The sequence below is a fragment of the Acartia tonsa genome, chromosome 10 (genome assembly GCF_053477335.1).
Source record: "Acartia tonsa isolate MP-2025a chromosome 10, ASM5347733v1, whole genome shotgun sequence".
Lineage (NCBI taxonomy): Eukaryota > Metazoa > Arthropoda > Copepoda > Calanoida > Acartiidae > Acartia > Acartia tonsa.
Genome location: NC_137269.1, coordinates 22,303,645 through 22,442,167, shown reverse-complemented (window position 1 = coordinate 22,442,167; position 138,523 = coordinate 22,303,645). Strand labels below are relative to the sequence as shown.

Genomic DNA, 138,523 nt, shown 5'->3' with positions numbered 1-138,523 from the left:
GGGGTAATTGCCCCATTACCCCCCCCCCTTGGACGTCTATGCAGACAACCCTAATAATTATAGGGAAGCTATGCTATTAAACATTAAGTTTACCTGTAAATACACACTAGATAAGGCTGCAAGGTAGCCAGGATCGAGTAGAATAGAACCTAAAAGAAAAAAATTACTTTTCATTAGATTTAAATGTATCAAAATATAAGTAGGGGGAGAGGAGATATGCAACCACAGCTAACTTCATCTAATAAATTTGAAGCTTCAATAACTTTTAAAATGTAAATCTAGCTAGTTTATAATTCTTATTTGAGTTTAAAAAAAGAATATCTAACTTTCAAAATACAAGTGTTCATTATTGCAAGTGTTATTAGTAGGTACAAACTTCAAATTTGAAGAATTAAAGTCGGACCTGATAGTTGTTTGTATTATACATCTATACTTATATTTTTTATGGTTAAGGGTTGAAATATTTAGTCTTACCTTATTCTGTTCTGTAGAGTTACTAAGGAAGAATCTTGAAAGCAGGATAGAACTGAAATAAATAAAATATAAGGATGATAAGGAAGGACAAACGAAAATTAACATTTGTAGAGTGTCATAACTGAATATACTTAATATTAAGTCTATACAAAAATGTAAGTGATTTGTTGCAAATACGGAACACTGTTTAAGGACATACTGACATTTTTAGGACTTGATTATGTAGATGATTCGCTTATAAATGTATTGTACAGACTTTCTGGTAACAACAATTATAGAGTTGCTACATTTTCTAAGTCGTACCTAACTGTTATAGGATTCAGAATGCAAAGTTTGAAATAAAAAAATATTTCAAACGGCTGTAACTTTCTTATTTTTGAAGCTAGAAGAAATTTTTTTGCAATTTTATATTTATATATCACAATATAAATTTCAGCCGTCAGGTTTGCTGGCATCCTGTGCCCGCCAGGATGGAGATATTCAAAAAATTCTAACTCTCAGTTATGTGTCATACCCACACTTAAAAAGTCATGTAGTTTAGGATCTTTATCTGTATCACACACAGAAAATGAGATAGGAAAAACCCGAAGGGTTAAAGTAGGAAATTCATTATCAAACAGGAAATGCACAAAAATTTCCTCCCCGACCGATTAAGGTTAAATTAAGGGTTAAATAGCGAACGATATTAATTCACACCTATATATTACCCCTAAGATCTTAATAAATAGCAAGATCTTAGGGGTAAGATATAAATCTGTTGAGTAATTATTGAAAAAATCTGTTTTGGTAAACCCCGTTGAATCAAAACTTAGAACTTTGAGTGCTCGTCACGAATGGGTCAAATTAGATTTAAGCAAGTAAAAAAAATATTTCACCTTATTGGCCTTACAATTTTCATTTAAGTCAATAGTCTAGGAAAGCCTAAATAAAATAAAATTGTAGGGTATTTTATAGTATGAAGGGATAAAAAAAACACATAGATAATCATAAAAGAGTATAGAATAAAATCCGATCAAATTACCAATTTTTTTAAAATTTGAACAGAATATAAAATTTTATCATTAATTATTTCTGCATAAAAACTAGTCTGCTAAATAAGAATTGGCATTTTAGGAAATAATTCAGAGTTAAAAATGAGTTTAAACAATAAAAAACGTGAAAACACTGACGCACCTGTAAAAAAATCCCATGCAGATTGACAATATAGAGATAGGCCAAAGAAAACCTGCAAAAAATATTTTTTTTTTTAATTTTTAGGGCTAGTTCTCAATTTAGAGGACATACACAAAAGCGAAGTACTGAAACGGCAGGACATTAACACTTTCATATATAAATGTATATGAGTCGAAACAAAATTGTAAGTACATTTGTTGAAAAACTGCTTGATATAAACGTATATTTTAAATCATTTAAATAAAAAACAAGGATGACAACATCCATAAAAGCGTAGGAAATTTCTTGTATAGTGTCAGAAATGAATAATCAAAATATAAATGTATAAGAGTCGAAGCAAAATTGCAAGTAAATTTGTTGAAAAACTGCTTAATACAAGATAATGTTTATGGACTTTTTAAGACTTCGCTTATAATATTGTACATTGTTGTCCCAGGAATCAATATAAAAAATCAGATCAATCGGATAATTAGATCACATAAAAAGCTATCCATTTCGGACGGACGGATGGACCAACCCTAAAATCTTCACTTTAAAAAAGATGCTAGGATATAAGAAATTATTGCAATACAGACTTGATCGAAATTTAAATAAATAATTCACATCAATTAAAAAAAATCAATTAATAAAGAAAGATGCTAAAAGTATATAAATATGAAACAACATCATAGCAATTTGACAGATTGAATAATATTTTCTATAATAACTGACAGACTGGTTGTGAAAGTAAGCTTATATCACAAAACCTATGCATGTTTATCAGGTGTCATTGGGGGGCAACACATCATAAAATTAATTTGCCCCCCAAATATTATACCTTATTTCTGGACTTATTGACAAGAAGTTACAGCCTTCAATTAAAAATAGCAGATGAAAAATTAACTTTTCCCCATATCGTTACAGACTGACTGACAGAAGAAACAGACAGAGGAACAGACATAGTGAATAGAGTAGCATAAGAATAGCCAGAACATATGCAAATATGTTGTAAATATGAAGCAATCTTACCCAACTGATGAGGATATCAACATAAAGCCATTATTAATCTGCAAACAGAAGAAAAAGAACACAAGCAAATAATATATCAAAGCTGTGAAAAAATGGAATACCACGCAGGATATCAACAACCTAAAATTACTTATAATGTAATTATAAGAAAAACATGTAATAAAGGGGAATATGGAATAATGAAGGCAAAAATACTAATAAATAATAAGAGCAAAAATTCTAAATATAATCAATTAATAATAATTCAAAGGGTATGAAGATAATTTATAACCATGAAATAATGAAAACATAAATTAAATCAACAAAAACGACAAATAAAGTTTAGGAAATAAAAATAAGATTAAGAAGGCTATATAGTTAAAAATCAAGTCTAGAATGCTAAAACCATGCTAAATTAAAAAATGATATATGTCATGCAAAGTAAAGCACAAAATATTAATCATAATGTAAAAAAATTAGAAGGCAAAATTTAAAAAACATAGAAAGTAAAGTACAAATTTTAACCATAATGAAAAAAAATTTGAAGTCAAATTTTTTAAAATATACAAGTAAAGCACAAAATATTAAACATAATGAAAAACAAATTAGAAGGCAAATTTAAACACGTAAACAGAATGACCAAATAATACACAGATATTCATGAACATCAAAAAAAATATAAAGTTTAATTTAAATGATAATATAATACTAACATAAAAACTAAAGTTAAAATTGTTTAATAATGAAAAATTAACTGTTTGTGCACTACTGAATTATAAAATCAAAAACCTACCTATTTATAAGAAAAATTGGAAACGAGGGAATGGTTGTGAGTTTGAATACTTCAGAAATAATCAGGCGGTCATTTTAATTAGGAAAAAATAGGTTTATCAATGTAGATGCTCAATTGGACACAATAATTCGACCAACTCAGAAAGTAATTTCCAGTGTGGCTTCAAACCGATTAATATCTGCTGGATTATATCCCGGTTATAAGCCATATTGAAAAATTTTGTATTGTATCGTATTATATACAGTTTTCTACGAATATAAAAATGTACAGTCATGATATAAAAAGCTGTTTTTAATCTTATAATTGTACATTTGTATATCCGCCGAAAGCTGTTTATAATACAATACAATAAATGACTCTTCTAACAGACGAAGATTTTATTTTTATTTTATCTAAAATACAAGCAACAGAATTTTGTAGGTTAAAATTTCTCAAAGCAAAGGTTTATTTTAGAAACTATTTGTAGACTTATTTTTTCAATGAAACTAAAAAGAAACTGTCATTTTGTACAAATTTATGTATATTGTAAAACAATAATGTGGTTAAATTGTTCCTTCGCTGTGTTCCTATTAGCCCAATAATGATTGAGGATCAAAACTTGCATTATTTATTGCAGGACACAACGTCCATTAAAACCCGCAAAAGTGTCGCATTAGTTAATAGTAAAAGTTACCAATCCTAATATATCGAATATGAAGGCTCTTTTGTCTGAATCTTAAGCTCTCAATAAACAATTAACTGATTAAGTTTTTCCTATTTTGGAGAAGATTCACATAGATCCCAGGAAGGTTTTCGGCTATTTCATTTTTAGATTCAAGCCTTGTTACGGTTTTAGCCTAGTTTTATACACCTTTGCCACTTCAGTGGTAGGGGCCCCTCCCAGGGAGTAAGGGAGAGGACAATGGGCAATTAATTCAATTTAAGAGTTTTTGAAGAAAGGCCATGAAAACCAGAATAATCCAGAAAATATGGTGGAAATTGTAAAGTGATTGTTGATTAAATCTAAACTAAAAAAAAAGGTCTAAGAAAAAAAGCAATCATTTGAAAATAAGATTACCAGTATTACAGACTGACATAACCATTCTGTAATTAATTACTAGAAATATCTCCCTGGATCTCTTCAGATGACAGGGAAAGAGAAAAGAGATTTGGGGGCAAGTGATGTGAACACGGAAAAAAGGGGCAGGCAGGCGTGTAGCTGGATGGGCAAGTATATGACCCGCACGCCTTCCTGCCCCTTTTTATCCTGTTTATTTCTCCCACCTCCCTTCTCCATTTCCCTTTCTCGTCTACTTTTAAAAAGGAGGTGGGGATGAATTGAGTGAAATATAGTATGGGAGGGGGGCCGTGTATTTATATTTGAACTACTCTCTGTCTGCAAAACTATATACATATATTCAAAACTAACATAGCGAGTAACGGCATTTCTCGCGCAAGTCCCCAAACTCAGTCAGAAACTGCTAAATTCTTGCACATTCCCTTTAAGCCAGTCCCCAAAGTCTGAGACTCCTAAAGATTGAATATTCGATCCATTGTCCCCTCCCTTACTCCCTGGGCCCCTCCACTAGTACACAGAAAAGAATTAGCAAAAATGTTTGCTCATATTATAGAACACCCAACTTGGCGTGCAGGTAGCAATAATGTTAGCAGCTACTCTATAAGTGTGCGTGTCTATCTTACATTTTGTTCTTCGGTAATGTGAGAATAACATTTTTAGGGACACAACTGAATTTTATTTTTTTTTTTGTCATGAATATGTAAAGACTCTAGGGGGCTAGGTGTCGCTTCGGGTACTAGACCTTTCTCCACGCACCTTGGAACATACCTACAATACTTATCATGAATATGTAACATAAAACCATTATTACAACAATTTTTTAAAGCGAAGCTTTTCTATAATTAGGGTCGGTCGATCGGTCCGTCCGTCCGTACGTCCGTAACGGATAGCTTTTTTCATTAATTTAGGCATTTAGAATTTTCCTATTCATTTCAAACTTTGCATGGTGATTCCTGTAGTAGTTAGGTAAGATTTAGAAAGCGTAGCAACTCTATAATCATTACCAGAATGTCCGTACGTCAATTTTAAACATGTTGATTTTTTTACTTTTTTAACAACAAATTTTTATGTGATCTAATAATCCGATTGATCTGATTTTTGGTGTACTGATTCCTGGGACAACAAAGTACAATAATAATAAGCGAAGAAACTAGGGTTGGGCCGGATATCCGGTGAGGCCGGATATCCGGCCGGATATCCGGCCATTTTCAATATCCGGTCGGATACCGGATATTGATACTATCCGGCCGGATATCCGGCAATATAATATTTTATATTTTACAACAAATATTTCTGCTTTTTTTCTTATAAATGGCTGTAATTTTCTTATTATTGAAGCTATAAGAACAATTTTTTTGAATATGTTTATCTTTATGTAAATTTTATATTAGAAATCATAAAACATAAATTTTGGCGGGGGCAGCAGTTCTTGGCAGCTGCCAGCCTCAAACAGGCGGTTGGCAGGTAAACAGCAACGGATTTTATGAAATTGTAATATTTCATGAAGACATATAAAAAGCCTAAATTTAAAATTTGAAGTGTCTAAGTCAAAAATTGCTGTCACAGGAACCGTTTAAAGATTTCTGGAGACCTGTAGGTTCAAGACTTGCAGGACTATACCTGGAACCTGAAATCGACTTAAACACCTATATTTCTTATGAGGATGTACGAATTAGAATATTTAAGTATTTGATAACATAAAATGCTTTTTTAAGTAAAAAAAATGTATTTACTTTTTACCTGAATGATCTTGCCAGGTTTGCTGGCATCCAGTGCCCGCCAGGAAGGAGGTATTCAAAAAATTCCAACTCTCAGTTATGTGTCATACCCATATTTCGAAAGTCATTTAGTTATAGCCCTCTACCTTTTATACAGAGAAAATGCACAGGGGGGGGGGGGCATGCGTTCAATGACACCTCCCCGCCCAACCTCCAACAGGGGTTAATATTACAGATTGAGGGTAGTAATAGTTTATTAGATTAATTGCTTAGAAGAAAGATCATTTAATAGTTACATAAATTTGAAGTTTTAACCTGAATCCTTATAATAAAGTAACAGGATGTCTATAAGTTTGTCTGTCTGTCTGTACTGAAGGATCTCGCTAACCGCTGAACCGATCGGGTTCTCCTTTACAGGGTAACTTCTCATAGGCCCTGAGAAGGTTTATAACTATTTTGGGTGAGGGTACCACCACTCTCCCAAGATAAATTGCCCCTAGAAAAAAAATACCCCCCCCCAAAAAAAAATATTTTTATTTAATTTTTCAACTAAATATAAAATAAGTCAGCCCCCCCAAAATTCAACTCCCCTCCGCCCTCAAGGGCCCCTAGAGGCCTCTAAGGGCGTAGCCGCCAGTTTTATATAATAAGACGCCAGTAATTTGGCCGGTTATCCGGCCGGATATCCGGCAATTTGGCCGGATATCCGGTAGTTTGTCGGATATCCGGCGTTGGCCGGATATCCGGCCGGATACCGGATATCCGGCATTTAAAATCGGCCGGATATCCGGTATCCGGTATCCGGCCAAAAAACTATCCGGCCCAACCCTAGAAGAAACCCTATTATTTTAAAAATGTAAGTATGTCCATAAACATTATTCTGTATCAATCAGATTTTCAACAATTTTACTTACAATTTTGCTTCGACTCTTATACATTTATATTCTGATTATTCTGACACTATACAAGTTATAATGTTCGTTTGTCCTACCGTTTCAGTGCTTCGCTTTTATGGATGCTGTCATCCTTGTTTTATAACCGTTTCAAGAATCCTAGAATTAAACCAATTTTTGTTAATATTTCATTAAATCATTTTACTTCCTTTGTATGTTGCCCGTTTTATGTTTATTTGAGGATTTTGAACCAAGAAGTCAGTTTTGTACTATTGAAACAGATTTTTTATTGCAAAGTAATTCTTATATTTTCTGTTTTTGAAACCTTGACAAATTAAGACGACTTTTTAGGAAAACTATTCTAAACAACAATTGGTAGAATAAATTAAAAACTAAAAAAATATACAACACTTTCTCCATTAATTATAAAAAACAAAGATTTTCTACATGAAGGGTCGGTCCGTCCGTCTTTTTGCACGAACGGCCGTAATTGATAGCACATAATTGTCCTTGTTAACAGCGAAACTTTTATATAATTAGGGCCTGTACGTCTTTCCGTACGTAATGCTTGCTTTTATCGTTAATTTAGGCATGTTAAAACTGTCCCACCAATTTAAACTTTGTATTGTGATTGAATACAGTTGGGTACAATTTAAAAGAACGTAGCAACTGTATGATCATCGTTATCCGAAATTCCGCCTGTCCATTTACTACAAGCTTATTTTTAATTTTTTTGGTAATTTTTTTTATATGATATAATTATCATATACTTCTGATTTTTTGACAATATTATGATTTAATCAAGTCCTAAAACATTGTCCTTAAACAGTATCCTGTGTATACGCGATTTTTCAACAAATTTATATTTTGTTTAGACTTATAAATTATAATTCTGCTTATTGCTTAGATTCTGACAGTCTATAAGTGTTAATGTGTGTTTGACCTACCGTCTGATATGAGACCTTCGCTTTTATGGATGTTGTCATCCTTGTTTTTTAACAAGTTTTATAGTTATTTTATACACATAATTTATATAATATGCAAATTTTGTTTCTTTATTTCTATGTGTGAAAATGAAAATAATGGATTTATAAAATACGTGGAATATTTGCCCCCCAAATATTTTTTTAGATTTATTTTGCTTGTTGGTTATACCTTATTCCTGATTACATACCCTCACCTGGCCACGGAGGAATGTATTTACCAATATCTATGGACTATATTAGCAACCTAAATTGACGAAAAAACAATCCCCTCTCATAATATCCACCTATTCCATATCCGTTGTGAAACCATTATGACTTGGAATCCAACAAAACAAGAATAACTAGGATTGTAATATTAAATTATGGAACATCTTTCCAACTGAATCCGTATAAAAAAGTAACAGGATCTGTGTCTGTCTGTCTGTGTTGTCATATGTCCTATACCTTCATACTCTTAAGCGAAATCACTCCTAGAAAAATTACCCCCTAAAATTTATTTTAGATTTTTCGTTTTAAAACTTAAGTATGGCTATTTCAACAAAAGTTACCAAAGATTTTGTGCTAACGTATAACATAACAGATTTTTAAAACTTTGGGGACTAGTGTTTTTAATACAATGGGTGGCGGTTAATAGGATGTGATATAGGGGCATAAAAACCTTATCAATTTTCTTTCTAGGTAAAGTGTACAAAACAATTTTTTAACTCAATTAACACGCCCTAACCTACCCTAAAATAGGGATGTAAGTAGTTTATTACAATGAAAATGTGATACTTATTGATAGTTATAAAGTAGCTACGCTCAAAAGAATTATCAGGCCTTGAAGAGAAAAATTCTGGCGTTACCAAGGCATTATTTTTACGTACTCGAATTTATCATTGGAGTGTAGACAAACAGACAGGCGTACAATAAGAAAAGGAAGGACACCTCCCCCCCCCCCTACACACACATTTGTATGCTCCTCTCCGACGATTTCCTACGGAAGAATATACCCCCCCCCCCCAAAAAAAATATCCTCTCTTTTTAATCCTCCCATTTTGTAAAGCCTCGGACGATTTCTCGCGGAAACCTTTGGGTTCTTTCTAATGTTCGAGCATTAAAGTTGTAAAAAGAAATATTATTAATCTAGTATGTTATAGACGTTTGGGAGTGCAGTACTATGTAAAAAGTATTTTTTTGTGATTTTTATACTTTCAATAGTGGTGAAAAGCAGGCTACATTTTGTCGAAATGCAATTTAAATGATTTATGTCGAATCTTTGGCTTTATTTGTAAATGATCATGACTGATAAAATATCGAACTGCAAATTTCTAAAAGTGGCCTTAGCTGACATATTATAAACGCTATTTTACTGTCATTATGACTAATTACTTATATTAATGATAAATGAATGTGTGTCCATTTAGATCTCAAGAAGTGCTGTAATAATGATACCTTATAATTTTATTTGTTTTTAGTTTAACATAAAATGCATACGTTTGCAGTATCTTTGACTTAAATTTCACGGCATTTTCTAGAAAATTAAATAATATTTCTAAACGCTTCTCTATTAAATTTAATGGATGCCTGTACGTCAGATAGGGGAAAATAGGTATTTTTACATTGCTTGATCTCTATGAAACTTTGTATACTACTATGTTTGGTAATTTCCGATAGCTTGTGAAACAAATATTAAATGTTATGAGTATAGTTATAGTTTGCATCTGCAAAATTGATCTTAAAATACAAAAAAAACAATACATGTTGTTTTAACAATGATAATTATTTGCTGAATTAGGTTAGGTTAGGTTATATTGGGTGCTAGGTAGCCCCCTCAGGGCTCCCTTAGGTGTTATAATTTAAAAGAGAATTCTCTTCATTTTCTTTTTATTTTTACAAATGGAAGGGGTTTCAGTGCTCGATAGGTACCCTGAGTTAAAGCACAAAAGCTTTTTCTAAAAATTTATATACTACATGACAACGTTGTTTCCTTTAAAAATCTCCCCCCCCCCCTTCTTATTAAATGACATTAAAATTTAATTCCGGTTGCAAATTTCAAAATATCATTAGCATTTTTATGGTGATTTTAGATTCACCCCTTAGATGTATAAAATTGACAACCTAATATACTTTTTGTTTTGTTTGCTGAGTGCATTTACAAAAACTACCACAAATATTAAACAAGTATAAATCAGGAATCTTAAGGGATAAGACAATTAAGGATAAATGTATATTCTATAAAGTTTCAGGTAATTTTCAGTTTAATGTCTTCTCCCTCCCAGAGAACAAATACGTTTAATATTGACTTATAAGTAGGGTTGGGCCGGATACCGGATATCCGGCTGATTTATAATTCCGGATATCAAGTTCCGGCCGAATATCTGGCAAACGTTCGATATTCGGCAAATTACCGGATATCCGGTCGAATAACCGGATTTTCGGCATTAAAAATCAGCTGGATATCCGGTATACGGATAGTTTCAATATCCGGTATCCGGCCGGATATCTGGCCCAACCCTACTTAAAAGTTATAGACAATATCTAATATAACATAAATCTAAAATTCAAATTTTTTGTCTGTCCGTTTATCCTTCTCGCTTTAAGGGAAGATTTGAGTTACTCAGCTGTCATTTGAGATAGATAATCGTTCATTCCTGTGACCTATAATCATCTTTACAAACTACATTTGTCATTCTTTTGTACCTTTCGTTGTGTTGTTTATATGAGAAATATATATAAGGACAGCATCCATAAAAGCGAAGCTATAAAATCAGAATAAAGGACAAACAACAATAGCTTTTGTAGATTGTCAGAACTAAATAAACAGAACATTATTGTATCGTACAGAAATTTGTTGAAAAAAAAGGTAAAATCAGCATGTTTTAAAAGGACGTATGGACTTTTCTGGTAACGATTATAGATTTGCTACGCTTCCTAAATCTTACCTAACTGTTATATTAATCATGCAAAATTTTAAATCGATGTGACAATTCTAACGTGTCTAGATTAACGTAAAGAGCTAAAACTTTGATAAATATGATAACGCTTTTACATGTCAATGTTCGATTGTCCGTCCGATTTGTTAACCTTCGCTTTAATAGAAGTTGTTCCTCTTTTATAATTTACATACCTTTTATACAAAAAGAAACAAAGAAAGTAATTTTTTTTTTGGTTTAGACTTTTACAAAGCAAATTTATTTACCAAAGAACATTACTAATTACATTAATTTTTAATTATGGTCATTTTCCTTTCCATGGACGTCCAAGCTTTTAATTTTGAGGGGGGTAAAATGAGGGGTTTCAAAGGATTGATGGGGGTAATCTAATGTAAATGTATTTAAAAATTTTGATGTAGGTAAACTGAGAGTTTTTAAAGTTTTAAGTGGACGGGTTCAACACCCCTTTATCCCCCACCTAAGACGTTGCTTCCTCTACAATACCCCTCATTAACTGCATCTAAAACTCTAAATTTTGCGGGGAGCCTACTCTATGTTGTAGCATATTTAGAGTTTACTTAAACTTGTTATAAAATACCTTAATAACCGCAACTGGATGAGTATAGTTAGAGGTCAAAAATTATTAGCTGTGTATCTTACAAAGCAGCCGAGAAAATTAAATTTCTCCCCACAGCGTTACGAAAGGATTGACGAAGGGATATACAGACAAAGTAAACTATACAGTAGCTTTGCTACTAAAAAGGATACAGCCGATTTTTCTTCCAATCATTGATTGTGGATGGACGGATAGTTGAAAGATCGGACATACGTCTAAAACAATTTAATTATAGAGTAGATGGGCTAACAAAACCTGAAAATAACTTGTAGAACATGGCAGACAAATATTAGACAAACTTTAACAGATTAACATTGGCCACAAGCGGCTGCGTGGTTTTTATACTTGAAAACTTTTCTAACAGAACTTTTCTCCCATGGATGTAGAAATGTTAAAATTTGCCAAAAACAACCCATGTTATTGGTTTACTTTTGTGTCTTTTTAAAAGAATATAAGGGTTGGTCCGTACGTCCGATCGTAACAGATAGTTAATTTAATTTAGACATGATAGAATTGGCCAATCATTATCAAATTTATATAATGATTTCTGTAACAATTCCTATAACGATTTAGAAAGTGGTGCAATTCCATGATCGTAACCAGAATATTTGGAGGTCGATTTAAGAAATTCATATTTTTAAACTTTTTTGATAAACAAATTTTTATCTTATCTTATTAGCCTATTTTCAAAATTTTTGGAATAATGATTGCCAGGAAATAAGGAATAATGTTATAGGCGAAGCATCTCTGTAGTGAACTTATGAAAATGTTATTTTTTTTACCTATCCTCAAATCCCTGAAATTTATTACTTGATGTAATGGATTTATTATTATTTGGATTTTACACCAGATTACCATGTACTCTAATAAAGTAAGATAAGATTTACCCCATTACCTTCCTCTCCTCCTACTGGATAAGCAAACTGACCAAAAACTACTGTAAGTAGCAACCTAAATTGACGACAATTTTCCTGTGTCATAATATCCACGTATATTCTACATCCATTGTAGTTGTTATGAAGAAAGAAAGGGTATTATCATTATATTATTATGGATTACTTTTAAAGTTAAAATATATACAAATTTAGGTTGCTATTTCCCCTGTCATTCATTGGTCAGTTTATCCATCCACTAGGAGAGGAGGGGATGGGGCAGAGGTGGTGGAAGGGAGAATCCTTATTTTAGCTCGCATTATACTTTATCATACATTAGTAGAACATGAAAATCTGGTTTAATATCCAAGTAATAATATATTTATTTTGTATGGGTTAGGTATGCTTAAAACTTAGTTAGGTTAACCCATGATGTGTTAGATTGGTATTATGTAAAAAAAAAATAATGTTATATGGTGCGCATCTAAAAATATACAAGTTCATAATATGCCATAGACATAAAAGAACAATTAGTAGAATTACTTAATTTTCTAGAAATTAATAGGTATATAATACGTGGATATTGAGAAAGATTATCGTATACCCTGATAAAATATTTCTCCCAGATAGCTAATATAACGATCCCCCCAATATGACTTTACACTATTCCCTTCTATGATCATGGAAAGTTGTATTGACCACTATCTGAAGACTATATTAGCAACCTAAATCAACGAAAAAATTCCCCTCGGGGCTGAAAAAAAACTGGTTTAATTCTTTTAATTTTTCAATTTAATATACGTGGAAAGCTGTCTATAATACGATGATATGAATAACTATTCAATTACCTTTCCCCGTTTTCCTGAAGATTAAAGTAAAGCAAAGTATCAAATATTTTAAAAATTTTAAATTTTGCTTTTATAGGCAAAGTATATAAAAGAAAGTTGATTGAGGTTTATTAAAAGTCAGGCTCTCTCTTTTAATATTTTTTACTAGCGATGCTACTCAATAATTCACATTATCTGTCCATCCTTCGGTCAGTCAGTTCGAACGTTGTAGGGGATATGTGATTTTCTCAGCTACTATTTAAGATAGACGGCTGAGTTTTTTTGTCAAGATTCCCTATACCAAAGAGCAATTTGTATGTAATTAACTTTGTCCGTCGGTCTGTCAGAAAATATGTAGTGGGACAAAGTAACTAAAAATCAGCCATGTGACGTCATAAAAAATGAGGGATTATCCATCTCTTTTTTTAGGGTTTTTCTTTCCCTCTTATCTTCTCATCTTCCTCATTTTTTGACGTCACATAGCTGATTTTTTAGTCACTTTTTCTACTACAAAAATATATAAGAACGTGATTTTGTATTTTAACAAATGCTGTTTAAATCTCCATGCCCGTATTCTGATAAATCTTTTTGCGCTTTGCTACTTATGGATGCTATCAGCCTTCTTTCTAATCATTTGCTATATTATAAAAAAAATATAAAGGCTGATTTATTTTTTATATAATTATATTCTGCAATGGATTTCTGTCGAATATCACATGATGCTGATTGGATATACATAAAGAATGCAAATATTTTTTTTTATGACATAATGAAAGGACGGACATACTCTTTCTATAGGATAGCTGCACTGCTGCAGTAACTTATCTAAATTGCTAAAATAGATATCATCATATCCTCTATCAAAGAGTGACAACATAGTTGTCTGTCGGTATATCTTATATGATCTCGTAAACAGTTGTATCGAACGTTCCCTAATTTTTCGAAGGGTTTATTACTGGTCTAAAAAAATTTAAAGTGGTCATAAAATTTTGAGCACCAGTATAATTAACAGTCCAATATCCACAACTTCACTGACTAAACAAATAATGTATAAGGTATTTCCGACGCTATTAGCTGATTTCAAAGACCAAATAAAAAATCGGGACAAGGTCCCCACCATGTGGACAGAGTTAGATATACCTCATGCCCGCTCTATTCTTTTACTTTAATGCAAAAATAGATTAATTGGTTAATTGCAAAACAGATACTTTGTTTGATAAACTTTGATTTTAATGGGTGCGCAGAAAACTGCACTACCAGCAATTATTAAAACTTTGGGCCCTGGACAATTTGGGAAAGTCGGCACTTAAATATGTTTAAGTGTTTTCATGCATATTTTCTTAAAAATAGCAATTAACAAGCAAAATGCTTTAGCTATCTATAAAACAATAACTATACATTATACAACTATATAAGTATAAAACTATAAATTAATCTCTCATCCTTAGTGCATATAGCTACTGTTTTAAGCTATTTTCTTGCTGGTTGGGACATCCCCCCCCCCACCGAAGAAAAGGAATAAATTCTTACTTTTAAAAAAACAAAAACAAGGGGACCAAATCCTAACCTAATCGTTATTGTCCTCACTCTCCCTGATTTATTTAGTTTTGTTTCCCTCACTCTGTATCAAATTTCAAATTATTGATTAGCGCTTTGCAAAGTTGAAACTTTTGGGCATTTTTTGGCAAGTTTCTAAGCCAACGAATAAGAAACTAAGGATAAATACCTTGTTTCCATTGGATGATATTTTATCATTTTATAATGTTGATTTTTTTGTATTTGAAAATTTAAAATTTTGTGACAAAACCCAATGCACATTGTTCCAAGACTGCATAAAAGCCAATAAAATTCATTTAAAATTTTGCAAATGAAACAAGGATAACAACATCCATAAAAAGGAAACTCAGCAAATAAGACCAATATTTACAATCTTAAAGTATTTTTTTTTGACAAAACTAATTGAAAAAAAGCTAGATTATAACTGTAGTAAAAATGCTTAAAATTTATCATCATCTAAGTTATATGGACATTTATAATTGTTTCAAAAGTGTTATGATATGATTATAAATTTACATGTATTATATTTCAACTTTTTAAATAAAAAAAATGGTGAAAAAGATAACTCGAAATCAACAAGTTTACAATCTACATACTAAATCTACAAATCTATAATTTTATAGAAGTTGTGCTCCTTAAGATATTAAAACTAGTTTGCAGTTTGACCAATAAATAATTCTTTGCTTTATGTAAAGAGGTGAAAAGTAGCGGGACAAAGTGTCTAAAAAATCAGCTATATGACGTCATAAAAATGAAGGAGATTAGAAGAGAAGTGGAAAAGAGAAAACCCCTAAAAAAGAGATAAATTATTCCTTTATTTTTATGACGTCACATGGCTGATTTCTGGACACTTTGTCCCGCTCAGTGAAAGGTTATATATTTATAATTGTATAGTTTTGAAACCTGGCAATGATATTAAAGTCAATAGGTAATTAGGCTGTTTATTACTTGATCCTCAAAGTTTTATATTCACGTTATATTATTCGATGGCCCTAAAAAAATTAAATGGTTGGTCAGAAACATTAGTGTCTAAACGTTTAAACCACTAATTGGGATCTACAGAATGGGTAATTTTGTATACCATCATTGGGGATTAATCAGGGACAAGGGAAGGCTATTCTGGCAAACAATGCTTTAGAGCTGATTTCACAGATTTCTAGTTTAAACTTGATGATGAGATTATGCAACTTTTGGCAGAATTTGATAAGAAACTCAAGCATTATTTTATCAGTTTTTGCTTACTTTACTAAAAGCCATGCAAAAATGATAGTCAGAGATTAGTTCCATGTTCAGTTTTGAGATGGACGAGCAGAATTAAACCTTTTTTCCTCATTTAGATATTTTCTCTAAATCATAGACTACTCGTAAATTATATGTTAAATAGTGAATAAAATTTATTGAAAATCCCAAATAGTGGATAGCTGTAATATTTTGAAAAATATTTAAGATTGTTTTTATTTGGTTACTTTTATTGAATTTTGAATGGATAGTTAGAAACTAAAAATGTCCAAACTTTTTAGTCAAAAAATTTTATCTATAGAATGTGTAATTTTGTGTATCATCATTGGGGAGTAATATAAATTTAACGTTCATTGTCTGATCTCTTAAAATCCCTGCAGTTAAAAATTTTACAGTTGATATACCGAACTTCAACTAAAAAGCGCAAATAATAAAAATCTTAATATCTAAATAATTTTTATGATAAATAATATTAAGTACTAGATATTGTTGTTAATAAATAATAATGAAGAAAGTAAACAATTAATTTCTAATCAATTTGTCTGGCATTAAATATTGACAAGCTAATCAGCCAAAACTATCAAGGAAGGGATGACATTTGGCTGTTTTTTACACTAGTCCCGAAAGTTATATTGCTTTTACTTATTCGTATCTTAACAACTTTAGGGACTTTAATTGAATAACAATTGATCGGTTCATCATAAAATGTTTTAACCGCTAATTGTAATCTACAAAAGAGGTAACTTTAAGTATCATCATTGGGGATTTACATCAAATAATCGGCCATTGTCTTATCCCTTTAGATCCCTGAAAAACTATGCTTTACAATTGTTATGATTAGGAGGATTAATTAGAACAAAAAGTTTACTTTTTAAGAATATAAAGAGATAAGTCAATGGCCAATAAATTGGTGTACATCCCCTATGTTGATACACAAAATTACCCCTTCTTTAGATTACAATTAGTTTTTTAAACGTTTGGACATTCAACTTAATGATCCAACTAATCAAAATTAAATAAAAAGTCCCCAAAGTTGTTAGGCCAACGGTTAAGAAAACGTAATTACAAAACTTTGGGGACAAGTGTTATAAACAGCCTAATATCCCCTCCCTTCCTGCATAGGTCATAATTTTTATAATTAGAAGGATTAATAAATAGACAACAAGAAGTCTCTATTCAAATTTTAATTTATATATTTTTTTTTTATTTCTTTCATAAAGTTTTATAAACTTTAATAAATTGAATTAGTTAGATTAATACTATGAGTTTAAAACTTCAAATAAAGTTTAAATAAATTATAAACAATTTATTTTTAAAGTTTTATGATGAAAGGTCCGGTTTACTCTTCAATATCATAAGATCTTATCATGGAAAAATGATATGGCCGTTTGTTTATCAGAAAATTTGTTACCATCCCTTGGACTAAGAATAAAGATTTATCTCAAAGACAATTTGAGAAGACTAATAGTTTCAAGGATTGAGGGGACATTGGGCTCTTTATTACACTTGTCCCCAAAGTTTAAAAAAAAAACTTTTTCTTATTCATTAGCTTAACAACACTGGGAATTTTGATTGGTTGTTTCATTAAGTTGAGTGTTTAAACTTTTCAACTACTAATTGTGATCTACAGGAGGGATAATTTTGTGTATCAACATTGGCGATGTACACCAATTTATCTGCTATTGTCTTATCCCTTAGATCCCTGAATAGTTTGCAAATTGTTGTCTTTATGGTTTTCTTGGCAATGTAAGGACTATCAAGATCCATTTATTGTTTCCTTCACAATTTCAAGAAGTACTTAAAAACAATTCTCTTTAGTTTTATAATAACACCTCATTGTTTATTGCCAGAAATTACCAAAATTTCTTTGTTTCTGCCTAGAATCTATTAGAGGGGTAAATTTTCCTTTTTGTAAAATGCTTTCATTCGTATTTGCTTGTAAGGTTTTCTTTTTTTTCATAAATGAAAAAGACATTTAAGGAATAAAAGAACATTTCCCTATCTTATTGGGTGCTTTCACTCAGCCGTCGCAATATTACTGAAGAAATATAATCTACTTGTTCAATTGCATATTCAAGGACGTCCAAGCTTTTTTTTTGAAGAGGGCAATATGGGGGTTTTCAAATGTTTGAGGTATTACTTTAAAGTTATTTCAAAGAATTGAGAGGGGTAAGACGAGGGGTTACCAAGTTTGTATGGATAAACATACCTCCTTAATAACAAATTGTCCCGAAAAAAATGATTTTTGTCTGCAGATAATTTTTATAACGGCAGATATTAAAGAAAATGATTGCGGCTGTTAATTGTTCATTAAAGAAAACAGTTACGGCTGCCGGGCCCTGTGTCATATTATTAGTCAAAGTTTGCAGAAATAATTGATATAAAGCTTTGCAGTTGTAATAAAAACTAAATTGATGACATGATAAATTTCTAAGCACTTCAAGTAAGCATTTCAATCTACGTTTATCTCGGTCTTTGAAAAAATGATACAGCTTTTTTGAAATACTAATCATCAATTCATAATTTTAAGGTTTTAGTTAAAAGTATAATGAAATTTAAAGTATTTAGGCCACTTTTACCTGTAATTCTGTGCAGTAATTAGATTCTAGCTCCTAAAGTATTTGGAAATATGTGTCTGTTTATTTAAATTTTAGCATAAATAGCTTTTATTAGATTTTATTTTTTTGTAGAAAAATACATTCGTAATGTGATGTCTACCATAGTAGTATGTATGTCTATTTTCTATGTGAGATGTTATGATTCTTGTAAATTTTAGCTATTTTTGCAACATTACCAGTAGTTCTGAACAGTAATTTAATATTTACGTAGTAGGATGTAAATTTTGCAGATCTTGACCATTTTTCATCAGATTTTTAATTTTGTTTTGCTGAAAGTACCAGAATCGTTGTTTATCGCATCGTATTTTGTTAGACAGCTTTAGCAAATATTATTATGAAAAATTATAAGATAAACACCAGTCATCAAAAGGTATTAAAACCATTTTTATTTTATTATTCGTGAAAAATTGTCTGTTATACGGACCTATATATGATTTTTCAGTATGGCTGAGAACTAGTTCTAATCTAAAATGATTTCTAGTCGTACTATGGGGGTTTATATGACTGTCGACGAAATGACAGCAATCTTCTTATTCAAAAAGGCACAAGTTATCATGATTTTTAATCTTCTTTTACATGAGGTTTTTACTGAACTCTGACTGTATGATGTTGTATATTGAAAAGAATGATTAAGTTTGTAAATTGTAGCCAAAGATTAATGGACCAACATGACAACGGAAATTATTGGATAACCTATGGCTAACAGGGATACAGGGATGGATAACAGGGATGCAGGGATGGATAACAGGGATGAAGGGATGGATAACAGGGATGCAGGGATGGATAACAGGGATGCAGGGATGGATAACAGGGATGCAGGGATGGATAACAGGGATGCAGGGATGGATAACAGGGATGCAGGGATGGATAACAGGGATGCAGGGATGGATAACAGGGACGCAGGGATGGATAACAGGGATGCAGGGATGGATAACAGGGATGCAGGGATGGATAACAGGGATGCAGGGATGGATAACAGGGATGCAGGGATGGATAACAGGGATGCAGGGATGGATAACTGGGATGCAGGGATGGATAACAAGGATGCAGGGATGGATAACAGGGATGCAGGGATGGATAACAGGGATGCAGGGATGGATAACAGGGATGCAGGGTGGATAACAAGGATGCAAGGATGGATAACAGGGATGCAGGGATGGATAACAAGGATGCAGGGATGGATAACAGGGATGCAGGGATGGATAACAGGGATACAGGGATAGATAACAGGGATGCAGGGATTGATAACAAGGATGCAGGGATGGATAACAGGGATGCAGGGATGGATAACAGGGACGCAGGGATGGATAACAGGGATGCAGGGATGGATAACAGGGATGCAGGGATGGATAACAGGGATGCAAGGATGGATAACAGGGATGCAGGGATGGATAACAGGGATGGACAATGAGTGATAATTTACAAATTATATCACCAGAGGTCTTAAAGATATCCTGATATATAAAATGAATGTAAAATATACGTGGATATGATGACTGGTAAAAAATTTGCGTCAATTTAGCTTGCTAACATGGAATTCGCTTATTGGTCAGATCGTTCATCCATTAGGAGGGGATGGGGTAGAGGGGATAAACGTTATTTTAACATGCTGCGTGTTTAACTTTATTAGGTTAAATAAAAATCTGGTGTAAGATCTAAGTAATTATATATCTATTTATATACAGTAGTAAAGTTTGTTTGTTTGTCCTTCAAGTTCGGATTGAGATCTCAATTTTATGGAAGCTTCACATAGGTTCTAAAATAATTTTTGGCTATTTACTGCTTCTCCCCTCCCATCGCATATAGAGAATTAAAATGCTAGTGGTAAAGAAACTAATCCTATTGTATAAATTATTTTTTTTTCAGTCTGAAGCTTATCATATCAATATCTACTGAACTGATTGAGTCCTACTTTTTTATATCCTTATTCCCTTGTGGTTCATTTAAGAGCATAGTTATTTATCGCATCGTATTATAGACTGTTTTCCGCGGATAGTAAATTGAAAAATCACCAGATTAAAACCATTTTTGTTAACACCAAGGGCCCGGGCCAAAACAACTGGCATTAAGTTTATTATCTATATTATATTATTCGTGGAAAATTGTCTGTAATACGATGCTATACATGATTTTTCAGTATATTTCAGTAGCAGATATTAATCGGTACCAAAGCCATACTGGATAAGATATTAACAACTGATTGCGGTTAATGATTTTTAATAGCAGAGCTTTTTTCTATAGTCCTTTAATTTGATTGACAGATTAAGATATTAACTCTAACTAATCTCTAATTTATAATAAAACGTTTTTAGATGCAAATTTAAAATCATTATAGTTGCATTTGCATATTAAATATAAAGAATATACATTATGTATTTCTAAATTTTAAGAGAAGCATATAAGCCAATAGAAATAGAAATATCTTTTTGTGAAACTTCTTACAAAGAAAACTGGGATAAAGAAGGTTAAAAGTTAATCATCTTTTTAGGAGAAAAGATACTTTGTAACGCATGTATACCGCCCGCATGTCAAAGAAATCAGGGAAATCACTCTTTTGTTATTCAAAAAATCAGCTAGAATATTCCTGAGCTGGAAGTCTAAACCTGACCCAAGTATGGAATTAATCTTTTTAAAAAATTTCAAAGAATCAAAACTGGTTTAAATTTGAGGCTTTGTCGCGGCTGACGCGCGGCTGTCAAGCCCTGTCTTGGGTTCAAAAACGTTTGTCATAATTACTTTTGCAGATCTTTTATATGTAGATTTTGAGAAAAAAGTATTTATTGATATATAATGCCTATATATAAATCATAAAAATATTTGAATTTTAGTTTTGAATAACTGATAATTTAAAGTTTTACAATTTTATAAGAATGACCAATTTACAACGTTTGCTAGTAATACTTTTTCTATTTAATTAATACTAGCGGCTCCGCCGTTAGAGGCTTCATCCCAGATTTTATTAATAAAAGAAAAAAGTAGAGGCTTTTTTACTTGGAAGGGTATTGATAATCCTCCCAAAAATAGTTGTAAACCTTCCCCGGAACTTTGAATAGAAACACTATAAAGGAGACACATATTGGTTCAGCTGTTACAGAGATCCTTCGGTACAGACACACTTAATTTGTATTAAGCGTTCATTATCATAAATGTATTAATGGTTTGTTGCATCCTTGTTTTTAAATCCATAGATACCCAGAGAATGAAAGCTATTTTCAAAGGATGAAAGAATTTCTTAAGCCGTTTTGTCTTTTGTCTATGGAGCGAAGTTACTCATTAATTCAATTTATGTGTACTGGTTTCGGCCTGTCTGTCATTATCACTGTCTTTCTAGGTGTCCCTAGATCAGTCTATCAGTCTGTCAAAAAAATTCTTACATATTAAAAATTAATAGTTATTTCTCGCATCGTATTATAAACGGCTTTCCGCGGATATAGAATTACAATTATAAGATTAAAACCAGTTTTTTAGGCACGGGCTAAAAAAACTGGTTTTAATCTTATGATTGTACATTTTTATATTCGTAGAAAGCTGGATATAATACGATGCTAGACATAGTTTTTTCGTATGGATGAGAACCGGTTCCTATCCACCGGATTCGAATGAATACGAGAAAATTTATTCTAATTAATTTGAAACATACATTTGAAAAATATATTACGTACTTTTTCTCAATACAGTTATCGCATCATATTATAGACAGCTTTCCGCGGATATTAAGATGAAACATAACCAGTATGATTTTTCAGTATGACTGAGAACCGGTTCTAACTCAGCTGACATTCGGTTTCATAGCCATACTGGAATAGTTATTTCTCGCATCGTATTATAAACGGCTTTCCGCGGATATAGAACTGAACTGAACTAAAAAAACTGGTTTTAATCTTATGATTGTACATTTCTATATTCGTAGAAATCTGGATATAATACGATGCTAGACATAGTTTTTTCGTATGGATGAGAACCGGTTCCTATCCACCGGATTCGAATGAATAAAAGAAATGAGTTTCTATATTATCGATATTTCAAATTCCTTTCAAAAATATTATTGTAAATCTTTTAATTTATTTCCAAGCTAAATTTTGTAATTAAATGTTGGTTTGGGCTGAAATTTGACGATTTATAATTTCACTCTGGAGACGTTTTCAATTTATTTCTTTTGACAATTCAAACATTTCACATTTTATCAGATTTTTCATTTCTTTATGAATAAAAGATATATAAAACTAGATGATAACTGCCACATTGGACTGCCCATTACAACAGTTCCCTAAGTTCTATAATAACGTTATCTTATTCGTTGGTTCAACAACTATGGGGGCTATTATTGAATTTTGATTGATTGGTTCATTAAGTTGAGTGTCCAAACGTTTTTACCACTAATCGTAACCAGCATAAGGGATGATTTCGTGTATAATTATTGGGGAATTACAATAACTAAATACGCAGCATATCGATTTGTAAGGCATATTTTTAGGATTTGATTATAGAGATGCCTCGCTTATAATATGTATCATATATATTTAAATGGACGTACGGTCTTTTTGTGACGATTATAGAGCTGCTACGCTTCTTAATTGTAACCTAATTGTAATAGGAATAACAATGCAAAGTTTGAAAATTCTAAAATGTCTAAATTAACGAAAGGGATCAGACCAATGGACGTAAATTGATGTACATCCCCGATGATGATACACAAAATTCTTCTTCTGTAGATTACAATTAGTGATTGAAACTTTATTAATCAACTTATATCAAATATCAATAAAAGTCTCCAAAGTTGTTAAGCCAACGATTAAGAAAATGTTATTATAAAAATTTGGGGACTAGTATAATAAACATCCCAATGTCCCCTCCTTCTCTTTGCTCCAACCAACATCTTTGTTCCTTTATCTTTATTTTTTTCTATGAATTTCAGAAAAATGATAGAAACAGAGAACAGAGAGTGATTTCTTTCCAAGAATTGTTCATTTCAATAAAATCAAATAAAGCTATGTCAAATGCTTTTCTTATATCAAAAAACATATAAGATTATATAATGAAATATGCTTCATAATAATAATAAAAACGTGAAAATCCCATAGACATTTTAGTGAAATTAGTTTCATTTATATAATTTTATTAGGAATCAAATATGATTCTAAGATAGTTGAATACCAGGAATTCTTATGCAGTCAAGAAACACTTGAAAGAGCCTTCAATGTGAAATAATGATTAAAGTTACTTGAGAGAATGACAAGTGAACTATTGAAGACAAGCACAGGAGGGGGAGGGGGAGTGGTCCCCTCATCTCAACAAAACTCAGGAAAAGGATTATATTTTGGGATGATTAAGATAATTATTGTTGATTGTTACCATAAAGACTTTTTGTGTAGATTCCCTTTATCAATAAACGTCCAAGCTTTTTTTGAGGGAGGTAAAAATGGGTATTAAGGAGGGAGGCACCTCTTTATCCAAATCCCCCTTGGACCTTTATGTCCAGAATATAATTTGTTTGTTCCGTCTGTCTGTCATTTATAACACAAAACTTTTTACATTATATCTTTTTACTCTTTAACTGATTGCACTGTTTTTTTCTATTTTTACGACTTCAGTGGGGAAAATAGTGGTGTAGATTTATTGTTCAATCTTATCCTTATTCAGAGATAATGGATGGGAAACTTAGCAAATTATTATTTCAGACCCAAAAAAATACTAGACCCAAAAAAAACAGTTATAGGAAGGTGCATGCAGTCGTTAGTTTTGAACTATGATAATATAGCTGATTAAGTGCAAAGAAAAAATACAGTATAGAATAGAATTAAGGCAGAAGATTCTTCATAGCTAGCCTAAAATAAAATTAGAACTTTTAATAGACCCAATATGTCAATGGCTTTTATTTCAAAATACATTATTATCTCCTCAAATTTTCTTTATGAGTAAAATTGAATTTAAAGATATTTTGTTTTCATTGCTTACTAAAGTTCAAAGTCGAAAATAAATAAATCATATATAAGTAAATAAGTGCTTCTTTAACATTCTATCAACTAACTGTTCCATAGCAAGATTAGACATAATTATATTATTTCTTCAAAAACTTAATTTTACGTTTAAAATAAACAGAAATTCAAATAAATGTTGAATAAATTATAGCAAAATTAATAAAAATAATTTTAAAAAATAATAAGTACATTTTTATTTACATCTAGAACTAGTTTTGGTTTCGTATTCATTTAAGGGGGGTTATCATTTCCGCATAAAATTTTTAAAATCTGAATGGACCAAATACAACAGTTTCTTTATAAACTACCAAATTAAAGTTCTTAGCTACTTACATTCCAAAAAAATAATTCCTCAATTTTTTTTTCTCTATAGGTTCCTTTTCGGATTGTGTATCTCTAAGCAGATTTACAAATAAGCTGATGTGATCAAACATCACTTGTTTATGTTTTAGTTATTATTATTTAGAAGCAGAGATGGGTTTTTAAAAGATGAATGCCGCGTTTTTTCGGCGTTTTTTAGACATTGATTGATTGAACGAAGACGATAGAATTTCAACAGAGTATATAACTTAAGAATACTGAATTTTAGATTATTTTTTTAGCAATTTTTATAATGTCTAACACAGCTCTAAAAAGATGCATTAATTAATATGCAGCAAAAATGGATTGAAGATAATTTGTGTTTCTTCTATGAAGGCCGTACCAACAAAAGCGAAATAATTAAATAAATCGTTGTATACTCTTTTAGATTTCGCGAATGCCGCGCTTGTTATTCATAGCGTAAAAAATGTCGAAAAAACGCGGCATTATCTTTTAAGAACCCATCTCAGAAATTTGTTTGTATTTGAATTTTTTTAAGATGCGCACATTGCCCGTTTTTTATATTGCCATCCGCCAATTGCCTATTGGTTGGTACAAAACAAGCCCAAATTACCGAACAATATTGGTTTAGAGTAGTAGCCAATAGGAGCCATCCGCCAATGGCTTAATTTAATTAAGAAATGATAAATGTTGCATTATCCCTTTCGAAGCCAGACCGGGACCTAATTTATGGCCAGGTTTCCTATCCCTTATCCCTGTCCTTATTATAGTATCAAAATTTGTTAATGTACCTCTTTTCTTAAGAAGCTCCTTTCTTTAGTTTTTACATAAAGGGAGAGGTCATTTTCTAGTAAATCCCGTAAAGGTGTGTGTTATAAGGCCTAAAAATAGTAGTAGAACGATAAGGTGCTCTAGATATATGTATTCCCTATTGAATAGAACAATAGGGAAATTTTTTTTTTTTTTTTGATAACCGTACCTGGATTATCTAAAAAGAATACGAAATTTCTATCAAACGCTTTGTTTGGCTCAAACTGACAAAAATTTAAAAAAAAATATAATTATAATAATAATGTTTTCTATAGGTACAAGGTAAAGGTTAAGAACAATCTATACCATTAAACAAAGGAAGAAGTCATTCTTTACAGGTTGATTTATTATAATTATATTTTTTTTTATTTGTGTCAGTTTGAGCCAAACAAAGCGTTTGATAGAAATTTCAGATATTCCAGGTACGGTTATCAAAAAAAAAAAAAAAAATTTCTTCCCTATTGTTCTATTCAATAGGAAATACAAATATATAGAGCACCTTATCGTTCTACTACTATTTTTAGGCCTTATAACACACACCTTTACGGGATTTACTAGAAAATGACCTCTCCCTTTATCATTAGTAAAGATAATCAAATGTTAGGTATATGGCATCTATGTAAATATTTTTTTGATTTAATACTTTTTCAAAATCTTCTAAACTATTTTTATGTGAGTTGTATTAGATTTCTAATATTATTAATGTTTCATCTGAAGAAAAACTTCATCGCCATTTTCTGTTTGCTACTGTAAAATATAAGTATAGTATTGTATTAACTTAAAAACAAAATTGTGTTTAAAAACGATTCGTTTAAAAAATTCACTCCTTTTATTAAATATAATATCAAGATAAAATATCTCTAAATTCCTGACTTCTTTTACTTTTTTCCTTGGCGCATCCATCCTGTACTAATCCTGATTTTGGCACTTGTGTGTATGTGTTTGTGCTGTGCTATAGATATATTATTTCTTGGATGTTGCACCAGATTTTCATGTACTCTGATGCTGGCAGCTGGCTAAAAAAACGACACCCCTAATCCCTACCCTTTACCCCATCCCCTCCCCTTCTACTGAACGAACAAACTGACTAATAAATGAGGTTTATAAAACAAGCTAAATTAACAACAAATTCCCCATGTTATAATATCCACGTATATCCTATATCCATTGCATGTGTACAGGTTTCCATCTGTGGAACTCGGACAAGAAAATTCATAAATCATTCGACGCCTCAGCATTCACAGAGTGGCAAAAACAAGAAATAATCCTACAAACTAGCCATAATAATCTCCATAGAAAGGTGGGTGTATTTATTTTTGGTAGCGCAGCTACTCTATCACAATGGAATGTCCGTCCGTCTGTTTCAAAGTGATAGAAACAAGAATTAATCCTACAGACTAGCCATAATAATATTCATAGAAAGGTGGGTTTATTTTGTTTTAGTAGCGGTGCTACTCTAAAACTAAGTACGTCCGTTTGTCTGTCTTTATGTGAACAAGCACTAAATAATCCTCTGAACTAGTTAAAAAATCGTCAATGTCATAGGAAGGTGGGTTTATTTTGTTTTGTTAGCGCAGCAATTCTATAAAGTTATAGATATGTGATATGTCCATCATCAGTCCGTCTCCAATAGCACAGCTGTTAGAAATTGTTATTTACCTGTTTATTCTCATTTAAGGCTATCCAGTTAATTGGTCAGTCAATAATGATTAATCAGTAAGTTTAATGTATAAATTTGTCATCATATTAAATTATTTTTGTAATTTATTTGTTTTAAGACTACAGATGGATTATTTGTTGAGAGTACTGACTGCAACCATACATCCACAAATTCACAGGAATGGATTATTTTATTTCCCGAGTGGCCGAAGGCCTGGTATAACAAAGCTAGTATTAATTTTATGAGTTTTATTTTTATATTCATCTAATATTGTCTTCATGATTTTTCAGTATGGCTGAGAATCGGTTCTAATGCAGCAGATTAGAAGCCACACTCGAAATAACATTACATATGGAATAAACAATGCAATACAGAACACAAATAAAAGGCCGAATACTCATACACCATCAAATATAACAGAGTAGCTTCGCTTCTTTAAAAAACGAACTAATACACATAAAAGAATCATATAGCAATTTGCAATTAATAATTTTTTTAATGTTTACAAATCAACGTATAAAGTTTGCTATACCTTTTAAATATACCTTGTTGTAGCAGGACTCTTTACATGAGATTTACAATCAAAAGGATCATTTTAACAAACATTATATATGCGTGTCATATAGAAGTTTAGACGTACGCACATATTCACAATGTTGAGAATCTAGAATCCTCACTTTTCCTAAATAAATATTCCTGGATGGTTCAGGTTACCTCTGGAAGTATACCTGGCCTTCTGCACCCTAAAATCCCCTCCGGGAGGACAAGAAGTCTGGGCAATAATATTCTGGAAAATCATAGGTAATATTAATGGATATTTTATTACTTGGATGTTGCAACACATTTTTATGTTCTCTAAAAAGAAAAACTCGCATCGAGATAAAATAACAATCCCCCCCCCCTCCCTCATCCACCCTCTTTACCCCATCCCTTTCCCATCCCTACAAAACACTTCAATAATTCAAGTGGCTACGACCCTAGAGGACTCTAGTGGACCTTGAGAAAAGAGGAGGGGCGACCATCATCTTTACATTTTCGTTTTTAAAAACATATGGTTTTTTTAGGGAGTCTATTTTTTTTCTTTGGGGAAGGTGAGATACCCTTTCCCAAAATAGTTATTGACCTTTCCTGGAGCTACATATCAGCCCAGTAGTTCTCCAGTACAAACATATAGTCAGACATCCTGTTGATTTTATATAAGGAAATTATTATTAAAATAGTGAAACACAATAAAAAAAGATTTATAAGAAATAGTTAACATTTAACGTAATGTAGAAATAAAAAAAATAGTATTTCAGATATAAAAAATCTTTCTTCGTATTGTCGACATAAGTCTTTGAAATTGTATGTCAAAATAATTCCAGGTCCAGCAAGGGAACTCATATCTAGCTGATAAGAAAGGATGAATTTGAATTTCTTACAATTCTGAAGCAAAGACTTTGTTTCAAGTTTACTATCTCATTCTAATGGATTCATTATTACATGGATCTTGCACCAGATTATCATTTACTCCAATAAAGTGAAACTTGTAAAACTGGCTAAAATAACGTCCACCCCATTTACATCATCCCATCCATCCTACTGGATGAACAAACTGACCAATAAGCGATGTCCATGTTATGAACATAAATTAATGACATTTTTCCCCGGTCATAATATCCACGTATATTATACACCCATTCTCATTCTACAACTCGGTTTCATATTAGACCTTTTCAGTTTTCCAAAAAGTGAGACTTTTATACAATTGGGAAAGTTAGAATATTTAATCGATGGCAGGGGGGGGGGGGGGTTGTTATTTTGACAAAGGGGGTCATTTTCACTTCCTAACTTGTATGTTGCCCAAATAATTGATGTAGGATATATTATACGTGGATATATTAATAGATAGGGGAAAACTTGTCGTTAAATATAGTAAATGAAAATCTGGTGCAACATCTAAGTAACTATCGATTCATACTTTTATAGAAAAACAAAAGATCCTCTAAATATTTTTAGACCTCTAGTAAAAAAGTTAAAAAAGGAACATGTCTACTTACATTTAATATGTAAAATTTAGTTTTATGTATGGATGAAGAAGCTAATTTTCCTACATGTCTGTCCAATTCATTTACAAACTTAGAAACTAAAATAGTTTCAGATTTAATTAATTTTAGTATTTTAAATAAAATGGATGAAATTTTCCAAGCATTTTGTATTTTTCCTTTACATTTTTGGTTAGTCAATCCGTCCGTCTGTTCATAACGTATAATTCTTATTGTATTTGGACATTATAGAATTGACTTAACGATTTCAGTAACAGTTAGGTAAAATTTTAAAAGCATAGCAACTCTATGATCATTACCAGAATGTCATTATTTCCATATTAACGATATATTTTTTAAAACAATATCTAAAATGATATAGTTATCATATTTACTTGATTTTAGAATATTAACTCTGATGTTGTAAGCAAAGCATCTCTGTAATCAAGTTTTAAACATTAGTATGTCCATTTTTTTCAGACTTTAAAATAATACCAACAGATCTATAGTATAGATGTATATGCAGACAACTACCTCTCCTTCTTTTTCAAAGACCTCTTTCGTCTGCTTCTAAATTATTTTCTGCTACTTGGCTGTGTTAATACAAGCGACACTATTGGTGGATTTTCAATGACCCAATAGAAAGGTTGCACAAGGTGGTAACGTTGGGGAGATACAATTCAATATTTAATGTGAATTCTGATTGTGTTTTATTGTTAACGTTCGTTTGTCTGACCTGATTGATTAAGCTTTGCTTTTAAGAATGTTGTGATCTTTGTTTTTATTGTATAATATCCATAAATAGTTGCATGTTGGCTTTGTAATATCCAAACTGGTGATACCAAAACTTTTCCAAGTATGTAACTTTTCAACAGAGATTTTATATTGGAGTACTATTGGTCTTGGGGCCGGTCTTTCTTTTAATGTTCCATAGTAATAATAATTTCAGTATGGCTTTGAAACTAATTAATATCCATTAGATTAAACCCGGTTCTATGCCTTACTGAAAAATCATGCATCGTATTGTATTTTTGGATAAATTTTTTCCATAAATAATTAGGGATGTTGTAAACATTTAAAAGTATTATTTCTCAATTTTAATTTAAAATCATGTAGGTATATAAAGTAGACAATAGTTTTCACTAGGTATATAGCACAATAAAATTCTGGTAATATCCTCTTAGAGAAATTTTTTCAATTTTGAGTACAACCCCCCCCCCCCCCCCCCCCCCCCCGACAACGAACATCTCTGGCCGCAGCGCTCGGCTCCCTAGCATGCCTAGTTGCAGCGATCGGCTCCCTAGCCTATAACCTAACGTAACCTAAAATAGTTGATCGTTGTAAGAGGAGAACGCCAAAATTCTTACAAAACTTTATTCAGCCAAGACTTTACGTACAATACATCTATTATCTAATGTGTATCTAAAATTGGCTTTTCTAAAGAGGACACTAAAGAAATTCCCAAAAGTTTCTATGATAAATGGTCTATTGCATTTACTCAATTGTAAAAGTACCCAGTATAGTATGTATCTAAAGTTGACAATAGCTGCGGAATAATCAGGGAGGGAGGGGACATTACACTGGAAATTACACTGGTACCCAAACATTTAAAATCACGCTTTCTTTTGTTGGCTCAATAACTTTGGATACTCGTATTTATTTTGTATAGTTGTTTATAAACTTTTTAACCAATAATTTCAACCTTAAAAACGGATAATTGTGTTTATCATGACTGGAGGTTTTTATCAATTTATCATTCATTGTCTTATCCCCTAGGATCTCTGGGAATAATGCCTGCAACATCGACAATGATAGGGACACACATTTTTGATGGAAAACGACAATTTTAAGATTTTGTCGCAGCTAGTACTTTATAACTATACTAGCGGCTTCGCCCCTAGCCTCTAGGGGTTTTGTCCCATGAGGTAATTTTAAAAAAAAAAATTTAAAAATTCCTGGTGCTGCACCCATGATTTATGTGAAGTAGTTTTTCCAAAATTAAAAAAAAAAAATTGTGGGGGGGATGGAATTTTCATTTTTTTGGGAGGTTGGGGGTGTCCCACCGCCCAAGAAAATAGCTTAAAACCACCACAGGAACAATAGGTATATACCCTGAGGAGTAAAATTCAATCGGTTGAGTGGTTACCGAGATCTCAAGGGACAGACGGACAGACAGACATCAAGCTACTTTGTATTATAGATAGTGTTTGTTTATACAATGCCCACTGGACCCATAGATCCACAATTTTTAAGGAAAGTTTAATTGATGGGCAGGTTTTAGTCTATCTGGTTGGGAGGGAGATCCGTTTCCTCCATATCAAAGAGATATGACCAATCAAGAACCCCCCCCCCCCCACACTTTCCTTAAAACATAATATCAATTTGGAAAGGGGTTCTGCCCCTCCAGAGCTGAAGACACTAAATGATAATTCCAGCAAAATTTTTACATACATATTTCATATCTTTTTAACATTAATATTGACAATCTAAACTAAACATGACTTTCATTTCTTAGACTTTAATTCTATCACATTATAAACTTTAATTCATTTTTTGACAAAATCTTCTAAAAAAGATATTTTTTATTTGATCCAAAAAATGTGATCTTAAAATACAAAGAAAATTAAAACGACGTCTTTGACTATTAACAGTAAAAAGTTATCAAATTTTTCAGCTATTTAATAATGGAACATACATATTTTTGCAAAATAAAAAATTTCAATATCTCAATCTCTAATCCCAGAAAAATATGCTGCATTAAAAAAATCACTGAAATTTCTTTACATTTTACCTTATGGTGACATGACGTAAAACGCAGCAAAAACAAGCTATCATCATGTGGATGTAAAAGAACAAGGATGACAATATTCATAAAAGCGAAGCTCTGAAACGGTAGGACAAACAGACATTAACACTTGTATAGTGTTAGAACTGAATAATCAGAATATAAATGAGTAAATTTGTTGAACAATTTCTTTATACAGGATAATATTGATGGACATAATTACATTTTTAGGACTTGATTAAAGAGTTGCTTTGCTTATTGTACTTTGTTGTCCCAGGAATCAGTATACCAAAAATCAGAACAATCGGATAATTAGATCAAATAAAAATTTGTTAATAAAAAAGTAAAAAATCAACATGTTTAAAATGGACCTTTGGACATTCTGGTAATGATTATAGAGTGGCTACAATTTCTAAAACGTACCTAATTACAACAGGAATCACCATTCAAAGTTTGAAATCGATAGGACAATTCTAACATTAAATTACAGAAAAAAGCTATCCGTCTCGGACGGACGGACGTACGGAAAGACAGAGGAACGACCCTAATTATTAAAAAGCTTTGCTTTTAAAAATATTATACACTAAGAATAGAGAAAATAATTATACAGTTGTCTATCTTCCAAATAGGAAATCTTATACTACCTGAATATTATTTAGGATTTAAGATCATAGATTTTTTATGTTTAAGATTCAATGTATCGGTGAGCATTTAGTATATTATAATTCACTTGGTCCATCGGTCTTGCGGTCATGCTACAAAAGAAAATGTTTAATTATTTAAATCTTTTACTCTTTCTCCCTCCTAAAGGTAATAAATATTGGTAATATCCTCTTAGATTTTTTTTTCAATTTTGAAAATTTGAGTACAACCAAAAAAATCAGCATTCCTGGTTTTGTAATTAATTTGATACGATTAACGATCAATTGCCAATCGATTAAATATAGCAATAAACATCACTTTCTAGCTTATAAGCAGATTTCAAAAGATAATAAAAATATCTTATTTTTATGATTTGTTGACTATATCTACGAAAATTTTACTTAAATAAAACAAGCTATTTAGCTGGAAGAACATACTGACCACTAAATGAGGTCCATATTTGCAACTTAAATTGACGACAAATTTTCCCCCGTCAATATTTTCACGTATTCTATATCATTGTCCATAAAAGTTTATTTTAACAGATTTATCTATTCTGCCATTTTTTATCACTCTCTTATTTTGCCCTAGCTGATGTTAACTTGTAACTGCTGCGCTAATAATGTACATATCTGTCCTCGTAAAAGAACTGTTTCTATTTGATTATTTATATATAAACAAGGACGACACCATACATAAGTAGTTAAGCATCAAATGATTGGATGGACAAAAGGTGATTTGCAGAGCATTAATTGTCACAAAAAAAAGAGAAATGGTATATAATCATTAGACAATATATATATCTTTTTAAAAATCATTAGTTTATCTTGATAGCAGCCGTGAAAATCGGCGTTACGGACTAACAGATAGACTGACAGGCGAACAGACAAATTGAATTACAGATAAGTTTTGCTACTAAAAATGTAATAATTTGCTGTAATATAAACAATTCTGTATGTTACACATCATTTCAGCTTTTTATTGAATTAATGAATATCAATCAATGTATGCATGTATTTGCATATTACTGTTATGAAAAAAAAAACAATTGTTTAAAATGAATAAGACGATTATAACGTAGATAAAATTAAAATTAAAGCCATCGGAAGAAGCTATTAAAGCAGAAAAGCTCAAATAATGAAAAGTTTTTCTTTTATTTAAATACCCGCGACCGTAGCTCAACACGTAGACGCTAAAAAAGGTTCCTACGGCTGCATGTCAGGTGCGCGACAGAAATAGTTAGAGTAGGGGGAATATCTTGGCCCAAAACAGGGTCAACTCACCACCATGCACAGTTAGGACTTCTCAGACAAAGTTCGTGCAATCAAAGGGTTGGTTGTCTGATGGGCAAATGGACGCGTTACACCGGTTAGGGCTGACAAGCCTATCCCACATCCATAAAAAAGCCACATTGTTACAGAAACACTGACAAATTGTCAGCGGCCTATGCTCCCCCTGTGGAGTGAAAAGGGTTGATACTGTTTTTTTTTATCTTTTATTTAAAATGGGCAGGAGGGGTGCGAAAAACATTATGAATTCATTTTTACATGCTCAAAAATAGTGGTTATTTTTAACTGTTTCGGTTATAACTGATTTATTTAGTCGGAGGGTCTAGACTATACCATTTCTGTTCAGGAGTATCCACCAACTCCCCCCCCCCCCCTCATCTCGCACGCCTCTGCACTCACCAAGAATATAATGCTCAAATAAACAGACAGACATAAATATAGAATTGAGATTAAATTGAATTAAAGGATAAATTGAAGTTTGAGAAAATGAATTAGAATTGATCTTCAATACATTACTTTTACATTGGTCATTTTCCATGAAAATGACTCATTAATTCCTGCACAAAAAATAAAATATTAGTTAGGTGGGTAGTTATAGTTATGGTAATTTTTTAAGAGTTATGCTTTGTTTAGGTACAGGCTAAGTTAATTAAGGTTTTTCCCTAATTTAAATCCACCCCATATTTATCTTCGAACAAGGATGACAACATCCATAAAAACGAAGCTCTGAAATAGAAGGTCAAAATAACATTAACATTTGTAGAGTGTCACAAATAATTAACTTAATATTAATGCAAAAGTGATTATAGAGTTGCTACGTTTTTTTAAGTCGTACCTAACGAATATAGGAATCAGCATGCAAAGTTTGAAATAAATAGGACAATTTTAACCTGTTTCAATGAACGAAAAGAGCTAACCGTTACGAATGTACGGACGGACCGGCTCTAACTAAGATGCCCTAACGATTAGATGGGTTGTACAATTATATTGCTTAATTATATTTAGAAAGCGTAGCAACTCTACAATCATTACCAGAATGTCCGTACGTTCATTTTAAACATGTTTATTTGTCTACTTTTTTAAAAACAAATTTTTATGTGATCTAATTATCCGTTTGATCTGAATTTTGGTATATTGATTCCTGGGACAACAAAGAACAATATTTAAGCGAAGCAACTCTACAATCAAGTCCTAAAAATGTAAGTACTTCCATAAACATTATCCTGTATCAAGCAGTTTTTCAAATTTACTTACAATTTTGCTTCGACTCTTATACTTTTATATTCTGATTATTTAGTTCAGTGTCCGTTTGTCCTACCGATTCAGTGCTTCGCTTTTATGGATGTTGTCATCCTTGTTAAAAAACAAGTTGAATTATCCAACTTTCCTCACAATTTTCAACGTAGTTAATAAAGTACAGACAGCATAAAGATAACATAACATAACATAACATTTATTTAACTTTAGCATGGTTAAATACATATTCTAACAAGGATGACAACATCCATAAAAGCGAAGCACTGAAATGGTAGGACAAACGGATATTAACACTTGTATAGTGTCAGAACTGAATAATCAGATTATGAATGTATGTATAAGAGTCGAAGCAAAATTGTAAGTAAATTTAATGAAAAATTACTTGATACAGAATAATGTTTATGGACATTCTTACATTTTTTGGACTTGATTATAGAGTTGCTTCGCTTATAATATTGTACTTTGTTGTCCCAGGAATCAGTATACCAAAAATCAGATCAATCGGATTATTAGATCACATAATTGTTTTTTGTTAAAAAAGTAAAAAAAAATCAACATGTTTCAAATGGACGTACGGACATTTTGGTAATGATTATAGAGTTTCTAGAGTACCTATCTATTACAGGAATCACCATGCAAAGTTTGAAATCAATAGGACAATTCTAATATGCCTAAATTAACGTACGGACGGACCGACCCTAATTATAGAAAAGCCTCGCCTTTAAAAATAGTAATTATCAATTGTAACACAAAAGTAAGGAATCCCAAAGTCAACTAGGTCCATACAAATGCGTAATTCCTAATTTGTTTTTAAGGTAATATTTATATTTTTAAAACTGAGAGCTGTTATTTTTCTATCATTGACACAAGCTGCGCAATTCGTGTTTTTAAAAAGTGGGCCATTTTTACACACCCATTAGTAACACTAAATGAATATTAAATTATTGTTTTAAAAGTTTAAATCGTAAACTGATTTTTAATACATCTAACAAAAAGTGTTTAATATTCTATCTATATTTAATCTTAAAGATGAAAGCTTCAAACAGTAAAAAGTGTTGTAAGTTCAAATAAGTGAAATACATTCAATTTCACATTTGAAAACTTATTAAAAGGGGTGGTTCTATGTCGGATATTTAAATTGTTCAGTTACTTAGAGTAGTAAATTTTCAGTTTTTAGTCTAAGTTCAAATAGGTTTCTAGTCAGGGGTTTAATAACAGTGGTTCGCGGGTTTAGGACCCTGTGCCGACTTTTAATTAGGTCCTTGAATATCAGCCAATTGCGAAGGAAATATTAACACAGCCAAGTCGCTACAAAAGAGCAGAAAGCTATTTGCTAGCATACGTAAAAGTAACTGGAATCAGTTAGTTGTCAGGGTTATATATCTATACTTTTACATTTATTATTAGGTGCTTACTTTTATGAGGGCTGACTTACACCCTCCAAAAGCTTGCAAATATATCCTACTTTATACAAATTGGAACCATATATTTATGATCATTAATACACATTATGGAATCAACCATTTATTGAAACTTAAGAAAGGTTTTTTATCGCATTGAATTTCAGATGACTTTCCTTAAATAGTAAAAAGAAAAAAGATAAATTTCATTTTGTTAGCCTTTTGGGGACATAAGCCATGTAAAACGAAACAGATAACTTTTGTGATTTATATTTTTATTATTCGTTGATAATTCTCTTTAATACGATATGATTTTTATACATTTTATTTTAGTTTACCCAAAACTGGTTCTTATCCATCGGAAATTAATCGGATTTAAAGCCAGTTTGGACATGATATGGTAGATATATATGTAATGGGAGGGAGAAAGGTTATGCAAAAAAAAACTTTGTATATGATGATCATATGAGAATTTCTATTTTTCCTTGTGCATTTTATCAAGTGTTGGTAACCAAGGCGCATATTCTTTTCAGTTTTTAACTTGGTAAAATAATACCTTGTGTATCATAACCCCCCCCCCCCAAAAAAAAAAAAAACTTTTAATCCACTCATTTTACCCTCCAAATGCATTAAATTGCCTTCTTCAAACTATTGAAGCCTCTTACATTATTATGACAGGATAAATAACACAAAGCAAAATGGAATTAAATTTCCTAAGCTAGCCTGATAATCAAGGACGCCCAAACTTTTTTGAATTTTATAGAATTTAGCCAATTAACACGACTAAATTATGGATTAAAAAGTTTGTTCAAATTTTTTAGAAACTTTTAAAACTAAATGTTAGTTAAACTTTAAAAGACAGTATTTTATTAGATTTTTGTTATTATAAACTCTTTTACATTTTTGATCTTATAAAGGGGGTCTGTTTATAATTCCCCTTTTTTTCAAAGATATACAATGTATATTTGTATGTTGGGAGAAAGAAGTGCGGTGTTGGCATGCTTCATGATGCCAGAAGAGAAAGGGAGAAGGGCCAGGGATGAGGGGTAAGTTATGCTGGTACCCAAAGTTTTATGAATAATTTTTATCATGTGACGACTTAAACTAGCAGTGTCCAATTGTTTCAAATAGATTTGTAGTAATTTTTCCTATCATCATTGGGGACTTACTTCAATTTATCGTCCATTGTCTTATCCCATCCCTGGTTGCAGGTATGCACATACTTACTCAAATTTAGACCTATGTACTGCTTGGCAAAGATATCATTTCTATAACAAGGATAATTTCATTTATGATCATACTTTTATATAAGGAACAGGATATATGTATATTTTTGTCTGTTTGTAATAAAGGATCTCGTTAACCGCTGAACCTATATCGTTCTCCTTACAATGTAGCTTCTCGTAAATCAAGTAATAAGTAATTTGGGGAAGGGTACCACCACCATCCTCCCAAGAGAAATCACCAATTAAAAAATCCCCCCCAAAAATGTTTACTATAGGTCTCTAGGGGCCTAGCCGCTAGTCGGGGTGCCTACGGTAAAACTTTATTATGAAAAATAAACACAAATGTTCTAAAGTAATAATAAAGAAAATTTTAGCAATCAAGAACGAAAAAAATTGTTGTTTGGTTAGAAATAATCTTTATCTTTCTCAATTGCTGAATGATTAAGTTGTATAAAAATTGTCTATGTTTCTCTGTAGATTAAATGTACATATTTGCTTGTGTCATGTACATGTTTTATTTGCTTTCTTACAGTTCAATTAAAATGAACACAAAAACGATTTCACTTTTAAGCCACTTTGGTAATTTTAGTCCGTTTAATCCTGTCAGTTCGTCTGAACATTATGGGGGCAAATGGTATTTACTGGGCTTCTACTTAAGATAGACGGTTTTAAAAGATACCTTTGATCATTTGGTTTATTAGTCTGTCTTTCATAGTCAGGAATATTTTGGGCCAACGAGCAATTATCATTTTATTTATACTACAGCTTACTTAGTTGGTCTGTCTATCGGTGATTATCTATTTACGTGGGTTTATTCATCTTCTATTGCAAGCGAATGGAAGATTCTGCTTTAAAATTTTAGCTTCCAGGGGCTCCTTATTCAAAACGGCAGAAAAATAGACTAAAACCATCCATAGAATTAAATAAAATAAAATTGCTTTAAACCACCCAGGGACCTCTTTGAAGCTTCAAAAGGAAAACTCAATCGTGTCAGTATTTTTTTGAAAACTGAAGTTTTATACAAAAACTTTACTACTTTATATAATAGGATAATCTTCGCCACCAATGAATATACTACGATATTAGTCGAAGCTAATAACATAACTTTAATCTCCTAAAGGTTTTCTAATTAATCTTTAATTAAACAAGGAAAACAATATCATAAAAGTAAAACTCTGACATTTGGACCAAAGATTAATATTTATGGAAAAAACATTGATTTAAATAGAAAACTAAACAAAAATTATTCTGTGTAAAATTATTTTTTTAACCTCTAAAAGGTGGGTGGTAAAGGGGTGTTATACCCTCCTCAAACTTTGAAACCCCTCAATTCAAAAATACATCCTCAAATCATTAAAATCCCTTTTTTTATCCCCCTCAAAATACAAAATAAAAAGCTTGAACGTTCCTGCTTACCATATTCTTTAGTCTGTTTATCTGTTTTTAAACATTAGTATTTATTCTCTGTTCATGCTACTTATTTAAGTTGTTATCCTTGTTGAAGTTAATAATACACCAATGCATTAATTTTGCCTGAGAAAATTTAATACTTTTGCATAATTCAATAGAAATTATAATATACATTAGGTATATGCATTGCACGAAATTAAAGCCAAATGCCCTTTAGAGCACAGCTACTCTACAACTAAACCTAAAAAGGATTTTTTTTAAAAACAAGTTACGCCTGTTTACTGGCTACTGCATTCTTGTTATTATAGTCATGTACTTGACAAAGCAGCATTATAAACAATAGTTTAAAGTCTTAAGTTAAGAAGCAATTTTCACCGGGACTTCACTATGACCTTGACTTCTATTTTGTCTAAATTGTTTGTAAAATCATACTTATATGTATACTTGTATTTTCTTCCTTGTTTGAACCTTCTTGAACATGAATATTAACAATTTAAAGTTACAGGGTTTTAGATAATCTAAAATCATAATTAAATTTGCATAAATATGTTTTAAAGGCTTTTTTAAACTAATTTTAATCTTTGAATTATATAAGAATGTATTATGGTTTATTTTATCTTAGGATTCAAGTACCAGTATCAAGTATTGGTAAACCAGATTGCCAGCAGTTAAACCACACAAGAACGCCACTCAGTGATGGAAACATGAACAAATGGTCGCACAGTGCCACGCTAGATATTGCGTCTGAAAAACATTTATTAAATAAAACTTCTAGGTATGATATAAAATAGTGAGGTTTCTTGTTTGAAGCTAATACTTCGGGAATCGATATGCATCGGTAATAATCTTCAGGTAAGCTTTAAAAATGTCTTCGGGTGAGTTTAGGCTTTTTTCCTGACCTCCCCCTAGGGCTAGGGGTGATCGAAGTGGTCACTTATACAAAGGTGACTCGTCTCAGTCAAGCAACCAACCCTTTATCTCTTACCGTTGACTAGTTGTAAGAGTTTGGTACCCTCCTAACCTCCACCGCCCTCCCCTAAGGCAAAGGGAAAATTAGTAAGGTTTTTTTTTAAGCATAAGATATTGCAAATCTCTGATCCGAATGGGTTGTACAATTTAGTGAAGCATTATAAGTGTCTTTAGGTTGTTTTTAGACTATTTTCTGACTTCCCAAATTTCCCTAGAGGCTAGGGATATTCTAAACTGTAACATTAAATATTATTTGATCTAACAGAAGATTTTTAGTTAAAAAAACAACTCTTTAATTCTAAATATTTATCTGTATGCCTGCATGTAATATTTTGGGGGAATCGTGATTTTATTAGCGACTATTCAAGATTTACGGCTAGAAATTTTTGTGGAGATTTCTATACCAATAAGCAATATTTATATAATTTACTTAATTCGTTGGTATGTCACGTTTCTCACGTTGCTACATAAGAAAAATATGTATATTTATAAGATGGTTTCGTGATACTTTATTTATTCCATCTTCTTTTATTCTTTTTTCTCCTTGTTTTCCATTGAACCTTTATCAAAAATCTGTTTTGCAGGCGCTCTATAGATGGTTGTACCAACTCAATGCTGGGCATTTCAAAGTCAAATTGTTTGGCAGAAAATAATAGGCTAAGCTTTGATCTAACGTTAAGGTAATTTACTATTAGTAGTAGCAGTGCAGCTGCTTCATAATTACAGTAAGTTCGTTTAAAGTCTGTAAGTACGACGCTATCTTCAAGATCACAGAACACAAAAAGATACATTTCATTTGTTTGTTGGGAAGAGGGTAGGATAAAAAATATCAATAAGATCTTTCAAAACTTTTTATTAAAAGGAACTAAAAACAGTTCTGTAGTCTTACGGTTTAAGAAAATTGGGATAAAATTTTAAGTGTCACATTAAATGCTTTGTTAAATTCAAACTGTATAATAATTAGAATTTTTTGTCAATGGAGCTAATTTTCCTTTATTTAATTGTATGATTTTATTATTTTATTGGTCATTCCTTTGTGTACATTAAATTATGATATATAAGCACATTTTATCCAATTTCAGTGAAAATTCTGCCCATGAAAAACCATTAGATGCTGAACATAAATTTCTACAAAATAAGGTAAAGTTTTAGTATCTTAAGAACTTTAAAATAAAGGTATAAGTAATGAAAATCACTTATCTTTTGAGTAAGAGCATATTTACGCTTGAGTTAGCCATCACATTTTTTTGGCATTTTCTTTTTACCTACTAAAACTTTAAAAATATACTTATTTGAACAAGGACGTCCAAAGATGGGACTGTTTACACCTCCCCTCCTCCCCAAATAAAGAAAGGTTGAACGTCCTTGCCTCTATGATATAAAGATTTCCCCCCAAAAAAATTCAACTTTCAAAATACCCCCGCCCCAAATAAAAAAGCTTTCACGTCCTTGTATTTGAATAAACATCATGTAACAAAATCTGTTCTGTATGTTATTGAAAAACAGACATGTTTAACTTGTAAAGCATCTTTGCTACTAGGTTCTTTCTCACATGTGTAGTTCATAACATTTTTAAAATTTAGTTTCCTGAATCAGATTTTTTTGACCAATATCACATATAATCAGTTTTTTCTCTCAGTTGCTGACTTTTTGTTTTTTGTCTTATTATATTATGAAATAAAGGAAAGGGATTGGGTTTTATTTTGTTTTAAAGTTCAGAAAGTTCTTAATTTTAAGAAACTTAACTATGACAAAAAGTACAAGAATTAAAAACAATGTTGGTCCTCTTGGTTTTTATGTCTTTTATTGTAGGATACCATTTTATGCAAGCAAGAATCATTAAGAAGAAATTCAAATTTTCTTCTTAATATTGTTTGTACTGACAGCCCCCAGTGTACTTATAGTCCAGGTAAAGTACAACAGACAAGTACACAAGAGTTCCAAGGAATGGTGTTGGATGGGAAGAAGGGAAGCAGCAGCAGTACATCGCTCACCTCATGTCATATTAAGGAAATCTTTGCTTACTTGTAAATTAACCAGTTTTAGAGTAGCTGCGATACTAGTAAGTAAAATGTTTAAAAATAATTATTGAGATTTAAATTTTTTCGATTACAATATAAAGCTTTAGTAGTTATCAAAAGGTAAATTAAAATGATTACGTTAAATTCTTTGTTAAGGTCCAAATATATTGTTATATATTTTTAGTTTGTCCCTTAATATATCACTGTTACCACTGAACCGATAGGCTATTACATTTTCAAATACTTTTATATGCTTCTTATTCTTATTTTAGTATTAATAAGGATGACAACATCCATAAAAGCAAAGCTCTGAAATGGTAGGACAAACGAACATTAACACTTGTAGAGTGTCACACCTGAATAATTAGAATATAAATGTATAGAGTCGTAACTAAATTTAAGTAAATTTGTTGAAAAACTGCTTAAAGACAGGATAATGTTTAAGGACATACTTAAATTTTTAGTAATTGATTATAGAGATGCTCCGCTTATAACGTTGTACTTTGTTGTCCAAGTAATCAGTATGCCAAAAATCAGATCAATCGAAAAAATTTGATGTTAAAAAAAGTTACAAATCAACATGTTTAAAATAGACGTACAGACATTCTGGTAACGATTAAACATCCTAACTAACTAATACAGGAATCACCCTGGAAAGTTTGATATCGATAGGACAATTCTAACATGCATGGTTTAACGAAAAGAGATAACCACTACGGACTGACGGACGGACCGACCCTAATTATAGAAAAGTTAGCAAAAAATACATTTAATTAAAAGATTGATATAAAATCCTGGTTGAAAAGAAAATATACGTATTTATGGTGATTACTAACAATTTTGAAAGTCCAATTTATAAAAACCAACAAGGATGTCAATATCCATAAAAGAGAAGCTCTGAATCGAACATTAACACTTGTAGAGTGTTAGAACTGAATAAACATGATACTGTTTAAGGACATACGTACATTTTTAGGACTTAATTATAGAGGTGCTTCGCCCAAAACATTGTACCATGTTGTAGCAAGAATCAATATTCTAAAAATCATAAGAATTGGATGATTATACGAAAAAATGTTGTCAAGAAAGTTAAAGATACAGGAATGTTTTAAATGGATATAAGGGGAATGAGTTGCTACGTTTCCTAAATTGTAACTTACTGATACAGGAATCACCAGGCAAAGTTTCAAAACGATAGGACAATTCCAACATGTCTAAAAAATGTAAAGCGCTAACCGTTATGGACGGACGGATGGAACAACCCTAATTATAGAAAAGCATCTTTTTTTAAAAGTTGAATAGAAGCTAATTTGCCGAGGGACAAGATATGTTGCCAAAATTTTGTCTTTGTGTTCAATGCGAAAATCCTTTGCACGTCTTCTATAGTGAGCCAATATGGGTTCAGGCCTTAAAAGAATCTGGACCTATAGAAATAAAACCCTTAACTTAATCTTTAAATGCATATGTTTTTAGAACCTTTTAAAAATAGAAAAACTTTTATGCGTCCTCTTTAGAGACAAACCTTAACCGGGTTCATTCATTTGAAATTTTGTTAACAAACCCTGCCAAGAAGTTTATCCACCGTCGTAGGAAGTCTAAAAAGGTTCTTTGTTAAAAGCGAAATAAATAAATATCCTCTTTTATAAAATATTAGATTTTTCACAAGTTTGTTAGGTTCCTTTTAACCACTGAACCCGTAGATATCTCTAGTTCAGTTCCCAGATTGGTTTATACTATTTTAATTACCTCTCCCCTTTTGAGGCTACATAGCATGAGAGGAATGAAAAAAATTAATGACAAGTCTTTGAAGAGACCAACCACATTTTACTCTATTGAAAAGAAAAATGTAAAAAGGAAATTTTTATTGGTATAATTTAGACTTCCGATATATATGGCGGTGGTGGGATATTAGGATAAATTATTCTAGACGAAAGGTCAGGTAGATTTTTATTCTGTTTTTTTTTCATTTGTAATTCATGTCAAACACTGTTTTTTTATGCAAAATAATTTTTTTTAGAACGACGAAAATATTTAATAGAAATGATCAGAATTAAATTGTTAAAAATAAAAGAAATATACACAAGGTTATAAAGAAAGAAAGGTCAGACAAACAGAAAGACACTCATAGAGTAACCAAAAGAAACCATATAGCAATATATATTTGAATATACTTAAGTGAAAGAGAAGCTTTACTTTGAAATAGAACATGGTTTTTTTTATTCTATTGGACAATATTCAGCTGAGCTGGATCTTTAAATCATTTTAGTGGTAAGCCAGATCGGGGTGAGCCGAATTTCAGCCAATCACAGCGCGGCAATTCATAAAATGCTGTGCTCTTATTGGTTGAAAGTTGGCTCACCCCGATCTGGCTCACCACTAAAATGATTTAAAGCTCCAGCTCTGATGTTAATGTTCTATAGTAATTTTCTAAGAATATCAGAAAATAAAATTCATTTAGTTTCTTTTTATATTTAAATTCTGAAATTTGGCTTTTATCCTTCTAGACTGAAAATTGGAAGACTTTTTAGGAGCAAAGCTATTTTCTAATTATAAATATCCGTTCGTAAGAACTGAAGATTTTCTCGGCTGGTATTGTACAAAATAAGAAAATTGTTCATAAAGCATCAAGTTTTTTTACACAGTAGTAGAATTAGAAATACTATGTTATTTTGTCAGCTGCTATTAAAGATAGTTGACTGACTTATTTCTTTTATTTAGCTATTCTTTATATTCTTAGCTTCTCTCATTATTATTGAGATTGAAATTTTTCTTGTCAAATACCCAATAAATTTTTAGTCCTTACAGTAGATTGAAGTAGACTAATTTACCAATGGCAGGCTAGTATACATTTTAATTGCACAATGGTAGGCTAGAATGACGTAATTTGGTATGGGCACTATAAAAAGCTTAGAGTAGATTTTAAAGAGGTAAATGTGGTTAATGATGTAATAAACATACATACCTATTTGTAATTAATGGTGCTATAAACAATAGGTTACATCAAAATAAAATAAAAACATCTTAACAATAATTTATTAAATGAAATGAAGGATAAATGAACTTGAACAGAAGTTGGTTTCTATGTTTGGGATAGATTATTGCTTTCCCCCCCCCCCCCCTATCTATAGATAATTGTAAATGTTATAGCTTTGAGCCTAGTTTATGGTGCTTGGGGAGATAGAGAACAATGCACTCACACAAGGGCGTAGTTAGGGTTTTTATAGAGGTGTGAATTGTCTTTTTGATAAGATTTAAAATACTAGTACATTTGCGAATGTAAGTGATTTATTTATTTCATTGGAAATAACATTACAGGGTGGATCGCTATTTTTCCCTCTTAGACAATTTTACAAGGACACAGAGAATTGTAGAGTAGCTTCACGAGGGAAAAAATCCAATCCTACTTTAAATTCTATTTTATTATACAAAACTCTTAAAGAAACATCTAGAAATAAATAATCAAGAAAAATCCTGCTAAAGTCAATGAACTATAGTTTATTGACATGTATCTTTTCCACAGCTCAACACATATGCCTAAATTTTTCCCTTCCCTTATATCTTGAAACAGTATCTGATCAAAATGTTACCCCTTTTATAAGCAAATATCTATAAACATCTGGTTAAGTTTGAATTCAATAGGCTGAAGGCCCCAATAAAAGTTTTCCACGAGTTAACACATGAAAAAATATGCCCTTCCCCATGTCATGAGGAGGTGGTTAACAATAATTTATCCACTTATATGTGCAAATCAACATAATATCCTTCCCCTCTTTTGTCTTTATGCATTTAGTCTTTGAATCAAAACTTAACTCTTTTTATAGTAATTCCTACAAAACAACAAAAAATAGTCAAAATAATAGTCAAATATTTTTCTAGTTTAAACAATAACATTATTATGGGATTCCTGGTTTCAAAAAACCTCTGTTTAGGATCTCATACAAGTTTAATAGTTCTTAAAAAACATAAGAACAAGATATTGGCTAAAATTTCCTAAACATAGGAATCGTTGAAATCACTAATTCCATATCTTCATTTTTAATATGCAGAAATTATATGTGATCACTTTATAATCTTTAATTTGCTAATTAGTCACATTGTAACAACACTCGATGATTTTTCAAATGTCTCAAAGAAAAGGGGAAGGGAGAACTTTTGGTGATATTTTGCCTAGATAGTAGGATCTGCCTGGCTAGCAGGCTCCGCCTGGATAGCAGGCTCTGCCTGAGTAGTAGGATCTGCCTAGTTAGCTGGAAGTCAGGCCTATAAAAAGCAGCCCACTCGGGCTCAAAGTCAGTTGTGATAACACACTCTATATCACCAGTCGAAAGTCTTAAGGGTTAAGTCGGGTTATAATCTTTGACAAGAATTTAGCTTGAGTAAACTTTTCTTTGAGATTTTTGGCCAAAACATACCTAAAATAAAATAGATTTTGTTAATTAAAATTATTCCGTTTCCTTAAAAATAAAAATCTGAGATATTAAAAAACTTTGTTTATATATTAGGTATAGGGGGGAAGTAATAGGGTTTAAGCCCCTATGGGCAAGTATTGATAAATAGTCATTGAAATTAGTTTACAAGGAATAAAATCTGTTTAGACCTTAAGATATTACAGTAGAACCCATGATACGGGATCGCATGATGGATCTGAGGTTCTGACAATTTTATTTCTCTAATAGTATAATTCCAGAACCAGAAGATAACACAGTAGACTGACCACCTAAAGGCGTCGCATGTTGGTTAGCAGGCCCCCATTTTAGTGGATGTCTTCTCGGAGATAAAGAGGCTAGCTTACTCTGAGGTTGAAAGGAATTTATTTCTTTATTATTTTGTGCTAGATTTTGAGATAACAGCAGACTGACCACCTAAAGGCGTCGAATGATGGTCAGCAGGTCCCCATTTTAGTGGATGCCTCCTCGGAGGTAAAGCGACTAGCTTATTCGATAAATCTCAGCATAAAATATTAGGGATTCTTATTTATTTTACGCCAAGACTTTAAGATAACACAGTAGACTGACCACCTAAAGGCGTCGCATGTTGGATAGCAGGTCCCCATTTTAGTGGATGCCTCTTCGGAGGTAAAGAGACTAGCGCAATCTATAGATCTTGGCCTAAAATAATTACTTGAGTTTTATAGGTTACCAATAACTTAATAGTTTGATTTCCAATAAACGTATGATCGTTGATATACATTCCTGAAACCACCGATAGCACATTATTTTCGGAATAGGGTTTTTAGGTCAATTATATATCTACTGTTTAGTAATCTATTATCTAGTGATTTGGGTTGAATATAATTAGTCATTTCATTGGATAGTATTTCTAATCAGACAGGTATTAGTGTTTCACTGAAGCAGGCTTGGACTGCAACAGGAGGTGAGAGCGCTGCGTCTTAATCATAGTAGTGTGATTAAAGGGCGCGACTGTTTCGAGGACCAGGTTGTGAAGCAAGGGTCAGGGCATTATCTGATTCTTGGTATTTGGAAAAAATTAAAATTTCACAAAAAGTACCTACCTATAATTTCGAAAATTTTCGGCTTTTTGAAAATTTTAAAATTTCGTCCTCGAAGCCGATTTATTTCTACTAAATCATTATTCACTATTAAGAATCGACACCAAACCATGATGAAAAAACATGCTTTGACAACTGTCTGACTTTAAAACAATACAAAAACAACAAACATTTAAATTTTTATTTTTTTTATTAATTTACTTTAAGTAAGGTTAGGTTATATTATGTTGAGTACTTGGTAGTCCAGCAGGGTTAAGGCACAGCAGGAATAGGCACTGCATAAATAGGCCCTGTGCAGTTAAGTCATCGCTGATAAATGCCCCGCAGGGTTAGGGCCCAACGTAGGGGTTAGATATAGGAAAAAAACTCACAACCTCCTTATTTTCAAATATTTTTTAAAGAATAAGAGGAGTGTATCAGTGCATAACAGGCACTTTGTGTGAAAGCACCGAATTTGTTTAAAGTTCGTATCCACACATCTTGATAACGCTCCTGCACGCCAAAATATATTTCCTTTTTATGTTTCGTAGCACAGTGCATTCTGCATTTTATATGTGATTGATGCTATAAAATTTCAAAATTTGTACTTTTTGTACTCACAATAAAAAAATTATACCTTCTTCATTGACTGATTTTGAAAGACCAAGAATAGCATTTTAAAGTTATAAACCACACTTATATTTAAGTATTATTATAACTGTAGTCAAGAATCTAAAGGGATAAGACAATGGCAGTGAACTTAATGTATATCCACAATGATTATACTCAGAATTACCCCTTCTGAAGATTACAATTAGTGTTTTAAACATTTGGACACTCAACTTATGAACCAACCAATCAAAATTCAATAAAAGTCCCCAAAGTTGTTATGCCAACGATTAAGAAAACGTTATTATAATACTTTGGGGACTTGTGTAAAAAACAGCCCTATGTCCCCTTCCTCTCTAAACTGTAGTACAAAAATAACTAATTTGTAACATTTTGCACTGACAATCTTATATGTTACCATTCAAACCTTAGAAATGAAAGGAAAAATGTTGGAATGTAACTTATAGGAACTTGAATAAAATTGACCTTTTTTGCAAATACATTTATGTTACTTTTTTTTCTTAATAAGAAGAACAATAATAACAAGTCAATTTAAGTTGAGATAAAAGATACAATACCAAAATAATGGAATAATAATAACAGTGCGCATCTTCTATATAAATCAATCATCCGATGCTCTAGAATAAAAAATGATTAGTGAATAAGGATTTCTTTGCTGTTATTAATAATATTTTGGAACACAGTAAAAGTGTCTGACTGATTATGACGTAACAAAAAAATTAGCCAATGAGAGGCCATTATTAACCAATGGTAAAATTTATACTGGCCTCTCATTGGCTAATTTTTTTTGTTACGCCATAATCAGTCAGACACTTTTACTGTGTTCATATTTTGAGTGAAAATCTATATGACAACTCGGCATCTATCATACAACTCACTGTGTCCGTAATTCTGTCTATCATGCTTTGTTGGTAATGGATATTTTTGGCTTAAAATGTTTTTGTAAGGTTTTTTTGTAAAATCACCTTTTCTTCCATCTATTTGGCTATACTACTTGCATTTATAGTTAAAAGCTTTGTTACTGATGGATGAAGTCATCCTTGTTCTTTGTAATAAACCTATTGGTACATGTATTGTACAAATGTATTATGTATTGCTCACACTTTTTGCATCTTCCACAAACAAATTAATTAGCAGTACAGCAAACATTAATCTGTGTAGGTGCCAAATGAGTTAATTAAAACAAAGCGGGGAAGCCTGATACCCCCCTCCAGAAGTTTGTCTTGCAGCCCCACTCAGGAACAGTTAGATACATGAACAGATCTTTTAGTTTTAGTAAGGCAATGTAATAGCATTCTTTTATGGTATATTTTTTTTAAATGCTATTTGATATTACACTTTGTTGAATCATAGTATATAGTATATAGAATAAAGTCTGTTATTACAATTTACTCTACCCAAATACAAACCATCTTTACCAAGGCGTACAATATTTTTTACCTTTTAATAACACAAATTATATTTTAACATATAACATATGCCCAGTTAACTCGATTGGCGGAGTGTCCAAAGATCGGGAGTAGTTGTATGATCTTATGGTAAATAAAAATGATTTGATTTGAACATATCCCAGGCTATTCAACATGAATCGTAGTAAAGTCTGTAGATGCTAGTGGCGCAGCACTTATACTTTCATAAATTCATTCATGTATCAATATGACAGGAACTGAAAAAAGTTGTCGGAACAAGCAAGCCCAGTTTGTTTACAAGAAATATTATTTCTCCAACTCTATGTAGATCTCAAGAATCTATTTCCAATAATTGGCAGGTTGCAAACAAAGAGAAAAACAAAGATATATCCATAAAGAATAATACAACAGAACACATTAACCACGACAGGTTGCAACAACTAACCTTATGTTGTGGTGAATGTGCGCAGAATGATCAAAAATGCTGCGTAGCACAACAAGTACCTAATAACGGGCAAACGAGCAAAGACGACATTAGCAAGAACTCACAGAGGCACTCTATGCACGAAAATGTGATGTCATGCATAAATGGCGGGAAATCAGCTGATGGTGAGACAATGGATATTGGTTTGTTGAGAACTCCGTCCAGACAAGTTGGAGCACCAGGTTGTGATAAACAGTCTTGTGCAAATACCCACCAAGTTCAATACTTAGGAAATTTACAATAATCAAGTCAACAGTTAGTTTTTAAAAAAGATTTATGTTATATTAAGTTTGGTTGGATTTTGATATTAGTTTGCATTGAACCAAACAATTTAATGGTTTGTTACTTTTTAATATCTAAAAAGACTGCTTAATTTTTTTTGTTACAAAAATTAGTTGAAAAGTTTAGATAACGCTTTTTTGTACCAACTAATCAAGCTTTATTAAAAGTACCCAAAGTTTTAAGCTAGTAAATGGGAGTGATTATTGAACTTTAGGTACCATATAATAATCTACAATCTAATGTCCCAACACTTCCCAATGAAATTGTGTTTTTAAAATAAGTGAAAAACTCAATTGGACCAAAAAAATTGAATTTGACGCTCCAAAAGTGTTATAAAGTAGAAGAAAGTAAATTTAACCTATTTGGACAGAAAATAAAGTTTATATTGCCTCATTCATTTTTTGTCAAGATAACTCAAATCTTTATGATTTATTCTTCTTCACGTAAGGTCTGTTTTAAAATTGTCAAAGGGGACATCAAGTTAATCCTTAAATTGTAAGGTATAAGGTAGGGAGGTAGGGGACACATTGGGCTGTTTATTACACTAGTCCCGAAAATTTATTATTTTATTAAATTTTGATTGGTTGAAAGTCTAAACGTTTCAACCACTAATTGTAATCTACAGAAAGAATAAATTTGTGTATTTTCATTGGGGATGTACAATGCACATCAATTTATCGGCCATTGTCTTATCCCTTTAGATCCCTGGGTATCAGATACTATCAGAGACTGTTGATTGCTCAATTTTAACCAAAGAAAAATACACTGGGACTTTAGTAGCTCAGCATTAGAGTAAAACACTAGATGGAGATAGGGTTAACTAACTGTATCTCCCCATCGCTACTACCTTGTGCAGTGCAACCCTTCTATTGGGTCATTGAAAATCCACCAATGGTGTCGCTTATATTAACACAGCCAAGTAGCAGAAAATAATTTAGAATCAGACGAAAGAGGTCTTTGAAAAAGAAGGAGAGGTAGTTGTCTGTATATACATCTATACTATAGATCTGTTAGCTCAGCAATGGCATTTAATCAATTTTCTATCTCTACATACTAGATAACATGACCGTCAGACTTAAGTTCAGGCGATATTGTTGTAATTGCTTCGCTAAAATCCTGTACAATTTGCAGGGATCTTAAGGGATAAGAGATAGATAATAAATTAAAGTACACCCCCATTTACAATCAATATAATAATGTACATTACAATTATTGTTTGGGACTTTTACTTTTGGGACTAGTAAAATTTACATGTTCCTTCATTCCTTGAACATTGGTAAGAAAATAAAGAAAAAAATAATAAGAATTTGTCTCGCATTCATTCGGAACCGGTGGATCAGAACCGGTTCAGCATCGTATTATATCATTGTCCAGTTTTCTACGAATATAAAAATGTACAATCATAAGATTATTGATTAATATTACATTTTATATCCTCGGAAAGCTGTTTATAATACGATGCGAGAAAAAACTATTAAATTTAATTAAGATTAAAGTTCAGAAAACCTACTTAAAGTAGCTCCGCTAGGCTAAAACAACACTTTTTGACTTCAATATATATGGAAAACCCTTTGATCCAATCTAAAGGGATCTAAAGGGATAAGATAATGGACGATATCTATATACATCCCAAATAATGATTCACAAAATTACCCCTTCTGTAGATTACAATTAGCGGATGAAACGTTTGGACACTGAACTTTATAAGCCAACCAATCACAATTCAATAAGGTCCCCAAAGTTATTGCGAAAACGTTATGTTTGGGAACTAGTGTAATAAACAGCCCAATGTCTCCTCCCTCCCTGGTTTTCTGTCTGCTCAAGCTTTGCGAAAACAATTTCTTTTTGTATGATGAAGAATAATAGAATAATTTTGTATTTATCTTCTTTACAATAGTTTTATCTCACCCTTTCTTTTATAAACCTGGCTTTCTTAAGGATTATCATTTAAATACTTTGTAAAGAATAAATCTGTTTTTTTTATTATTGTATCAAAATTTAAATCAGGGATCTGAAGGGATAAGACAACTGACGATAAATTTATAAACATACCCATAGATGATTTCAATTATTACTTAGTTTTAAAGACCCAATGTTAATAGTTCCTCTCGCTTCTCCCCACCCCCCCCCCCCCCCTCCCTCCCTCACGGGTCGAAGCCTCTAGAGGCTAAACCACTAGTATTTTAGAAAGTAACTAAGTTTTATTTCCGTAATTTAGAATTCAGACATTTGAATAAAACTGAACCCTTTCAAATGAATCTATTCAAACATTTCTTAGTAAGTTATATTTTTACTCTATAATTCCGAATGTCCGTCCGTCCGTCTGTCCGTAATTAATGAATTGGGGGAAGCATGATTTTCTCGGCTCATATTCAAGATATAGACAGCTGTAATTTTTAGGGAAGATTCCTATGACATATGCCCATCTAATCTATACATTGTTTTGTCCATCTGTCTGTTATTTGGGGTGCTAGATCGATTCCTAAATTTTGAATTTTTCGTGATTTTCTCAATTCCTTTTCAAGATAGAAGGCTGAAATTTTCAGGGATTAATAAATTTTACATTCTACATATCTTCACTAAATTTTATTAAGATTTGTCCATTAATTGCGGTGCTAGATCGATTCATAGATTTTTTATTTTTCGTGATTTTTAAGGTTGCGTGATTTTAGAGTTTTTGTTATTTCCCTATTTTATCAAGGTTAATGTTTATTGTATGACACTGCTCTATAGTCAATTATTTCCCGATATCCATTCATAATTTTTGAGCTTCCCTATTTATAGGTGTTGTCATCCTTGTTTTCCTTATAATGGAGATACACAGTATAGACGCTATGGTGGAAGAAAATTTGTGTTTTACTAAAAGGGGCTGAAAGCCACACTGTATGAGAGCTGCCGCGTCTTTCTTTAAGGTGTCACTGGCATAATACTAAATCCGCACGTCTAAGAGCACAGCTTCTTGAAAGTTATTCACCTGTGTGTGCGGCTTCCATGATTTTCTAATTGTCATAAAAAATATTGATATTTAAGAATAAAAGTATTTTTTTTGACTAGCAGAAAAATTTTAACCACATTTAAAAATGTAAAATATTTGGGGTTACCCCACCTTTTTATTCAAAGTCCCCTGAGACAATGGACGAAGCCTCTAGAATAATTATATTTTGCTTTTAAGTTACCCTTCTAGCATTTATACTTCTCTTGTGTTTTTACTCGTTTAGAATATAAATTATCTCTTTTAGGAAAAAGATTTACATGACTATTTATATATGGAAAATTATGTTGTATATGTATGAAAAATATATAAAATTATAAGACAGAAAAAACTAAGGCATAAATCAAAAAAATATGAAGAAATCAAATATTTATGTTTTTACCGAAAGCTTTAGAATAAAAAAAACCTTACAGCTTTCTATAATAGGATGAAACATAAGGTATTAGTAAAATGATTGCTTTTCTCCATTTAGGATTGATCATTTTAGCTTCTTAAATAATAAATAAATGATATAATTGCTTTATTAATTAGAATTTTTAATAATGCTCAATAACAAGATTTGACAAAGTAAAATAACTTAAGCAAATCATCTTTATATACAAGGCTTTAAAGTCATTATCCCTCTTTGTTTTTTTCACTTATCCCTAAAGTTTTATAATAACGTTTTCTTATTAGTAAGCCTGTACAACTTTGGGGACTTTTATTCATCATTGGGGATGTACATATATTTATCGGCCATTGTCTAGTCAATTTAGATCTCTGGTATAACCAGAAACTTTTTTTTGGGGGGGGGGGGGGGGGAAACATCCGTCCCTACGTTTTTTTTCTTTTTTTGTGTGATTATTAAACAAACTGGGAATTGGAATTTTTGGCTGGTAAAAACATGGCAAGATAAAGGGAGGATTTTTGGTGGGAAAGGGGCGAAGATTAGAATAGTTATTTATCATATTTTCGTAATATTGTGAATGCTAGAAAGGATATTAAAATTATTTCAACAATTTTGGTCATGTGATCAAAATTTGAATTTTCCTTCTACTATTGCCCCCTCTGGGGGCGAAGTAGGTGGAAATTTAAATTTTTGTCACTTGACCTTAATATTGGTGAAATAATTTTGAATGACCTTTCTTGTTTAAGCAATATTAATAAAATATGATACTTGGTTTTGTCTCATTCTCTATCTTTTTCTTAAATTCAAAAAAGTCTATCAAAAAATTTACATCATCTAAGGGTGAACAATAAATATCTCTGTCTATTTTTCTCTATATTTCTTCCCCCTCCCCCCTCCCTCACTTTTCTGTCTATTTCCTTCTCTCTCTCCTCCTCTTTTGTACGTTCATTTATACAATAGAGATAACCTAGAGACAGCACAAGGGAATTTTGTTTACATTATGTATCAGCTATAAATTGTTGAATATCTTAGGTTAAAGCTTTCCTTGGGTGAAATATTTGAAGAAAATATTTCTTCCCATCATATAATGTGAAGTGTATGACACAACATATAATAAGTTAGTTATAAATAATTTAATTTCTTATAATAAAGTTATCTTCAGGCATATGCTGGGTAGAAATTTAATAAAAAATAATATGAAGGTGTTAATTACCATTAAAATATTGATATTTAGGGACGTGTGAAATTGACTGGAAATTTTAATATTTTGGCCGAATAAAAATATTAAAAAATCAGGTCAGGATTTTATTGCCCTAGACATCCCCTTTTTTAAATTTCTAACCCTTTATTACTAATCTCCAAACTTCTCATGAACTTTATGATTTTACAAGTTTATTAAAAATAATTAAATGCTAATCAGAGCAATAAAAATCCGAGTATCTATTTACCATTTAAAAACACCAAATCTCTCCAAGATATATATTATTCAAGTTTTATACAAGTTTTGGTATCATTATAATTATTTAAATTTGGGTACTTTATTTCTTAATATCTGCGGAAAACTGTCTCTAATAAAATGCAATAGATATGAAAATCATATCATCGCGATTGGGTACCACTATAATTATGTAAGATGGGTACCATTATGATAATTTAAATTTGAATACTATATTTCTTATATCCGCGGAAAACTGTCTGTAATAAAATGCAATATTCTCTACATATATTCACAACCAGGGATCTCAAGAGATAAGACAATGGATGATAAATTGATGTTTGTACCCAATGATGATATTTAAATTATTACTTAGTTGAAAAGTTAAGACACTGCTAATTAAAAAAGCCGTCTGTAATACAATGCGATATATATGAAAATCATATCGGTTAGCATATTTACCATTATAATTATTTAAAGTTACTTTTACTAAGTTTTGAAACATTTACATAGAATACATTTTACATTAAATTGATTATTCTTATCTAAATTTGGGTACTTTATATCTTAATATCCGCGGAAAATTGTCTATCATACAATGCAATAGATATGAAAATCATGTTGGTTAGCATATTTACATTAAAATGATTATTTTATTTTAAAATCCGTAGTAAACTTATCATCGCAATTTATCATTATAATTATTTAAATTACTATCTATCTAAATATCCGCGGAAAACTGTCTGTAATACAATAGGGAGGGAGGAGAAATTGAGCTGTTAATTACATTAGTATCCAAAGTTACTTTTACTAAATTTTGAAACATTTGGCCACTGAAATCCGCTTTATTAACACCACCCTCCATCCCCCATCCCCTTCCATAATATGAAAGGGGGGGGGGTACTATGGGTACTATATTTCTTAATATCTGCGGAAAACTGTCTGTAATAAAATGCAATAGATATGAAAATCATATTGGTTACCATATTTACATTAAAATGATTATTTTATTTTAAAATCCGTAGAAATCTTATCATCGCGATTGGGTACCACTATACTTATATAAGTTTGGGTACCATTATAACAATTTAGATTTGAATACTTTATTTCTTAATGTCCACGGAAAACTGTCTTTAATAAAATGCAATATTAGCATATTACATAAAAGCGAAACTCCCTATCTAAATATCTAAACATACAATACATCATACAACATTATAATGGTTATTTTATTTTAAAATCCGCGGAAAACTAACAAAAAATATGTATATCATGAATGAAAGTAAAAGTCGACCTTCATGGCTAGTAGGAGGAGTAAAAATGATATATACAAAGAAGTTTAAATTTCATTGGGAGGGGTGCAGGCGTCGATTATAGGGATTAAAATATTATGAAAAATAATCCGAAACCTTCCCCCCCCTCCCCGGTAAGCCTATTAAGCCTTTAGATAGTTTTAGGCTACCCACCACTGCATATAGGGGCGCAGCAGCTAATGATATTACAATCACAAGCAAAAATATATCAGGAAATTAAATGGTCTATGTTCAATTGTATTAAGCTATACGTTCTATAAGGATGACAACATTCATAAAAGTGAAGCCCTAAAACTAGAAAAAAAATAGATGAGGAGAGAGGTTGTTAGTGTTCAAAAGAGTATTTTGTTTGACAATCCTATCCTTTAAATAAAGTAACAGGAAGTTTTTCTGTTTGTCTGTCTATTTGTCTATTTTAGAGTATAATACAGAGCAGCAGTGGAATTAACCCAATCCGCCCCCCCCCCCTCACTAATTATCATGTTTGATTATAACAACAACAACTAATATATATCTAATTATGTGAATGGGGGGGGGGGGGGGTAATAGGGGTTAAATTATTTGTGTGTCTGTCTATTTTAAATATATCAATTTTCAGTTCTAAGTAGAAAGACAAATACAATGATTTGATGAACAAACAAGGATGACAACATCCATAAAGCTCTGAAATGGAAGGACAAACAAACATTAACACTAGTAGAGTGTCAGATCTGTATAAAATGAATAGTAATGAATAAGCTTATATGTACAAAATTGTAAGTAAATTTGTTGCAAAACTGATTAAATACATTATACTGTTTAAGGATATAATGACATTTTTAGGACTTGATTATAGAGATGCTTCGCTTATCACATTGTTGAAATAGAAATCAGTATTCAAAGAATCAGATGAATAGGATAATTTTAACATTCAAAAATTTGTTGTCAAAAAGTAAAAAATCTGCTTATTTTAAATGGACGTACGGACTTTCTGGTAGCAATTATAGAGTTGCTACGATTTCTAAGTCGTACCTAACTGTTATATGAATCAGCATACAAAGTTTGAAATCGATAGGAAAATTCTAACCTGTTTAAATTAACGAAAAAAGCTAACTATAACGGACTGACCTATCCTAATTATAGAAAAGCTTCGCTTAAAAAAAATAAATTAACCCCATTTGACCAACCCTACCCCCATCACCCCTAACACATGTATTTTGTAGTTTTACAATAGATAATTGAAAATGTTACCCCCCCCCCCTCCCTGCTTTTGAGAAAATTACAAGGATGACAACATCCATAAAAGCGAAGCTCTAGAATGGTAGGACGAATATTAACATTTGTAGAGTGCCAGAACAAATTAAGCATAATATAAATGTATTATTTTTACAAAATTATATGTATTTTTTTCTTAAATACAGAATACTGTTTAAACGAAGGACATACTGACCATAACCACAGAAAAGCTCTGCTTTATAAAAAGTAAGGTTTGACCCCTTGCTCAGATCAAAACCTCAACTTCCTGTTTTATTAGTAAAGATATATGGGAGGGATATTAATTATATCTATTGGAAATAGCAAAATTTATCTAAAGAATTTATAGGTTTAAATATTTTCTATATATTAGGTTTGTCTGCCATAGTGCCTATAACAAATTAATTTTTAGGGTGATAGACAAGTCCTATTTGTTTCAAACCTTTTTTAATGACTCTTATAACATTTCAGCTTTTTAATTTGAATTTAATTTGCAATTTCCATTACTTCTTATGCTTATTTAATGGATGTACTATAACTTTGATCTTACACCAGATTTTTATGAACTCTAGTAAAATGAATTATGCAGCTGTCTAAAATAACAATTTCTCCTTTCCACTTCTCTTGCCCCATCCCCTCCCCTATTGGAGGATAAAAATCCAGAATCTAAAGGGATAAGACAATGGCCGATAAATTGATTTACATCCCCAATCATGATACACAAAATTACCCCTTCTGTAGATTACAATTGGTGGTTAAAATGTTTGGACACTCAATTAAATGAATCAACTAATCAAAATGAAATAAAAGTCCCTAAGGTTGTTAAGCAAACCAATAGGAAAACATTATTTTAAGACTTTGGGAACTAGTTTAATAATAAATAGATAAAACTATTGGTAAAATAGTGACTAGGGGCGAGTTAACTAATACTCTTGCTAATTCGTATGTGTAGCACAGGAAAGGGAGTGGTTAGATTCATAGATAGAGGGTACAATGAGCTGTTTATTACTCTAGCCCCTAAAGTTTTATAATAACGTTTTCTTAATCATTGGCCTTAGAACCTTGGGGACATTAGTGAATTTTGAATGGTTGGTTTATTAAGTTGTGTGTCCAAACGTTTCAAGCACTAATTGTGTTCTACAGAAGGGGTAATTTTGTGTGTCATCATTGAGGGTGTACATAAATGTATCGCCCATTGTCTTATCCCTTTAGATACCTGAATTAGATTTCAGTTAAAGTAAAGGAAATAATTAAATCAAAGGGGTCAGTAAATCGGGGAGGGGGGGTGGAGTTGTATAAAGTGGGCGGAGAACGGCTGTAGCAATTTTTTTCTTTTTTTTGTATCCTAACCATGGGTCCTAAAGGATCAGACAATGGCTAAAAAAATGATAAACAATCTCCAATCAAGATAAACAAAATTACCCTTCATCAATTAAAAAAAAATAAAAGAACGTGATTTAAAGCACTGGGTACTGTTATAATTTACAGTCCAATGTCCCCTTCCTCCCTGATTTCTCTCTATCCTACAAGGTAAATACATGGTCCGATATGGATAAACTTTAACTACTATCATGTACTTGGTGACCATTCCTTTCCACATTTCATTTACATTTTTACGTGCATATTATGACAGGAGGAAAATAGTCGTTAATTTAGGTTGCTTTAATGCACATCATTGACATCGTTTACCTAGTAGAAGGGGATTGGACTGGTTAAAGGGGCTAGATAGGGGCATCGTTATATTAGCCAGCTACAAGTTTCACTTCATTAGAGTACAGGATAATCTTTCATAAGATCTAAGTAATAATAAATCCAACTACTTCTTACAAATTTCTCATAATTGAAAAAACAACATGTCTTGAATCAATTTGCTATTGTGTCTTTTTGCGAATATAAAACAGTAAGTGAACGTGATTATATACAGAAGTGAATGCACACTCATCTATAATATAACATTTCAAATCAAGTCTAAAATTAAAGAACCCCAACACTAAGAAAATAGGCGAAAACCAGTGTTATTATTTTATAAAGGCAGAACTCAATCAGTCTAATGGATACTCAGAGATTTAGCTTTATAAAGACCCTAAAAATGACTAAAATAAAATTCAGTAAATATTTTAACATGTATGGATGTTGTCATTCTTGTCAGTAATATGTTAGTATGTATGGACTCAATTGTATATAAACTTCGCTTCGCTTTTATGGATGTTGTAATTCTTGTTTTAAAACTTTTATTCAAGAGATAAGACAATGCACGATAAATTGATGTATATACCCAATGATCTATTATTACATACATCTAACAGTGAGAGTTTTAGATTAAAAAAGGTAAAAATGATAAAAGTAATTCAACTATGTATTGGCATATTGATGTTCAGATTTCGTGATTATTATTCAAAATATTTATTAATTTGGTGTTTTACCTAGAAGTCATAAAAAATCTGTGAGGTTGTAAAATTTCCCCTTTCCCCCCACGTAACGAAAAATGGACAACTCAAGAAATTCATAAATTTGTTTATTATTTTATTACTTTTCATGACCAAAAAAATTAATATTTTTATTCCAAAATTAATATTGAAAATATAAACCCTTCCTTTCTGAACAAAATTATAAATTTAGGTGTTAATTAATACTTCCTTTGTGAACGAAAAATTTAATATTTAAACCCATTAAATATATTGATATTTGAGTCCAAATAAGGACTGACCACTAAATTTTTCAATTTTATTAAAAATATTGCTACCTAGCCTATGCCTGGTTATCTTTATCTGTATTTCATATACAACAAAAAGTGAACAAAGGTTTCTTTTTAAGAAAAAAATGGGGTCAGATTGACCATCTATGTCTAATGTTTATACCCACATCAAATATTAAATTATAACAATGTACAGTAGAGTGGATCAATTTTGGACATTGAATTTGTAATCAACATCTACAGTTTAAACGTCATATAAGAAACCTAAATATAAAAAATTGATTTTGTCCTTGAGGGGAAATGGGGGGAAGGTGTTTCCATGCATTAAAAATTTTAGAAGTTTATTCTGGAGGTGCAACTTTTTTTCTTTCAAAGTATTGCTTTATGCATCTTTTTGAGTTTGTCTTGTTGATTAATATAAGAATATCAAATTGGTTTTAAAAAATATTCATCCAAGCATGAAAAATCTTAAATTAAATGTAAAATCTCTTGGTTTTTAAATTTATTTATGGATTTGTCTTGCTAGGATCAATAGTTTTAAAAACAGATTTTTTATTCTTATTCTACTCTTCAAGACAAAATTGGGAAGGTTCATAAAGCTATACTTTGAAAGAAAAATAATTGCCCCCCCCTCAAAAAAAAAAAAAAAAAATTCTCCCCACAAGTGTCTTTCTAAAAGTTTACATGCATCAGCGAGCCTCCCCATTATTCAAAATATTTTCTTTTCATTTTTTGGTCTCTTATATGATGTTCAGACAGAAAGTGTATGTAGCACATTTAAAATTAGAAAATCATTGAAAATCAAGCCACTCTAATGTACAGCATTTATTTCTTCAATTCCACAGTACAAAATTATTCCTGTATTTAAATTTAACAGATCATATAGGAAAAAATATTCTTGTATCTAAAAATAAAAATCATGTTGGAATTTTTTTTACAATTTTTAAATTTTTTAATAATGTACAGCAAATTATTTCCTTTTTATCTCATGTTTTGAAATTTATAAGATAGTTAGAATAAATTACAGAAATAATGAAAGATTTAAAGAAGAGAGCGTCAGAGGGGCGGGTCGAGGGGGGTTTCCCCCCTCAGGAGATGGGGGGTTGAGGGGGGTCTCCCCCCTCAGAAAAAGCTTGGGCTTAAATCTTCAACAAATAAAGAAAACAAAATTATTTTAAAAATTTCTTTTTTATGTTAAATATTATTATTTTTGTGACACTTGATTTTGAATGACAAAAAATGTTGAAATAAATATTACCCACTGTATGAAATGTTAAATTAGAAATCAATAATGATGTTGGAAAATTTATTCTCATTTTATACTCTGAAAAAAGGAATTGACAAAAAATAATAATTTTTATTCCAAACTTTTAAAACAACATGCCTATTTCTTATTGGTTGACACTCGAATTAAAATAAAATAATGAATATTATTTCAAGACCAGAAATAAATTTGAAATAAATAATTTTCTTTCCCTATATTTTTTATTCCAAAATGCCAAGAATTAATTTTGAAATAAAATAATTTTCTTTCCAATATTTTTATTCCTTTTCTTATTGGACGTCATTTTGTGTCCAATAAGAGACTAGTGTTTAAATATTTTAAAGCTTATTACAGCATTTATTTTGAATATGATAATAGCAACATTCTCACATTAAATGTGATAAATGTATTTACAATATTTTAGAATATTTTCCCATAATTCACCCCCCCCGCCTCCAAGCACTCTTAGTACAATACTGAACATTAAGCTTAATTGTTTTTATTTATGCTTACATTGCATATTCTTTTATTAGAATATTAATCTCATAAATATTGTTATACAACCACCAATATAAAAAGTTTGGGATAATTATTCTTTATTCTATGCAAAAAAGATAAAAAAAATGTAAGTTAACATTTGTTTGCTTTACGTTTCTGTGGCCAATTTCCAAACAAATATCTAGAGATATCACAGTTGTTAAGCCAACCAATAAGAATTATTATAAAACTTTGGAGACTAGTGTAATAACCACAAAGCCCCCACTCTCTCTGCATGTAAAGCAATGATAACCAAAATTTAAAAAGTTAAGTTTGGAAAAACTGTCCATACTTTTTAGAGCTATGGCTACAAATGTCAAGAATAAAAACTAAATTTATGTTGCATAGTGCCCCATGTTCAAGAATATATTATTTTTTTGGGGATACAATGAAAGGTCGTTAGAAGATAAAACAGCGGAACAATAGCATACAGTAAACTTTTTGATAAAAGATTTTAATTATTAAAAGAGTAACTTATTATGACATTTTGTTCGATAGTCTATTTAATCCAGTAATCAAATTTTATGAATCAATAAACAATGAAGTTTATCATTATTTCCGAAAAAGATCAGCTTTATTTTTTTATAAATAATATTTTAACTTATTTTATGCCTGTTTCCTAAATATCCTATATATAATGGCCTAGTAAAACAATTTTCCATAAATAATGTACCAAGTACAGCAATGTTCAATAATTAGCACAGCTACCTTAAAAAAAAAAGGATGAAAACATCCCTAAATGCGTAGCTTTGAAACGGTAGGAAAATGAATATTAACACTTGTAAAGTGACAAAACTGAGTAAAAAGAATATAAAATATAAGTGTAAACAATATTGTAAGTAAATTTGTTGCAAAACTGTCTAAATGCAGCATGCATTTACCTACATTTTTAGGACTTGATTATAGAGGTGCTTCGCTTATAGTATTGTACCTTGTTGTAATAGGAATCAGTATTCCAAAAACCAGAAGTATAGGATAATTATATCACATACAAAAATTTTGTCAAAATGGGTAAAAATATGTTTTGAATGGACGTACCGACATTCTGGTTATGATTATAGAGTTGCCACGCATACTTAATCATACATAACAAATGCCAAGTTTGAAATCGATAGAACAATTCGAACTTACTTAATTTAACGATTAGAGCTTATGTTAAAGAAAGATAAGTCGATAAATCTTGGCACTATTTTCTTTACCTGCCAATAAAAACATGAACACTGATAAGTAATATTTACAGAGTAGCATTGCTTTAAAATCTTTCAGATTTGGTGATAAAATGCGTCTATCGTAATTTGTTGAAAATTTAAATGCTATGAAAGTTTATATTTGTATGTTCATGTAAATAGTTTACATGCATGAGGTAATATGATATATACATAAAAGCGAAGCTCTAAAAAGGTAGGACAACACTTCTGGAGTGACAGAACTGAATAAGTCTAAACAAAATTGTATGTTAATTTGTTTCAAAACTCCTTTAAAAAAGGCTACAAGTTAAGAACATTTTTTACATATTTAGTACTTTATTATAGACTAGCGGCTACGCCCCTAGAGGCCTCTAGGGGCACTTGAGGATTGGGGAGTCGAGTTTGATTTCTTATTTTAGATTTTAAAAGAAAATTTTTTAAAAAAATATTTTTGGGGGGTGTAAAATTTTTTTTTTTTCGGGGGGGGGGGTTATTTTTAATTTTTTTGGGGGTTGGGGATGTCCCAACCCCCAAATATAAACCTCTCGGGACCTATGGGAAGCTACCCTGTTAAGGAGAACCCGATCGGTTCAGCGGTTAGCGATATCCTTCGGTACAAACACACAGACACACAGACAAACAAACAGACAAACATCCTGTTACTTTAGTATAAGGATTTGCTTTGCATGTAATATTGTACTTAATTGTAACAGGAATCAGTTTTGCAAAATCAGAAGAATAGGATAATTATAGCACAAAAAACTCAGTGTCAAAAAAATTTTAAATCAACATTTTTTTAATGGACGTATGGACATTTTGGTAATGATTATAGAGTTGTTAAGCTTAATAAATCTTACCTAACTATTACAGACATCACTACCAAGTTTAGAATTGATTGGACAATTCAGAATGCTTAAATTTACGCAAAGAGCTATCCGTTTCGGAAGAATGTACAGAAAGGCCGATTATAGAGAGCCTTCGCTTTTAACAAACAACTATTTTGAATTTTTATATTGTTTATTTTTAAGATTTTGATTAATATTTTACTTTGTATTTAATTAATGACACCTTGACTTTAAAACAGCGTTTAACAACAAAGAGTGAAGTCTAAACTACTACCTCTGTTCGTTTTTAATAGCAATGATAATAAAAAAAAATTATTAACAGGAAAACTACTCTATACAGTAGTTAAAAATATTGTAAAATTCAAATACAATTTTATGTTTTATAGTTAAAAAAAGGACATTTCCCATGTAAAAATTCTTCAGTAAAAAATTCCCTAAATTTTCCCTATTAAAAGTCATTTTTGAACTTATCAACGTTTTTCGCGGACAGCTGTCTATAAATCTAGAATTCCATATTTTAGGTCAAAATATTATAATTCATTTAATCTTTAACTAGAAGATACGTCTTGTGAGGCCTCTGGGAGCAAATGGAAGGGTGGTTGGGTTAAGTCGAATCCGCCCCCTCCCACCAATTTTCAATTCTAGTTTAAAAAAAAAAAAAAATATTTGTGGAGATTTTTTTCTTTTAAGGAGTGGTGGTATCCTCCCCCTAAATCTTCCGAGGACCTATCAATAGCTACATTGTAAGGTAGAACCAGTTTAGCGGTTAGTGAGTTCCTTTGGTACACACAAAGACAGACAGACTGACAGACACATGCCTTATTACTTTTACAGGATGATATTAGTTTGAAGTTTTACTACCAAAATGCGATGAAATATATTTGACTGTCCTAATTTTAATTACTAACTTAGTCACTGCAGACATTTACCGCCTAAATGGTTCTACCTACACTGTGACAAAAATCATGTTCATTTAAAAACCATTATTATATTTTTAACTAGCTGCTAAGCCCCTAGAGTCCTCTAATCTTAATGAATGGGTTAGGAGTAGTTTGACAAACCAAATAAATTTTTTGTTTTATAAATAAAAATATTGATTTTTCTGTGGGTGTGGCATTTTTTGTCAAGACCGATTTTAATCGTTAGGGTGGTTCTACCCACTCTAAAATGATATTAAATAGGGATGACAACATCCATAAAATCGAAGCTCTGAAACATTAGGACAATGAAACATTAACACTTGTAGAGTGTCAGAACTAAAAAGCATAAAATTGAAAATTTGTTACAAAACTGCTAAAATACAGGCTACTGTTTAAGAACATACTTACATTTTTATACTTCTTTTTAACTTTGTACCTTATTGTAATAGGAATCAGTATTACAAACATCATTCGAGTCTGCCCGTGTCACACCGTGTCATAATAAAGACGTTAAAGTTAAAAATTGATCTAGTACCTGACACTAATGGTGAGGGTTGGTGGAATGCCCTGGTCCGTAAACAGTGGCAACTTATTACCATGCACAGTTAGGACTCCCAGACAAATTTCGTGCAATCAAAGGGTCTATTGGATATTACTTAACCTTCGGGTTCTATAGATAATCACTTGAAATCGTGGAAGATTCCCGCTTCAATGAGGTATTAACATTAGAGTAAAACACTAGAGGGAGAAAGGGTTAACTAACTGTATCTCCCCATCGCTACCACCTTGTGCAACCCTTCTATTGGGTCATTGAAAATCCACCAATGATGTCGCTTATATTAACACAGCCAAGTAGCAGAAAATAATTTAGAAACAGACGAAAGGGGTCTTTGAAAAAGAAGGAGAGGTAGTTGTCTATATATATACATCTATACTATAGATCTGTTGTAATAACTACTTATCTTTTTATCCCTGTAAATGACTGCAGTAAATAAACCTCAGTAAAGTTATGTAGTGTTTGGAATATTTTTAATTTATATGCGACATGTTTATTATCTTAATACTTTCAACTTTACAAGATGCTTACTATTTTGAAGAATTTCAAGAATTTCAGTATGACGTTATATAAAAATAAATCCATCTATTTTTTTAGGAGTTTCCATTCCCATTTCTCCTTTCATTTCATCCCTTCTTTTTAGGCGTATTTTTGTGATGTCACACATGACAATTTCCAACGATTTAATTTCAAATAACTTTCTTGTTTAAAAAGACGATTATAAGTAGCAAAGATACTATAAAACAAAAATATTTTGTCTGTTTATCAATACCATTCAAATCAAGTTTAGAGAAATGACAGTAACTTTCTTATTTATTCTTAGATTATAAAACTTATAAAACACGAATTGCTTAAAAAAGATAAGTTATTTAGCACAGATGTAATATAAAGTGGTTTATTAGTAATACCTGTTGAAAAATAATATGTTTAAAATTGATTAAATCAGGTGTTGAGGTAAAAGTGCATTACTATGGTGTGGTAAATAGTGCTTTTTTCTCTGACGTCAAGTATTATATTTTTATACAATAATCTCTATACATATTCATATATATTCAGGGAGGGGAAGGTCACTGTTATTTTTGTCCGTCTGTCTGTCTGTCTGTCAGACCGTTTAAACCTTACGATATCGGTTACTGCACTGTATCAATTGGGCAATCCCTTTTAAGGAAGCTAATCAACATAGAGGCAAGGGGCAAAGTCACTAGTCAGAATAGTGTGACATTATGCATAGTTTTAAATATACTTAGTTGTTAAAAATCACAACTTTTAACTTTTTTTGGGCTAATTGCTTTTTAAATCGTAAGTTTTTAATATCTGCCAGTACCACTTTGATCTTTTACCGTATAATTACAACTACAAAGATCCGATTATTGCATAATTTTGACACCTGAATCCGTGTTTTTATTAACAACAGTAAAACTATAGGAATATAGAATATAGACACTTGACACTCTTGCCACAACTTTATGTGGAATAATATTTTGGGGGAAAGAAATTGAATTTATATTTTTAATATTGCAACTACTCTATAAAGAAGGTCTTAAATTTATATTTATAATGATTTCCCATACATAACAATATTTATTTTTGTTTTTGCTTTACTAATTTTTTTATTTTTCATGTTTTAACAAGGACAACAAAAAGTCTAAAAGAAGCAAATGTAAAAAAGTTTCTTTTAAGTTCTTTCAGTTTCTAGATTATAAAATGCAATTGACTGAAATTCTTCTTAGAATTTGACATCTTTTGGAAAGTTCCTTGAATTGTTTTTCTCGTATTCATTCGAATCCGGTGGATAGGAACCGGTTCTCATCCATACGAAAAAACTATGTCTAGCATCGTATTATATCCAGTTTTCTACGAATATAGAAATGTACAATCATAAGATTAAAACCAGTTTTTTTAGCCGGTGCCTCCGGCACCTCGGGGCTAAAAAAACTAGTTTTAATCTTATAATTATACATTCTATATCCGCGGAAAGCCGTTTATAATACGATACGAGAAATAACTATTAAGGATGTATTAAAATGTCATTAACAGCTCTGTTTAAAAACTATTGAAAAAAAAACTTAGGGAAGGTGGCAAATTCAGCCATTAACCGCCCCCAACTAAAATAAAAAGGTTAATGAAGTAAAATTAAACTAGGGAAAAACTTGTTATTTATCATATATAAAACTTATGTAAATATCCTGTAACTATAAATTCAACTAACATAAAATATATAAAAACACTTACACAATAATTTTTTTTTACAATTGTATAATCTTAACTTGTAAATGTAATATGGGAGAATACAAGTATAAAGTTAGGAAAGTATGACACATTTGTTTCATCCTATTATATAAAGTAGTAAGTTTTTTTTGTCTGAAGCTAAAGATCTCGGAAATTGCCGCACCAAATGGCTTGTAGCTTTCAGAGAAGCTTCATAAATATCTTGGGATGGTTTTAGGCTATTTTCCAAGCCTCTTCCATTATCCCCTAGAGGCTAGGGTCGAAGCAACTAGTAATAATATAAATTAGTAGGGTCTTTTCTCTCTTTAACTTTTTACTACTAAACCGACAGAGTTCTCCATTTTAGTAGCGCTCCAAATAGGTCTTAGGATGGTTTAAGACCGTTGTATGTTTTAGATTGAAGACTTTCGATGGATTTAGTCTATTTTTCTTCCTTGACTACGGCCCTGTTAATTCAAACCTTTAGATTCTAGGGGCGCCACCGCTAGTTTTAAGGAAAATACTATTTTTCAAAAAGATAATGTTTCACATGAGAAATTATCCTTAAGACTTGGAATTATTCTTTTACTAATTTTAATTAAAAGAATATCATTTGATTGTTTTTGCTGCGGCGCTTATAGACATACTTTTCCTTGTTTGTGAATGATTTATAAAATTATAAGTGTAATAGACTTTATAATTTGATTATTGTATATTTTGTGTAGACAGAGACAAGATAACATCAACAATTTCTCATCATTTGCTTCAAGGAATTATGCATTATTTATTCTTTTATATCATAGTTGTTCTATACAACTTAGATTCAAATATTTACTTCAAGGAATTATGCATTATTTATTCTATTATACCATAGTTGTTATATACAACTTAGATTAAAATATTTACTTCAAGGAATTATGCATTATTTATTCTATTATATCATAGTTGTTCTATACAGCTTAGATTCAAATATTTACTTCAAGGAATTATGCATTATTTATTCTATTATATCATAGTTGTTCTATACAGCTTAGATTCAAATATTTACTTCAAGGAATTATGCATTATTTATTCTATTATACCATAGTTGTTCTATACAACTTAGATTCAAATATTTACTTCAAGGAATTATGCATTATTTATTCTATTATACCATAGTTGTTTTATACAGCTTAGATTCAAATATTTACTTCAAGGAATTATGTATTATTTATTCTATTATACCATAGTTGTTCTATACACCTAAGATTCAAATATTTGAAATTTCTTTTATTTTTAATGTCATTTTTTAATAATTTCATTCTTGTTTGACTTTTATATAAGTTTTGATATTTGTACGCATTGGAGTTATATAAAAACAAATCAAATGCAGTATGACAAATTTTAAGTAAAATCCCTTTAATTGATATTGCACCATTAAAAACCCATCCCCAACCCCACTAATACTATGTACTAAAGGTAGATGATTATTATATATAAGATTCTCGGCACATTTTAATATTTGTATTCATTAAGATCTCTGAAACGACTGATCGACAAGTCTGCAATATTATGTGTCTTATATTTATTAAAGGTATAAAATATTATCTAGAATAATTAATTATACACATTTTTGGGGAATAGTCCCTTACGTGGCAACGGCCCTTAAGGGGCGATTCGTCGTATTTTCAAAATGGCCTTTGATAGGTCATTTTAGGTTAGGTTAGGTTATGTTTGGTTAGGTGATTGCCCCACAGGGTTAGGCAATTGGCCCTGCGGGGGCTAGAAATAGGAGAAAGGCTACTGCGAAAAAAAAACAAGAATCGCCCCTTAGGGAGCGTTGCCACGAAAGGGACTATACCCCATTTTTGAAATTGGACATTTCCCTACATAACAAAGTAACAGGATGTCTGTAGCTCTTCTTCAGCTACAATGAAGATTGTTTTGGGTCCAAAAGAGGTTACTGATAAGTAAATCCTAATGTTAAAAAATAACAGAATGTTTGTTTGTCTGTACCAAAGGATCTCTTCAATGAAGCTTCTGTGAAGGTTTTTGACTATTTTTGGGGAGGGTACCATCACCCTCCCTAAAGAAATCGCAACCATTATATAATTGTTTTCTTTTTAAGACTAAGATTGAATGGAGAGTGATCGACTCCCCCTTATCCACTTCAGGTGCCACTAAAAGCCTCTATGGGCATAGCTGCTATTTAAATATCCAGCATTAACGCTACTAAAAAAGTAATGCATCCATCAAGAAATATACTTTTGTTAAAACTTTGCACCAACATTAAATTATTTGTCATCAAATAAAAACTTAATGAAACTGCATTAAATTATAAGATTTGTTTTCATCAAAACTCATAACTTTTGTATTGAAAAAAGCTTGTGAACTATGAAGCTAACTTTAGTAAAGACATAAAAACCCCTTAGAATAACTCAATAAGAAAGTCCAATACTTTGATGAAAAAAAAACCAGCTAATATAAGCCAAATATCAGACGTCACCGAAACTGTCCCAATTTTGTATAACTTTTGCGGAACAAGTTCCAATTACGTCATATTTTTCTTTCCCGAAAAAGGGAGGGGGGGAAGAAAATCTCTTCAAAAGAGATGGGGAAAACCCCCTTTTCTCCCATCTCTTTTTTCTTCCCCCCTTCCCTTTTTTTCTTTCCCCCTTCTCTTTTTCGGGAAAGAAAAATATGACGTAATTGGAACTTGTTCCGCAAAAGTTATACAAAATTGGGACAGTTTCGGTGACGTCCAAATATCATGAAGTGAGATAGATAGGCATTTAAACTTTAGGATAAAAACTTTCTAGAGTTTTTTTCTTTTAGAACCTTAGATATGATTATTATTTTAGATTGCTAGATATGGGACAAATGATAATTTTTTTAAAAGGGCATTTTTAAATCGCCTTTTCAGCATTAGACCACCCTTAACCCCCAACAAATTTGGTGATTGGAAGCATACATGATATTTCTAGCCGATTGAGCACTACAATTATCTTTAAAAGTTAAGGAGTGGTTTGTGGTACACATCGAGTCAGAGGCGAATTATACTATCCACACCTCTCCGCAAGAATCCGCAAAGTGTGGCGATAAAATTAAGGCCTATATTTCATGTTTTCATTTACAGTTAAATCCTTCTTTCCCCTTCTTCAGAGATATTTAAGTTTTTATTTTAAATTAAAAACCTTATCATTAAAATCAGTACGACGACTTTCAATTTTTAGGACTAATATATTGCCTATCAAAAATATATTATATTGAAATACGATTATTGACAATTAATTAAATTATCTTTTAAAATGAAAAAAAATCTAAACTTTTTTTATATCCCTGAAAATTTTACCTTTATAAATTTAAAATAAATAATTGTCTGCTAAAATGTTCACAACATAACATAAATGTTCATATAAATAACTCCCAGTGGTAAAAAAATAATAATATTAATTTGTTGTAATTTATAACAGATTTTTAATGCATTAGCGTTCGTATTTGATTTTATAAGAAATAAAACTATAAAAAACGTGTTATTAGGCAATTAGCATTGGAGTTTTTTATTACAGTCAAAGCAGTGCCGCATTATTTTGCGGTAACCAAGACGAAATTTAAATTATCTCCCGCAAACATGTATTCAATTTGCAAATGAAAAAATAGGGCCCAAATGCGTGCAAAAGTAGAATGTGAGAACTTTATAAGCAGGCAATTAATTTGTAGTTATTAAACAAAATTGTACATAAAGTTGCAAAATTACGTAAATACTGTTGAAGAACATACATTTGAATATAGAGATGCTTTGCTTATAAAATTGTTGTGAGTAATCTAAAAATCAGATGAATATGATAATTATATAAACAAAAGCTGTTAGAAAAGTAAAAATCAGCATTTTGTGGTCAGAAATATATAGCCTTTTTGCTTCCTAAATCGTACCCAACTTTTATTTGAGTTTTGTTCAATAAGGAGGACATCCTACTTCTTATATTTTAGGCTGGAAACTAAAAATTTTAAACTAAAGCTTCATGAAAAAAATTTCATGAAAAAGTTTTCCCGCCAACCCACCATCTGCGGCGGAGCTGCTAAGTACAACTGGTTAAGATGCGGAAAGGGGTCCTACTTTTGAGGGTTAAAGACTGTGAAAGATATATAGTTTTTAATTTAAATTAACAGGGTTCAACAGCCGCGGGTAAGCCTCAGTTAAATCGTCATATTATATCTTTAAAATTAAGCTGAAAATCTAAACTTGTTTCTTAACAGACAATTCTCCTTATTAAAATCTTATTTTGCACACCTGCGGAATTTTAGGCTTGTGCGCGGCTGTCGATCCCTTGAAATTACTATTCGTAGCCCAACATAAGAAAACGATATATTCTTTGATAACAGCTGATTTGATAAACAATATTTCCTTTTAATGAAAAAATATCTATTTTAGCAAAAATCATGTTTTAAAATTTTTTTAAAAGTTATACAGCTTAAGAAATAAATATAAATAATTTTTATTTAACACCTTTTTTTATTTTGCTGCCTTTATAAGGAAATATTTAATATATTTGAATCGGCTTAATGCAATTTTTTTTCTTTTTTTTTATGATTATTCAATACCAGTGGCGTGCGAACCGAAGGGGGCATTTGGGGCAATCGCCCCCCCCTAGCGACCAAAACGCCCCCCCTGCCCCCCCCTAGCAACCGCCCCCCCTGCCCCCCCCTAAATGTTAAAAAATGCCCCATTTTGCCCCCCCCTGGTCAACAAAAATGCCCCTTTTTGCCCCCTACCCTACAAAAAGCAAAACTATCCCAGTTTCCAAAAAAAGATCAAGAAATACTCCAAAAAAAATTTTGGCGCCAAACAGACAGTTACTATTCATTTAACCTTACCAAATTTTTTAATTAGTTTAGAAATTAGGTTATAATCTTTTTTCACTGAACATACACATACACAAAATTACCCCTTATATAGATTACAATTAGTGGATGAAATGTATGGAAACTCGACTTAATTAACCAACCAATCAAAATTCCATTATAGTCCCCAAAGTTGTTGAGCCAACGAATAAGAAAATTTTATATGAAATATTGGGGACTAGTGTAATAAATAGCCCAAAAACCCCTCCCTCCCTGCATATTTGAAGAAAAAAATTTGTGCTTCGCACCCTTCCAAATGGTTTCTGCTATGAAATATTGGGGACTAGTGTAATAAATCCTCCCTCCCTGCATATTTGAAGAAAAAAATTTGCGCTTCGCGCTCTTCCAAATGGTTTCTGCTATGAAATATTTGGGACTAGTTTGATAAATAGCCCAAAAACACCTCCCTCCCTGCATATTTGAATTAAAGAATTTGCGCTTCGCGCCCTTCCAAATGGTTTCTGCTTTTTATCACAATGAAAGTAATTTTTTTTATTTTTTACACAGTTCATTATATCTTTGGTTTTTATGGTACGATAAATTTTTTTTTGTGGATTATAATATTAGAAAAAAAAAATTTCTCGCTGTTTCGAGCATCCAGTATGTAATTTACTTTGACTGTCATCACACAGCCTACAGGAAAAAGGATTGGTGACTTTTTCTATCTAAAATATATATTTATTTCAACAGATGCTCTTTAAATCTACTTGTCTGTACTCTTATTAATGATTTTTTGTGCTTTGCTACTTAAAGATGTTGTCAAACAATAAAGAAATATTTAATATCATTTTTTCATATTAGGTTAATTTTTGGTAAATTATTTCCAAAATGATTGTTTTTATCTACCCCCCCCCCCATTTTTTTTTAATGGGGTTATTCATCCTTCCTGCTGAGATTTTATAACATCCCCTTTCACCCAGGGGGGGGGGGGGGAAAGGTGAATTTATACTATTTATTCTGTACTATTTTTTCGAAGATGCTTTCTAGCTCCCTTCCCTGTCATTGCAGGGTGGGGAGAAGGGATGGGGGAGAAGAGATGGGGGGGGAAGAGGTGGAGGATATAAATGGGAAATAGGGATGGGGAAGAAGGGATAAGGACTAGGATGCCCATAATCAAATAATCCCACCCCTTAAAACGCCCTTATTTAAAATTAGTATATATAATCAAAATGCCCCCCCCTAATTCAAAGTGCCCCCCCGGGGCACTTTGATTTAGGGGGGGGGGCAAAATTTTACAAAATCTTTAAAAGGCCCCCCCCTAGACAAAGTGCTTCGCACGCCACTGTTCAATACATATGAAAAAATAACATTTAAAAATCTCGCCACAAGAAGATTTAACAAACAAAACATTGATTTTAAGTACGATTTGATTTTTAAGTTTTAGAAAAAGTATAGAAATATTCAAAGTTAAGTGTTTGTTCACATTTTGAAAAAATAATTTTGCCCTGTTCTATTTGATTAGAACTTTTCTAACAAACTTTCTTTAATAAAAGATTAATATTTTTTAATGTTTTTTAAAACATATTACTTTAGTTTAATTAAAAGTTTATTTTTCTAGGTGATTTAGGGGTTGCAATTTTTTTGCAAATTACGTTTTTTGGCTTTTCATTGAAATAAGTTGCACAATTCTGGTTTTTACTGTATAAATTTATTAAATAACTTCAGAAAAACATATTATAATACTTACATTTACTTTTTTTTCTAACAATCTGTTTTTAAGGAGACTTTTTATATCGCTGACATAAATGGCATTATTCTGCAAAAAAATATCTTTTTTTGCAAATTTAAAGATATGAAAGTATTTAATAAATGGTTAACTTTAATTTTTATTTTAGCAAAATGGATTATTGTTTCTTATAAGATGAAAATAAGGTATCGCAAATATTTGTTGCAATTTTAATGCGATTTTATTGCAAATAGGAAGACATAGGATTTTAGTTTTAACAGATTATGATTCTGGACCCAAAATTACATAGGACTGAAGTTTTCGTTTGTTGATTGCTGAAAGTTAAAGTTTCTTGCTCTAGAATCGCTATGTGGGTAGGGATGGTCCACTCGCTCTATATATCTATCGCCAAATCAGCTACTTGACCTTTCATATAATGTTTGATATTTTTACACTATGCTTATAAACTTATATATGAATGATATAAAAACATTTGTCATAATTAATAAGAATTATATCATACAACATTGTATCATATAATATTATTATATAACATAAAATCTAGTTTTAACTTTAGGTGGACTAAAAGTCAATTGATTAAAATGTGTTGATTTTTTACTTTTTTAAAGTCATGGAAAAAATCATGTAAGGACAATAAGGCCCTCCTTTTACTAAATGAACGATCTTAACAATAAATGAGGTTTATATTAGCAACCTAAATTGACGACAAATTTTCTCCTGTCAATATATCCTCTTATTATATATCCATTATGTGGTATACCTTCTCATGCACTAATATGATTTCAGTGCATACAAATTATAATTAGTTGAAAATACTTTTGCTTAATTACCAGATTTTTAAAAAGTTTTTCAATATATTTATAATAGCGCCTATGCTCCTTAAGGGCCTCTAAGGGTACTTAAGGAAAGGGGTAAGGGTTAGTAAACCCTTAACTTTTATATTTAGTTTTAGGAAGGAAAAGTTTTTCGATGTTTTTTTTCTTTGGGTAGTCTGGAGGTACTCTCCCTTAAAAAATCGGTCCAGCGGTTACGTAGATCTTAATTTACAGACAGACACAAGACATCCTGTTTTTTTAAAATAAGTACTATATAATTAAGGTCCGTTCTTCCGATGATATTTCCATGTGCCTTAATCAAAAAGTTAATATTATGTTAAATAGCGAAAAAAGCTTACCCTCTGTGACGGACGGACGGACATACGGACCGACCCTAATTATAGAAAAGCTTCGCTTTTAAAAATATAAACTTAAAGTGCTGCTTGAAATTATAAATAGAAATTCTTTAATTTGAAACGCAGCAAAATTTTTAAAATTGCTTGAACGGTAAGAAAATGATTTATATCAAAATTAATTTATTATTAATTACAAATTCTTAAAATAGACCTGAAAATAAATTTTTACCAAACTAGCGGCTGCATCACTAGCATCTTGGAGCTTTACATAAGAAGGGTCTAGAAAATAGACTAAAACCATCCCAAGACATAAATTTAAAAATAGATAGTTCAAAACCATCCTGAGACCAATGAAAAGCTTACATAAAATTGAGAACCCAATCGGTAAAGTAGTTATTAACATCTTAAGATACAGACAAAAAAACTTACTGCTTTACATAACAGGATTAGCAAAAAACTAAAGAAAAGGTTTTCTAGCATGCCTTTGACATCGGTTTATATCCGCTGGATTCTAAGCCATAATGAAAAAATCATGTATAGCATCGTATTTTAGACAATTTACCCCGAATATTAAAATAAAAATCATAAAATTAATACCATTTTTGTAAGCTTGGGTCTTCGGTCTCTCAGGGATAATAAAACTGGTTTTAGACCTTATAAATTCTTATTTCAATATCCGCGGAAAGCTGTCTATGATAACTATATACATATTATCAATTATTGCCTCTAGGTTGGGTGATTGATGATAATATCTAAAATAAAAGTAAAAAGTAAGTTTTATTTCTGCATTTATTTTGTAAAAAAAAAAGTTTTGCAACTTTACTGTTTACATAAATGTTTAGCAAAATGCATTTGAAATTTGAATGGGCAATTCATATTCAAGACAGAGCTATAAATTATCATAATTTACACATGATATAATAATCTTTTCAAGTTCCTTCTTACATGAAATATTAATGTATCTAGATCCTTATCCATTCTGCTATTTATTTTGCAAAGTAGAAAGATGTCTGTCCGTCTCTTTGTATATAGCTTTAAACTGTTGAACTGATTGTGTCCGACTTTTCATATGGTTTTATGCTATTTTATGCATGAGGATGCTGAACATCATATGTTATTCACTAATATATTATCATTTTTAGTAGCGAAGCTACTTAACATTTCAAAATGTTTGCTTGTCCGTGTATCTGCAAGAAACGGTATGGGGGAAACATGATTTTTTCGGCAGTTATTGAAGATAGACAGCTGATTTTTATGTGAAGATTCCCTATACTAATGAGCATCCGGTAAATAATTAACTTAGTCCATAGGTTTATTAATCAAGCTATAAAAAACCAACAAATATTTCATCCATAAATGTTTGTAATATTTTTTACTTTTAAGTTAAACATTTAGTTTTTGACACTAAATAACTCATTTTGTCCTTTAGTCTTGTCAAAATTTTTCTCTGGTTCGCTACTTATAGATGTTTTGATTCTTGTATAATGTATAATTATGTTAGCAGACGAATTCCCCCCTCTGGAGATAACAGATGATACCTCCCCCCTCCTCAGGCATTCAATCACATCTACACAAGTATGATGAGTAAGAAAATGCAATTTATCAAAGTCGTACGCAGTCATATGCAATATTGGAAGGGTGACACAAATTTCAGATCGCAGTCGTCAAATATTTCGTATAGCCGTGTACGACTTTGAGTAACGGTATTTTCTTACCCATCATCCCCCTGAGTCCTACACAAGGGTTTATTTTTTTATGGAAGCAGAGAAAATGGAGGATCTATCGGTCATACACAAAGGGGTGACGCAATTTTTAGATCTCAAATTTTAGCGTTTTATAAGGGGGGCATGGGACTGAATTTTTTGGGGGGGCGTAGGACCCTTCCCTGAATTTATATGGGGATGGATAAATGTCATAAGACGCAAAAATTGAGATCTGAAAATGTTGTCACCTCTCTCAAATTGTGTAGGACCGCGAGATCCTAAAATTTTCTCTGCGTCCATCTTATTTTAAAGCACTAGCAAACTCAATTTTGAAAGGAAACATTCATTTAAATATGGCTACCAGACCCGAAATACTGTTTCTTTAATTTCATATTAAAATATAATAGATCAATATTGTTTCATGTGTATAGTTCTGTTTTTGTAATTGGTAAATATTGGGGGAAAGAAAGAGATGTAGATTAATACATATTCCTGTTTAATGTAAAACTAACTTACTGTAATTTGATGTATTGGCATTTTGTGAATGCGATTGGACATTCCTTGCTTAGCCCTTGTACCTCTGTTGCTACTGGTCATCAGTGGTCACCTAGCGGTCAACTGTGGCGGTCAAACAGCGGTCACAAGTACCAGCCATGCGGTCACGGTCATGGACAGATGAAATATGGTCATATTCACAATAACCTTCTGGAGTTCTTTGGGTCGAAAATTCATAAAAATAAACCGAGGAAAATTCAGTTAAAAAACTTTTTTTAAATAAGTCTTTCTATAATTAGGGTCGGGCCGTCCGAACGTCGGTCCGTCCATTCGTCCATCCGTAATGGTTAGCTACTTTCGATAATATTCATGTTAGAGTTGACCTATCGATTTCAAACTTTGTATGGCGATTCCTTTGACAGTTAGGTACGATTTAGAAAGCGTAGCAACTCTATAATCGTTATCAGAATGCCCGTACGTCCATTTAAAACATGGTGATTTTGAGCTTTTTGACAACTTTTTATATGATATAGTTTCAATAGTTATCATATTCGTCTGATTTTTAGAATTCTGATTTCAAGAACAACATGGTAGATTTTAATTTCAGAAACATTATCCTTTCAAATTTTGAAAGTAATTTTTTTAATCATCTTGGATTTTTTTGTGTCTGCTTTATAAATGTTTCTATCCTTTTAAAGAACTGTCAATGATAAATTAAATCAGAAAATAAAAGGAAAGAAAATAATTGGTGTAGAATATACGTGGATATTATGACAGGGGAAAAATTGTCGTCAACTCAGGTTGCTAATTCCCCACTCAGTTATTGGTTAGTTAGTTCATCCAGAATGGGGGGATCGTTAATTTAGCCCGCTACAAGTTTCACCTTATAAGAGTACATGGTATCTGGTGTGTAATATCCAAGTAATAATAAATCCATTAAGTAATTCGTGACAAGAAACTATTTAAGAAGTATTAGGTTACCCTGTACAAAAGGTTAATCAAAAAAGTGCTAAAAATCACAAAATTAAATTAATGTTTGCTATTTTTTTCATTCATATTTTGTTAGAAGGATAATTGGCCGCGACTAAGACTAAAATTTAAACCCGTTTGGATTCTTTGACAATTTTTTTGGAAAGAGAGATTGCCATATTTCGATCAGGTTTAGACTTCTAGCTAATTTTTCTATTAATTAGATGATTATTTTTATCAATTATTTACGGAAATACAAAAAACGAACAGACCTTTAATTTAGAGTGCTTTGCTTTTAAAAGGACAAAATTACGTTCAATACATTTAATTAAACAATCTTGATAATATAATAATTGCAATGATAATTAAATTTGCATAAGTTAATTAAATGTATTTATATTTTTTTGCAAATATGTTAGACTAAAAATTTCTAGGTCATTGCATTTTATTATACTAAAGGCTCCGCATCTAGCAGTTAGGGCTTTTATACCGTAATCGTGGATCATTACCTAGCGCATCCGCTCGTCGTCGTGGAGGTAAAAGGTCTGATATCAGCTTAACACCACGTCATAATTAAAGACGATAAAAATAGTTCCTACTGCTGATAAGTGGTACACCGACAAACGTCCTAATGCGACAAACATCCTAAACGACAAACCTCCTAAATGACAAACGTTAGAAGGTTTGTCGGTGTACCCTGATAAGTTTGGGTCGCTACAGCTAGAGTAGGGTAAATGCCTTAGCCAAAAACAGGCGCAACTCGTTAACATGCACAGATAGGACAAAGGTCGTGCAAGCTAAGGATTGGTTGTCTATGGGGCGAATTGACGCTTTACACCGCAATTAAGACGCCGAGTGTGTTTCAAGGGGCGCGGAGAAATCTAGAAGACGAAACGAGACCAAGCCCACTAGAGGTCATCTAGCAACTGTTAGGGCTTTTGTAACAAAATGTTTTAAAATTTATCTGAATTTTCTGTGATCTTTAGAATAAATTCCTACAATGGGAGCTTGTGTGAACCTTTTCTCAGGTAAGATTATAGTTATAAATTAGAGTCAGTTTTCTGCGGATAGTAATATTATTTTCTTGTATTATTCATGGAAAATCGTCTAAAATACTATACGATAAATGATCTTTCAGTAGGGCTCACAACCTGTTCTAATCCAGCGGATATTAATCGACTTTGAAGCCATACTGGAAAAATATTAGAATATGTTTCTATTTCAAGTGACACCAAATTAGAATCTTGTACAGTAAGAAGAAAACTTCTTATAAAATATGTATATTAATATGTAAGAAATATTGTGTCCATAGGTAGCACAACAACAACAACGAGGTAAAATAAAACAAAAAATCTTTACGTAAAAATAACAGTAACCTGTACAAATATATAACAAATAACTGGTAAATTAACGTTGGTCAGGACAGTAAGACAATGGACGATAAATTTATGTTTAACGTTAATATACATTTAGGTTTAAATTGTTGGCGGATATTTTTGTACAACTAAATCAAGATTTAACATAAGTCTCTGAAGTTTTTTTTAAACATTATCTCCTTTTCGTTGGTGTTCTAGTATAATTTACAGTCAAATATCCCTATGGGCTTTGCCATGGATGGATGCGTGAAGCACCCCTTGATTTTTTTTCAGGGGGCAACTCCCCCTTTAAATGATTACAATACTTTTAAAAAAATGTTTTAGAGGGTAAACCCTTTTCAAGGGGGGTGTTATGTGGGGCAGGGGGGGGACAAAAAGGGGGCGTAAATACACCCTTCATACACCCCTTCTGCATGCCTCTGGTTACCTGTTATTTATAGAGTAGCAGCAATACTATATAAACATACATACATAATGATATAATTCAAGAAGCCGTATGCACATAACTAATTAACAAAAAAAATACTAATACTATTTATAAATACATTTTATATAAGAAAAAATAAGCATTTTTTTCTGGAATACAAGACTTTTTTTAAAAGTCAAAAATCAATCGTGTTTCAATAAATTTGTTATTTACTGTATATTGGATTTTAAGATTTTAAATTCCAGTCGTTAAACGGTTTTTTAAAAAATGCTTGTTTAAAAATTATGTCAGTTGTATGTATATAGCATGTCACAAAAATAAAGCTTAAAATGCTAAATTTGCAGAAAACCAAAATTGTCAAAATGATCTTCCTTTAATAATTATGATATTATGGCTATACTCAAAAAACGCCCATCTCAGAAAACGCCTATCTCAAAAAACGCCCATCTCAGAAAACGCCTATCTCAAAAAAACGCCTTTTTTATAAAATGCCTACTACATTTTTAAAAATCATCTTGTAGTGAAACATGTCAGTCTAAGGTATTGTGAAAATTGTACAATATGTACATTATAAATCTTCTTATTGAAATATCTATCCATGAAGTATAATGTCACTCTTGTACATTCCTTAGGCACTTTTTATTGACAACATACTAAAGGTTTGCTTTTTGAAAATTGATCACAATTGAATAATAAAAACTTTCACCGAGTTAATTCATGTTTTAAGTTTCTTTACTGTAAACAACCAAGTTTACTTTTCAGTTATTACAATAAGATGAACAACTATTAAAACTATGTCATGGCCCAAGAATACATGCAGCTCGATTCTCTGCATCTGTTAGGACCTACAAAAGGTTGGTTGCGTGCAGGTATAATAAGTGATAAGATATTAGTCGATATAATCATATACATCCCTGTTATGATAAACAATATTATCAATTCTGTATAATAAAACTATTTGTGGAAAAATTTGGATACTTCTGGTTTGTACAACTTAATCAAAATTTTATCATTGTCCCTAAAGTTTGTAAGCTAACGTATTTACAAATCTTTGGGGACCAATCCTATTATATAAAGTAGTAAGCGTTTTTTGTTTGTCCCGAATGATCTCGCTAACCGCTGAACCGATATTGTTCCAGCTTATACCAACAATGAAATTAATTCGGAAAAAAAATCACGAAACCTATACGTGTTTTTCAGCTGTCGTTGGGGGGGGGGCAACATATTGTAAAATTGACGACCTCTCCATTTGCCCCCAAATATTATTTTACATTTATTTCGCTTGTTGGTTATACCTTATTCCTGATATTGTTCTCCTTTACAATGAAGCTTCTTATAGGTCCTGGGAAGGTTTTAAACTATTTTTGGGGAGGGGTATCTTCACCCCCTCCCCCCCCCAAAAAAAAAAAGGGGCGTAGCCGCTAGTATATTAATAAAAAGTAAAACTTTCCCTCGTCCTTTAATTTTATTTTTTTTCAGTATAATCATCCTTTAATGTTTTAATCCTAAAATCTAAAATATATTTCATTTTAACTCACTCACTTAACAGTTGGGAAAATAGAAATACTTCAGTGTACTTCAGCAAATAAATTGCAAGATTTTCAACCGATTTAACCAGCTTTTCTAATTTGATAACAAGGTCAAAAAAAGATTTGTAGTTCTTAGAAACAAATTTCAGTATAAATGGATAAAAGTATACACAAAATGAACACAAAGACAAGATCCATAGTTAACTTACTTTCATTATAAAATAATGTGTTTTATTTTGATCTGTACTTATATTAGTGACTTAGTTGCTGGGTATTTGAGGAGCCGAAAAATACTAAGGCCATCCCAAACTTCATCTCAATATAAAATAGCCTTAAATAAACAAATGATTTGAAAACGGTATGACTCTTCAATGTGGCCGCTAGGATAGTGATATTCTAAAATTCATTGCTTTTGTACAATTATAAGCAATTAAGGGCGTGCAGAAGGCGAATTGTGACCACCTCCTTGGCCAATTTGGGGGGGGGGGGTGTAATAACAGATTTGCACGCTTCGCGCTTCAACTTACCGATTCAGGAACTCTTTATTGAATTTTCAGTTGGTGTATCCACCCCCCTGACCTTAACATCCACTCCTCTTGTTGTCTATAATACAACCCAATAAAGCTCACACCCCTCACAATTTAATATGAAGGGGAGTGTCAACATTTTCGGCTGCGCTTTGAACACCTACACTTTTCTAGTTAAATCAAAGCACGCCACTGCACTGATTCAAAGAGAGAGGAAACAATGGGCAATATAATTCACTAGTCCCCAAAGTATCATAATAATCTTATTCGTTAGCTTAACAACTTTGGGGACTTTTACAGAATAATAATTGGCTGGTTTACTTAAATGAATGTTCAAACATTTCAACCACTAATTTTAATCTACAGAAGGGGTAATTTTGTGTGTCCTCATTAATGTAATGTACATTAATTTATCGGCCATTATCTTATCCCTTTAGATCCCTGCCACTGATTTTAAATTGCAATTACTCTGTGCAACTCATATCCAACACAGCTTAATGTGAACCAATTTAATTTGGTTGGAAAACGTAATTTCAACTTATTTATTCGCTAAAATTCAATTCAAATTTTCTCAAGATTGCAAAATAGAAATGTTTATCAGAACGAAAAGTAACCGACATCTCTTAACATAAATCTTTCTAATAAAAATTAACGATGTGATTTGAAAATTATTATGTCGATAACAGATAAAAATGCTAACTGATCATGGGGTGCTTGAGCACCAAAAACCTTAATTTATTTCCTAGCCCACCGGGACTACTCAATATAACCTAACCTAATCTTAACATGAATAAACATTTAAAGAAAAATATCCCCCCTCCCTGGTTTTAGAATTATATTTAAAAAGGAGGGGAAGGTTATCAGTGTTCAACAGGGTACTTTGTGTCAAGGACGTTCAAGCTATTTATATTTTTAAGGGGGAAATTAAACTTAAAGGGGGGGGGGCTAATTTCGATTTGGGAGGGGTAATCAACTATTTGCCCAACCCTTTTATTTTGGACGTCCCTGCTTTGTGTGAAAGCACAAAAAAAGGCTTTAGTTTGATATTTAAAAAGTCAAAGGTTTTGGTAAAGTCAAGCTGCATAAAATGGGGCTCCTTGAATCCATACTTAACCTAACCTAAAATAAGCTCAAGAAAAACGTAATTAACTTAGCCTTTTAGCCTTTCTGGCTAGATTGAATTTTTAAAAGGCTACGCTACATTTAACCTAATTGTTTTTGTTCATTTTTGCAACTTATTAAAGTTTCCTCGATATATTGATAGGTTAATGCGAATAACTTCGCAATTTCATTTTTGCAACTATGACTCTTAAACTTAATAAAAAGCGCCGCTACCCTATAATTTACTACGTCCTTGTTATTTTACTTTCGCATGTTGGTTTAACACACAATTCGAGGTCCCTAATAGTGTACATCGATTCTAAGATTTACTTAACCTAACCTAAATAAAGCATAAAAAAGTACATTTATTTCATTTGTGGTCCAGATGCAATATGTTGTAATTTTTACTGTAGCTGCTTTACTGTTCTATACTGATTTAATTAAAATTATTTAAACCTGTTATTACTGCGCTACACAAGGACATAATATTCCTTGAAATTATTTATTCGGATCAATATTTAAAAATATAAATCTAACCAATTTTTGTTGCAAATCTATTATATCCCCGTTTTTTTTTCAATAAACTTTCACAATAATCCCTCGGACTTATTTCACCTCTCTCTCTTTCTCTCTTTTTTCTCCTTTTTCTTTTTCTCCCCTTTTTTCTGTTTCCCTATCTGTTTCTAATTTAGTACGCTGTAGGAAAAAGAACATAATAATTTTTTTAAAAATTAATATCTTTTTTTATGTAAATTTAAATCAAGATAGATAATTGGTTAGGTTACCTTACTCGAACGGCCGTACGTTCAGTTTACTACTTTGGTTATTTTTTTCATTTCATTAGTGGCGTGCCCAGCGATTTGAACCATTAGGGGGAGAAAAAGGGGGAAGGCAGGCCTTCCGAATTTTAATCTTAAGGGGGATATTGCAACCCCCCCCCCCACCTACAGCACACCAATGATTTTAAAATTTATATTTAAAACTTATTTTTTAAGATTATACATATTTTAGTCAAATTTGCTTTTATCTTTACCCCTGAGAAAGGGCACAGTAGGAATACAGTCTTTTCCCTTTTGTCAGCGTACCTAGAATTATCACAAATATTCTAATATTTAAACAGAAATTATTTAAAATGAGATATTTTGCTTGAGCCCGGATGCGTGTAGAGGTGTATACAACCCCCTATCAATAAAATATCACCCCTCTTGATGTTTGTATTGCAACACCCTCAATTTTGGTTTAGTTGAGGTAATCTACCACTATATATTTGCCAAAATTAATAAACAAAATTACCCTATCCTTAGATTACAATTATTGATAAAAAAGTTTGATCACTGCTAGTTTGTACTAACCAATCAGAACTAAATTAAAAACTCATATAAAACTTCAAGGGGCAGTTTGGTTTACCACACAATGTCCCCCCACCCCCCCCGCCTCCTTTAGTAAATCTATATCAAGGTATTTGAGTCATTTGACTGACATGGCAGCAGATTTTTTTTTTTAAATTAGAAAACATGTCCATGTCCATGAGAGCGAAGCTAACTATTTTATTTCTGAGAAGAAAAATTGCATTTGTTATTTCAATGAATGTCCACGCAAACCTGGAGGGTTCAAACCTTAAGAAATAATAATAAATTAATGCTTATTGAGGTAAAATACATTATGTTCCTTGTTGTACAATTTATCCAGGCGTGAGTTGTTTCATGCAGTGAGCGGCAAATGTTCATACGGACAGATGTTATTATAGAGCGAACTTTGCTTTTACAATAATAAGTCAGTAACACTAATAAGAATAAATATAAATAGATTTACAACAATAGGCCCTCACCCTAATGTATATGGTGGGTTAAAATAGGCTTTTCCTCCATTCATGTATTTGGGACGTAAAAACTAGGCAACACAATATTATTTAAATTTCACATTATTTACAAGTAAAAGTTTCTTCAAAACTGCATAACTATAAATTAAATCAGGGATCGCGGCTGTTCGTTAATTTGTGCGTCCCGCTAAACTCTTACTGTCTCAATTCTGATACCAAATTGTCAAGAAAAAGGAAAATTTGTCAATATATAGCAAATCATCAGCATTCGGTAAAAATAATGATTTAATAATTCGTGTGACACAGAAGAACCTACAGACAGGCAATCTATAATTTTAAAGTAGCTGCAAAAATTGTTAAAGGAAATGATGGGAAAACAAGTTTTTAACAATACCTTAAAAATAAATTTTATAAATTAAATTATTTAAATATTTCTTTCAAAACAAAATTTAAGGTTCTTACTCGTAAAAGGACTACAGTAGGGAAATGGGCAATAGAAATAGAGAAAAAGTATATTAAGTTGATTGTGGGGTGGGGGGGGGGGGGGGTCAGTCAGTATTGCTATAACCAACAACAAAGCTAGACAGACAAAATAAAATTATTTTCGTGTTTTAAAAGTGCTGTAATAATTTTAAAAGTTAAGTAACAGTATAAACTGTTTTAATATAGAGGTAAATGTATACAGATTTTTTTTACATTTACATTTTTTCCTAATATATACAGTAGTAAGCTTTTTTTGGTCTGTAGCAAAGGATCTCACTAATCGCTGAACCGATTTGATTCTCTTTTACAATGCAGCGTCTTATAGGTTCAGGGAAGGTTAATAACTATTTTTGGGCAGTGTTGAGATAGAGAAGGTGACTTTTATCCCTACCACCTTATGTGCCCGTAGAGGTTAGTAGAATTTAAAGCAGTTATGCGTGTTATATTATTAAACTAAACAAGACAAAAAAATTTAATTTTATTTAATTAGAATGCTTATTTTCAAAAAAAAGATGAATAACAATATATACAAAAAAATTCTTTGTTGGATGTATTTATGGCATAAAAATCGATTTTACTGTCATTTATACAGTAAAAATTAAGTTTGCCATTAATACATCCATTGCACTGGCGAAAACACATCCACTGTAAATTTGCTGGATGTGTAAATTAGGGTTGGGCCGAATATCCGGTGTGGCCGGATATCCGGTCGTTTTCAATATCCGGCCGGATACCGGATATTGAAACTATCGGGCCGGATATCCGGCTCTATAATTTTTTATACTTTACACCAAAAATCTCTGCTTTTTAAAATTTTAAATGGCTATAATTGTCTTATCATTGAAGCTAGAAGAACATTTTTTCTGAACAAGTTTAACTTTATGTAAATTTATATAAGATTTCTGAAAAAAAATTTTTTTGCTACTTTAGAATCTGGTAATTTGGCCGGTTATCCGGTCGGATATCCGGTAATTTGGCCGGATAACCGGATATTTGCCGGATATCCTGCGTTAGCCGGATATCCGGCCGGTTACCGGATATCCGGCGTTTGAAATCAGCCGGATATCCGGTATCCGGTATCCGGCCAAAAAAGTATCCGGCCCAACCCTAGTGTAAATGGCAGTCCCCCAATTCAACTAGTCAAAATTGCCTACAGACGTTGATTTTTATAAAAAGTATCAGCATGCTTACATACGGACTTTCTGTTTAATATCATAAAGTTGCTATGCTTTCACTGTAACAGGAATCATCATACCAAGTTTAAAATCGATATGACAATTCTAACATGCCTAATTTAACAATTAGGGCTATATTTGCGGACGGGTCAACCCTAATTTTAGAAGTCTTTGCTTTGAAATAGTATACACTATTATACACTATTATATATATATTATACAGATTTGATACGAATAAGTTTTTAAAAACATTTATGTAAAAGAGTTTAACCTATTGAGCAAATGAAAGAAAAACATGTCAAAACTTTTATAACAACCAGGAACTAGGGATTTAAAGCTTATATTTTACTAAAGAAATATTTTTATCATTGGGGGGCCATATTTACTCAGGAGATGACGTAACCTGCTGTAAAATAGTCTAAAACCTTCCATGGAACAATATCTTACTAAACAGAGACAAACAAACATCTGAGGTGGATTCTTAAAAAACTTTTTGGCCCATTGCCTCACTAAAATTAGTAAGGCTCGCTAAAAAAATTTGTGAAAAATCCTCCAAAATCGCATGAAAAATCTACACAAATTAAATAAAATAATAAAAGGGTTATTAACATTTTGTTCAATTTTTGTAGATTTTCAATACGATTTTGGACGATTTTTCACAAAATTTTAGTGAGGCAGAGAGCCAAAAAGTTTTTTAAGAATCAACGGCTGTGAAAGGTGTCAAATTTAAAATAAAATTCCTGTTGTTCCTAATAATATTCTCATAAAATTAACAGGATGTCAATCTGTCTTTCTATTTGTAGCGGAGGATTTCACTAACCGGTGAGCTGATATTATCTCCTTTACAATAAAGCTTCATATAGGTCCAGCAAATGTTTATAACAAGTTTTAAATCTCCACCCTACCAAGAGAATACTTCCCCATAACAAAATTACCCCCCCCCCCCCCCCCGCAGAAAAAAGTATCTTATTTTTTTTCAAAATCAAAATTAACAGTGATTCACATTAAAATTTGTTACAAATCTCCCTTCTTACTGATAACAATGCGGTACAAAAAGAAGAACTGGAAAATATTTTCCTAACAAAATTATTACATAGTACTAAACAGGATTAGGGGAGTATAGTTAAATTGAGCTAGAGAAATGATAAATGTTTTTCGTTTCTATTATTACTTCTAACTGCCTTTTATCATCAAGAATGTTCAAGAGAAGTAGCCCTTAAAATACCAACAAATATTTCTTAAGTGCTGAAATTTTTTCTTTTTAAAACTAAAATTGAGAGTTGGGGAGGCGGTCAACTTTAACTTCCCCCCCCCCCCTTCCCCCAGTATCAAGGTCCCCTAGAGGCCTCTAGGGGCGTAGATGCTAGTCCTATCAAATACATTGTACTTTCCCGGCCCTCCCTTCACCTTGAATATACTGACAGACTTGTTATGTTTATAATCTTATTAAATACTTTCTACCTAGTTATTTCACTGTTAGGTACCCATAGACGTCCAAGGGGGGGGGGGATAAAGTGGGGATTAACCCCCCCCCCCCCAAACTGAGGGTAAATTTTGGGGGGGTAAACAAAATTTAGATTTCAGGGAAGGTAATTACCCCCCAAGCAAATTTTACCCCCGGGGTAAAAATTTTGTGGGGGGGGGGGGAATTCGCGACGCTTCCTCCCCTTCCCAAAAAAACTAATTACCACCCCCTTAAAAAAATTTCACCCCCCCCCCCCCAACAAAAAAAAAGCTTGGACGCCCCTGGTACCTCTTATTTTTGTGTCTTTTTGCGTTAAATAAATTAGTTTTTCTAATGATTGGGGTCCATTAGTTTGTTTTTTAAACATCCATATATATCAAGTGAACATCTACAAAATAAATCTGATTTTAAAAATTACAATAACACCTAGTTAATAAACATATGCTAACATCTCAATTGAAATAGTTTGTGCAATGGGGGGGGGGGGTGTTATAACCCCCAACATTTTATAAATTACATAAAAAAACTTTATTTTTACCTCCCCTTTTCATTGAGATTTTTACCCCTCTCCAAAAGTAAAAAGCTTTGACCTCCTTAATAATGGCCTGAAAGAAAAAGTTACACCTTTAACCCAGGCCCTCCCCCTCCCAAAATAGGGGTAGATCTCCAAAAGGATTGGGTTGAAGACAAAGTAATTCTCTTCTATAATGTATTAAGGTTTTCTTTCTGAAGCTTAAGATTTCGATAACTACTGAACCAATTGAGTTCTCCATTTTATGGAAGCTTCACTTAGGTTCCTAGGTGGTTTTAGGCTATTTAATTTCATTATCTTAGGTTGGTTTTAGGCTATCTTCCTACTTTCCTCACTGCTTATAGATATAATAAAACATTAAGGTTAAAAGCATAATGATGTAAGGTTTATAATAAGAAAAGGGTTTTTACATTTATTTGTTACATTCTATAATCTTTAGCATTTAATTCTTTTTCCTTTATTAGTAGCGCAGTTACTTTTTAATTAATTTTGCCAATACGTCAAAATTTTGGGAACTTTAAGCTTTTTGTTACCAAAATTGCCGATAAATTGATGTACATCCCCAATAAAACGTTAAAATAAAACTTTGAGGACTACTGTAACCTCTAATGTCCCCTACATTTCTATCTATTCTGATATTTCTCTTTGAATTCACATTTTTCATTCGTTTACACTTTGGAACCATTGGCCCCCTTCCCCTTGCAACTATGGTTGTCTTCCCTCTTTATATAGAGTAATATTTCTTGTTAAGAAAAGACAATAGGAACAAGTAAATAAGTAAGATACTTAAAGAAGTAAGATCTTGCTATCGAATGAAAAAATAAAGTTCTCTATTGCAGGGAAGCTATATATAGGCCATGGGCTGTTTTAGATTTTTTTAGAAATTATAATGATTCCAATTGAGAGGCCAGTGGCGCAGCCGAATGTTATATTATAAACTGCCTAACACAACAAAATAAATAAATTTTCATTTACTTGATAAGCTATATCCTTTAAAAAATGTGTTGGATTTTATTACTTAAGTTTAACCAATTGAATATTTTTCCCCATCCTTTTATTTCACCAACTAAAGATAGAACTTAGTCGCAAAAATAACATAGGAAAAAGGAATAGTTATTTCTCGCATCGTATTATAAACAGCTTTCCGCGGATATAGAATGTACAATTATAAGATTAAAACCAGTTTTTTTTAGCCCCGAGATGCAGAAGGCACGGGCTAAAAAACTGGTTTTAATCTTATGATTGTATATTTTTATATTCGTAGAAAGCTGGATATAATACGATGCTAGACATAGTTTTTTCGTATGGATGAGAACCGGTTCCTATCCACCGGATTCGAATGAATACGAGAAAAATAGTTTTATTTCATTTGAACAAAGAATACTATAAAAAATGGATATAGAATACGTGAATATTGTGACAGGGGAATATCTGTCTTTAATTTAGGTTGCTAAAAAAGTCCCCATTTATTGGTCAATACGTTCCCCATGATTAGGAAAGGGGTTGGGGTAAAGTCATAAGACCCTTGAGGCCATTGTTAGTTCCATAATATGATATACACCGTTTACAGCTGCCCTAGTCATGAGCATTATTATTCTTGCTGCATTACATTTTTTGTAGTTTGAAATTTTTGTAATTTTGCAGTGCGAAATGAATTTAAATTCAAATAATTTATAATTTAATTCTTCGCATAATCAAATAATTTATAATTTAATTCTTCGCATAATTTAACACAGACAACAACATTTATAGGAGATAATATTAATCATCTAAATCGATGTAACATTCCCAAATGTAGATTCCTTGTGTGCTAGGGGCGCAGTTTTTAATAACAGAATATGGTTTTGATCTTATCTAAAATTTTGAGAAATATAAGATGCTTTATTATATGCTTTTAGTTTCTTGTCATCAAAGGAATCACTATTGAAAAATATCATAGATTTATAGTTTCTTTCTATAGTAAATTTGGTGGGGTCAACATGGAAAATAATGTCCGTAAATATTTTCTCGTATTCATTCGAATCCGGTATATAGGAACCGGTTCTCATCCATACGAAAAAACTATGTCTAGCATCGTATTATATCCAGCTTTCTATGAATATAAAAATGTACAATCATAAGATTAAAACCAGTTTATTTTAGCCCCGAGGTGCCGAAGGCACGAGCTAAAAAAATGGATTTAATCTTATAATTGTACATTCTATATCCGCGGAAAGCCGTTTATAATACGATGAAAGAAATAACTATTCTTTAACTAGGACATTTCTGTAAATAAGAAACGCAGCATACAGAAATACACAATCACATTGGACATTTCAGTTTAATTATACTTTTTGTCAGGGGAATCTACCGTAAAATATTTAGACACCCATCTTACCTGGCTTCTGAAAAATTTTAATTTCAGCTAATTTTATGAAGTCTGATGTCCTAAGAGTGTAATGCCTGTAATTACATATAATGCCCAAGAAAATTTTAGATTCCTATTTAAAAAAAAAAAGTTGAGTAAATCACATTTAAGCTAACAGACTTACCCTAAAGAACGTAATGACCCTAGTTGTAAAGTAGCTACACAACTAGAAAACTTAATGCTAAGGAATTTTTCATTCATGAAAATGAATAATAGGACATCTTTACCTACCATCTATCAGATAACAGAAAAAACAAGGAAGACAACTGTATAAAAAAAACGAACATGAACGCTTTTAAAGTGTCAAAGTTTAATAAGCAGAACATTAATTTAACGATATAAAATAAAATAAAATTGTTTATAAACTTGTTACATATAGAATTCTATTTAGAATTAGAACATACTTATATTTTTTTAACTTGATTATAGAGATTATTAGCTTAAAATATTGTACTTGTTGTCCTAGGAATCATTGTTTCAAAAGTCAGATGAATAGGATAATTATATCATACAAAAGTTGTTGGCAAACAAGTTAAAAGTAAACATATTTTCATTGGACGTATGGACTTTCTGGTAACGATTACAGAGATAATTTCGAATTTGATTTTAAAAGAATCATCTTCCAAAGCTTAACATAACGAGGCAGCCGTGACGTACGAATGGACATAAAGATCCGAATCATAGAAAAGCTTCGCTATCAAAAATAAATGTTTCTCCATATTTGTGACTGTATTGACAGAAAGCCTATACCTTTCAAGCAAACATATGGATAACATTAGTATGATATAAATGGCCAGGGACTAAGACAATAGCAGTAATCTACATACCTTTCACCCCCCGAATAAATATATACAGCCATTGAAACCATATCATATTTTAGTTTTGTTGGAAAAAATATTGGTAATAGTCCCTTTCGTGGCAACGCCCCTTAAGGGACGATTCGTCGTATTTTTAAAATGGCTTTTTATAGGTTATTTTAGGTTAGGTTAGTTTATATTGGGTTAGGTGATTGCCCCACAGGATTAGGCAATTTGCCCCGAAAGGGGTTAGAGCCTCCCGCAGGGGCTAGAAATAGGAGAAAAGCTACTAGGAAAAATACGAAGAATCGCCCCTTAGGGTGCGTGGCCACGAAAGGGACTATACCCAAAATATTTTTTATCAATAGCTGAATTTGTGTAAATCTTAGTTTTTGCAAAGTAAATCCTATAAACGAACGTATTCTACTTGAGAAAGTTAGTGCTTTAAACAACTTATTGTTATTTTAGTAAATTCTAGCTGCTAATCATTTTTTTATTTTAACATATTTTCAATAAATTACAGCATTGTGAAAACAATTAAACAATATACCACACGGCTGCATTTAAATACTAGATTACAGCTGCGGCTAAATATGACTTATGCTAGCAGTGGCTTAGGGTAGCTCATTGAAACTTTGATGGCTTTGGCTGTATGTAGCTCAGATTTCTGCGGCTAAATGAGAGTTAGCTTTCCTCCAAGCAGCCCAGCTTTATCGAATCTGCACAGTTTGTTGCGGCTGCTACTTCAGTTTTGTGTAAGCTCGTAAAATGCGCATTTCAGCGGCTACAGCTGCTAAAAAAGTCCCTAGGTGAAGTGGCAACGGCTGCAACACAGGGTGTCTAAGACTAGTGAGGCTTACGTTGGCAAAGCCTGATGGTGGCTGATTTGAAATTTGATTACCTATCCTAGAATATAAGGTCTTTTACAATCCCAACCGAATATACATATTTGCAAAATGTGTAAAAACTTCTTGAGATTGATCATAAGTCTGAGGTGGATTCTTAAAAAAACTGGGGCAAAATTGTTTTCGTGAAAAATCCACCAAAATCACATTAAAAATGATTTTGTTTAATTTTTGTAGATTTTTAATGTGATTTTGGTGGATTTTTCACGAAAGAAAACAATTTTGCCAAACTAAGCAATTAGTGGGGCAAATTTTTTTTAAGGATCCACCTCTGGTCTTTGCTGAATACAAATATTTTTATTAAATAAAAATAGGTAAAAACTTGACATACTCAGAATGCATTATAAATGATAACTTTTAGAAATGCATTAAATAAAACATTTTAGTTTAAAATCAATGTTAGCATTGAATTCGTTCGTTTTTCTGTTTTACTACTTGTCAAAATTAAATTGGCAGAATATTTATAAAAAAAAATGTTTAACTAGAAGTGAATATTGACAGGGGAAATATTGTCGTCAATTTAGGTTGCTAACATGGAACTCGTTTATTAGTCAGTTTTGTCATCCAGTAGGAAGGAAAAGGGAAATGAAGGGTAATGGCGGTGGATTGGGGGGTGGGGTATCGTTAGTCTAGCCCACTGCAAATTTCACTTTATTAGAGAACAAGAAAATCTAGTGGAACATCAAAGTAATAATATATCCATTTATGTTCCTAAGATGCGCAGCAAAACAAGGATGACAACATCCATAAAAGCGAAGCACTGAAACTGTAGGACAAACGGACATTGACACTTATATAGTGTCAGAACTGATTAATCAGAATATAAATGTACTAGAGTTGGCTCAATATAACTATATCGCCATTGGCTAGTTTTCTATAAGTACATATCTATTTATCTATTTCTCAATAAATGAATTTTCCTCCCCCCCCCCCCCATTACTATCTAAAAGAAAGAAGTAAATATTTATTAATTTATATGATTTTAAAAAGATTTTTTCATTTATATTTTTTTTCACATTACCATCACCAAAGGGTTAATATGATTAAAATTTTTGTTTTAATATTTTAACACAAAGGAAGTGTCGCCACAATCGAATTCTTTAAAAATAGAGTTTTCTTAGATTTACTCTATTATGAACGTATATTTTTTATTTATGAAATAAGGATTAAATACTTCAATGTAATTCAAATATCTACATGAAGTGAAAAACTTAATTCATTCCATAAACAAATAGAATAAAGGTCTTATCGCTTTGGTCAATGAGAGTTTATTATGGATTATTGGAGCACTATGAGTTTTAAACACTTTACCATTGGAAGACTCGAGCTCATTTATAGACGTTTATTTCCTATATAGATCTGTCATGGATCTTGATGCAATAAAGCAGGCCATTTTGTAAATGTCAAAAATTGGAAGATTTCATTAAATAACAGTAATCGCAAATATACTTAGTAAATAAGAGTTGAAGCAAAATTGTAAGTGTAAATTTGTTGAAAAACTGCTTGATACAGGATAATGTTTATGGACATGCTTACATTTTTAGGACTTGATTAAAGAGTTGCTTTGCTTGAAACATTATACTTTATTGTCCCAGGAATAAACATACCAAAAATCAGATCAATCGGATGATTAGATCACAAAAAAATTTGCTTACATTTTTAGGACTTGATATAGAGTTGCTTTGTTTGAAACATTATACTTTATTGTCCCAGGAATAAACATACCAAAAATCAGATCAATCGGATGATTAGATCACAAAAAAATTTGCTTACATTTTTAGGACTTGATTATAGAATTGCTTTGCTTGGAACATTATACTTTATTGTCCCAGGAATAAAAATACCAAAAATCAGATCAATCGGATGATTAGATCACAAAAAAATTTGCTTACATTTTTAGAGTTGCTACGCTTTCTAAGTTGTACCTAACTACTAAAGGAATCACCATGCAAAGTTTGAAATCGATAGGATAATTCTAACATGCCTAAATTAACTAAAAAAGCTATCCGTTTGTGACGAACGTACGGACGGACGGACGGAGTACGTACGGACCGACCCTAATTATAGAAAAGCTTCGCTTTTAAAAAGATTGAAAATAAATAGTAAAAGAGAAAAAGAGACAAGTAATATACGCACATAAGCCGGGCTAATCTACTAAATATGTAGATTAGTCATTTAAAGCATCGTTTTATAGACAGATTTCCGCGGATGTTATATTCCAAAACTGGGGTTAATTTTAATAATAGAAAACTGTTCATACGAAGCTCTACATGATTTATTAGTATGATTGAGAACCGGTCATAATTCAGCAGATATTAATCGGTTTCGAGACCACGATGAAAATATTATTCCATTTAATATTCGACATCAATAGAGTCCTATTTTTCAAAATGTTATAATATCATGATGACAAAAACCCCTATGCAATAAATTCAAATTACTCATACGTTATTAGGCATGGTGGTCGTACAAACATTCCCTAATTACAGAGTAGCTAATAAAAATTTTAATTTATTTTGTTTTTCAGTGATGGAAGAACTGTAACGGAAGAAAACATCATTAGCAAATCTCTTGGTAAGTGAATTATAGAGTAGTTACTCACGATTCAGGATTCGACAGCCGCGCACAAGTTTAAACCCGCTTGTGTGCAAAAATAAATTCCGAAAAGATTAATTTTATGTTTAGGAACTGGTTTATACATCTAGTAGAATTTTAAAGTCATAGAATTATGATTTTACTGAGGCTTACACGCGGCTGACGTGCTTCTGGCGAGCCCTGCTAGTTGCATTATAATTATAATTACAGGCATATTCATATTAATATACTCTGCTCATGTATGATGATACATCAGTTTCTTTATTAGCACTGCAAGCTTATATCAACAGGAGATTTAGTGTTTTCACTCAAAGTGCTTATGGAGCACTGAGGTCTTATTAATCTGGATAAGAATAAAAAATAAGAGGGGAATTTTTTCTCTATGCAAGATAATAGAAAATGGTTTCTGGTCAGGCATAATTGGCAGGTATAGTCCAGAAATCAAGTAACGTTTTATTTCCTATATAGATTTTAATTGTTGCAAAATTAATTTGAATCTAAACAGAAATGACAATCAACAATAAAGTTATAGTCAATTAAATGTATGTAATTTGGTCAATAATTAAACTAATAGAACTAAGTATTGACATAACAATTAATCAATCTTTTAATCTAAATATAGTTTTTAATGAATTTTTCAAGAGATTATAATTGATACATAGGAAAGACTTGTGGTTTACACATACAATCATTATGAGGCGTTTTATTTGTCTATACAACAATTTACTTTTTTTTTCAATTCAAATGACAAACGACCAAACATATTATTACTAATTTGAACCAACTTAATATTTTCCTTGGACTTGTAGTATGTATGCATTTGCTAGAGTTGGCTATAGTTACATCAATAGAATAATATTGAATAATGGTGGGTGATCAATTCCACTATAGTTACATCAATAGAATAATATTGAATAATGGTGTGTGATCAATTCCACTATAGTTACATCATTAGAATAATATTGAATAATGGTGTGTGATCAATTCCATTGTAGTGACATCTAAACCTCCAATAGCTAAAAACTATCAATAGCAATAGCTAAAAACTATCACAACACAAGTATGTATAATTTTGTAAAACCACGTCCAATCTGTTCAGCGGTTATTGGTATCTTGAAGGACGCACAGACAGACTAACATACAAAAATTTTCGTTCTACTTTGTATTGTAGATTAAATTTAGTTTTAAAATGAAAAAGTCCAAAAAGATCGGCAGGGGCAATTTATAGGGAGGATTCTCTAAATACTTATAAACCTGTAAAAAGCTTAATTGAAAGGAGAACCATACCGGTTAGTGATTATCAAGATCTTAAGCAACAAACTCACATAAATAAACATCCTGTTATTTTAGCTTAAAGATGATAACATGCGAAATTGAAGACTCACCCAAATAATATCATAGTCATAGCCAATATTAATCTCATTGCATTTATATTTATAATTAAGTATACTTTTTAGTAGCACAGCTAACTCATAATCAAAACAAGTCTGTACGTCCTTTTTGTCTATTTGAATATACATATGCATGAATACATTAATAATCAATTGCATAATAGCATAGTCAAGGCAATAATAATATCATTGTATATATGTTTAAAATTAAGTACACTTTTAAGTACTTTTTTATTGGTATGTTCTTTGTCTGCCTGTCTGCTTGTCAGCTAGTATCTCCTAAACGGCTGTATTGGTAATTTTACAATTTATAGGGAAGTTTCACATTGGTCCGGGAAATGTTTTAGCTATTTGGAGGATGGTTTGGAAAACCCAGCCAAGAAATCTAAACCCCTTTCTCAATTTTCATTATTTTTTGCCAAAAACTAAATTTTTACTTTATCCCCTTCTAAGGGCGTAACCACTAATTTTATAAAAAACAAAACAAGGATGACAAAATCCATAAAAGCGAAGCACTGAAAAGGTATGACAAACGGACATTAACACTTGTATAGTGTCATAACTGAATAATCAGAATATAAAATTATAAGAGTCGAAGCAAAATTGTAAGTAAATTTGTTGAAAAACTGATTGATACAAGATAATGTTAATGGACATACCTACTTTTTTAGGACTTAATTATAGAGTTGCTTCGCTTATAATATTGTACTTTGTTGTCCCAGGAATCTATATACCAAAAATCAGATCAAATACGGATAATTAGATCACATAAATATTTGTTGTTAAAAAAGTAGAAAAATCAACATGTTTAAAACCGTACCGACCCTAATTATAGAAAAGCTTCGCTTTTAAAAAGCAATAAATCTAAATTGAAGAGTAGCTAAGCCTATAAAATCCTTTTTTATTGCCTTAGATGTACTTTCCTACGTTGTTGTAAAATAAATGCAATTGATGAGTTTTTTCCAATTGATTGTGTTGATAACCTGATGATAGGATGTGTCATCCATTCACTTCAGGAATAATAGAATAGTCCTATTTACTTGAAACACATCATTTTCATGAACAGAACGGGAAATTTAACTAACCTATTTTGCTGACTTGGGGTTAGAACCGGTTCTCTGCTTTACTAAAAACGCATGTATAGCATCGTATAACACAAAATTTTCCACGAATATTAAAATAAAAATCATAAAATTCGTCGGGGCTAACAAAACTAGTTTTAAGCTCATAATTTATCATTTTGATTTTATAGCTGTTTTTAATACAATATGCGATAAATAACTAATCCTTAATTTATTAAACTGAACTGTCACTGGCGTACTAACATTCTTATCCTACATATAGGAAAGCTATGCCTTTTATCAAGGCTCGGCAACAATGCGTCAGTCGCTTGTTAGCCTCCGGTAATTTAACCTTCTAAAAGTTTTAATATCCGCGGAAAGTCTAAACCTGACCAAAATATGGATATCCCTCTTTTTGAAATCTATAATACAAAGTAGAACGATGTCTGTCTGTCCGTCCGTCTGTCCCTTAAGATCTCGGTAACTACTGAACAGATCGGATTCTATTCTTTAGAGTATATAGCTATTGGTCCTGTGGTGGTTTTAAGCTATTTTCTTGAAGGGTGGGACACCCCCAACCCCCCTAAAAATAAAAGTTCCCCCCCAAAAAAATAAAAAAATCTTTTTTTTCTTTTTTTAAAATTTTTTATGGTTTTATATATTTTTATATTTTTAAATTTTTTTCGTTTTTTGAAATTTCTTTTCTTCTTTTAAACTTTTTTTTTATCAAATTCAAAAAGATTAGGTATGAAACCTTCCTTCTTCTGTAGGGGCGAAGCCCCAAAATGCTAATGGCAATGAAATATTTAAAAACACTAAAGAAGAGAAAAAATTTGAAGGTTATTTGAAAAATAAAAATCAATAGGTATAAAAATTTATACCTACCAAAAGAGTTATATAAAGTTATAAAATACAGAAAATATCTAAAAAAAATGTGAACAAGATTTTTGAAATTTTCCTCTGAACCTTTAGGGAAAAAGCCCCTAGAGGCTAGGGGCGAAGCCGCTAGTATTTTAAAAAGTAACTAAACAAGTTTTAATTTAATTACTTTAAATTACCCTAGAAAATTTGGATAATTAAATTCTAATTTCTAGCCTATTTCAATATACTAAAATTTCTGAATGCTCTGAACTATGAAAATGTCCTAGGAAAAAAAATGTAAATTGCAAATAAAAAATAAGAAAATAACCAAGCATCAATTAAGTCAAAATGCGAGATTTTATGATCTTGTGTCATTTATTCTATAACAGACAACCAACCCCTTTTTTAAAAATTTTTTGTCCATTGTAATAAGTTGCGACTTTTTTCTGGCCAAGACATTCCCAATCCTCTTACTACTCATTGAACAGAAGGTATCAACATCTATATTATGACACAGTGCAAGTCACAACTAATAAAATTGTTTTCAAACAAACTTTTTCAAAGACTAAACTTTTAATAATATAAGTAATGTAAAGTAATTTGAGATTGTCTATTTTTAAAGTTTTTGATATAAAAGTTTCAAAATAAATGAATAGAAACTATGTTAAGCATAGTTGATCAGAAAAATAAACGAACATGTGTGGTAGGGTAAAGCGTTTCAACCCTACAACGCGAGTTCGATTCAAAAGAGCCCCTAGCCTTTAAGATTCTATCAATAAGAAACTACAAGTAGTTACTGTTAAAGAGATATATTTAAACTGAATGCATTTATAATAAGGTTACTCGTTTATATACAAAATAGATGATAACTAGGTTAGGTAGAAGGGTGTGGGGGAGATGGGGCGGAGCCCCATTCAGATGAGCAGTAGAGTAGTAGGCTTCCATAAAGGGGGAAGGCAGACATCTCCTGGAAAAGGGTAGGTTACTGAGGGCATGAAGGAGAGAGGGGCAGCGCCCCTCCCACTATTGGCGGTGTCCAGATTGACCGCCACTTCTGATGTGTAGACAATGCCCAGAGGGGGCTGGATAGAATGGTGATAAGCTGGGATTAGCGCCAGGGTGTGATTTGATAAGCAGCGAAGCATAGCATACTCTTAAAAAGGCCTGTCCGTATGCCGCCTACCACACATGCACTTCTTATTAGCGATCAAACAAAACATGAATCCATTAATTTACAGAAATACCCCAATTGTAGATTAAAATTACTGGTAGTAGAGTTTTGACGTGAATAGTTTCAACCAACTAATCAAGACATAGTAAAAGTATCCAAACTTGTTAAGAAAACTATGGGTACCAGTATAATTAATTGTCCAGTGTCCCCTCCCTCAATGATTGGTTCTCCTATAATATAAAGTAGTCAGGGTTTAGTAGGGTGGTCCAAATTAGTTGTACTTTTTAGGTAAGCTTAAAAATTTCTTGGTGAGGTTTTAAGTTATTTCTATAAACTACCCCGCACTCGTATCGTTTATTGTCTTATCCCTTTAGATCCCGGTCTATGTTTAAATATTTTTGTAAGATAAATTTCATGTCAATTTTGTTGTATGTTTTGTATTCTTGTTTGTCGCAGTTTCAACCATTAACGTGCCTAACTTTAGGCATCATTTTAGCTTCTATGTATTCTGCACTCTTAAGAATTTAAATTAATACAAATCCTTATATAAAAGTAACAGGATGTCTGCTTGTCTGTATGGAAGGATCTCTATTCGATAGAATGACATGGTTCTCCTTTACAATAAAGCTCCTGATAGGTCTTTTATAACTACTAGCGGCTACGACCCTAGAAGCCTCTAGGGGTACTTAAGGTGAGAGGGGAAAATCGAACTTACCCCCCCCCCCTTTTTATTTGAGTTTTCAAAGAAAAAGAAAACAAATATTTTTTTTTTTTGGGGGGGGGGGGAGAGGGATAATTTTTTATTGGAGGGAGAAGATACCCTCCCCCAAAATACACAAAATGGACCTATAAGAAACTTCACTGTAAAGGATAACCATATTGATTCAGCGGTTAGCGAGATCCTTCGCCACAGACAAAAAAGCTTACTACTTTATATAATAGGATATGGGGGTGAGTGCCTCCATCTACCAAGTGGAAACGTCCATGAAAAAAAAACTGCAAGAAAATTCTGTTTAAAAGGCATATAGTTTTCACTTCTTCCATCAATCCCCCTCAAAAAATTTAGTGCTTGCTCGTCATTTGTATAGCCCAATAACCTCCTAAAAAGAAGTCTTCAAAAAGTTTGTCGGTCTGGCTGTTCGTCGCACTTTTTTATGTTTAACACATTTAAATTTTTATTAACTGTGTTACGCATGGACATAAATGTCCACGTTTCTATTAAATCTAATTTCTACCTTTTTCCAAATAATCTGTTAATATTTTAAATTTTAATAGTGTTGTTTTGAAGCAGTAATAGAACATTAAAGAAGATTAGAATAAACAAACATATTCTCTTTATTACATCTTAGCTTTTACATGCTTGCTAGATTTTAAATTTATTTTGCATTTTAGAAAAATAGAGCAAGGAATACAACCTTCATTGTACCGAATGATCTCGCTAACCGCTGAACCGATCGGGTTCTCCTTAACAGGATAGCTTCTCATTGGTCCCGGGAAGTGCTCCTAGAAGCATTTAGGGGCGTAGCCGCTGGTTGATATTATTTAATTACAATTTAGGTTATAAATTCAAAACCTATCCTTTTATGAATCTACTAAAAATTCTCAGTCAATTAAAAAGGACAGAAATTAGAGTACGTAATTTGTGTATCTTTGACTTAAACAACGCATTTAAGTAGATGGTATAAGCTCTGGTTACTAAATAGGATTACATTGAAACAGTGTAAAGTGCCACCAAAAAAATGACGTCAAACAATAAAATTACCAATGAGAGGCCAGTATGGATTTTTCCATCAGTCCATTACAATGTATACTTTCTTATCATTGGTCATATGATTAAATTGTATGACGACACTTTTTTTCGAGTAACTTTACGCTGTTTCATTACATTTAAAAATTGGAAGGTTTTGTGAGTTTTAGTAATATTTTTTGTTTGAAATTTCAAAGAGTTTTAGGATGAGGGGTGGGAGGGTAATAATTTATTCTCTAATTTAGATCTGACTAAAAATTTCGTCCTAATGTTTTTGTGAGTTATGAAAAATTATTAGTAGAAAATGCTTTTATGAAAGATTTTGGCAATTTCCTTGACGCAGCCATGAAGTCCCTCTAACCCACCCCACCTCTAATCTTATGAAATTTTTTTTATCAGCAATGATACATATATGATATAAAGGAAAGTTAAAGATAGAACTGCACTAATAGATATACGAGGATGTATTGACAGGGCAAATTTGTCGTCAAATTAGCTTGTTAATGTGGACCTCATTTATTGGTCAGTTCGTTCATCCTTTAGGAGGGGAGAGGATGGAGTAAAGGGGGTGGATGGGGAGTACAGTTTTCTTAGCCAGCTGCGAGCATAACTTCATTAGATTACATAAAATCTAGTGCAACATCCAAGTAATAATAATTTATCGATTACTGCAAGGAAGAATCCCAGCAGATTTAAAACAAAAGTTTTAAAGGGGGATGGTTTGCTTCCCTAAACAACCCTAGAGATAATGTCGGGATTTTACCAGTAGATGGATTTTTGACATATATGTCCAATCTTACTGCACCAAAAACGGACAAGGAATATTATTCATAAAAAAAAGTTAAATAAGTTGTAACTTGCGCAGAAATAAAAAATTATAATTAGTTGGTTTAATTAAAGTCAGACTTTGCCAATAAATATACAAGTTGCAGGGATCTAAAGGGATAAGTTATAGGCTGAAAAATTGATGTACATCACCAATGATGATAAACAAAATTTCCCCCATAGATTACAATTAGTGGTTAAAACGTTTGGCCACTCAACTTAATTAATCAGCCAATACAAATTTAATAAAGTCAATAATAATGAAAAAGAAAATGTTATTTTAAACCTTTGGGGACTAGTGTAATAAAGAGCCCAATTTCCCCTCCCTCCCTCCAAGTTGGCAATTGATATATATATTTAAAGATAAATACGGCATTTAATTAAGAATCCATTATTAAAAATTTTTAAGTTGTAATTTGTGTAAGTAATGTAACAGGGCAGCTTCTGGGCTAGTTGATTGAAGGATACTTCAAGACAGGAATAAGGTATAGCCAACAAGCGAAATGAATCTAAAATAATATTTTGAGGGGTAACTGGAGAGGTCGTAAATTTTACGATGTGTTGCCCCCCAACGACAGCTGAAAAACACGTATAGGTTTCGTTATTTTTTTACCATATTAATTTCGTTATTGGTATAAGCTGACTTTAAGAAATGTGTCCAAATGAAAATAACTTACTCTTTCAAAAATTAATGTAGAAAAATAATTCAGGGAATATATCTAACCCATTTCTACTTAATATAAAAAAAACGTAGAAAAATAAGGAGAATAATTGGATTAAAAAAGCAAAAGATAGATGAATATTAAGTAAATAAAGCTTACATAAATAAATCACAGTACACAAAATTATTTTGGAAGCAGCCTATAGTGTCTCCAAAAAAGTGAACAAACGTTCCAACGTTAGGTCGAACTATGACGTCATTGACGTCACATTAGACGGTAATATGACGTCAATTGCCATGATTCGGTCAAACGTTGGAACATTTCTCCCTTTTTTTTAAGCTGCTTCTTATTTTTTGTCTTTCTTATTAATTGAGGAAAATAAGCTAAAATTGAATTATAGAAAATAGGAGATAATCCTCAATTTTGTTTGGTCAGCATCATATAATTAAGTTTTAGGTTTTACCTTATTTTTATTTTTTGTAAAATGATAACAAATAGTGTCCAATGTCAAGTTCAAATTACAAGTATTTTCAGATCACGATAAAATTCTTGAAAAAAGAAGAAACTGTATTTTATCAATTGTAATATTATTTTGAGTTCAGCTATCCTTTCCCAAAATCAATAATCTTTAACATCAAATATACAACATCTATACAGGGACGTATAAGCTTTTTATTTTTGAGAGGGGTAAAATGAGGGGTTTCAAATTTGTAGGGGGTTAAACACCTCTTTTCTCCCGTCCATTGACGTCTATAGATCCATTATCCTATTAGTATCCATAAATATGTTTTATAAGTCGTAGATAGCGTATTTCTTATATAACTTTACTTGACATAACAACAATAGTTGATCTAGAAACCGTAAGGAAAACAAAACTTGCTAATTGGTGTGTGTTTTGAAAAACAAAAGATAGGCAGCTTCTGTAAAAGAAACTGTTACAAACATTTTCTCATTCGTTGGCTTAAAAACGTAGGGTACTTTTGTTAAATCATGAATAGCTGGATCAAACTAGAATATCCGAACTTTTCAATAAATAATTATGTTCTTCGGGGGTTATTTAGTTAATCATCATTGGGGATGTCAGGAATCTTAAGGCATAAGATAATGGAAGAAAAATGACGATCAACAAATGCCCCCCATCTCAAGATTATAATTATTGGCTGAAAAGTTTGAACACAATTAGTAATCTCAATTTAGCTGAAGAATAACAGAAACGAACTTATTCATAAGTAGTGCAGATATTAACACTCTGGGGGTTTTGTTGTTTGAAACTCACACTACATTCTTATACAGGGTGTCCGTCGGAAAACTGTTTTTTTAAACGCTTATTATCCCTTAACATTTGAGCTATCTTTGCGGATTTTTCATCGCTATGCCATAAAATGATCAGTAGCAGGCTGCCAAATACTTTTCATTTTGCTAAGATAGCTCAAATATTAAGGAAGTAATAACCGTTTTAAAAATACTGTTTCTGACGGACACCCTGTATATACGTGGTAAGAATAACTAACATATACGCATATTTATTTATATCATGGGATAAATATGTAAGTAATCCAGTCAAAAAGTATTTTATCATCTTATATAAATACATAAATCTTTTGGTACGTGTATGGAAAGGTAGGGTTAATGAACTAATGGCAATGCGAAAGATCTTGCCGGGTCTAATTTAAATGGTGCTTCCCTCTGAATGCTTATCGAGTACTGAAACCCTTTCCCTAAATTGAAAATATGTGTATGCCTATAACTTCGAGTAACCCTGATCTTGCGGGGCCTATACCTGTGTTTTCCTAACCCTGCGGAGCCACCCATTACCCATAATAACCTGAGCTAAAGTAATAAACAAACGAACCCCCTCCTCTTTGCAATTTATTTGAAAATAAGATATTATAGTTCTAAAAAGAAAAAGTAAAAAGTATTCCTCTTTTCATTTTTAAGAATAAATTCTCATGGGAGGGTGATGGTACACAGACAGACACAGATCCTGTTACTTTATATGAGGACAGCTTCTTTACCTTTACTAAAATTTCCACTTCCAACTGCAAATATAACTAATAAGAAAAGCAAACATATTCATCTCTATGTTTTTATCAATATTTTTTATCACAAAATGCGTAAAAATAATACAAAAGTGTATATACAAATGCAATTGACAGAATTTAAGAAAATATTTACTTTTTACAATATATGTATATATAGTTGATGTTATTTAGAATTAAACTGAATCTGTTGCGCCCCTAGCATCTAGGGTACTGTATTCTAAGAATGGGGAAAGCAGAAATATAGCCCAAAACTAACCCGAGACTTCAATAAAAAAATTACGTAGCATAATTATCCTGAGACCTAAGTGGAGATTTCATAAAATGTAGAACTTAATCGATTCTGACAAAGCTACAGATAAAACATACCTTACTACTTGGTGTAATAGGATTTACAGTTTTCCATTCTACAAACTATCTCTTTCACTTTCTTGTACTAAAATATTTGCCACAAGATCATTAAAAAGCTCTACAAAATTATTAAATTTACTTAATATGTCATAAGATTTTCTACATTTTCTGCATATTACAGTTTAGTTTTGTTGGCTCTTGGTTAGATTTGGAACATATTGTAATTTTATCTTTAAGTGTAAAAAATTGAATTGTATACAAAAATACCACATATAAATTTTTTCTGTATTTCAGAACGTTTACCTGGAGGAAGTGGTGTAGAATTGTCCAGCAAAGTATCTGAAACTGCACGTATTGGCCACAACAATACAAATTCAAAAAGTAAAGTTATTACTTCCAAAAGTGAAAATAATTTCACAGTGACAAACTGTTCAACCAAAAGTTCAACTGTGACAGTAAATGCAGGTTGCCAGAAACTGGCCTCCTCTGTTGCCAATTGCCAGGTTGCAAGTTCTCTAGGCCATCAGTTAGGGTCAGGATTAAAAGAGCTTGGTAGCAGCTCCCAGGTTCATGAGAGCCTCCCAGGTATCTTTTATTCAGAGCTTAAAATCATCTAGTGCTACCCACTGCTACTGCCGATGCCACTGCCACTGTCACTGCCACTGCCACATGGATCTTCAAATCAAAATTGCAGTAGTGGGTCGGTGGGTGATTTCAAAGTGTTTCCCTATTAGGTGAGCGGCGGCGCCGCTTTCAAAATCGCCTTACTATAGGCATTGGCCGTGGCATCGCTGTGATATAACGATCCAGGTCTGGCCAGGTCCACGATTCACAAATGGATTTGTAATAATCAGCATTCGAAAAGCTTAATTTTAAATTTTTTTGAAAAACTTATGAAAGTCTATATTTTAGTGTCATGATTCAAGATTAACTTATGAAAATAATCAAAATATAAAAATTAGTTAAAATTACTGTTTTGTACTTTGATCTTCATTTTCTCCTAGAAAGTCAAAAAGGGGGAAGTATAAACGAGGAAACCAGTCAGTCTTCCTCCCCTTATTTATTAATTTAATTAGTACTGTAGTACAGGGGGAAAAGTTATTATTAATTCTTCTAATCTTTATACCTTGTTCCAGGTAGGGCCAGCAGGAACACACTGGCAGCCCTGGATCTTCAACTGGATCCTGCAGATGGGATCACTCAAACTTCAGGTAATAATGTTGACTTTAAATTCTTTTATTTTTTAACTGTGGGTTTGTAACATTGCTCAAAAGACGTCTTCATTGTCTTTCAGCTGCAGATTGTTTAATAAGAGGCTTTCCTAACCAGATAATTAATTTTCCAAATATTGGGTGGCTTTAGTAAATTTTCAGATAAATCTAATTAAGGAAACCATAAGGATCTGACAGCTTATTAGCTATTCAGTTGGTAAATAAAATTATTATAAACAATTCGCTACATCCAGAAAATTAAATACTATTAAATGAATTTCTTTTTAGAAAATGCTGATTGCCAATCAAGCAGCCGATCAAGCTATTACAGACCTCCAACACCAATAGCCAAGAGACCTCACCCTGTGGATCTTATTGATGGTTCTCAACAGCTACATTGTCCAGAGGATCAACTTGATTACGAACAATCTCTTCCCCATCACTCTCTTCCCTCTCATGTGCATCAACAGTTTGCCTATTATCAGCTACAGAATGAGACTCAGGACTTCAATGATATCCACTCAACTACAGGAAATTTATGATGATGAAATAAGTTTTAAGACTTACAATTTTCCAGATTTTTAACCACTAAATAATAGATGGATAGAAACATTGATAAGAAGCTGGGCTTAAAAATGAAAAATGTAAACCAGGCCCTAATTGTCTCACACTCCAACTTTCTAATTGTCATATTAATCTACTCATGAAATTTCTTAAGTCTATCTCATTAACAGCTTTGATTTTTACCCTGACATACAGTTTTTTACAGTAGTTCTTTTATCCTAATAAATAAAAACATACACAGTTGCCTTGCCTGATCAACAGCTGATTTTAAATGCCATTGGATCAGCTGATCACGTGACCAGTGTAGTGTACACTCAGGGATGTTCGATTGAATCCACAAAATTTGCAAATTTTTATATAAATTTTTAAGATTTTCACACATGCTAAAGTGGAATCATTAGTTTATAGAAATTTTGATAATTTTATTAGTTTTATTCTGTTTTGAACTTATCTTTTTTTGGGAAGTAATTGAACACCAAACTCAGGATGAACAGCTGACTCCTGGTGGAACCACGTGTGCCAAGGGTGTTGTCACATTTGCTGATGATTTGTCAAGCCACCAAGTTATTGGGTTTGAACAGAATAGCAAGACAGGTCTAATCCAAGTGGTTGGGTGTGATCAGAGGTAGGATTTAAAGCATCTTGGGTAGTCTAGCTAATAAAGTTAGAAATTCAGCTTTACCATAGTTTTTTATCCGTGCCCCTATAGGCCTCGAGGAACACTTGAGATGGTAGGGGGTTGAATTCATCCCCCTTATTTTTATATTAGTTTTAAAAACAAAAAGTAAAAAAAAAACGGAGGGAGTATTTTTTAAGGAGGGTGGAGTTGTACCCTTCCTCAAATTTGCTATAAACCTTCAATGGACCTATTTGAAGCTACAATGTGAAGGAGATCGTATCGGTTCAGTGGTTAGCGAGATTCTTCGGGACACACACACATATACTGTTACTTACTTTTGAGTGACTACATTAGAAGCAAAGTTTCCAAATTTTATATTTTAGATCCGAGGGATGTTTAGAAGACCTGAATACCAGTCTATTAGCTGATGATACCATAAACCTGATTAATAGTCCTGTCAAAGTTTCCCAAGATTCCTGCCAAAATTCTAACCTCTTTGATGAACACAGTCATCTCAAAAACTTGCAAATAAGGTCAATTTTTTATGCCTTAGCTTTTAAAACTCCATATTTTCAGATAGAGCTATAGAGCTAGAAATTTTTTCTTCATCATGGCTTTAAAAACAATTAATATTCACTGGATTATATCCAGTTCTTGCCGTACCTAAAAATCACTTACAGCATCGTATTAAAGACAATGTTCCACAAATATAAAAAATCATTTTTGTTGCTATTCACGGGGCTAACAAAACTATTTTTAATCTTATAATTTAAAATCCACGGAAAGCTGTCTACGATGCAATAAAAAAAACAATCTTTTTGTGACTTTTATTGAATTTGATTGGTTGGTTTATTAAGTTGAGTGTCCAAAAATAATTATAGTATACAGAAGGGGTAGTTTTGTGTATCTTTATTGGGATTGTACATTAATTAATCGGTGGTTGTCTTATCCCTTTATATCCTTGGAATATACTCTGATATGATTATTAATCATCCTTGTTTGTTATATTTATTTATTTTTAGTGCGGTTCTGTACAAACAAATAAGTGAATTAAGTTCTGCAGATCTACAAGGAAAAATAAATCACATTAATGGATATATTATTACTTGGATCTTACACCAGATTTTCATGTTCTATAATAAAGTAAAACTTTAATCGGGCTAAAATAATTTCCTCCATTCAAAACCCTTTTATTCTAACCCCTCCCATCCCACTGGATGAATGAACTGATCAATAAACTAATTCCATGTTAGCAAGCTAAATTGACGACAATTTCCCCCTGTCCTGTTATCCACGTATATTCTACATCCATTATCACATTATATTTTATTGTTATCATATCATACTAGCAGAAAAATATAATAATCACCATTTTTTTATTCATGCAAAAATACCAAAGATTTGTCCGCATATTTTGACAATTTTTTAGCGAAGCATATTTTTATAAAAGACCCTTTTGTAGATGAGGATTAATTGCTGTTTATTATAACAACATCCGCTATTTTTTGGGGCTATGGTTGTAAATTACTCATTAATCAAAAGCTTTTCAAACTTTGCATGATGATTCCTATAACAATTAAGTACGATTTAGGAAGCGTAGCAACACTATAATCGTTATTATAAAATCCGTACGTTCATTTAAAGCATGCTTGAGTGATTTTTAACTTTTTTGACAACAGCTTTTTATACGATATAATCATTATAATCATCTGATTTTTGTAATAATGATTCCTAGGACAAGAAAGTACAATATTTTAAGCGAAGTATCTCTATAATAAGATCTTAAAAAATAAAGTGTGTCCTTTTACTATATCCTGTATTTACGCAATTTTGCAACAAATTTAGTTTAAACTTACAAATTACTGTTTTTCTTATTATGTTACGATTCTCTACAAAAGTTCTGTTTGTCCTTCCCTCTGATTTTAGAGCTTCGCTTTTATGGATGTTTAAAAAGAAATTCTTAGTTTTTTTTTATTATTTACACTGCACTGAATATGTTTAGAATATTTGTGTGATGATTATTTATTTCTATTATTCATTCATTATTAGACTATTGTAATATATTACACAGGGCTGTGTGTTTAATAGGATGGATCAATTTTTCTTGATAAATTTGTTAGGGTGAATCAATTTTTCTTGATAAGTTTGTTAGGGTGGATTAATTTTTCTTGACAAGTTTGTTAGGGTGGATTAATTTTTCTTGATAAGTTTGTTAGGGTGGATAAATTTTTCTTGATAAGTTTGTTAGGGTGGATCATTTTTTCTTGGTACGTTTGTTAGGGTGGATAAATTTTTCTTGATAAGTTTGTTAGGGTGGATCAATTTTTTTCTTGATAAGTTTGTTAGGGTGGATTAATTTTTCTAGATAAGTTTGTTAGGATGGATCAATTTTTCTTGATAAGTTTGATAGGGTGGATCAATTTTTCTTAAAGAGTTTGTTAGGGTGGATCAATTTTTTTCTTGATAAATTTGTTAGGGTGGATTAATTTTTCTAGATAAGTTTGTTAGGATGGATCAATTTTTCTTGATAAGTTTGTTAGGGTGGATCAATTTTTCTTGATAAGTTTGTTAGGATGGATCAATTTTTCTTGATAAGTTTATTAGGGTGGATCAATTTTTCTTGATAAGTTTGATAGAGTGGATCAATTTTTCTTGATAAGTTTGTTAGGGTGGATTAATTTTTCTTGATTAGTTTATTAGGATGGATCAATAAATGGATTTTTAAGTACTTCAATTAAATCTTGATTGGTTTATTCAAACTAGCTAATCTTAATCTAGAGATAGGGTAATTTTGTTTATCATCATCGGGGAAGTACAAAAACTATCCTCCATTGTCTTATCCCTTAAGATCCCTGAAAAAATGTGATGATTTATTTTGTCAGATCTACGAGACTCGGAGCTAAGTGACCTAGAAAGTGTAATCACAGGTTAGATTTATTATATTGTTGTTGCTGCGCTACTCATGGTAACTAATATCATTGTTATCAGAGACAAGGGACAGACAGTTATAGGGGACAATTTCCCCACAACCAACTTCCTTCTTACCCACTTCCCTTTAGTTACAGTACATAAAAGCAAGATTACGTCAAGTGGCGAACCAAATTTATCAGCAATTTCAAATCGAATTAATTTTTTATTCATAGCCCCAGATTGTTATATTAATACAACAGTTATTAAAACTTGCAAATTACAGAATAGTTATTTCTTTCATCGTATTATAAACTGCTTTCCGCGGATATAGAATGTACAATTATGAGATTAAAACCAGTTTTTTTAGCCCCGGGGTGCCGAAGGCACCGGCTAAAAAAACTGGTTTTAATCTTATGAGTGTACATTTTTATATTCGTAGAAAGCTGGATATAATACGATGCTAGACATAGTTTTTTCGTATGGATGAGAACCGGTTCTTATCCACTGCACCGGATTCGAATAAATACGAGAATAGTTATTTCTCGCATCGTATTATAAACATCTTTCCGCGGATATAGAATGTACAATTATAAGATTAAAGCCAGTTTTTTAGCCCCTAGGTGCCGAAGGCACGGGCTAAAAAAACTGATTTTAATCTTATGATTGTACATTTTTATATTCGTAGAAAGCTGGATATAATACGATGCTAGACATAGTTTTTTCGTATGGATGAGAACCGGTTCCTATCCACCGGATTCGAATGAATACGAGAAAATACTTTTATAAATTTTTACAATGAAATGTGTGGCTTTTCTAACTTTAATTGAAATAATGAAAAACATTAATTTCTATCAAAGTAGAAAAAAGATATTACAAAGTTGGATTATTTTTAAAACGAAGCTTTGCTATAATTAGGTTCGTTCTTATGTCTCTAACGGTTTGCTTTTTTCGTTAATTTAGACATGTTAGAATTGTCCTATCGATTTAAAACTTTGCATGATAATTCCTATAAAAGGAAGCGTAGCAACAGTATAATACTTACCAGAAAGTCAACACAGCCTTTCGAAACATGCTGATTATTTGTTTGATATAATTTTCCTATTGATCTGATTTTTGGAATAATGTTTTCTAGGATCACAAGGTACAATATCATAAGCAAAGAATCTCTATTAATCAAACAATAATATGAAATAATGTCCGTATAAATTAAATATACAGTAGTCCGTTTTTACGCAAATTTGCAACAAATTTAGGTACAATTTTGTTTAGACTTACATATTAATATTCTGCTTGTTAAGTTTGGACACTTTACAAGTGTCGAAGTTTGTTTGTCCTACCGTCTTTGCTTTTATGGATGTTGCCATATTTTCTAATAAAATAAGACTTATATATAGTAGCTTCGCTTTTAACAGTATAACAAATATTTATTTTAGGTTTAAGAAGTATTGCTACAAGCTTAAAGAAGGACAATTCATTAGACCATGGTAAATAGTTTTCCATTATGGCTTCAGAACCGATTAATATTCGCTGGATTAGAACCGGTTGAATCGAGCATCGTATTACAGACCAATTTTACACACATATTAAAATAAAAGTCATAAAATTCATACCAGTTTTGTAGGCCATGGCATTCTGTCTTTCGGGGCGGGCTAACAAAGCTGGTTTTGATCTTATATTTTTAATTTTAAAACCTGCGAAAAGCTGTCTATAATACGATGCGATACATAACACTTACATTTTCTAAAGTGTGGAACATCAAAATTTTCTCAATCTATAAGACTTTAAAAAAACATTTAATGTTAGTTGCATAATCTGTGTCCATTGAGCTCTTGGTATTTGTTTTACCTTCAACATTTTTCAGTGATGCTTGGTGAAGGACATAGGCAGGTTTTAGGTGATTCTGAGGGAGTTAGATTAACCCTTTCATTCAGAGATTAAATTTGAATTTAATACTAAAGATATATTCGGGTATAGTCCCTTTCGTGGCAACGCCCCTTAAGGGGCGATTCGTCGTATTTTAAAATGGCTTTTTATAGGTTATTTTAGGTTATATTGGGTTAGGTGATTGCCCCACACGATTAGACAATTGGCCCCGCAGGGTTAGAGCCCCCCGCAGAGGCTAGAAATAGGAAAGAAGCTACTATGAAAATATGAAACGGGACTATACCCAAATATTCTAATATTTATTTAATTTTAGATGTCACGGCTCCATTATTGAGAAAGAAAAAACAGGTAACTATACTTAAATTGACCGGAGACCGTTTTTATGGGGGGGGGATGATTTTTTCCAAGGTGATTTCACTTGGGAGGATATAGTTTTAAACCTTTTCTGGATCTATAAGAAGTTTGACTGTAAGGAGGGTCATGTCTGTCAAGCGGTTGTTAGCAAGAAAAAGGAACAAGAATGTCCATTGTCCAATTCCATCCATAAAAGGGAAGCTCATCAAGTAAAGAAAAAAAAATAAAAAATAGGCAGTTTTTTATTCAAATTTAATTTAGAATGCGAATTTTGAGGCGTAATTATCGAGATTTTACTCTGCTATAGTGCCTAATTGTCCTAGATATCACTCTTTCAAAAATCAATTTATTTGGAAAATTCCAATATATAGAAAATTTTGTTGGAAAAAGCCCCCAAAACTCTTCGCATGGGTTCTGCAATGTATGGATTTCACAGGACAATTCTAACATACAGACTAACATGCCAACCAAAAAAGAAAAAAGTTATCGCTTTAAAAATGGACGGATGTAAATTTATCGGTTTCAAAACTTTTAAGTAGAAACTTTTATAACTTTAAACAATTTTACTATTTTTTTCTCTTATAGTGAAACATCTCTACAACTATTACTCTGAGGAATTCACATACCCTCCCCCCCCCCCTGCTAATGTAAATAAAATAATTTCATGAAGAAATACAATTAAATAAATTTTGTTCATAATAATATTAATCGTACATATCAACATTTAAAAAAAATAATTACATTACTATTATTCCATTTATTTATTTTATTTTTTGAGAAATCAATTTGTTTATTTTAAAGATAGCTTCAAACCATTCATAAAGAAAGGAAATATTCAATAAAATCAGAACCTTATCAGTTCTGAGGTTGCTATGATATTTTGCTTCTGGACAAACAGACGGACATCGTTCTACTTTGTTTTAAGGATGCTTTACCTCTATTTTGGGATCGAAAATGAACAATAAGTTAATTTTCTCCTAAAAGTCTTAAAAGTGATACTTTCGGATTTTCCTTTCAATTATTGGTTTTTAGATTATTTTTTCTGTCATTAGCTCCTTCCTCCCTCCCTGAGTCTTTTCTTTAAAATCATGATATTAACAAAAAATTTGTTTTTGATGAAATATAAAAATTAACTGTCTGGAACAGAAAATATAAAACAAGAACAATTTGGATTAGTATCGAATAACAAAATGATTTTGTCTGAAACTGATAAGTATTGTTTTAAATGGCGCTACTACTCTGCAACCAGGATCATGATTCGGCAGTCATGTATCAGCAGGAAAAGTGTCGCTGAGTTGGCTGCCATCCAGATTTTTTCTCTTCCGTGCAGAGTGCGACCGCAGCTATGTCTTAACCCTATGGAATAGTGATGCTGCGGCGGCTTCAGCTTCTTAATAGCCGCGCGTCTGTAGATGGCTGCTGCCCTGTCTAGGATATTCCGTTAAAAGCAATCATGAAAGATAAAATATAAATATAAACTCTAGGCAGTTTTCCTGTTTCCACCAGAATTAATCATCTAACAAAACTGTATAAATACACTGATGGGTTCGAATCTGGGTTTAAAAGTGCATTATAACAAAAAAATGAAGATGGTTCCTACTGCTGCTATGTCAGATGCGCAGCATTAATAGTTAGAGTAGGGGGAATGCATTAGCCCCAAACAGACGGAACTCATTACCATGTACACTGTATAGTTCTAGACTTTAAGACAAAGATCGTGCAACCAAAGAGTTGCTTGTCTGTTGTGTGGTCCTTGCTAATACCCCAAGTTTTTGGACAGAACAGGACGGATTGGCTCCCCTTAGTTATTTGTCAGATAAATAGACTGACATACCTTACATAAAGCGTAGCTGCGTTACCTATAAATTTGATTTTCTTACACTTGGAATAAAAATTCTTTTTATACTCTCCTTACATACTTTAAAAAATCCTTTTTTTATTCTCATTTTTAAAAAACATAAAAATACTCAGACAAATTAATGTGTATGTAGCACTGAAAAACAAATTTTAACATGAGATAAACAAGGATGTTAACATACATGATCGAAATTTTTAAAACTTTTAAAATATCATTGCAACAAAAGTGACGTGCAACTGCACTATGATTTTCCAGGGGGGGTAAACTCGGAGGTAAAGGAGGGGAAGGCAATTTTTATATGGTTGTTGAAACCTCCCTTCGAAACGCTTATGATTACAATTATTCATATAAACAGAAAAGAGAAAAGAGATATATTTAGAAGTGTATTTATGACGTCGCACATGACATTATCCGTATCTCCACAAATTGGAAACCTTCAGAATTGAGCGGCTAGTTGCGGCTAAAGGACGGCTCGACGGTAGCCGTTTTTTTGCATGAGCCGGTTTTGCTGGCTCACATTGTTGTTGTTTTAGGTGTCCATCAACACGGAGATCAACGGCAGTAAACACCCCAGCAAGCATGGTAATATAGATGTTTGTTTTTTTTTTGGGGGGGAGGGGTATTGACCTACCGGCACTCTAATAGTTATATATCGCATCGTATTTTAGACAGCTTTCCTCGGATATTAAAATGAAAAATTATAAGAATAAAACCAGTTTTTTTTAAATTTGTATTTTAATTTTTGTGGAAAACTGTCTACGGGATTTTTCTATATGGTTGAGAACTGGTTCTAATCCAGCGGATAGCAAACGTTTTTGAAGCCATACTGGAAAATAGATACAAAATCATAGATTGATATGAAACTTCTTCGAAAAGAAAATTATATATTAAAAACACCCTGCTAATTTAATGATTAAAGTTTAAATTGGTTGTGATTTAAAACTAAAATTCTTCTTTTTTTTCAATTAGAATCCGTTTTTCAGTCATTTGTATTAAAAGTTTGTTCTATGACTTGATTTACATTTTAAAATTTAGCTTTTCACTGTTTGTTTTGAAAAAGTTGTCATGGATAGGGTTTAGTTTATTTTAAAAGAATAATTTAATAAAGTCATGTTCGGGGCTAACAAAACTGAAATTAATTTTATGTTTTTATACTATCCACAAGAAAAGCTGTCTATAATACCAAGCGATAACACTTATTATTGACACGAATATTTATGTTATTTTATCAATAATCAATCACAAAATTTTTCACATTTGTCCCTTTCTAAAGTTCTTTAGGATACATATCATTATCCATCTTTGGTTAAACATTAAATTTGGCCGGCTGAAAAGTTTTACAAGTTCGATCAGTGAGATGTAGATTAAAAAAATTATTTAACAATGTGGCTTTTGATTTTTAAAAATAAGATATTTAACTGTTTTATAAGGATTGAAACCTTACATATATTTTTATTTATATAAATAAAATGTCTTAAAAATCAGTCATGTAACGTCATAAAAATGAGGGATTATCCATCTCTTTTTTTAGGAGTTTTTTCCCACTTTTCCTCTCATCTCCCTCATTTTTATGACGTCACATGGCTGATTCTTGAGACCCTTTGTTCCGCTACTTTATATTATTAACAATAAATATAAAAGTATAGATGTATGTATAACCAAGACAACTAACTACCTGGCCCAGGTAGCGGGGACCTTTTTCGTCTGCTAGCAAACTGTTTTCTATAATAGCTGAGAAAATCACATTTCCCACATAGCGTTACGGACTGCTGACGATATTTTGTCTTGAATAGCAGCTGAGAAACTTATATTTGCTCCATAGAGTTATGGGCTGACTGAGGATATTCTGTCTTGAATAGCAGTTGAGAAAATCACATTTACTTTATAGCGATACAGACTGACTGACAGGCATCTGTTTTAAATAGCAGCTAAGAAAATCACATTTGCTCCATAGCGTTACGGACTGACTGACGGACGGACAGACAACGTGAATTATAGAGTAGCTCTACTATTAAAAAATCAAAATTTGAAATATAAGCTGCTTTGCAATAAGGAAACCTTATTCAAAACATATTTACCAAATAGATTATTTTTCAGTATAGCTGAGAACCGATTCTAATCCAGCAGATAATAATCGGTTTCGAAGCCACATCAGAAATTGATTGAAAGTTTTGAAGCTTTACAAAGTGTCTCAAAAGATCAGCCGTGTGACGTCATGAGAGAAGAGAAGTGGGAAAGGAGATCCCTAAAAAAGATATGGATATTATGACGTCACATGGTTGATCTTTTAAGACACTTTCTAAAGCTTCAAAGTTACTAATTTTTTTATGTCAACTACATTTGAAAATTAAACTTTTTTATTAGTAGCAAACCATGTTTAAAAGATTTACTTGTGTAAATAATTTGTGTGCCTATTTTGTTTGTATTTGTAGGTGAGGATCCGGTGCTCAATTTAAAGGCAGGATAAAATTTTAAATCTTAAGATTTTTTTATTTTTATTCTATCTATGATACAAAGTAGAACGATGTCTGTGTGTCTGTCTGTTTGTACCGAAGGATCCCGCTAACCGCTGAACTGATCATGTTCTCCTAGCTTCTCAGATGTCCCTGGGAGATTTAAAACTATTTTCTTGGGGGGTGGGACAGCCCCTCCCCCAAAAGAAAATTATTATTTTTACAAATAAAATGAAAATCATGAGGTCGACTAACCCCTCCCCCCCTCCAAAAAAAATCTCCACCCTCTAAATAACATTTTGCTTAAAATTTTCCGTATTTTAAATCTAAAATACGAAAAATTAGGTTGATCAAACCTCTTAAGGCAAAGCCCCTAGAGGCTAGGGGCAAAGCCGCTAGTATTTTATTATATGAAATAGTAAGTTTTTTCTGTCTGTAGCGAAGGATTACGCTTACGAATGAACTGATATGGTTCTCCTGAAGCTTCATAAAGGTCCTAAAGTTTTAGGCTATTTTTTGCCTTTCCATATCCCTTTGATTAAAGATTCCCTAGATGCTAAGGTAGCAGCCACTAGTCTTTATAATAAAGTAACAGGATGTCTCTTTGTCTGTCTATTTGTACCAAAGGTTCTTGCTAAACGCGAACCAATATGATTTACAGGGCAGCTTCTCATAGGTCATAGGAGAAAATATGTTAGAAAAGTTTCGTGATTATCTTTTCCAATATATTCATAACCACAATTCCAACAAATCAATAAATTCTTCCCAAATATTCTTGGCCATATTTCCATCCGTGATTTTTTGTTCTTATGCCAAATTATGCTATTTTATGCCCAAATAAATATGTTTATGTTTATTTATGGATGTTGTCATCTTTGTTCTTTTTGTATCTGGCAGATTTATGTTGTCTTATCTAAAGAGCTATTTTGATACAGATTTTGGGTAAGAACAAGAATAACCACATTTAAGAGAGAGCGTAACGTACTATAACAAGGACAAACCAGGTTTATTGTCAGCGCAGCAAACATTTGTTTTATTTTAAGCACGGTAAGGTTAACTTTTGTCAGATATCCTATTGATATAAAATAGTAAAAAATTTTGTTTGACCATTAAGATCTTATTAACCCAAATGAATCAATTTTATGTTTTAGAGAAGCTTTAGAAGGTCCCACGACTTTAAAGAAAAGGATATAGTTTTTACTTCTTCCACTAATTTAAAAATTCTTTTTTAATGCTTTCTCGTCATTTGGATAGCCTTTGTTAATTTTATATTCTAAGCATTGGATAGTTTGCTAGTGGCTCAGCCGCTAGTTTTTAATGTATTACTTAAAATGTTCTTTATTTGGCTCATTTAATGTAAAGCAAATACATCTTTAAATTTTGTTTAGACTTATAGACATTATTAAAGATATAGAGTAGCTGCGCCGCCCCTACCATGCCCAAACAGATACTCCAGTTTCCTATTTATAGCGGAATAGTTAAATGTATCGGAAAAGTGTCGAAAGCAAAACAAAACATAAATTTTCACAATATCTCTCACTAAATATATCTTTAAACAAGGATAAGAACATCCATAAAAGCAAAACTCTATAATGGTTGGAAAAACAAATATTAAAACTTGTAGAGTTTCAGAAATGAATAAGCAGAATACGCATTTATCAGTCTTAACAAAATTGTAATTGTAATTTTGTAAAACTGCTTAATTACAGGATACTGTTTAGGGACATACTTACATTTTTAGGACTTGATTATGGAGATTACTCCTCTTGGGATATTACCTAACCTACAATAAAATCAAAGATACTTTAGTTTCTACAAAGAATTGTTTTTTGTTCAAATGTGATATGAGGGAAACCGCCTGGATTTAAAATTTGTCCGCCCCAGGATGAACCGTTGAAATCATCATTGAAACACACTTGTGAAAGGGACAGGTAACAAAATAATCTTCCAATGTTTTAGACGTAACTGGACAAAGTGTCTCAAAAATCAGCCTTGTGACGTCATAATAATGAGGGATTTGAGAGGAGAAGAGGGAAAGAAACCCATTAAAAATGTTTTTATGACATTTTGGTACACTTTGTCCAGTTACGTTTTAGACTACATATAAGGGGGGGGGGGGGAGGGTAGCTGTTCCATTAATTACTTTTTTGTTCGTCCGTTAGTCCGTAACGCCTCGGGAAAAATGTGAATTTCTCAGCTGCTCATTTTTTTTTTTTGAAGAGTTTCTATAATAATGAGCATTCAGTATGTAATTCCCTATGTCCGTTGGTCTGTCAATCATGCTAATAAATATAAATATAAAAAAATATATAATTATGATGTGATAATTGGTTTCGTGATTCTTGATTTAACAAATGCTCTTTATATCTCCTTGTCAGTATTTTTATCCATGATTTGTAATGCTTCCCTACTTATGAATGTTGTCATCTTTGTTTGTTACAATTACAGTAACTGCTCACTTCATGAAAATTATTATTTTAGCGAAAGCAGGCTTTCAGGAGATTCTTACGAGATGGTCGAGTTTGGGGTCAACCCGTTTCACCCTCTTAAATATAATAGGTAAATAATTTACTAAATGAATAAAATGTAGAAATTATTTGATTTAATAGTATGTGTTCATCATTAGAGAATATTCACACAAAATGGTAGACCTCTATTTACAGCAGCTAAGAATCGTACCTCCTAAAAGCATAAAACCTTTACCACAGTGTAATTGGGGAAGAGACAGGCAAAGTTTGATATAGAGTAAATGCACTTTTAATTTAACCAATTTAATTTTAGAAGCAGCTGAAAAGTCTAAAACCTCAAGAGCATTACAGACAGTCTGACGGACAAAATGACTTGTAGAGTTGATGAGTATTAATAAGTAAATCTTTAAAATAAAAATCAAGCTATATCAATCAAAATTCTCATGAAAAAAAACATTACTTAAGTATAATGATCTAAGAATTCTAAAATTTATAAAAGATTATTTCATAATTTGTATTGACAAATAAGATTATCAATGATACAGGTAAAGAACAATGCATGATAAATTAGTTATAGTTTAATTGATTACACTATTTCAGGAGAAAGAGTTGTCTTTGTTGGAGTACAGGAAAGTTAGACAATACACTGTCAAATGCCTTTCTTTAGTCAAACTAACAGTTTAAATAATCTAATACTATAAAATTTACTTCATTTTATAAGTATTACTGATTTTTTTACTCTCTAGATTTTGGTGAATTCAAGAAAAAAGTTTGTAATCATCAATAAGACATCTATAATACAAAGTAGAACGATAGCTGTCTGTGTTGATGAAGCTTAAGATCCCATTAAACATCGGACTGATTAGGTTCTACATTACGTAATTTCCTAATGATCATGGCATGGTTTTATCCTATTGTCTTTGGGGAAGGGGGGTTAAAAACATCCTTTGTTGATATATCAGTACTATTTAACTGTACTCCTTTTTTGGTTAGGCTTCATTGTAATGTTTAGGAATGTCATTGTTTGAGCTTAATAAAGGTGCTATACCTCTTTTTAAAACAAAGGGTTGTGAAGTAGAGTGGATTTAAAAAGTAATAATGAAAATGAATGCATGTCTGAAAACTGTGAATCTGCAGACAACCTGGAGCTGGAGAGAGATGATTCTGGAGGCACAGAGGACAGCATGGAGGGAGAACTTGTAGGTAATACCCTAACAATTAACCAAAGTCGACATATGTTTGCAATTTGTGTATTATTGAATGTTGGAGTTACCTCATAAATCGTTATTTCCTTAAAATGTCCAATAACCCTAACTAAATCTTCATGCCATTTCCAAAAAGGTATAGAACGTTGTTCTAGCTCAACTCTGGCCCAAATGAGAGCCGCCGTGTCGAAGGTTAGCTTGAAAGATGGGTGAATTTTGATCCTGCGGTTACTCAAGTCCTGAAGGAGATTTGGCCTCCCAGCAGCTCCTATCTTAATCCAATGGACTATTGATTCTGTGCCTACTTTGAAGCATCACCAATAGACATGCCTATATCACAAAGACCTCCCTCATTGCCACTATTAATGAGAACTTTGCCAGCTTGGACAGGGACATGGTGATCAGGGTCTGCGGGTGGTTCGGGGGAGGGTAGAAGAGGAGTTTGGGGCTGGCGGCGATTTTACTAAATAATTTAATAGTCTTATACCCAATTTGCTTCCCAGTTTTTGAATTTTAATAAAATCTTTAAATTGACGATTTTATGTTTATTTGTTAAAAAATAGAATTTGTCCGGTTTTATTTGCCCCACCCTCTATATATTGTTATGTATGAAATACCGCACCGACCAAAGTTATAAAAGTTATTGAGTGTGGCTAGCAAACTGGCCACATCAAGCCATAAATCTTTTAAAGATCAATGTTTTTTTAGCAGTAGCTGTGGCTCACCTCTGAGGCAGATCTGGCTCGGCTCACCATTAAATGATTTAAAGATCGGGCTCTGCACGAATAATAAAAGCAACCGTATCCCCTATTCACTCAACTTTTAAAAGGGCGGAATACATCACGTTATAATATTTTGTGAATCTCTTGGCGATGAAGTGCGTGGTTGTACGGTCAAACTTCTTTCAGACTACCAACCATTTGATTGCAGGATTTTTATCAGGGTTCGGAAGCCGCAGCCGCAGCCTCAGGGTCAGCCACCATCAGCCGCGCGGCTTACGAGAAGCCTCAAAATCAGCCGCGCGGCTTCCTCAGCCACCCAATAAGCCTCAGCCTTAGTCGCAGCCGCGCGGCTTAAAGAAAACATAAGCCACTGTAAGCCTCAGCCGCATTCAGCCACTGTAAGACTCAGCCACTGTAAGCCTCAGCCACAAAACTCCAATTCAGCCACATTAAGCCTCAGCTGCACTAAGCCTCATTCAGCCAACGCCCCTCTAAGCCTCAGCCGCAATCAGCCGCGCGGCTTATAGTTGGGGAAGCCTCAGCCACACTCAGCCGCGCGGCTGTTAATAATTTGAAGCCGCAGCCGCACTCAGCCGCGCGGCTTCAAGAAAGCCTCAGCCGCAGCTGAAAAGTTATGATTATGCCGCAGCCGCAGCCGCGCGGCTTGGTATTTGTAAGCCGCAGCCTCAGCCGCAGCTTATTTTTTTAAATTCAGCCGCAGCTTTGACACAGCCGCGCGGCTGAGATATTGTAAGCCCCAGCCGCAGCCGCAGGTGCTAAATTAGTACAAGCCTCAGCCGTCAATTCAGCCGCGGGGCTTAATTTTCATTTAATTTTGTCTGTCTGAAGCTTAAGATCTCAGCAACCACTGAACTGACAATGTTGTCCTTCTCAGGAATCCTTTTACTAAAGTAACAGGATGTCTGTGTGTCTGTGTATCTGTGTGTCTGTACCGAAGGATCTCTCTAACCGCTGAACCGATCGGGTTCTCCTTAACAGGGTAGCTTCTCATAGGTCCTGGGAAGGTTTATAACTATTTTTTTGGGGGTGGGACACCCCCAACCCCCCCAAAAAATTAAAAATCCCCCCCCCTCAAAAAAAAGAAAATTTTTTTTAAATTTTTTAAACTAAAATTAAAAATAAGGGGTGGGGCCCCCCCCCCCCCCTAAAAAAAAAATTCCCCCCCCCCAAAAAAAATTTTTTTTACTTTTCTTTAAAAATTTAAAATAAGAAATTGGGTTATTAAATTTGACTCTCTCTCTTCCTCAAGTGCCCCCTAGAGGCCTCTAGGGGCGTAGCCGCTAGTTATATATATATTGACATTGGATGGTTTTGAGCTAATTTTGAGGTGGGGGTCAGACATTTCCATCGCCAAAAAATAATTTTTTTAAATGTTATACTTTTAAATTTTTTTATATTCTTTTATAAAAATTTTATCTTAAGTTTTTTTTAAAATTACAACATAGAAACTACCATCTCGAACAACTACAAAAAGTTTGAACCTGTAATGTAAGAGCTCCAGTGGCGCAATCAGTTAGCGCACGGTTCTTCTACACTGTTATGCCGGGGTTATAAGTTCGAATTTCACCAGGAGCAATACGTTTTTGAACGTTGATACTTATGAATATTATTGAATACTATTTATAGGGTAACTGCCCTACTGACGTTTGCCTAATTTTATTGTTTTTAAAAGATACAAATTTTTCAGAATTTTCTTAATATTCACTATGAATTTGTATTATCTTAAATTTTTTTTCTTGTACAAGTGGCCTATTTAGCTCAATGGTAGAGCACTCGTCTTGTAAACTAGGGACCGTGAGTTCAAACCTCACAGGGGGCAAGCAATTTTTGTGATACTCAAGTTATATAGTAGCTTCTCTATTATTTTTCCGTTTAGGTACGCAATACTTGTTCTATATAATTAAGCTTCTCCTACTTAGATATTTCTTCAATTTTAAATGTATTTAATACTTTGTGGTTGATGAGAGACACTGAAAAAGTTATGCAAAAAAAAAGATTTATACATATTTCATTTTTCATAGTATTTTTAAATTAATGAAAATAATTAAATTAAGATTTGGGGAGGGGGGAGGGTGTGTGTGTGTGTTTATTTTGAACACAAATTATCCTAATATGTTTTCTAACAAAAAAAATTTAAACAGCGATGTATTTTACTTTTTAAAGTTGGTTAAAAAAAGGTCTGTAAAATGCAATAAATTGTCCTGTATAATATGCAAAAAAATCTACATAATCTTTATGTACTCGATAGATTGAAATAGTTAAATGATTATTATATATCATCCGATTTTGTTTATTTTACAAAGATGCTTACTAAAATTGATTTTATTTTCGAAACTGCAATTATTATAAAAAAAAATGTTTCTTTATCTTTATCATTTATACAATTTATACAATATTATACAATTTCTGAATTTATAAGCAATACATGAATCGATATATTATTACTTTGATGTTGTCCATATTTTCATGTACTCTGATAAAGAAATAATCTCAGCTGGCTAAAATAACAATAACCCCCATACACCCCCTTTAATCCATCTCTCCCCTCTTATGGGATATATAAATGAACTGGCCAATAAATGAGGTCCATAATTTTAGTTATTTTCCTCTCAAGTTGAAAAAAAATTTTAAAAGGAGGGTGGATATAATGTGTAAAAAAAGATTAGAGGAGATTTGTTCTAGGTAAACTTACTTTATTTGTAATATCATTAACTAAATTTTAATATAAAATTGCTTTACACCTAAGTTCTAAGGGTTAGTGCACCATAATGTGTAAGAAAGGTTTTCTGTTCAATTCCACCAAGAATTACATATGATTATTTCTAAAACCTTGTATAAAGTATGGAGAGTTATTTTGTCTGTAGATTAAGAATTCGATAACTACTGAACTAATGAAAACTTTTTAAATTGCCTTTTCCAAGTTTTTGAATTTTTTAAAAAACTAAAATTAAAACTGGTGGGTGCTCAACCAAACTCCCCCCTATTTTCCCATAAAAAAATAATAAAAGTCACCCTTCATCCCCCCAATTTTTTTTTTCTTCTGGGATTCGAACCCGGATGATAGATGGTTCAAAGCTGTTACCGTACCAAAAAGCTATCAGAGCTCCAATATTTCAAAATGAAAATTTGTCTTATTTTTGTCTGTCTATATGTTTGTACTACAGGATCTCGCTAACTACTAAACCGATATGGTGCTCCTATTCAGGGTAGTTTCTTATAGGTACTGGGAAGGTTTAACACTAATTTAGGGGAGGGTACCATCACACTACCAGAAAAAAATTGCCTTAGAAAAAAAATTAAACATCACCCCAAAATTAAAAATGGGATTCACTCGCCCCGGCCCTCCCCACCCAATAAAAATCACCCTACCCCCCAAAAAATTATTTTAATTCAGTTCTTCTTTTTCCAGTACCTATTGTTTAGTATTTTTTGTAATAACTTCATAATTACATTGTCATTAAGATTATGTGACATAAAAAGTTAGTCATAAAAATTATACCCATGAATAATTGTAATAAAAAGCACTTTTGTAAAAAAAACATTTTTCATAAGAGGTAAGTTTTTATGACAAATACATTTATTGCAAGTGTACATATGATAAGCATTTTAAAGACGATTATTTTTAAGACAAATTTAACCTGCGTACCATGGCTCAACATGTAGCGCATCTGCTTGTCATCATGGAGGTAATAGGTTCGAATCTTGGCCAGACACTGCGTGAAAACTGAACACGTTAAATGGTTCCTACTGCAGCTATGCCAGGTATGCAACATGTAAAGTTAGAGTATGAGGATTTCCTTGGCTCGTAAACAGGCGTAACTCATTACCATAGGACTTTCTGGCAGGTAGTTGGTTGCTGGATAGATGTCACTTAAATTGGAAAGAATTGGTTCCCCTTAATTATCCAAGGTTCAACAAGAAGCGCATCTGCTTGTCATCAGGGAGGTAATAGGTTCGAATCTCGGCCAGACACTGCGTTATAACTGAAGACATTAAATGGTTCCTACTGCTGCTATGGCAGGTGTGCAACATGTAAAGTTGGAGTAGGAGGATTTCCTTGGCTCATAAACAGGCGTAACTCATTACCATAAAACTTTCAGGCAGGTAGTTCAATAAAAAAAAGTTGGTTGCTGGATAGATGTCACTTAAACTAATACAGAAAAGGAAAGAATTGGTTCCCCAAGGTTCAACAAATAGCGCATCTGCTTGTCATCTGGGATGTAATAGGTTCGAATCTCGCGCAGACACTGCGTTATAACTGTAGACATTAAATGGTTCCTAGGTGCTAGGTGTGCAACATGAACAGGCGCAAAGGAAAGATATAATTCCCCTTAGTTATCCAGGGTTGTTGGACCTTGAGTTAATGTCATAGAAACCCTCGACCGTGGCTCAACATGTAGCGCATCGGCTCGTTGTCTGGGAGTTGATAGGCTTTGTACTGCATCATAACTAAAGATGTTGAAATAAATTCCTACTGCTAAAAAACTTGTATAAAACTTTGGGTACCAGTATAAAACTTTGGGTATCAGAATAAATTTTTGTCTATTAGTATAAAACTTTGGGTATCAGTATAAAACTTTGGGTACCAGAATAAATTTTTGGCTATTAGTATAAAATTTTGGGTACCAGTATAAAACTTTGGGTACCAGTATAAAACTTTGGGTACCAATATAAAATTTGGGTACCAGTATAAAACTTTGGGTACTCGTATAAAACTTAAGGTACCAGTATAAAACTTTGGGTACCAATATTAAAACAAAATTTTAGGTATTAGTATAAAATTTTGGGTACCAGTATAAAACTTTGGGTACCAGTATAAAACTTTGGGTACCAGTATAAATTTGGGTACCAGTATAAAATTTGGGTAACTGTCTAAAACTTTGGGTACCAGTATAAAACTTTGGGTACCAGTATAAAATTTGGGTACCTGTATAAAACTTTGGGTACCAGTAAAAAACTTTGGGTACCAGTATAAATTTTTAGTACCAGTATAAAACTTTTGGTACCAGTTTAAAACTTTGGGTACCAGTATAAAACTTTGGGTACCAGTATAAAACTTTGGGTTCTAGTATAAAACTTTGAGTACCAGTAAAAAACTTTGGGTACCAGTATAAATTTTTAGTACCAGTATAAAACTTTGGGTACCAGTTTAAAACTTTGGGTACCAGTATAAAACTTTGGGTACCAGTATAAAACTTTGGGTTCTAGTATAAAACTTTTGGTATAAGTATAAAACTTTGGGTACCAGAATAAAATTTGAGTACTAGTCTAAAACTTTGGGTACCTGTATAAAAACTTTGGGTACCAGTATAAAACTTTGAGTACTAGTATAAAACTTTGGGTACTAGAATAAAACTTTGGATACCAGAATAAAATTTGAGTACTAGTATATAATTTTGGGTACTAGTATAAAACTTTGGGTACCAGTATAAAACTTTGGGTACCAGTATAAAATTTTGGGTACCAGTATAAAACTTTGGGTACCAGTATAAAACTTTGGGTACCAGAATAAAACTTTTGGTACCAGTGTAAAATTTTGGGTACCAGTATAAAACTTTGGGTACCAGTATAAAACTTTGTGTACCAGTATAAAACTTTGGTTACCAGTAAAATTTGGGTACCAGTATAAAACTTTGGGTTCTAGTCTAAAACTTTGGGTACCATTATAAAACTTTGGGTACCAGACTAAAACTTTGGGTACCAGTATAAAACTTTGAGTACCAGTATAAAACTTTGGGTACTAGAATAAAACTTTGGGTACCAGAATAAAATTTGAGTACTAGTATATAATTTTGGGTACCAGTATAAAACTTTGGGTACTAGAATAAAACTTTGGGTACCAGAATAAACTTTGGGTACCAGTATAAAACTTTGGGTACCAGTATAAAACTTTGGGTACTAATTCTGAATCAAACATTTGAAAAAATCCTGCTGTCCTCCCCCCTCTTCCCTCCACTCTTATTCTCACAACCCCTAACCACCCTCAACTCTCCAAAAAATGTCCTAGAATGCATTTAAAAAATCCAATTTAGCCGAAGCCTCAGCTGCAAAGCTTATTTTATAATCAGCCATAAGATCAGCCGCAAGGCTTAATATTGTATTCAGCCACAGCCGCATTCAGCTGCGCGGCTGAATTTAATTCAGCCACAGCCTCAGCCGCACGGCTTTCAGTAAGCCGCAGCCTCAGAATCAGCCGCGAGGCTTAATTATGTTATCAGCCACTCTCAGCCTCAGCCTCACTCAGCCGCGCGGCTTAATTTTCCAATCAGCCACTGTAAGCCGCAGCCGCTATGAGCCGCGCGGCTTTCAGTAAGCCGCAGCCTCAAATCCTTCAGCCACTGTAAGCCTCAGCCACCCTCAGCCACTGTAAGCCTCAGCCGCTCGAAGCCTCAGCCACAAAATTCCAATTCAGCCACTGTAAGCCTCAGCCACCCCAATTCTTATTAAGCCTCAGCCGCATTCAGCCGCAGCCACTCTCAGCCGCACTAAGCCTCAGCCACTCTCAGCCTCAGCCACTTCCATAACTTTAAGCAGCCGCAGCCGCAGCCACAGCCACAAATTAGGATTCAGCCGCAGCCGCAGCCGCGCAGCTGATAGCGCGGCTTCCGAACCCTGATTTTTATCTTGAAGTTATAAATGTGCAAGATAATGAGTTGTGCCCTTTTTTCCCACACCAGATAAAGTAGCAGTAAGGACCATTTTTAATTTCGTCCGTAAGGAAGCATTGTTGGGCTGAGATTAAAAACATATCGACTTCCCAACAACGAGTGGATACGCTTCGTGTTTCGCCAATTTTGCAGCCTTATTCACTCAGACAGACAAATGAACAATAGTGCAGAGACGCTCAATCAAATAATTATCCCATAATTCCTGATTGTATGTTATTTTAGAACGGAACTACAAATAATTATCCCTTAATTCCTAATTGACCATATTTTAGGATGGAACTATAAATAATTATCTCTTAATTCCTGATTGTATGTTATTTTAGGACCAAACTACAAATAATTATCCCATAATTCCTGATTGTATGTTATTTTAGGACCAAACTACAAATAATTATCCCATAATTGATTGTATGTTATTTTAGGACAAGACTACAAATAATTATCCCTTAATTCCTGATTGTATGTTATTTTAGGACAAAACTACAAATAATTATCCCTTAATTCCTGATTGTATGTTATTTTAGGATGGAACTATAAATAATTATCCCTTAATTCCTGATTGTATGTTATTTTAGGACCTAACTACAAATAATTATCTGTTAATTCCTGATTGTATGTTATTTTAGGATGGAAATACAAATAATTATCCCTTAATTCCTGATTGTATATTATTTTAGGACAAAACCACAAATAATTATCCCTTAATTCCTGATTGTATGTTATTTTAGGACCTAACTATAAATAATTATCCCTTAATTCCTGATTATATGTTATTTTAGGATGGAAATACAAATAATTATCCCTTAATAATGGTTGAATGTTATTTAAGGATGGAACTATAAATAATTAACCCTTAATAAATGGTTGAATGTTATTTATGGATGGAACTACAAATAATTATCCCTTCATTTCCTGATCATAACAAAACCACAAATAATTATCCTTTAATTCCTGATTGTATTTTATTTTTGGATGGAACTACAAATATCTATCCCTAAAATCTTATTGTAGGTTATTTAGGACTGTACTATAAATAGTTGTCCCTTAATTCCTGATTATATGTTATTTTACGACTGAACTTCAAAAAATTATCCCTTAATTCCTGTTGTTTGTTATTTTAGGACAAAACTAAAAATATTTATCCCTTAATTCCTGATTGTATGTTATTTTAGGACGAAACTACAAATAATTATCCCTTTATTCCTGTTGTATGTTAATTTAGGATGGAACTTCAAATAACTAATTCTTAATCTATGGTTGTATGTTATTTTAGGACAGAACTGATTGTAGGTTATTTTAGGACGGATTTACAAATAATTAACCATTAATTCCTGATTGTAATTTATTTTAGGATGGAACTACAAATAATTATCCCTTCATTTCCTGATTGTATGTTATTTTAGGACCTAGCTACAAATAATTAATTCTTAATTCCTGATTAAATGTTATTTTAGGATGGAAATACAAATAATTATCCCTTAATAATGGTTGAATGTTATTTAAGGATGGAACTTTAAATAATTAACCCTTAATAAATGGTTGAATGTTATTTATGGATGGAACTACAAATAATTATCCCTTCATTTCCTGATCGTAACAAAAACACAAATAATTATCCTTTAATTCCTGATTGTATTTTATTTTTGGAAGGAACTACAAATATCTATCCCTAAAATCTTATTGTAGGTTATTTTAGAACTGTACTATAAATAATTATCCCATAATTCCTGTTGTATGTTATTTTATATAGGACGGAACTACAAATAATTATCCCTTAATTCCTGATTGTATTTTATTTCAGGACGGAACTATAAATAATTATTCCTTAATCCATGGTTGTTTGTTATTTTAGGATGGAACTATAAATAATTATTCCTTAATTCCTGATTATATATTATTTTAGGACGAAACTACCTCGGGTATGAGAGAAGATCAAATAAGTTTGGAGAGAAACTTTTCACAGGAATCTTCAATAATCTATATATTGGTACGTGTGTGTGTGGTCGGGGTTGTTCTCGCAAAACTTTAAAATAATGCATTTATCATCCTTATTCCCTTTTTGTATAAAAAAAGCAAGGTCTTGGTCTATCTATAATACAAAGTAGAATGATGTCTGTCCGTCCGTCCGTCTGTCCGTCTGAAGCTTAAGATCTTGGTAACCACAGAACCTATTGGATTCTACTCTTCAGGGTATATACTTTTTGGTCCTGTGGTGGTTTTGAGCTATTTTCTTGGGGGTGGGACACCCCCAACCCCCCAAAAAATGAAATTCCCCCCCCCCCCCCAATTTTTTATATTTTTTTCTAATTTTAATCATTTTTTATGGTTTTATATATTTTTATAAATTTTTTTATACTTTTTTATATTTTCTTTATATTTTCAATAATTTTCTTCTTTTTAAATTTCTTTTCTTCTTTTAAACTTTGTTTTATCAAATTCAAAAAGATTGTGAAAACTTCCTTCTCCTGTAGGGGCCAAGCCCCAAAAAGGCTAATGGCAAAGAAATTTTAAAAAGCAATAAAAAAAAGAAAAAATTTAAAGGTTTTGAATAATATAAATAAATATAAAAAGTTATAAAGAGATATAGAATGTTATAAAGAGTTATAAAATGTTATAAAATACAGAAAATATCTAAAAAAAATGTAAACAAAATTTTTCTCCCCCGAACCTTCAGAAAAAAAAGCCCCTAGAGGCTAGGGACGAAGCCGCTGGTCTAATTTAATACAATAGTTACTAATTTCCTATTATGAAAGTAACAGGCTGTCTGTGTTCCTTTATGTGTGTACCGAGGGATCTCGCTAACTGATATGGTTCTCCTTTAAATGTATCTTCCAACTGGTCTTAGAAATTTTCATAGATATTTTAGGGGAGTGTACCACCACCCTCCCACCTTCTCCTATAAAAAATAATTTCTGAAAGAAATTTTTCTTTTTAAAATAAAGATTTCAAATGGGATGGTCGACTTGCCCCTACCCCCCATTAAGTGCCCCTATAGATACCTAAATTCTGCTCTATTTTAATATTGATTTAAAACCAGGAAAACCAATGTGGCATCAATAGGCATGCAGTAGGGGGATGAAGAAATAAGGAATTTGGTAGGGCTGCCTTGCACTTTTTACTCCAACATGACTTCACTCATTCACTGTCATCAATCAATTTAACAGTTTCATTGGATTAACGTTTTGTTGAAGTTTCTCTTTAAAAACTCTTCCACAAAAGCTTTGGACACCATGTCATATTAAAGATGTTAAACATAGTAGAGGGATAATGCTTTGTCTTGTAAACAGGCCCATCGCATAAATACCCAACAAAGTATTAACATCCATTTAAATGTAAATGAATCAAAAGTGTTGGTTGTCTGCTGACAAACTAACTTAAGAAAATTACACATTACAATAGGAAATTTATGATAAAATAATCTGTCTTCTAATTTTACAGTTACTTGTTATTAGTGGTGTATATTAATTTAATTGCCCATTCCCTCCCTAATAAGGCATAATGGGATATTTATGCTGATTGCAAAAAAAATTTGTGAATATTTCCTCTCTTTTTGATAAAATATATGTATAAATACTACTTTCTACCAGGGAGGGAGGGAGCATCCCGTAATATTCTAACAGGACATCTGACATTTGGTGATATTTATTATTTAACAATTTTGCGGTGGGTAAATGGTTTCACACCTTCGTTGACTGGTATTTGAGATAAGGTGTTTTTGTAATGATGCAAATTTTTGGCTACTATTACAGTAAAGTTACTCGAATAGTTAAGGATGTAAAGGGATAAGATTATGGGCGATCAATTGATATTGATCCCTGCGGCCATAGAGACTATTTTGGCACTATAGAGGGGTAGGAAGTATAGACCATCTTTGACCTTTGAGAAGCTCCACTGTAAAGGAGAACCATATCGGTAAAGACACACAGCCAATATTCTGTTACTTCTATTTGAATATTGGTTGTTTTATATAAAATGTCTGAAATAAACTCAATATTTGTGTAATGTCCTATGTAAACTTTATATTACAGACAAGAAAAACCGGTACCAAAGATTGCTCTTTTTTTCTTGAAAAAGTTCTGTTAATATCTGTAAAATAACTTTAATGTATTCGTTGGCTTAAAGGTTGTTTCAAACTACCGAAGGGTATTTTATTTATCAAAATAAGGGATGAATATCATATATTGTATAAATCTAAAACTTCAAATTTTTAATTAGAGTCACTTGTACAGAAAAACATGATATATATATTGAAGATAATAATCAAACAGGTTTTCTGTTGTCCGCCACTCTGATCTCAGTTGTATTTCTATTCTATTACCAAAATTTTGGCTCAGGAGCCAAAAAACATCATTGATAACAAAATCAACACAAAAAAAAATTTTAGTGAAAAACAGTAATGAACGCTAAACTCAGAATCTTTATTCCAGTGTGGCTTCGAAACCGATTAATATCCACTGGATTAGAACCAGTTCTCTGCCATACGGAAAAATAATGTATAGCATCTTATTACAGACAATTTTACACGAATATTAAAATAAAAATATTTAAATAGCACCAGTTCTGTTAAAGCCATGACCGTCGGCCCCCTCGGGGCTAACAAAACTGGTATTAATCTTATATTTTTTATTTTGATATCTGTGGAAAGCTGTCTATAATAAGATGTGATAAATGACTATTATAGTGGCCTAGACTGACATGTTACCAACATGTATTTACATAGAGTAACTTGTATGGTTTTCGTGTTGACGTTATGTCAAAAAAAGTGATTACTTCTACAGATCTATAACGACAAGGCAACGCTTTAAAAAAAGTGACTACAATTCTTTTGTCAGCAAATATTAAATAATATTACGTTGGCCTTTCCCCAAGTAACAGTGAAAAAAAGATGAAAATCGAAATATTTTGTGTAGTAAAAAAAATATTATAAAAAAGTATTAAAATGTTTTTAAAATTGTGGTGCTGAAAATTATCAAATCTACTTTATGATTTATTTAATCCGTCTGTGTTATTCAATTTTATTTTGTGAAAGAAAAACAAAAATTGCTTAGAAATAGAATATAATGAGCATTATAATTAATATATAAAATTTTGGATAATTCTAATTCCTGTCAAAAATATAAATTTTGACTTTTAACAATGTTAATATAATAATTAGTAAAATTGTCCTTTATATTTAATAGTTATTTCTCGCATCGTATTATAAACGGCGTTCCGCGGATATAGAATGTATAATTATAAGATTAAAACTAGTTTTTTTAGCCCCGAGGTGCCGAAGGCACCGGCTAAAAAACTAGTTTTAATCTTATGATTGTACATTTTTATATTCGTAGAAAGCTGGATATAATACAATGCTAGACATAGTTTTTTCGTATGGATGAGAACCGGTTCCTATCCACCGGATTCGAATGAATACGAGAAAGATTGTTACTGCTGTGCTACTTATGGACACAATCGTCTTTGTTTTATGTTGTATTAATATGATATTGATATATTGATAATGTATAAAAAATAATATGTAAATGGATATAGAATACGTGGATATTGTGACAGTGGAATTTTAATCGTCATGTTGCATATATATATAGTAAGATATATAAGACTAGCGGCTACGCCCCCTAGAGGCCTCTAGTGGCACTTTAAATGTTTTTGTTTGTTTAAGTCTCTACGATAATTCTTAACCCTTAACAGTCGGGCCCCTTGCCGCACCTTAATCAGTCGGGGGGGGGGGGGGGGCGTTCAACGCCCCCCCATATTATCTCAGTTCCTATTAGAGCTAGAGGGCTAAATTTTTTTGTACAAGTCCCCTGTGTTATGATGAATTTCCAACCTTAAGTAAGTCAAAGTCAATTTTCGCTTCCTTCACCCTTTTATTTAACAACCTTTGTTTTTAGGTCCTTTTTTACTTAAAAATTTCAAACGGCTGTAATTTTCTTATTTTTGAAGCTAGAAGAACAATTTTTTTGCAGAAAATGTTTATCTTTATGTAAATTTTATATTTGAAATATCAAAATATAAATTTCAGCGGCCGCAGCTGTACTTGGCAGCTGCCAGCCGCCGCAGTCGGCAGGAAAACGGCGGTGGATCTTTATGAAATTTTAACACGTTATGTAGACATGTAAGAAAAGCTTAAGTTTAAAATTTGAAATCTCTAAGTCAAAAATTGAGGCCACAGGAGCCTTTTAAAGATTTCTGGAGACCTGGAGGATCAGGACCTGCAGGATCATTCCTGGAATCTGAAATTGACTTGAACACCTGTATTTTATATAAGGATGTACTACTAGAGGATATTTTAGTATTTTGGCAAGATAAAATACTTTGTTTAAGTCAAAAAAATATTTTTGCTCTTTACCTGGATGACCCTGCCAGGTTTGCTGGCATCCTGTGCCCGCCAGGATGGAGATATTCAAAAAAATCCAACTCTCAGTTATGTGTCATACCCCAACTTAAAAAGTCACGCAGTTTGGGCTGTTTATCTTTCACACCCAGAAAATGAGATAGAAAAAACCGGATGGGGGGGCGTTCAACGCCCCCCCCCCCCGACCGTTAAGGGTTAATGTTACGCTACCTCTTTATATTACGTTGAAGTCTCCCGAATATTAAAAAAAAAATTATTTTTTTGTCATTTCTCTTGGGAGGGTGGTGGTACCCTCCCCCAAATAGTTATAAACCTTCCCAAGACTCATGAGAATCTACCTTGGTAAGGAGAACCCAATTAGTTCAGCGGTTAGAGAGATCCTTCATTACAGACACACAAACACACAGACATCCTGTTACTTTAGTATAAGTATGGAGAAATTTTAATGTTAGAGGTAGATTTGAAATCTGCATCAAATTTTAAGGATTTTTTATAAAATTCGTTTTTTTTTGTATAATTCTTTATCTAAACGCGCAAATACAATTTAAGTTAATTAATTTTGACATCTGGTGGATTGAAAACTATCTGCGCTCTGATTGGAAAAAAATTAAGTGTCGTACATTATTCAACCAATTAGAGCGAAGGTAGTTTTCAATCCACCTATCACAGATGTCAAAATTAATTGACTTAAATTGTATTTGCGCTTTTAGATAAAAAATTAAACGAAAAACGAATTTTATAAAAAATCCTTAAAATTTGATGCAGATTTCAAATCTTCCTCTAGCATTAAAAGTCTTATATATCTTAATATAAAGTCCTCAGATACTGGTCAATACATTCCTCCATGGTTAGGGGTAAAGTCAAATGGGGGGGGGGGGATAGGGGTATCGTTAAGTTAGCCAGCTTGGAAAAACATTTCTCTTACAATTTCCATGTATTGTATATCCATTATTATGTAAAGATATGTATTAATAATGCCTTGGAAATAATGTAATATTTTTTTTCATTTTCACAAAAAGACATTACTTACATGAAGAACAATTATGCAGCTATAACAGTGATGTGTTATACAGTTAGAAAATAAACAAAGGTTACATAAAATGAAGGATGAATAATCCCCCTCTAAATTTTTTGGTTAAAATTTGTGTTTCTAAAACATTTTTTGTGCTAATGCCAAATTTATTGAGGGAGAATCACCCTTTAACACCCCTCCCACCCCAAACCGGAGAGTCTCTTTTTGACACAACCCATTTATATCCTTATAATAAAGTAACAGGATGTTTGTCTGTCTGTCTGTACCGAAGGATCTCGCTAACCGCTGAACCAATCGGGTTCTCCTTAACAGGGTAGCTTCTCATAGGTCCCGGGAAGGTTTATAACTATTTTGGGGGAGGGCATCACCACCCTCCCCAGAGAAATCACAATAAATCCAAATTTTTTTAAAGTGTAGAGACTCCTACGCAACATTGCTAGGTATCGTAGAAAGAGACTACTATGTACTACGCAACATAGCTAGTTATCGTAGAAACCAACAAAAAACAAACATTTAAAGTGCCACTAGAAGCTTCTAGGCACGTAGCTGCTAATATTAGATACTCTACTAAAACAGATTGTACTTTTGAGTAATGGCTTTATGTGAAAATCTTATTTGTAATATTTAATATGTAACTCTTTTTGGTAGCAAAGAAACTCTACAGATTATCGGTAAAATGTCTATTTTGTTCATATTTCAGGTTTTCATTGCATTGTAATTCATATAAAAAATGTCAAATTTATATTCTTATTTCTGGATTTTTTTTATCAAAACTGTACTTCGACGAAAGTAGCATTAAACCTTCCCTAGGCCTATATCTAACCTCCAGCCGTTTACAAGATCAACAATTTATTAGAATAAAATTAATTTTAAAAATTCATTACTTAAATTTGCTCATCAAATTTTATTCAATAACACACGACATTGAATTTAATTTCTGAGAAACTTATATTAAAAATAGACATTTTTCTTTAAAATAATTGCATTTAACATAGAACTTTACATTACATGTCATGAAATTTTATTAATGTAAATAGTGCATCGCATCGTATTATAGACAGCTTTCCGTAGATATTAAGATAAAACTTTATAACATTAAAACAGCTTTTTAACCTTGGAGGAGCTAAAGTCTAGGCTAACAAAACTGGTTTTAATCTTATGTTTTTTATTTCAATATTCGTGGAAAATTGTTTGTATTGTGATCTTTACATCATTTTTCAATATAGCACTGAACTATATTTACTAAACAATCAAAATTTAATAGAAGTCCCAAAGGATGTTAAACCAACAAACAAGGGAACGTTATTATAAGACATTTTGGACTAGTGCAATAAAAAGATGCAATGTCCCCACCCTCCCTGGATATAATTTACTTTTTTATATGTTAGGTTACTCTATATCTAGGGTTGCCAATGCCTGTCCGTCCTGCTAATAAGTACGTCCATTCAAGTAAGTTATCAAAAATATGGATATTTTTTAATTCTAAGGGCTTTTTAGAAGGCAAGGTAGCTATTTATATGAAACTTTTGTAGATTATAAGTTTTAAACAGTTATTTATCGCATCGTATTATAAACAGCTTTACGCGGTTATAAAAATGTAAACTTATAGGTTAAAACCAGTTTTTTTTAGCTCCGAGATGCCGTAGTAAAATCGATATAATAT

The 138,523-nt window shown here is 32.0% G+C and overlaps 3 protein-coding genes and 1 non-coding gene across 4 annotated transcripts; all 4 read left to right on the top strand.

Annotated features, from left to right (window-relative positions):
• The first annotated feature begins 28,194 nt into the window (after positions 1-28,194).
• Positions 28,195-42,527, top strand: LOC145330723 (uncharacterized). Its single transcript, XM_080175388.1, has 5 exons — positions 28,195-28,295; positions 40,150-40,302; positions 41,081-41,176; positions 41,579-41,636; positions 42,309-42,527. The coding sequence occupies exons 1-5, from the start codon at positions 28,195-28,197 to the stop codon at positions 42,525-42,527; spliced, it is 627 nt and encodes a 208-aa protein (XP_080031514.1).
• A 35,823-nt stretch (positions 42,528-78,350) lies between these two features.
• Positions 78,351-108,288, top strand: LOC145330722 (uncharacterized). Its single transcript, XM_080175387.1, has 6 exons — positions 78,351-78,571; positions 80,276-80,317; positions 96,360-96,406; positions 106,830-107,120; positions 107,672-107,746; positions 108,035-108,288. The coding sequence occupies exons 1-6, from the start codon at positions 78,351-78,353 to the stop codon at positions 108,286-108,288; spliced, it is 930 nt and encodes a 309-aa protein (XP_080031513.1).
• A 93-nt stretch (positions 108,289-108,381) lies between these two features.
• Positions 108,382-134,227, top strand: LOC145330720 (uncharacterized). The gene is made up of 15 exons (XM_080175386.1): positions 108,382-108,390; positions 108,796-108,935; positions 109,313-109,462; positions 109,952-110,001; positions 111,812-111,856; positions 113,273-113,323; positions 114,037-114,071; positions 116,469-116,517; positions 118,368-118,393; positions 120,273-120,319; positions 120,870-120,947; positions 121,457-121,485; positions 121,994-122,059; positions 131,376-131,436; positions 133,742-134,227. The coding sequence occupies exons 1-15, from the start codon at positions 108,382-108,384 to the stop codon at positions 133,824-133,826; spliced, it is 921 nt and encodes a 306-aa protein (XP_080031512.1). The 3' UTR covers positions 133,827-134,227.
• On the top strand, positions 124,552-124,623 carry TRNAT-UGU (transfer RNA threonine (anticodon UGU)). Its single transcript has one exon. It is a non-coding gene; the product is annotated as a tRNA-Thr (tRNA).
• Positions 134,228-138,523: the final 4,296 nt, after the last annotated feature.

Bases quoted from the DNA above. Each gene is read 5' to 3' on its own strand.
- LOC145330723 (XM_080175388.1), top strand. From the start codon at position 28,195: ATGGTTCAGGTTACCTCTGGAAGTATACCTGGCCTTCTGCACCCTAAA. The intron at 28,296-40,149 runs GTAATATTAATG...ATTTTATCTTAG, and splicing joins AATATTCTGGAAAATCATAG to GATTCAAGTACCAGTATCAA. The intron at 41,637-42,308 runs GTAAAGTTTTAG...CTTTTATTGTAG, and splicing joins ATAAATTTCTACAAAATAAG to GATACCATTTTATGCAAGCA.
- LOC145330722 (XM_080175387.1), top strand. From the start codon at position 78,351: ATGTATTGGCATTTTGTGAATGCGATTGGACATTCCTTGCTTAGCCCT. The intron at 78,572-80,275 runs GAAAATTCAGTT...TGTGATCTTTAG, and splicing joins ATTCATAAAAATAAACCGAG to AATAAATTCCTACAATGGGA. The intron at 96,407-106,829 runs GTAAGTGAATTA...TCTGTATTTCAG, and splicing joins CATCATTAGCAAATCTCTTG to AACGTTTACCTGGAGGAAGT.
- LOC145330720 (XM_080175386.1), top strand. The intron at 108,936-109,312 runs GTAGGATTTAAA...TTTATATTTTAG, and splicing joins GTGGTTGGGTGTGATCAGAG to ATCCGAGGGATGTTTAGAAG. The intron at 122,060-131,375 runs GTAATACCCTAA...ATATTATTTTAG, and splicing joins CATGGAGGGAGAACTTGTAG to GACGAAACTACCTCGGGTAT.